The following is a 121,896-nucleotide window of genomic DNA, read 5'->3' as shown; positions in this document are numbered from 1 at the left end:
AGTGGACAATTAAGATGGATCAGGGTGTCTCAGAAAGTATTGGGCTAAAACAAATATGCAAGGGGGTGCGTTTGTAATAACAATGAGAGAAGGGTTGCATTGCTAATTTGTTTTGACAGGGAAATGACTAACAAAAAAAAATATGTGCAACATTACATTTAGATATTATATACTGTAGTTCTTTAAAATGCTTCAACAGTAATTCTGTATAAATAACAGAAAAATACATTTCTGATTGGCTTGTAAATGAAATGCTATTGCTGCATTTTTTCTTTCATTTTTTTTCCAAAATGCAAACTTTCAATTTAAAATAGATGACTCTGCAGAGAATTTACCACTATACCACAGACATGTTGGTTTTCAGGAGGCAGAAGTGACCCTCTCTGGATGAGACCTTGGTTAGCAGACTGGATCTGTAGTATGTTAGGAGGCAAGGCACAGACATACATATTTGCTACAGTGCTGCATAACAGAATAAATAATGTAAGGTTTCCACTTGGCAAAACTGAAGAAAAAAACTTTCTTGATGGTGTTAATGTCACAGCAAATCGTGTTATTTGTTAAACTGTCAAACGATTCCCCAGAAGACACCAACACCACAAACCCAATGATGCGGTCCAGTTCAGAGACTCATATGACTCAAGCAGAGGTGGGTGAGTGGATCCAAATATCGATAGTAGCAAAACCAATGCTGGTAATGGATTTTTTCCTAGAAAAGAGCAATATTCTTTAAACATGCACTAAAAAATGTCTGAAGCTTTTTGTGTTGACTGTCATATCACATATTCATATTTAGCCTATAGAACATTTAAACAATAGAAGTTGACCCAAACTGCTTTAGAGACAGACACATTTCCCAAAACCTGGTTTTAAAATACATAAAAAGCTGAAAGGTGTGTTTTGTTGTGTTAACTAATTATTGTGGAAAGTAAAAAGTCATAGTGATTTAGTGCTCATTAAAAAGTGTTCAGAATTTCTAAATTCATCTCATTAATCATTACATACTGCTCTCTCCTACATGAACTGCCTTTAGACACTATCCGTAGAGAGCATGCTTTTCTCTGTGCCAGCCTGTAAACATATTTTTAATGCTGCTAAACTTGGGCATTTTAACAAGAGAGTCCATGGAGAGCCCTGTTTGGAGCCAGCCTCCAGTTGCCACTCCAGGAACTGCAGTTTCTGGCACTTCCATGTTGTTTTTTATTTTTCAGCCCCAGTGGTTGCTACTTGATAATAAACTTAGGATTACATTTACTTTGGTATAAAATAAATGTCATGTAAGTCATGCAAATATTGCAAAATTTGTATTTTTGTCTATAATTTAAGGTGTCTGCTTTGGACTATTCTGTCAGTTATTTTAATAAATACTGCATTTATTTGATTTAGTGTTCACTTGGAGAACAGGAGATTTCGAGGGATGTTTTGGCAAGTATTGTATGAAGAATAGAACATTTTATTCTTGACTATCTAATAGATTGAGTTAGCCAACTAAAAGCTTCATTTGAACATTTTAACTATAACACAGGTTCTCATCAGTGGATTGAGCTTTGATCAATTTCAGAATATTAAATTTCAAAGTGACTTTTGGGCAAAGACAGATGAGAAGCCCTGTTCATTTCTCAATCAAAGTAGCAATTAATACAAAGAAGAAATGCTGCTGAGAATGTCGCCTTCTTACTTTTGAATGAAACTAAGAGATCATTTCAGATATTCCTATAGGTACAAAAACCAGAAGAATGTGAAGAATATTACACATTTTTGATCCAATCACTCTCACGGAAGAAAAAAAAGTAATCTAAACCTTCCTAAGTTCCTAAACACATTATGATGGTATAATAATAAATATCAGCTTTGCAGACTGACAGGACTTTAGAGAATTTATTGAGGGCATAGTTCATATTCAATTAAGAAATGAGTATGTAGCCAGTATGGTGGAATAAATAAGTCTAGTACACACTAGTTCGTACAAAGCCAGATCATTGGAATTAGAAGAGATAATAAGGACTAAGTGATGAATATGAGTCACTCAAGCTGCACTGTGAACGGAGGCGTGAAGCCAACTGTAGCATGCAGGCAGCAGTACTCTCCGCTCTGCCAGCACTGGGAAAAGGGAGGATTCAGAGATCCGCAGCTCATGACCGCCTTCAGTGTGTGTAGCCTGATTTTTGTGGCGTTACCGATAGCCTTAAACACCTCCAGCAGCATCACTCTGCTGTGGACGGTCGCTGAGGAAGCATTATTCGGCGTCGTTTCTGGTCAGGATTGTCCTGCAGTGACCACCGACTGACTGCTGGACTGCAGCGAGCATTTGAACCCCCACCAGTGGTGCCCAGCGTACCCCGAGAGCTCAGACATGCCATCTGTGTCGACTGGAAACGTTGCGGTGTGCTCCGAAATTCGCTTTACTACTTGAGGGAATCAAAGTTGGTGCAATGGAGACTTCCGGGAGTGATGCGGCGGACGCGTACTTAAGAAAAGCCGAAGACAGAGAATACGATCTTGAGCATCTGCCTCCACTGCTGGAGGATGAGGTGAGAGGGAGCGGGGTTTTTAAAAGGAAGAAGTTATAACTAAACATTGGCGTTTGTTTGTTTTAAAAAGATACCGGTGTCGATTGCTTGGAGCATCCAAATGATATGAAACAGCCTCTTTTTGTGTTTCCTAGAAAGCTGCTGGTTGAAATTCTTAATCCTCTTAGTGGTTAAAGTCAGCCAGAGAAACGTTCTTAGGGCCTTAACATTTACGATGATTTAAGACAAACAAGGGATCGGAATCGACTTGCTCACTGTTTAAATGCGAGTAAAAGTCAAAATGTTCTCCAGAAATAATTTTAATACCTAGACTTAAAAGGTTTCAGGTTTTATCTGCAAAACAGTCTAGTATATTTAGAGTAACCCATTTCCTGCCAGGGTAGCAGAAAATACATCTGGAAGAGAATGGGTGGAGAAGGGTTTGGTGTTGTGGACGGAATTTAATATACTTGTTGACTTTTTTTTTTCTTTTTCGGACACACTGGGTTATGTTGCATATCTGACATATCTGTTTAAGGTAATCTCTCTGCTCTATGGTGTGGAAGATAAAAAACAACTTTTGGAAATTCACATTAAACCAAATTCTCAATACTTTATATAATGGTACAAGACAGCCTTCCTAAAGAGTGCTTCCAAAGAGCTCCCATTGGGAATGATAGGGGATGCCCACCTTATGTGTAAAATAAAATAGGGTTCCAAATTTAAACCATCAGCAGTCTTTAGTGTTTCTTTGTTAAATTGAATAATCTTTTTGTATTTTATTTGTTTTTTAAACAGAGTTTCAAATGATGCATGATGAAGGAATACCATGTTCTGAGGATTTTGTTTGTTGCTGTTATGAGCACTTCTTCAAGTGCCAGAATTGAAAATTGTCCTCCTCTCCCTCTGTGTGCATCTTTACACCATAATACAGGAGAACAAGCCCTCTCTTTTGCCTTTCCTCCCATTACTGCAGTGCAAAGACATGCACCACACCAAGAGCCTCACCAGAACCTTGAAACTCAGAGGCAAACTTATATAGGACAGCACATTTAACTTGAGGGGGGTGAGAGAAACTAACGTTCCCCTGCACTGTTCTCAAGGGAAACTGTCTATTTATGGGGCGGCTGCTGCTGCTGCTGCTGCTTGAAGTGGGACTTTTCTGCCCTGTAATTTGGCTCTACCCCACTCGATCACATCAGTATGCTTTGTTCGCAATCTGTTGCAACTCTGCTGCACCTACAAGACAGTCGTAAATCAAAACAGATAGGCCCTTCTTGTGCAATCAAAGATAAAGCAGTGATTGTCAGTGAGAGCAGAGCTGTAGATTATCAGAGAACAGAAGCGTTAAGACCTTCGGAGTTAGAGAAAAATGAAGCTGCTGTGATATAAATACTGTCATGAAAGAAGAAAAAAAATCGTCCATGGTTGGTAAAGTGCTAGATATAGTGTGACAATCACTTCTTTATGACACCGCCTCCACGCACACACACGCACTCGTTCTCCACTTCCACTCTTCTGCCTGAGTTAAGGCCAGCTTTTGTGTCCACTTGCAAACTGTAGAGAAGTTCCTGTAATAATCAGACCGCAGCATTATGCTTAATGCTTCATGGAATCTGTGAGATCACTGCGTCTGCTGGGGTAAATGAGGCCAGTGGAACACAGACGATGCAGTGTGTTGCTACAGGTCTGTAGATTCACTCCATGGAATTAAGCGTGCAGGATGCTATATTATATGGGGCGATCGTGGCTCAAGAGTTGGGAGTTCGCCTTGTAATCGGAAGGTTGCCGGTTCGAGCCCCGGCTTGGACAGTCTCGGTCGTTGTGTCCTTGGGCAAGACACTTCACCCGTTGCCTACTGGTGGTGGTCAGAGGGCCCGGTGGCGCCAGTGTCCGGCAGCCTCGCCTCTGTCAGTGCGCCCCAGGGTGGCTGTGGCTACATTGTAGCTTGCCATCACCAGTGTGTGAATGGGTGGATTACAGGTTGTGTAAAGCGCTTTGGGGTCCTTAGGGACTAGAAAAGCGCTATACAAATACAGGCCATTTACCATACCAGATATTTTCAGCTGTTAGCGCTAATGAATGAAGGCAAACATATCTTGTAAAGCCTTCAACTTTAGATTATGTAGCGTCTTAGTTACAGTCATTTGTAAGTTTGAGTTATCTTTTTCAGTGTTAATCAAGGCATGAGTCAGTTTCCAAGTAAAGACCCGTAGGGGCATATAAACACTGAACATGTTTACGTGGCAAAGATTTAGTTCCTCATAAAAATGAGACTTATATTGTAATTATTACAATGAGTGTCAGAGTGTCCGTTTTTATTACAGTCAAAGTCAAATGTAGTCAACGTTTGTGACGGTGAAGTCAAGCCTGGAAGCATTTTTGTGGCTAACAAGCTGTGCCAGGCTCCTGCAGATACATCCTGAGACAGAGACCGGACACTCAAAGAATCAAACTGAATTTCTCAGAGACATCTGCAACAGGAAACCCTTTTTAAAAATCTTTATTACTGGGGTAAAGTCAGCAAACTTTTTAAAAGTAATCCTTTAAATGCTTAAACTAACAGAAAACAATGCCTCACAAGATGTCAGCTGAATGGTAAGAAGACTGGTACCTACAGTACCAACAGGAAATGTGTCATTCTGGCTTAAAAGCTACTTTTCAATTCAACATCATGTTTTGGTTATTGCTCCTTAATGTTAATGCATCACTCTTACCTACATGAAGGACCTGTTGAGGTGGGAAAGTTCACATTGAATCTGAGTTTAAGATGTATAAGGTAACATCAAAGTTTGGAAGCCAGCCATGATCCATTATGAAGAGTTGCATATGCTCTGTATGTCCTAATGATGTCAAAGTAATCTTTAAAATAAGAATCACCAGCCGACAAGCTGGACCTGTGAATCAAATTAATGTGGCTCCTAATATAGTCCAATTTTATTTAAATTTTGATTGGTTTTAAGTCTAGGGTTCCATTTCTATAAAACACACTCGTCAAGGTATACAGTGGGGCAAAAAAGTATTTAGTCAGCCACCGATTGTGCAAGTTCCCCCACCTAAAATGATGACAGAGGTCAGTAATTTGCACCAGAGGTACACTTCAACTGTGAGAGACAGAATGTGAAAAAAAAATCCATGAATCCACATGGTAGGATTTGTAAAGAATTTATTCGTAAATCAGGGTGGAAAATAAGTATTTGGTCAATAACAAAAATACAACTCAATACTTTGTAACATAACCTTTGTTGGCAATAACAGAGGTCAAACGTTTACTATAGGTCTTTACCAGGTTTGCACACACAGTAGCTGGTATTTTGGCCCATTCCTCCATGCAGATCTTCTCGAGAGCAGTGATGTTTTGGGGCTGTCGCCGAGCAACACGGACTTTCAACTCCCGCCACAGATTTTCTATGGGGTTGAGGTCTGGAGACTGGCTAGGCCACTCCAGGACTTTCAAATGCTTCTTACGGAGCCACTCCTTTGTTGCCCGGGCGGTGTGTTTTGGATTATTGTCATGTTGGAAGACCCAGCCTCGTTTCATCTTCAAAGTTCTCACTGATGGAAGGAGGTTTTGGCTCAAAATCTCACGATACATGGCCCCATTCATTCTGTCCTTAACACGGATCAGTCGTCCTGTCCCCTTGGCAGAAAAACAGCCCCATAGCATGATGTTTCCACCCCCATGCTTCACAGTAGGTATGGTGTTCTTGGGATGCAACTCAGTATTCTTCTTCCTCCAAACACGACGAGTTGAGTTTATACCAAAAAGTTCTACTTTGGTTTCATCTGACCACATGACATTCTCCCAATCCTCTGCTGTATCATCCATGTGCTCTCTGGCAAACTTCAGACGGGCCTGGACATGCACTGGCTTCAGCAGCGGAACACGTCTGGCACTGCGGGACATCTGCTGCTGCCTATCTTGGCCAGGTCTCCCTTGAAAAAGAGGTTTTTAATCTCAATGGGATCTTCCTGGTTAAATAAAGGTTAATAAATAAATAAATAAAACTGCGGGATTTGATTCCCTGCCGTTGTAGTGTGTTACTGATGGTGACCTTTGTTACTTTGGTCCCAGCTCTCTGCAGGTCATTCACCAGGTCCCCCCGTGTGGTTCTGGGATCTTTGCTCACCGTTCTCATGATCATTTTGACCCCACGGGATGAGATCTTGCGTGGAGCCCCAGATCGAGGGAGATTATCAGTGGTCTTGTATGTCTTCCATTTTCTGATGATTGCTCCCACAGTTGATTTTTTCACACCAAGCTGCTTGCCTATTGTAGATTCACTCTTCCCAGTCTGGTGCAGGTCTACAATACTTTTCCTGGTGTCCTTCGAAAGCTCTTTGGTCTTGGCCATGGCGGAGTTTGGAGTCTGACTGTTTGAGGCTGTGGACAGGTGTCTTTTATACAGATGATGAGTTCAAACAGGTGCCATTCATACAGGTAACGAGTGGGGGACAGAAAAGCTTCTTACAGAAGACGTTACAGGTCTGTGAGAGCCAGAGATTTTCCTTGTTTGAGGTGACCAAATACTTATTTTCCACCCTGATTTACGAATAAATTCTTTACAAATCCTACCATGTGGATTCATGGATTTTTTTTCACATTCTGTCTCTCACAGTTGAAGTGTACCTCTGGTGCAAATTACTGACCTCTGTCATCATTTTAAGTGGGGGAACTTGCACAATCGGTGGCTGACTAAATACTTTTTTGCCCCACTGTATAATAAATTAAAGACTAATGTGTACAGAAAATACAATAGAGACCATAAAAGAATGACAAGGGGTTGAATTTCAAAACCTGCCATGTCTCTGCTATACAAAGCCAAACATTGTGAAAGAAAATAAAATAATAAATGGCTGCTTTATGAGTCTCCTTTCTTTCCAAACGTCTGTGAAGCTTATTAGTCATCCAGGTCATTTGTCTTTTAGATGCAGATGGACCACCGAGTCTTGTCCCATGGAGGTGGCTCTTCTATGTTATGCCATACTTTTTTGAAGTGGCTGTTTGGTCTCTCCAATGTGGAGGTCTGGGCATTCCTCGCTGCACTGTACAGCATACACCACATCGTTAAGTTTCTGTTTAGGAGTTTTGTCTTTGGGATGAACCCGTTTCTGTCTGAGTGTGTTGCTGGGTCTGAAATATACTGGGATGTCGTGCTTGGAGAAGACTCTCCTGAGTTTTTCTGATACACTGGCTACATGGGCTTAAATCTGGGACTCTCCACCATTTGACCCTAGAACTGAAGAAGTCAAAGTCAAAGTCAAAGTCACCTTTATTGTCATTTCTGCCACATGTACAGGACATACAGAGAATAGAAACTACGTTACTCTCAATCCCTAGATAAAATAGCAAATGAACATTTAAATATAAGAGTGATTAAAAAATGCAGGTAAAATAATTAAAAAGTAAAAATTTAAATAAATAAAAGAAGCTTCTCAGATGAGAGGTGAAATGTCTTCAAGCAACTTAAAGAAGTCCAGACGCTTTGCTTTCCAAGCTCCTTAGACTTTCTTTCCAAACCTTTAAACAAAATGTTTTTTTTTAAATAACTATCATTTGCACCATATTTCATGTTCCAAAAATCATCTGTCATGAATTAAATAAGATTTAGATGCAAAAGCAAACATAATCTTTATGTGTTACTTACATTAATCGATCGATGGATCAGTTAATATATCATAATATCCTTAGGAAGTGTTGTGCACAACCACTGAGAAACTAAATACTAATACAGAACCATATTTTTTATACACCAGTTTAAAAATTACCATACACATTGGTCCTATAAATGCCATGCATTATCGAAATATCTGGTATATTGCATCTTTTATGCTGTCTCCTTTTGCATGCTTCTTCCACCATTCACCCCCAACCAGTTGCAGCAGATGGCTTCCCCTCCCCGTGCCTGGTTCTTCCTGTTAAAAGAGAGGTTTTCCGTCCCACTGTCTCCAAATTGTTTGCAAGAGATTGTGTGCATGTTGGCGTTTTTTTCCCCCCAATAATTTTAGTTATTTGATATTAAGATGACAGAAAGCTTCAAAAGAGACTGCAACATCCATCATTTGTAGCTTCATCTACAAATGTACCCTTCTCTATGAAGCCAGAATCACTCAGAGCAAAAAGTTCAAATTTTTGCAGCAGTGTGTTGATTTGCATTTTGCAGAGACCATAAAACAAAACCAAATCTGTCTCTGCTGTACTGTAAGTTGTATCCATGCTGTCCAACACCTTTTACCTTTTGCAATAACACTTTTCATTTGAACTGTAATGCTTCCTCTGCTGCTGTTGCCTCCACATGGCCGCTGTGCTATGATGCACATGAGTCACTTTCACTCCAGCATCAACCTGTTGGATCAAGGTCCTCAAGGGATTAGGTAGAACTTCAGTCTCTGCCGTCCCCTCTGTTCAGCAGGAAGTAATGAGGTCAGAGCTTTTAACGTCTACTTTGCACGCTCTCTATTTACATTTTAATAAAGCCGTTTCACATGAGTTGGCTGACTGAAATGCAGTTGAGAGCAAGAGGCTGTTTGATGGTGCATTTAGGTGCTCATGAGGGGAAAAGGAAGATGTGAAAACCCTTCTTAAACTAGTTGAATCATTAAATTATAACTGCATGGATGTGCATTAATGTGGATCGCCAGGACTGACTTGGAAGCTCAGTTTTTTTCTGTCTATGCGGGTTCGGTGCCCGTTATTGAAGATAGCTGTTGCGTTTTGCCCTCTTGTGTCCCAAGCTACAAGCTAATAGGAAATGCGACCAAATGTTAAATAAAAAAAGGGCAAAGAGCTCTTTATTAATATTTGCCTTCACACACACTGTATTAAATGGGAGCATTGGAGCAAATAGTGTTCCTTCAAAGTGTTCATTGTTGAAGAAATTCTAAAGGCAAGCCCTTATCCCTAACCTTAACTACATATAAACAAATCAGGCTTCAACTGTGGATCTTATTTAGTGTACATACCCACAGTTGTGTGTATTTGTGCTTTGTCCACAGGAAAATGTTTCTCTGGCAGACATCCTTTCTTTGCAGGACAGTTGTCTGTCTGAGGAGGAGGTGTGGGCAGTGTGTGCAGAGTGTGTTCTGGCCCTGCAGAGCATCAGACCCTCCCACCTCTTCCACACACTGTGCATAACACCAGACACTTTGGCCTTCAACGCCCATGGGAATGTTTGCTTCATGGAGCAGCTCAGTGGTGAGTCTATAGCTCAGGCTTGTGTCCTGTGTTCCTTTTTTAGACATTAACCACCTTTGTATATGCTAATTACAGGCAGTTGTTATTGTTTCTGACTATTTTCAGGGCATTTTTCATATATATAGAATTTTACTTGTCACTTGTTAGTAAAGCTGAGTGCTGAAGCTCACACATGCTAAAGGGAGAAATCAGTTTTATACTTTGAATATAGCAGATCAGATCAGAGCTACAGATTGTGCCTAAATTGCAGCTCGAGCTTTTTTTTCTGACATACAGAGAACAGGCGCCTTTTTCCCCCCTTTAGTGATTTGTTGCCCTGATCTGTATCACTTTCAATTTGCAAATTTCTGCCTGAAAATACTCTGTTAGTGTCTCACTGGATGCGTCGCGCTTTGCCGAGGTCGGCAGGTCTGCCCTGATTTGCACAGACAACATCTTTTACCCCATCACAGGGCTGCAAGGCCCAGTGACATTAAATGAAAATACTCTGTGAGCAACTATTAAGCCTCACCTCTTCTATTCTTCTTGTCTCCTTTGCATCTCATCACATATATGAGCGCTTGCACTGCAGCGTGCACATACTCCGTCAGAAATTGATAAGCATTGATTAGATCAACAGGGTTGCCAGGGGGATTGTTGTTGTGGTAACAGCGTGGATAGCCTAGCAGCACTCGGCCCGCTCACACTCGCAAACACTTCACAGCCGCCGTGGCATCCGTTAAAGTGGTTGCATCCAGTTTTAATTTCCACGCATCTCTTCAGTCAGTAATAGAGACGCTTTGAAGTGATGTCTTGATTACTCTGTCAGCTGAAATTCTTCGCAGTCTCGTTTGTTGCCATGCTTTATTGGATTGTGTTCAGTCCGTTGGCTATGATTCACACTGCGAGAAGAGAAAGAAACTGCAGTGCTCACATTACCCTTCTTGCGTTAGTTCTACTGAATAGAGTTCATCTATATCGTTCATCAGTGCACCGCATTCCCAGCTGTCCTTGCTGCACGGCTCCCTATTGATTCCTTTTAATTGAACTGTTTGTCAGATCGCAGTGCAATTTCAAGCAGACACATGGTGTATTGGTCAATCCCATGCCCACACACACAAACAAACGGGCTCTAACGCTGTATCACAGAGTGACCTTGAGGGGCTTTGATGACGGGTCTCAGTGGGAACAACAGTTGCAGCGACACTTTAATGCTGTTTATTTCAGATGATTTACTATTGCGGTAATATCAGGAAGGTAATTGGATGTCATGGTGGGTGTTTTGGCAGCGTTTGCATCGCCAGAGCAGAGACACGCTAACAAAATGTGCTCTAATGGTTTTTTTATACAGCGATGACCAAGAAAAGCCGCGATTTTTCACACAAGGTTTCACATCGCAAGCTGTTCAGTTTGTGATGAAACGGTGCCGGCTGTGCGCTGTGGGAAATACGATCAGCACATTTGGAAAGCGTGATGAATCTCTGGTATTGCTTGGCTCATGCTACCTGTTGTGTTAAAATGCTGTAGGCATACATGACTCACCAAGCTCCCACCATCACCCTGGAGGCAACTGCGTCACTGACAACGGCTGTCTTTTTTTTTTTTTTTGTTACTCGCCTTCATTGCCCATTTCACTGTGTTACAATATGTCCTGACTACAAAGAGTTTACATGTCTTGTCCTTTTTTCTTTTTTTCTTTTTTTTTGTTCTTGTCTGCCCTTTTATCTTTCATGTTTGATTGAAGATTGAGCTTTTTTGATATATATATATATATACACATATATATATATATACATATATATATATATATATGGAGCTGGATAGCGTAGTGGTTAGACTACACGCCTTTGGAACAGAGGATCGCAAGTTCGATTCCTGCCTGGGGCGTCTGTATCCAGTAAGGGTCCTAAGGCTAGACCCCCTATGCTAAGCAAGCCTACCGCAGACATGAGCGAGACAGATAAATATGAAGGCATGCCGGCTCGGACGTCGCCCGGATCAACAAGGTCCGCGTCAGGTGTTGAGGAACCAGGGCACCCTGACGAAAAGTGGGCAAGAGACGAAAACAGGGCGTTGTTGGAATGCTACTACGCAAGTAACCCCGGCGGAAGGGGCTACATGAATAGGATGAGGGACCTATGGATTCTTCGATACCCAACATCCACAATGACGGCGAAACAACTAGTAGCTCAGTGTTCCAACATTCGAAAGAAGGGACTGCTCTCACAGCTAGAGATTGACGAGGTACAACACAAATGCTACGGCAAGGAGGAGTCAGGATGCCAGGTCAGGGGGGCGATATCATCACCCCCACCCGAGATTGGGTACATAGCCCCAAGTGCGATAGGAGAAGGATCGTTGAGTGCGAGAGGAACTGACCTGAAAAATAGGATCATGGCCAAGCTTGAAACCTGGATCCCCCGTAGCCGGTTACCAAGATTACGTGAAGTACCCTCAGAAGGTCTGCTAGATGATGTTAATGCAGCACTACGGGCAATACCTACAACCACGATTACCGACACTAACAAGCTGATCTACAATACGGCAGCAGTGATCAGTGAGATGCTTGGCTACAAGTTGAACAGCGACAAGGGGCAGTACCCTCCATGGAGAAGGAGGCTAGAGGGCAAGATCAAAGTAGCACGGAGGGAGGTTAGCCAACTAACGGAGTTGCAGCAAGGTGCGACAAAGAAGGTGCATAAGAAATACAGCAAGCTGTCCATACCTGAGGCCTTGGAAACTGCCAAGCAAAGACTCACAGCCTTGGCCAGCCGCTTGAGGAGGTACACCAGAGAGATAGAAGGCAGGAGAATAAACCAGCTGTTCTCCACAGAACCAGCAAAGGTGTACTCTCAGTGGCAAGGGAACAATAAGAGAACAGCACCACCAAGGCTGGAGACGGAGCAATACTGGAAGAGCATATGGGAGAAGGATGCAACCCGTAACGGCAATGCTCAGTGGCTAGAGGATCTGAGGGCAGACCACAGCGACCTCCCTGAACAGGGTCCAGTAACCATCACAGTGGCAGATATCCAAGAAAGGGTCTCCAGTATGAAGAGTTGGACAGCACCAGGGCCCGACATGGTTCACGCCTACTGGCTGAAGAAGCTGACTGCACTCCACGAGCGTCTGGCAGCACAAATGAACCAGCTGCTAGTTAACGAGAGACACCCGGAATGGCTAACCGAAGGTCGGACGGTCCTGATCCCCAAGGACCCCAAGAAGGGACCGGTCCCCTCCAACTACCGACCAATAACCTGCCTCAGTACTACATGGAAGCTCCTGTCAGGCATCATATCGGCTAAGATGAACAGGCACATGGGTCAATACATGAGCGGGACACAGAAAGGAATTGGCAAGAATACCAGAGGCGCAAAACACCAGCTACTGGTAGACAGAACAATCAGCCGAGACTGCAAGACCAGACTGACCAACCTGTGCCTGGATTGATTACAAGAAGGCCTATGACTCAATGCCCCACAGCTGGATACTGGAATGCCTAGAATTGTACAAGATCAATGGGACCCTAAGAGCCTTCATCAGGAACTCAATGGGGATGTGGCGTACAACACTAGAGGCCAACTCCAAGCCCATAGCACAAGTCACCATCAAGTGCGGGATCTACCAAGGAGATGCTCTGTCCCCACTGCTGTTCTGCATAGGCCTGAACCCCCTCAGTGAGATCATTAACAAGACTGGCTACGGATACCGACTACGGAACGGAGCAGTTGTCAGCCACCTCCTGTACATGGATGACATCAAGCTGTATGCCAAGAGTGAACGAGACATCGATTCACTGATCCACACTACCAGGCTATACAGCAATGACATTGGAATGTCGTTCGGACTGGAGAAGTGTAGTCGGATGGTAACAAAGAGAGGGAAGGTAGTCAGAACTGAGGGGATTGAACTACCAGAAGGCAACATTGCAGACATAGAGGACAGTTACAAATACCTGGGGATCCCGCAGGCAAATGGGAACCATGAAGAGGCCGCTAGAAAGGCTGCAACCACCAAGTACCTGCAGAGGGTCAGGCAAGTCCTGAGGAGTCAGCTGAATGGTAAGAACAAGATCCGGGCCATCAACACGTACGCCCTGCCCGTGATCAGGTACCCTGCTGGGGTAATAGGCTGGCCAAAGGAGGAGATAGAAGCCACTGACATAAAGACAAGAAAGCTCCTTACCATGCATGGAGGGTTTCACCCCAAGTCCAGCACCCTGAGGCTGTACGCTAAGCGGAAGGAAGGGGGCCGGGGACTGGTGAGTGTCAGCACCACAGTCCAGGATGAGACAAGGAACATCCAAGAATACATTGGGAAGATGGCCCCAACTGACCGAGTGCTCAGTGAATACCTCAGGCAGCAGAAACCCAAGAAAGAGGAGGGAGACGAGGAACCATCATGGAAGGACAGGCCCCTGCACGGTATGTACCACCGGCAGATAGAGGAGGTGGCTGATATCCAGAAATCCTACCAGTGGCTGGACAAAGCTGGACTGAAAGACAGCACAGAGGCACTAATCATGGCAGCACAAGAACAAGCTCTGAGCACAAGGTCCATAGAGGCTGGGGTCTATCACACCAGGCAAGACCCCAGGTGCAGGCTGTGTAAAGATGCCCCAGAGACAATCCAGCACATAACAGCAGGGTGCAAGATGCTAGCAGGCAAGGCATACATGGAACGCCATAACCAAGTGGCCGGCATAGTGTACAGGAACATCTGTGCCGAGTATAACCTGGAAGTCCCGAGGTCAAAATGGGAGATGCCCCCAAGGGTGGTGGAGAATGACCGAGCTAAGATCCTGTGGGACTTCCAGATACAGACGGACAAAATGGTGGTGGCTAACCAACCGGACATAGTGGTGGTAGACAAACAGAAGCAGACGGCCGTAGTGATCGATGTAGCGGTTCCGAATGACAGCAATATCAGGAAGAAGGAACACGAGAAGCTGGAGAAATACCAAGGGCTCAGAGAAGAGCTCGAGAGGATGTGGAGGGTGAAGGTAACGGTGGTCCCCGTGGTAATCGGAGCACTAGGTGCGGTGACTCCCAAGCTAGGCGAGTGGCTCCAGCAGATCCCGGGAATAACATCGGAGATCTCTGTCCAGAAGAGCGCAGTCCTGGGAACAGCTAAGATACTGCGCAGGACCCTCAAGCTCCCAGGCCTCTGGTAGAGGACCCGAGCTTGAAGGATAAACCGCCCGCAGGGGCGTGCTGGGTGTTTTTATATATATATATATATATATATATATATATAAACAAAATACAGTGAGAGAGAAAGAAAGAAAACTAGAAGGAAGAGTAGAAGGAACTAAAAGGAGAGTGGGGTAGGCAGGGTTTGTGGAAATGAACGGTCGTGAGAGATTGGATCAAAATGTCAAAGGAAGAGAGAATGCTAACAAGGTAAGGGAGGGACTGATGTTGGTGACATATTGTTGAAATTCCAAAATAATTATTAGAAAAGGGGATAAAGGATGAAGAAATTAAAGAAAAGACATGAGGAGGGGAGAGAAGAGGGAGGATGATATGGAACAAAGGAAGAGAGAAAGAGGAGATGAAAATGGGTAGGTGCAGGAGATGAAAGACAAGGGGAGATGAAAAAGCAAAGTATGAGAAAAGGAGTGACAAAAAGAGAGGTGAGGAAAGAGCAATTTAAAAGAAATGGAAGGAGTAAAATGAAAAAAGATGGGGAAAGAAAAACAAGCAGAGAGTAGAGAGAAGGAAAGACAAGGAGGGGAATGATGAAAGCAAAAGGAAGGAAGATGGCGGGAAAAGATGAGTGAGTGAAAGAACAAAAGAGGAGAGGAGTCAAAAAGTTTAAGAGGTCTGGAGAGGAGATTGGAAATAGAGTAAGGAAGACACGGGAGAGGAGAGAGAAGGAAAGGCAAGATGAGGGGAGAAGAAGAAAGCATACAGGTGAGTCAAGGCTTGAGAACAAAAAATCAGGTGAAGTTAAACATAACTTTAAAAAAAAGGATGAGTTGAAAGAGGTGATAGAAAAGGAGGTGAAAGGGGAGAAAAGCACAGAAATTCACACTGACCTCTGAACACCAGGAAGAGATAGCCTAGCTCTAGCAGACAAGCCCCCAAATTGTCCTGACCCACTTTATTCCCCTTCTGCCTTTTCCGTCTTTTCCTGAGCTCACTCGAGGGAGTGGATGTTACATTCGTAGTGATGTTTTCGTGCATCTGGATGTCCAGTCTAAGCGTCAACCTATTTCAGGAGGACAAAGTGAAGAATGCAGAGCTGCTCCTCTGTGCCTGCTTCCCTGCTCTGATCAGCAGATTGCTCATGTCTTGTTTGCCTGGGATTATCTCTGACACACGCATTAGGCAAATGAAGGGAAGCGTCTGCACTAGCCCACTGGACCGTTGTGGTTTAGCGTGCTGGGTGCATATTTCTCTGATTTGCATCTCATTATGGGATATGCTTAGCAAGTAGGTTACAGTACAGAACTGACATGACTGTACGTCTGAGTGTTTACATCAAATGGCCTGTTTGTTCCCCACTTTGATGAAATGATGATGTTTGCATGCTTAATGGTGCAGTTAATTGGTATGCTTTCAACCTGCAGACGATCCAGAAGGCTCCTTCGTGCCGCCTGAGTTTGACAACACGGGCAGCACGTTTGAGGTGAGAAATGCTGAATCTTCTTACTCGATGTGGTCAAAGGGACAGTGCAGTCATTCACCCCTGGGAGTTTCTCAATACAGCACACAGTGGTGATGTTGCTGAAAGAGAGGAGAGTGTTGTTTGTTCTCTGCTCTCACCTTAAACTCCATGCAAGACAGCAGCCATTCAGTTATATGCCCACCTCTGTGACCTCGAGCTGTGAAACAGTTATATTTGTGAACTTCCTAATTCCAAAATAGTTTATATTTTTATAATTTTCACAATAAATTCTATCTGTATGTCTGTAATAATTAGCCCTTTTTTTTTCTCTTTATTCCCCCCTCCAAGTATGCACAGTTTATGGCGGCTCTAAAACAGCTGTTATTCATTTGAGCACACAATTCAATAAATGAAACCATTTATTTCCAAAGTGAAAGCTGTGCGTTACATCTCTGAAGCTTTAAACTGAATCCATTTATATCCATGGTTTGATACATCACATAAAGACTGAGATGTGGAAATCACTATAGATTCTGGCCAAGTCAGTGACATTCATTTTATTGATTATATGCTATTTAGAAATATTCTGCAAATAGTCATACAGACTAATGTGTAGTTACTTACGGCAAGAAGGTTGTGTTTTTGGTAGCATTTACGTGCATGGCATTCTGTGTGTACACACGATCGCTCGAACGGTTGTGAATGAATTCTGATAAAACTTTGTGGGGAAACTAGGAATCAACTAAACTAGGATTCTTACAGACTGAAGTGAAATGGACCAAAATTGATTGATTGATAATACTTTATTCATCCCGAGGGAAATTGGGTTAAGGCTGCCAGCCGTACCAGCGCCATCTTACCCTTCCGACCATACATGAATTACACAAACATCACATGGGGAAGACAGGTCAGAGAGGTATAACAATGGAAAATGCACAACATGAGGAAAGACCATACCAAATCTGTTAAGAAACACTGTAAAAAGCACTGTATAAAAATTTTAGATGTCATGTTATATTTGACCTTTGACTGCTCTTTCTAGGTCAGTAGATTGAACTGAATGTCAAAGTGATAACTATGTTTCTTAATGTAATTATTTCCATTAAGAACATAAAGGCACATAGGGAATGATGTATGGTGATCCTAAATAGCGCGTTATTTTATTATGACTGTGTTACAGTACATACATAATAACTTGAATACGTGTGCGATGTTCCTAAATAATGATTATTTGCACAAATTTCAAGAGTGTAAAAATGGTTTGGCAGGAACTAAAACAAAACAACTGATTACATGTTCACGTCTATGGCAATGTCATGCATACAGTTTGTGCAGCTGTAAATTTAACACCAGAATATAAAGTGTGGATTCATTATGCAATGCACAGGTTTGCATACCTGACATACTTTCAGCTGAGAATCTACACTGGCACATTATTGTTATTGTTCAGAGTAAATTATCAGTGATCTAGGCAGGTGTAAACAAAACCACTTTTATGAAAAAAGTCCGACTTCCCAGCCATAGTCGAGGTTTTTTTGTTTTTGCACCTTGTAGCCGCTGTGCAGATTAACAATGTGCCATTGAGCAAACTGTCCAGATGAATATCATTTATTATTAATCACTGTGTATGTTGATATTTCATCACAGTTACGTTTCAGGCAGGCACACTTTGAGAAAAGCCTTTTTAAATATTTTAAATGCGTGTGTGCTATCTGCGATTTTTAACCAAATAGCAGGTTACACACCATTTTGCCACTTTTGATTACTCATATACGCACGGTCAATTTCACTGCAGTTGAAGAGATCTGCTGCGAATCCTGCCCTGAATTACACTTGACTACATTATTCTGAGAGGTGTTTCTAATTTGTTTTCCTCCCCATTTACATTCACGGGCGGTGCGAAATGTCAGAGACACCTGAATATAAAGCAGTTCAGTCTACACCACCACTAAGTGTGACCTCACTGCTAAAACATTAACACCTACATCTGTGTCAGCAAGAACATGGCAGTATATTATGTACACCATAACAGAAGAGTTGTATCGGATTACATTATATTCATTTTGGATGGGTGGATTAGCAAATGCTTCTTTGCTTTGAGTCAGTCTGAAGTGCAGGAATCAGCCTCACAGCTCATGCCTGATACACGGTCTGACCTCTTTTAACTGACTATAATCCCAGACCTCAGTGATTCACTTGGCTGGTACACAGTATCATCATGACAAACACAAACTGTGTCCACAGCTATGAAAATAAGCTTACAGTTTAATTCAACCCAAATTTCCCTTTAACATTCAGCAGTCTAAATCTTAAAACAGACTGGATCGAGTTGTTCTTCTGACTAATGCGTTTAAGCACGAGCCTCTTTATCTACGAATTTGCATACTTTTCATTGTAAGGTGCTTGCAGCTCCAGGTGTAAACATGTCTGAGTACTCTCCTCTGCACATTTATCTTTGTTCCTGCTGCAATTCTTTTAAAAGTAAGTCTGCATTTCTCTCACTGGGCTTAATAAATGTTCATCTCCATTATGTATCCTTTTTCGCTGTGGCTGAGTGCAGCTGTGTAACCACTCTATTCATCTTTTTAGACTTCTCTGTACATCTATGTCTGCTGTATTATGGATACAGCACTGAAAAAACTTTATTGTTAGGAAACAGACAAATGCCTTTCATGCGACTGAATTCTAAAGCTTTCTGCTTCCTCCGTAGAAATGCAGAATTCAAATGTGAAAGTCGCACTGTGCCACTGAGCGGTGCGACTTTTCTCACCACCGCATGAATACATTTGCAGCAGACTTATGTAACTGGATTTCAAAGTAAACTGTGCGTTCTAATTTTTTGCAGTTTTTCTAAAGAACTTCTTCTTCTTGCACATTTGTTTACCACATAAGTATGGATCGAGCCCACTTCAACTGTTGGGAGCAATAGTTATGTGTGGGTCATGAACTCCGGAGCACCTGGTACATATCCACTGCTGTCTCAGGGCTGACCATAATATCCACTGTCAGCGAAGCAAAGCAACACAAAGGCTCCGTCATAAATATGCCTACATGGCAGCGATGCATAGCAATTATGGCCTATAAAGTCGTTATGGGATAGAGTGTTATTTTGAGCTTTTCTAAACTCATTCATGGATTCAGATCTCTGTGTGTACTGTAAATTCACAGCTGCAGCTGCTTCGTGATAATGACAGCGTTGTCTCCCTGTCTGCCCCCGGCTACAGGGCCATGTTTATTCTCTGGGCTCTACGCTTTCTGCCGCACTGAACTTTGTCATCGAGCCAGAGCTGGAGGCAGATCTGGGAGAAGAAATCCAGAGGCTGCTGGAGCAGATGCAGGAGGAGAAGCCTGAGGACCGGCCGCTCCTGCAGGTACAAAAAAACCTGCTGACTCTTTATTACTGTTAGAATGATTTATAGAAAGCTGCGTGGTTTAAACTGCATGAGACAGCTGTGAAATAATTAGAGGTCTCGCTTCAGAAGGCGTTTTGTCCTGGGATCACACTAAAATCATTATAACTTTCACACAAATGGGAAAATTGGGTGATTTGCCTTTTTGACATGTAGTGAGACAGGAAAATATGGTTAAATATGAAATGTGTCGTGTTGAACAAATAGGAAAAGAACTGAAAAGCAATATCTCGTCATGATCTAATACGATGGATAATGATTGGCCAATAGCAATGTGTAGCCTGTACCGATGCTTTCCTCACATATATCAAGCCAAACAGTACATCCCAGCAGAACACGGAATCACTATTGCTTTACAGTCAGAACAAATATATGGATACTTTGTGTGATTATTGTAGTATTAAATCATGTCTGCTTTTCAACTATTAGACAAACTGACAGTCCATATTACTCCAGTCAGTCCGTGCTCTTGAGCAGCATCAAGTGGAAATAATGTGTCACTGCAAGTTTTGCATTTCACTGTCAGCCTCTTACAAGATAAACCTCAATGAAAAAGAAAAACAGAAGTAAAATTGCTCATTCTAAGTGGAAAAAGGTGTTATATGATTGTAATATGTACTACAACTTTATGAGAACCCTCTCAGAAGTCTGCGTATAAGCATACAGAATAAGGCTCATGAAGAGCTCATGGTAACAAAATCGCAAAAAAACCCAGCAACTAGTCAATGATTATGAGCAGTCATCCCTCCAGAAACAGCTAATTGGAAGGGGTTGCCAAAACACCCAGGCAAAAGTCCAAATCTAGAGATAAACAACAGATTTCAAAAAGAAAAAAGGGAGATTAAACACTGAAAATATAGACAAAACTGCATAAACAGATAAAAAGTCCAAAAATGCTCTACAGCTCTAACATAGATGCCAATAATCCAGTGAATATCCACGCAGTGAAACACTGTGTATGTATGTGATGTATGAAAAAAATATGTAGGAGAAATACATTTATTCACAACTACTTGAAAAAGTAGCACATACACACGGTACTATGTATGTGTTGTCTGTTCATGTGTTGCAAACCTGCAAGTGTAACACTCCCACAGGACATCCTGTCTCTGGCTGAAGGACGGCTGTCCCGCACCTCCTCTGCAGCTGTATGCCGCAAACTCTCCTCAGTTGGACGACGCGTGCTCTCCATTGAATCGGTTTCAAACTTTCAAGGTTATCATGTTCATCACGTGTATTCAAACAGATCGCCGCTTAGTCTCTTCCGTGATTTCTCCTGCTGTTATTTTCTTTCTTTTGGCATCCACAGATGGGCAGGAGAGCTCCTGGGAGGCGAGATGGCAGCATTCCAAACCTAAATGTCTTCTTAAAAGACTGAGCTCAGATGACAACACCAAAGATCAGCATGACAGTTCTGTTAAAACAAATGGTCTGTCCAGGCAGCAGGTATGGAGCAAGTTTTTAAAAATGTAGCAAGCAGCTGGAGGAAGAAATATTTTAAAAACCTGTACTGCCAGCAAACAGCTTTTCCAGAATGTTATTGGTACCTATTCAGAGCCGTTTCATAATTGAAATATATGTTTTATTTCATTTTCTGACTGTGTGCTAAATGAGCTAGTGATGCAACATCATGTCAGAAAAGTTATTGGCAGATTTAAGCAACATGTTAACACATTCCTTAAAGGAATCATATACAGTATTTAACTGTGTTTGCAAAGAGTAGAATATTACTATACAACTTGCTTTACAAGATTTTATTTACATTGTTGTTAGAATTTCAAAAACAACTTCTACTATATATACCCCTATTAGATTACCAGAGTTTGTACAATCATAAAGAGCTTGAAAGTCAATATTTGGTATGATCACCTTTATTCTTCAACACAGCTTGAACTCTCTTAGGCAGCTTTCTTGGAATTTCTTTAAGTAATCTTCAGGAATATTTCTCCAGGCTTCATGAAGGACAGTCAGAGCTCTTCTTTGGATGTTGGCTGACTTTTATTCTGTTCTCTGTCACGATGATCCCACACCACTTCGAAAAGGGTGGTGTGGTCCATGACAAAGCCGCCACCGTGTTTTACAAATGACATTCACTGTTGTACCTCTCTCCAGACCTCCTCTGTGCATATTGACAATGATTTGAACCAAAATAATTCATCTCTCCATAAAACCTGTTTCCACAGATTCTCAGTGCAGTTCTTGTATTATTTGGCACACCTCAGCATTTTCTCCTCGTTTCCCTTGCTTAGAATGATTTCTTGACAGTTTCTTGATCATCTGAAGGGTATCTCTCAGATCTTAGCTGGATTTGCTCCAGTTTCTGAAGGACATGACTTTTAGATAGTGTTCATCTGCTGCCATAGATCATTTTTTAGCTCTGTCTTTTCTTTTTTTTCCTCCTCTTGTCCAATTACCTGAAATTTCTTTAAGGACAGACTGCAGGACAGACCTTCAGAAAGCCTGAATAACTATTGCTCAAGAAAACTTAAAAATACAAGAAAGTCTGACTGCTTGAAAGAAAAACATAAAGAAATGTAGAGTGGCTTAAGATCTTTGGGCAGTGCTGTATATTTGCACTGATGCTCATATTAAGCTTGGCAAAAGTTTCAAATCATAGGGACCTAATTTCTATCAGTAATCCCTAAAAGCTCGGGCTTCAGATGCTCCAAACTCTTTGGCCATATTTGTATCCATAGATCTGTGTGATGTCAGAGAGAATATCTTCATATGGTCACCTTAGGCACAAAACTCCAGAATACAATATAAAATTGTAAAGCATAACAATATCAAGAAAAAAAACTATGGAGTTGAAAAAGGGCAGAATTGAGATTTATGTTCTTTCCATTTCAGTTTGCTCAGCTATCTAAACTATGGTTTCTGTTTTACCATCTAGATAATTAAGTTTATTTTTTGCCTTCAAAACAGCTGAAACCAATCATAATGTTCTCGATCTGCAGCTGTGTGGGGGCTGGGATTCCACTCTCTGGGCTGAGGACATGGAGGGCAGTGAAAGAGACAGCTTGATCTTGACAGATGAGATGGATTGCCGTTCTCACAACAGCTCCCCAGTGAGGAGGAGAGCGCAGCAGAGGCTGAACAGAGTGAGGGGGGCCCTTAACCGCTCCTGTTCTGTCCCGGACTCCAACAACCCCCCCTGCTTCTCCCCTCCAAATCACGGAGACATCAGTATACCGGTTTCAGACCTCACTGAGATAGGAGCAGACGAGCACTTGAGCTGCAAGTCTGTGTGGAGTAACAGACTTCAGAGATTCAGCCGGGGAAAGTCCTGTGAGACGTACCCACACTGTAACAGTGAGGACTGCTGGGAAATGTCCAGAGAAACTGAGGATGCTGCCGAGACTGAACACACCAATATTCAAGAGTGCCACGAAAGTCAGTGTGAGGAGTGCGCCCAGGACTTCATACAGGACTTTGTGCAGGAAGTACAGGATTCCTCGTCCTGTACTTCCCTGAACATGGAACAGGACTCTTCTGAAGACCAGACTTCACTAAACCACAGTCTATACATTCCTAATAACTACATGACCAAAAGCATGCTGTTCCTGAATGAAGAATCTCAGGATGAGGTTAGCCATTGCCAGACAGCCTTTAAATTTATGGCTCTATGCTCACATCACATATTTGCTTGCAGAAAAACAACAGAGGTCTCAGGTGAAGGCTGAAGTGGGCTCAACTTTTTTGTATCCTCTCAAAAAAGCTTTGAGTTGGCAGTTTTAGAGGAATAAGAAGGGAAGAGCTGGGTTCATTTCATAGTCTTTAACTGCATTGTATGACCTATGTCAGTACAGGATCTTTGCTCATGTTAAGATGGCTGAAAAGCTTTGGTGAAAAATGCTTGAGTGGACGATGATGATAATTTAAGATTGTTGAGCTTTCACCATGCAGCTAGCCAAGGAGGAGATTGCTAAGATTATTAGGGAATAAAAAAAGTCCAGAGTACTTCGCACCTTCTAAAAAAAAAAAAAGGTGGAGAGAGATACAGTATTGTAAAACTGTTACCTGATTTCAGATTTTTGCAAATAATTAATCCTCTTTGAAACAGCTTAGTCAGATGAAAAGCTCACCCACACATTTTTCACACCCGCAAAACCATAAAATTAGAGTCAAGTGACAGAGTAATCACATAGGTACTCAGCAGCAATAGAAGCATTAAAAAATAGATTGGAATTGCTCCAGTTAGAGTTAATTAGGCCTTCTGAGGGAGCATCTGAAACTCTTTAATCTGTAACACATTCCCTTTTTAAGATTGGTTTGTTCTTGTTTTCTTTCCAGTGGATCTCTCTAAGAGAGTTGCTTGCTCGTTGTGGACGGAGGCTGACAGTTAATGAGCTGTGGGCTCTGTGTTACACCTGCCTAACCTCACTGCAGAGCTACATTGACTTTCCAGGTGATTTTACCCACTGTGTTCACAAAACCAGGAAGAAACTATCCCTGCAACAGCAGTTTTCTCTTCATTTTAGAGCTAGCGCTTACAATAGACTGGTAGAAAGTTCCAAAGCGGAGAGAAAAAAACTGACTAGAAATATTATGCAAATTACGTTGCATGGTTCTAGCTCACAATTCTTCTGTGCAGCTGATTTCTCTCTTTTCTGTTAGCCTATTTATGCCTGGACACGGCGCATGTGGGCTGCAAGGGAGAAGTGCTTTTTTTGAAACCTAAAAACATAGGTAGGTACTTCTTAGTCATCTGCTGTTGTGTTTTTCATGTTTTTTGGGGAGGGATTTGCAATCTCTAGTTGTATACTCTCAAAATACTCACTGAAAATGCACTCTTATCCAACGTGTATGAGTATATGTTGACTTTAGGAACTAACTGTAAGTGTCCTTTGCAGGATCTAGAGATGAATTTTATCTTGCTCCTGAATATCAAGAGCATGGAATTGTAACAGAGAAGGTCGGTCTGTCAGAACTGCTTTCATTAATTTTTAAAGCGAAATTTTAAATAATTTATTTCAAATTAACCCCCACCCGCTTCTTTTTGTTCTCGTCTGTCTTTGCTCAGGTTTGCGTGTATGGGGTTGCTGCCATTCTCTGGGCCACAGCCAAGTTCAGTTTATCACCTAATCAAAAACTGGCGATGCCTCGGAAATTAAAGAGACTGCTCCTGGAGATGGCTAAGAGGACGCCTATCGAGCGACCTACCATCGACATGGCTAAAAAAGTATCATAACCCATTATTATTATTATTATTATTATTATTATTATTATTATTTAAAAAACATGAATTGTCACCTTAATCTAACACTATGAGTTGCTAGTTTTTCTCTAATGAAAGTCTTTATGTGGTTGTCAAAGCAAATTATCTGTGGGGCTCTATGCCTGACACTGCCAGACAAGAAAACCCTTTATCACTAGCTGGCTGTTACTCTGTTTTCTTCTTTGAACACATACAAAGGCATCACAGTCTTTTACCACATTAGCTTCAAATGAACTATCACAGTGCTTTTTGAATTCCTGAAATTTCTGACAAGAATGTCTCCAGCTAGTGATATTTTTGTCATCAGAAAGTTATTGTAAAAATACAACATGACAATTTGATTTCAGTATTTGTGCTTTTTTTTGTTTTTGTTACAAATGAAAATTGGGTTGTAAAACTTACATTTAGAACAAACACGCTGGCATGTTAAACAGAAGCCCGGAGTTATCTTACAAAGGTAGGTGCTTATATTTATAGAATAGAATTAATGACTTTTTTTAAGCATTTAAAATGCAGTACAGAATTCCCAGTGCCATTTTAGAGGCCACGGGGAGTCTTTACTGTTGTTAGTTTAAGAGCACTACTGAAGATTTCAGAACAATACTACAGACTTTTTGATTTTTGATAGCAAAGAGCCACAGCAGCAGCTTGATTCCATTGATATCATGGTTTCCTCGTGACCTTTGCTGTTGCACAAATTATTTTTTTCCGTATTTCTGGCCTCTGTGGTCTCTAGAAGACTTGGAGGTTTTTGTAAAGCTTAGGACATCGAATATTTCCACTTATGAGCAAATAAAAAATGTCAGACTATGCAACTGTGGCTTCAGTACTAATTAGCATATGTTAACATGCTAAACAGGTTTGTCGGGTTTTGAGTTTTATGGTCAGATATAAAGTCATGGTAAAAAAAAAAAAACAATGTATCCCATCTTTAAATTCTAATGTTTTATTTATCAGGACATAATAAAAAAAAAGATCTGATCCTTACCAGGACTTAAAGTTAGTAAAATACAACAGATAAATTGCAGAAGCAGTATGTAAAAAACTACCAAACCAAATGATTTAATAGCTTGTAGAACTAACTTTATCAGAACCTGGAGTCTTTGTTTCATAAAAGACTTTATGTGTCATGGCTAGACGGTCCTCACTGATCGTCTTGCCAATTTGTTGTGGTGTTTGTGTGTACTGTGTCGTGTTCTCCTCTCCATCCTGTGCATGTGTTTTTCTGCTGGAACATGTACTTCCGGAAGCCGTGGCACGGAACGGCAGTTGACCGGAGGGGAGTGTCCTGAGCTAGAATCATCGCACCTGTGCAGAATTACCTTGCCAGCGCAGACCTATTTAACGGGGCGGTCAACGCTGGAACGTTGAACTAAACCGGGGTTCAGGGATTGGAGGAGGAGCCGGCACCAGGAGTTGTTGTGGATTATTACTGCACTGTCACCGTGAGGAGAGGTCGCCGTATCACTGCACTGCCCTTTTTGGATTATAGACTCGAACTGTTAACTCACCTTTTCACTGTAAATAAATCCACTGTCATTCTGCAAGGAGTCTCGCACCTGAGTCCTTTAATCCAATTCTCCATGACATTATGACACTCTCATGTCATTGTGGAGGAATTTTGGCCCACTTGTCTTTCTGCTTTATTTTATAGAGGGGTTGATTTTATTGAGGTTTGAAGCCATTCATTCACCACAGCATTTCAATCAGGTTGAGGTCTCAACTTTGACTGCACCATTGCAACACCTTGTTATTTTCCTTTACGGCTATTCTGTTCTAGATTTTCCTGGCATCATTGTCCTGTTGCTTGACCTAATTTCAGCAAAAACTTTCAGCCGTGCTGCCATGTTCTATCTATAGTGAAAGGCTGGTTGCATTAAGAGATCTGATATTTGATTGGACAATCAAGTGTCAGTAATGAAAATAAAAAAACAAAAAAGGGTCAAGCAGTTCAGCCCTGCTTTCCTCCAGGGCATTTTGCTATCACACATTACAATGATTCAGACCAGCAAACTGACAGAACCTCTGCTTTTACAGAAGTGGTCATACTTATTTATAATCAGTTTAATAAATGCAGTTGATTTGCAACACCCATTTGATACTGTATGCCCCCATGCATTCAGTACTATCCATCCATCCTTTCATCTTCTTCTGCTTATCCGTGGCCGGGTAGCAAGGGCAGCAGCCTAAGCAGAGAAGCCCAGACCTCCCTCGCCTCAGCCACCTCCTACAGCTTGTCCGGGGAAACACCAAGGCGTTCCCAGGGAGATATAATCTGTCCAACGTGTCCTGGGTTTGCCCCGGGTCCTCCACCCGGTGGGACATCCCGTGAAGACCTCACCCAGGAGCCGCCCAGGAAGCATCCTTGTCAGATGCCCAAGCCACCTCAACTGGCTCCTTTCGATGTGGAGGAGCGGCAGCTCTACTCTGAGCCTCTCCCAGATGGGAGAAGTCAGCCACCCTTCAGAGGAAGCTCATTTCCACTGCTTGTATCCGCGATCTCGTTCTTTCGGTCACTACCCACAGCTCATGATCATAGGTGAGGGTAGGGATGTGGATCGACCAGTAAATTGAGAGCTTTGCTTTTACACTCAGCTCTCTTTTTAGTACTAATGACATGTTAATGTAAAATGCTAAAAGAATTAGTCAAGCACCAAATACAAAGCAAATACAAGCAAAAATGTATTTACAATTTATCATACATTTATTTCTAACTTATGTTAGAATACTAAACTATGAAGTTTTCTATAAATAAAGCCCATTTTGATTTTGTTTATCACTGTGCAGATATCACAACTTCAAAGAGAAGCATCATTGCTTAGAGTAATCTCTTTTTTCCCTTGTCATTATGTCAACAAAGAACTCTGTGACAAATGCCATAATTTACTGTTACTGTTACCCTGTCAATCCTTTTTAAAGGGTTGCTGCGTGTTTTTTTTTTGTTTTGTTTTTAACCCTTGAGCTATTTCAGGAGAGAATTAGTTCTGACATTATCCATATCTGTGTATGAAGTGCCTTGTATTGCTATCACACTTACTCTCATGTGGATCTGTTCCAGAGCTGTTGTGACTACTTATCACGCCAGGGGACAAATGCTGAGACTGTCTGGAACAACCTCATCAGCAGAGTTCACCCGGTAAACCTTTTTTCATCCATCCATCCATCCTCATCCGCTTTATCCGGGGCCGGGTCGCGGGGGCAGCAGCCTAAGCAAAGAGGCCCAGACCTCCCTCTCCCCAGCCACCTCCTCCAGCTTATCCGGGGGAATACCAAGGCGTTCCCAGCCGAGAGATATAATCTCCGGCTGGGCCGGATGGCCGGGAGGGGCTCACCCTATCTCTAAGGGAGAGGCCAGCCACCCTTCGGAGGAAGCTCATTTCTGCCGCTTGTATCCGCGATCTGGTTCTTTCGGTCACTACCCACAGCTCGTGGCCATAGGTGAGGGTAGGGACGTAGATCGACCGGTAAATTGAGAGCTTCGCTTTTACACTCAGCTCCCTCTTCACCACGACGGACCGGTGCAGCGTCTGCATTACTGCAGCTGCAGCCCCAATCCGTCTGTCGATCTCCGGCTCCCTTCTCCCATCAATCGGGAACAAGACCCCGAGATACTTGAACTCCTCCACTTGGGGCAGGAACTCATCCCCGACCCGGAGTGGGCACACCACCCTTTTCCGACTGAGAACCATGGCCTCAGATTTGGAGGTGCTGATCCTCATTCCCGCTGCTTCACACTCGGCTGCGAACCGTTCCAGTGCGAGCTGGAGGCCCTCACCCGATGAAGCCAACAGAACCACATCATCCGCAAAAATCAGAGATGAGATTCTGAGGCCACCAAAGCGAAAGCCCTCCGCCACTTGGCTGCGCCTAGAAATCCTGTCCATAAAAATTATGAACAGAACCGGAGACAAAGGGCAGCCCTGGCGGAGCCCATCACCCACTGGGAACGAGTCCGACTTATTGCCGGCAATGCGAACCAAGCTCTTGCAACGGTTGTATAGGGATCGAATGGCCCGTAGCAATGGGCCAGACACCCCATACTCCCGCAACACCTCCCACAGGACACCCCGAGGAACACGGTTGAATGCCTTCTCCAAGTCCACAAAACACATGTAGACTGGTTGGGCAAACTCCCATGCACCCTCAAGTATCCTGGAGAGGATAAAGAGCTGGTCCAGTGTTCCGCGACCAGGACGAAAACCGCATTGTTCCTCCTGTATCCGAGGTTCGACTAGCAGACGAACTCTCCTTTCCAGCACCCTGGCATAGACTTTCCCAGGGAGGCTGAGGAGTGTGATCCCCTTGTAGTCGCAACACACCCTCCGGTTCCCCTTCTTAAAGATGGGGACCACCACCCCGGTCTGCCAGTCCACAGGTACTGCCCCTGATCTCCACGCAACATTGCTGAGGCGTGTCAACCAGGACAGCCCTACAACGTCCAGAGCCTTCAGGAACTCGGGGCGGACCTCATCAACACCAGGGGCTCTGCCACCAAGGAGTTGTTTAACTGCCTCAGTGACCTCGCCCCCGGAAATTGGCGGGTCATTCCCCTCATCCCCAGACTCTGCTTCCTCCTCGGAAGACGTGTCAGTGGGATTAAGGAGGTCCTCGAAGTATTCCTTCCACCGCCTGACAATTTTCTCAGTCGACGTCAGCAGCGCTCCGCCAGCACTATACACAGTGCAGGTAGAGCACCGCTTTCCCCTCCTGAGACGCCTGACGGTTTGCCAGAATCTCTTCGAGGCAGTCCGAAAGTCTTTTTCCATGGCCTCTCCGAACTCCTCCCACACCCGAGTTTTTGCTTCAGCCACTGCCCGAGCCGCATTCCGCTTGGCCTGTCGATACCTGTCGGCTGCCTCCGGAGTCCCACAGGCTAACCAAGCCCGATAGGACTCCTTCTTCAGCCTGGTGGCTCCCTTCACCTCTGGTGTCCACCATTTGGTTCGGGGATTACCACCGCGGCAGGCACCAACCACCTTGCGGCCGCAGCTCAATGCAGCAGCTTCGGCAATGGAGACGCTGAACATGGTCCATTCGGACTCAATGTCCCCAGTCTCCCTCGGAATGCTGTTGAAGCTCTGCCGGAGGTGTGCGTTGAAGATCTCGCGGACTGGGGCCTCTGCTAGACGTTCCCAGCACACCCTCACTACGCGTTTAGGTGCACCAGGTTTGTCCAGCGTCCTCCCCCGCCACCTGATCCAACTCACCACCAGGTGGTGATCAGTTGACAGCTCAGCCCCTCTCTTTACCCGAGTGTCCAGAACATAAGGTCGCAGGTCTGCTGATACGATTACAAAATCGATCATCGACCTACGGCCTAGAGCGTCCTGGTGCCACGTGCACTTATGGACACTCTTATGTTCGAACAGGGTGTTTGTTATGGCCAAACTGTGATTAGCACAGAAGTCCAATAACAAAGCACCGCTCGGGTTCAGATCAGGGAGGCCGTTCCTCCCAATCACACCCCTCCAGGTCTCGCTGTCGTTACCCACGTGAGCATTGAAGTCTCCCAGCAGGACAACAGAGTCTCCAGGTGGAGCACCCTCCAGCACCCCCCCCCCATGGACTAAGGCCCGGCCACCAGACGCTCGCCCTCGGGCACCCTCCCCGGGCCTGGCTCCAGGGCCCCGGTAACCCTATCCCGGGCAGGGTAAACTGTTCCCTCGGTGTCCTTTTCATAAGGGTCTTCTGAATCGCTCTTTGTCTGGTCCCTCACCCAGGGCCAATTTGCCATGGGAGACCCTACCAGGGGGCAAAAGCCCCCAGACAACATAGCCCCTGGGATCCCTGGGACACACAAACCCCTCCACCACGATAAGGTAGCGATTCAAGGAGGAGCTTTTTTCACCACAGATATATTAATGCTGTTGTACCTGTGTATTAGTAAAGTGTCAGTGTCAGCTTCTTGTGCTCAGTGTCGGTTGTGTTTTGTGTCACTGAATAGTCAGTTCTAGTTGTCATGAACATATTGTATTTTCTTTTCAGCCAACCTTAAAATTCTCAGATGCAGAAGATTTGACGACCACTGAAACATGCCAAAATTCATGTGAAGAGTCTGCTGAAAACAACAGTGGTAGGGCAGCTTTACTTAAGTAGGGATGACCCTCGTGCAATACATTTTACTTTAACATGTACAATATTTTACATATCCTAAATGTATGAAATATTAGGAAGCCCCCTCTGAAACAAACTAATAAAAATGTATTTGGTCTCATTAATTTGAATCAGAATTAAAGCTGATGGTATTTTGTACATTGCACGAGACAATATCACTGATATTGTAAATGGCACTGTGGTAACTGTGTGTAGGCTTTGTCCCCATGGCCACTGAGAGCCGACTGGCTCCTGTGCCTGGCCCTGTTCCCCACAGCTATCCAGTCAATCAGGAACTCCAGCTCCCAGAGGCCTTCACTTCCACCGCCACACACTTCACCCCCATCATCCTGACCAGTGAAGGAGGTTTAGAGGGGGGGGACCAGCATTTTTCAAATGACACTGAAGGGTAGGAATACAAAAGTGATATTACGGCTTTACATTATATTAAACAACAATGATCAATCTATTTGTAAAACAAAGGTTTCAGAACCATTTTTGTAAATACACTAATGTGCTTTTTTTTCTGAGCGTTAGATGGGAGGCTGGTTAGCCTAGCTTAGCACAAAGGCTAAAATCAGAAGAAAAACAGCTAGGGTGGTTCTCTTTAAAGATAAAGGCCTAAAATTGGGCCGTACTAGCAAACACTTTTTAAAGCAATCAAATCATTTTGATAGTATAAACCAAAATGTCAAAACCACAAGCTGTAATTTCACGTTGACCTTCTTATTACGTATAGTTACTTGTTGTCATTGTCATGGTCATAAGAATGTTTGTAAATGATCTGGCAATGAAAATAAAAGTCACTTGTTGATCACTTGACACACCAGCTCTGGTTTTGGGAGCTTGGATCACATAAAAGCAGAAAAATTTCTGAGGCACTCTGTTGATTAGAAATATAAAAATATTGCAGCTATGTAAATGGTTGAATTTACAGTTTTGTCGTCTTTCAATTGTTTTGTTTTTTTGGTTTTTTTTTTAGATGGGGACCTGGTCTGTGACCACTTGCAGGCCGTTGCCATCTGTAAAGCAATATTGTTGCAATATAAGATGGTGACAAGACAGCAATAGCATGCAGTCAGTCAACACATTGCTCTATGTATTAAACAAACATATACATTTTCTGTTGGTATTAGTGTCTTACAGGCACATATATAAAAATATATCAACAAATGGTAACATTTCACTTCTCTAAATCTTGGTAAGCCAGTGAATGAAAATATTTTCCATGAATGCTGAGACAGTTTGGTAAAGTATATAGCTATGATCCATCAAAAAGTAAACAAAAAAAACATTTACAATAAATGTTATGCACCTAATACCTATGAGAAATGATTTGATTGACTGTCTATTTTACAGGACTATGGATGGATTCACCAAAAGCAGGGATCAAATTGTGAAAAGCAGCCTCGATTTCACTCCACCCTCTGAGTACCAACTTCCTCCACAAACTGAACCCAATCTCCGTACTCAGGAGAAAACTACATCTTTTACAACTTCTAGCAGCAAGATGCTGGTCGACTCCCCTTCTGCTCTCCCTGATATATCTTATCTCGAAGTCTCTGTTTCTCTGCCATTATCCACTAACCTCAATGGTTGTGGTATTTTCAATAATTACCTCTTTCGGCAGAACCCCACAACAGGGCATCTTTCTCTAGTGCCTGTGCAGGTCAAGGCTCCCGAGTCTGTCCTCGGGTTGGATATAAATCTCTCCTTGGTCCCTCAGCCTTTGCAGGGGCTAATCACAGAGAGCACTGATGGTTCGTTTATTGACTGTCTTAATGTGCCTGTTAGGCCTGGACCACAGGAGTATGAACCACCATCATCACATTTTAGTGGAAGCTCAGTCATTTCCGACTCCTGCATGGAGCACAGTGTGCTTGGAGCATACAAGGTCCAAACAAATCCAAGAACACAAGGTGAGAACCAGTCTGCTCGAACATCCAGCTCCCCAGATGTCCACCCTGCCTTAAAGGAGGTGATCGATCTGTTGAAGGGGGAGTTTTCCCTTGATGGATATTTGGACAATGGGCATGAGGACATTGCCATGGGTATGTATCTACAGATAGTTATATTTATATCTGTGGGTAGGCATTGGATTTCATAAGAATTTAAAGGATTCCGATTCCATAATTGATATTACTTTTTGGTTTGATTCCTTATCGATTCATGTTGAGTTCTCATTGGCTCCGCTTTGAGAGTCACGACCATATCTAAGTAGTATTAGTATTTTTGCATCTTAGAGGTATTTCTCCTATTTGCTGCGATCAGTGTTGGGGTCATTATTCCAAAAAAGTAGCCTAACGTTTTGAACATATTACACAGAACACTTTTCTTAAAAGTAACACACTACGTTACTTAATTACTCCCAAGGGAAAGTCGTTATACTACTCGTTACATTACTTTTACGTTTCTTTCTTCGGTTTGTTGCCTGTTGAAGTTCAGGGTCTGGTTATGACTGAGTATTAGGGCCACATTAAGAAAAAAAATATTGTTAATCGTTTTGAGAATAGAACTTAGAACTTAGAACTTTTTTATTGTCAATGTACATTTTCTTGCACACTGAAATTTGGAAGCAATACCACAAAGGTGTGAAAGTAAAGAAAACAATATACAAGAAAGAAGAAGAACAGACAATATAAGAACACCATGTCGAAATTTCGCAATTAAAGTCAAAAAGAGAAAAAGAGAAAAAAAAAAGTCAAAATGTGGAGATTGCCATTGTTGTTTCACGACAAACTGCCACCTTTGCTATACCCTTTAGAAAATGCCTTGTGTAGATGAGTTAGTGAAACAAATCTATCAGCCGTCTTGTGATATAACATACATCCTCTTTATTTATACGTGCATTATGCTGCTAATGCAACTTCAGTTCAGCTCTTTGCAAGCCCCTGTATAGACAGCATGCTAATGCTAAGCAATAAAAATAAAAGTAATGTCTAGATCCACGCTGCAGACTGTTTGTAGCTCAAGTGCAAGTGGAAATGATAAGCGGGATTGATACGCAAGCAGACAAACAATTCCAATGAATTGGACTACTGTGATCAATTGCTCTACAGAACCCAGGTCTGGAGACTCATCCTTATCCGTGGATAGTATAGTCAATCCAAAACAGATTGCAAAAGTAAGGATTATACAGCAGGGAGAAACATTGAAGTAGCTAATGGAAAAATATAATAGTACACGGTCTGGCTTCTCCACCGTATGTGCAAACTTTGTAAGATTAATGCAATCATAATCATAACATTAGCAGTTGAATTATATCAATAAATAATAGAAGAATATATACAGTGCTTTATTAACAGCTAATTAACAGTCAAACAACACCCAGCTTAATTTGACAGGGTAAAATCCATTCTTTGGTAGTCCACTCATAATAACATAAAAACCTCAACTGATTTAAATTTGGTAGATCTCTTCTTCAGAGTTTTCTCTTTGTGCACACTGGGACTTTTCCCAGCATTGCTATTACTTCTTCACTCTATGGAAGTCCCCTTCTGATCACTTTGAGTAAGTCAAACTATAACCCAGAGACCAAATGCAAGTTTGTTCCATGCCAACACAGCACTCCAGTCCCAAAGGGTGCTTCATCGAGTCAGGAATGCGACCGGAAGCATGCATGTTCTGTTTTGCTTTTGCATTTTGTGATCACACAGTGTACAATGTTCCTACATTTACTTGGCAAACATGTAACACTGTTGCTTCCTTTACTTGCCTATATTCTGGGAATACTAGATACACTATTTGGACAGAAGTATTGGGCCACATCTTTGAATTCAGGGGCTTTTTGCCACAGTTATGTAAAAATCAAGCATGTAGCCATGCAGTCGGCCTATACGTACATCTATGAAAGAATTAGTCATTCTGAGGAGTACACTGAATTCTGCTGTTATAGGATGCCACTATTACAATTATTATTGCAAAGTGGAATGGCAAGTCAACCAGAAAGCACCACATAAAGTTACAGAGTGGGGGGGTCGCCAATTGCTGAGGGGAATAGTGCATAAAAACGCTACGCTAACTCAATAACTGTAGAGTTCTAGACCTCCTCTGGCATTACCATCAACACAAAAGCTGTGTGCCAGGAACTTCATGACATAGATTTCTATGGCTGCAGTTCCTGTAGTTGTAATGTGGAGGTGGCCCACTACTTTTGCCCATATAGGGTAGACTTCAGTGTTATAAGGAATAGATGCCCCGAAGTCTAAGATTGTAATGTTCTATTAATGCCAGTTTGCATTTTTATTGCACTGATTTTCTTTTTCAGACATATTCATTTGAAAATCTGCTTTTCATTTTCCGAGGGGAGTTCATCTTCTCTTTGAGGGACCTCCAATACCAGGCGTTTGCCAGCATCGTGAAGGAGAGATTCACTGATCTCTACTGGGAAGATGACTTACTGGGTGTATTGCATTGCTTGGTAAACTGCAGCACTTCCACACTGTAAGCATTTTTTTCCTCATATCGTTTATCTTTTTAAACAGTGGTTTTGGTTCGGGGTTTTTTTTTTTTGTTTGCTTGTTTTTTCTTGTAAAGACAGTGCCTGTTGTTTAAGCTAATGAAGTGAGGCATAAATAAACTAATATTAACTCCTTATATAAAGGCTTTTAAATGCTCTAATAACAACACAGTATTATTAATTGATGTTGCTTAGAAATAAAACAGTCACCTTGAGATCATTTGACTAGTGTAATATGAATAAACATGGTTTCTGAATGTTATCTTGCAGATTATTCATACAGATACAGATAATACAGATAATATTGCATATCATGATTTTATTTTGATGTAGTTTAATTTGAAGACATCACCTTGGCCTCTGGTAAACTCTTATAGGCATGTTTTCCAAAGTTTTAAATTAGGACCATTATGGAAATAACTGGCAAAATACAGACCCTATTAATTGATTTATAATAGACAGATAGATTTCTAATTTAAGATAAAGCCATGTGGCAGGAGAATGGAGGTAGCTTATTTACATGTGCAACGGTGCAGAGTACAAAGATGTTGGAATAAGTTATGGGATGGAGTGCTGATTAACGATGACATCTTCTCCTCTGCACGCTTTCACATTCAAAGCCAACATTAAAAAGAAACAAACCTTCTTTTGCAAACCTCGCCAACCACATTAGCAGCTCCTATGGTAATAGCTATGCGGTAAGTTTTTCGGTACAAGTGCTATGTCAACACATTTAAAGCTCTTTCTGCATTGTTACTGATATACTGACAATTAGCCTTGGGCATTGGGTAGACTTAAGTGTATGGATGAATGCATGCATGTATTTAAACATAAGAAAGAGACGAGCACGGAGGCGAGCCTGTCACTTCTTTCAGACGTCTTTTCATCCAGGCGTTGCTCATGCTCTTGTGCTCAGGGCAATATGACAGACCCTTTAATCTGCTCTGGTAGAGACGACACAGCTTTGTAGAGAGATAGACATGTTTTTCCTCTGGCTGTGGGCTCGTTCACAGGGCTCAGCTGTGAAGGGTTTCTCCACTGTTCCTCCACTGCTTCAGTTTCTCTGAAGGGATTGAGGGACTTGATGAAGACACGCTTCATTCTAACCCTGACAAGGACTGCAGTGGTCTGTTTTGGCACAGTATTAATTGTGCGGCTCAGTTGGTGTAATTTGCAAGTGCATAATGTTACTGATAAGCTCCAGGATGTTCAGTGGCTGCCTTGTTTCATTCTTTGCGAGTTTTCCATTGGAGCCAGTATTCTAGTACATTATTGATTAAAGTAGCAAATCCGTTGTGAAGTTGAGTGCTGTATGTGCTTTGCATTGTTGACTGTTTCAGTTATTATCATCACCATGTGTGTTTTCTCTGAATTGCCTATTACCTGCTTACTTGAATGCATGTCATTGGCAATATTCCCCCAGTTAGTGCTAATTATTATTTGCTTTGAACATGCTGTGTGTTTTCTGTGCCCCGTGCAGCAGCTCTAATGATCAGCCTCCATCAAAGGCTGTGAAAAGGGCAACCGTTACCCCATCCTCGATAGCCGCTGTCAGGAGAGGGAAGAGAGAAGTTTGCCTGAACAGCTGTCTCGATCTGAATGGAAACTTCCGCCCGTCCAGTCCTGTTGCTGGGGATTTTTGGGAAGAAACCAAGGCCCAGTCCTGTCATGCAGAAAATAGGACTGTACTCGAGGATGTCAGATTGAGTTCAGAGCAAAATCAGCACTGCATCAGTGAAGGTAGGAGAAAGATTTGGTTGTTGACCTCTATCTCTTTTTTATTGGAGAGTTCTCACAGTCGGTTATATTTTGGATCCGTTTCTGAAATGCATAGGCTGAACTGGATGAACAAGTCAAATAAAAGTGCTCCCTCTCAGGCTCTGAGCATCACCTGTTTGAGCCCGCAGACTGAGGTTTTCATCTTCAGCTGTGAGTGATTGAGCCAGCCATGATTTCCTTTGAGATACATTTAAATTCAGCATATAATCTGATTTTAAAAATGGCATGTGAGGAAGATGGGATTGTTTAAGTTACAAACCTGCTCCCATAAATAGATTAGGGATTAGGAGACATTACTGCTGCTTACAGGAAATGTTGCTTTTTCACTTGCTCAAGTACAAGTAAAATAAACTTGTAACTAAGTACTATGTGCAAGTGCTGCATTGTAACACAGTACAACAAGCGCAGTACTTTTTTTTTCTTCTTAACTAAGTAGATGAAGGGATTTGATATTCGTGCAGATTCTGTCCTGTTTTTAGATATCAAACTCCACCCTCTCTGTGATGTTTTGGTATATTTCTATCGCCTTGGCTGCTGACTGCAGTCATGAGGGCCATTGCCGGCTGTTGGATGCTGTTCTTAAGTTTGCGCCTCATTCAGAAGGGTCCAAGGCGTGCTAGCAAACTTGCAAAGGCTTTTTTCTTCTTCTCCCTTTTCTCTGAAACTCATTCCCGGTCAGTGACTTTCACACAAACACACACTTGGGTCTGTTTTTGTCATTACTGAAGTATGTTAGACATGGGCTGTCTTGATTACAGACAGGCTCTGAACAGATACTTGAAATTAAAAAAAAAGGATAGTGACTGAACTGTGAATTGGTTTAAGGGCATCTGTTAAACAGTAAGTGCATTGTGCAGCCACGAGAGGGTTAGCAACAAACACCCTCAGCGCCACCCTTGGATCTCTCCCTCTCTCTCTCTGTCTCTCTGTTTACTTCACAAATCCAGTTTGCCTTTTTTATACTCTCCATGTGATCCAATCCCTCTCTCTCTCTCTCTCTCTCTCTCTTCTGTCTTTATTTACAGTTCCAGGCGTGAACGCTGACAGTTCAGACTTGGGGGTCATGGAAGGAAGAGGTCATTCAGTGGGGGGCAGCGATGAAAGCCCCTCTGAAGCTGAGGTTCTATCAGAGAGAGAGGAAAGGCTTACAGGAGCCCACGATGAGCAGATGAGCCCAGACTGCTCCGAGGACATGGAGGACAGCGACTCCGTGGCGTCTGAGCGGCTTCTCTCCTCCGGTTTCAGAGCAGAGGGTCTTGGCCTCATTTCGAGCCCGGACTGGGCCTTGGCCTTCTTCGGCGAAGAGTGCTTTAGTCCCGATGTGATCCAGTATGCAGGGAATCTGGGACAGCACACAGGATCGCCATGTCTGGACGTAAAAGCACAGGTGGGTAAAGCTACGATGGCCACCGCCTCTGAATCATCCCTGACCTTAACCCTGAGCGTTTGAACGAACGGGAGATGCCATGATTTATTTATCACCTTTTCATGCCGCTTACATTAAATGTGTATGTATTAAATGTTATGCAATTTCAATGGATTATTCTATAAATTCATGTAAATGCAAATGTTTTATCGCTTTTTTAAGGCATTTGAAAAAAACTAATAAATACAGTCTTCTGTGCCCTGAGCCGAGATAAGTTATTTCCATCAAAATATCCTCGAAGTTAAAGTTTAAATCGTTTTGGTTGTGCTGCTTGAGGTTGAAATCGAGTGCTTCTCTGTTTCATTCAGCTCCTCACCTGGTCGAGTTTTTTGATTAAGCGTGGGACTTATTTTCCTATCTGTAATGAAGTGGGGCACGGTCAGGCTTTGGGGTAAATAGGACGAGAACATGTGGGGGACTTTAGGGTAATTGGCATATTATTCTCTCCAAACTGGATCTGAATATTAATATGTTGAACTTAGCCCCTCAGCAGAGAAAGTTATTATCATTTGCAAAAGAATATTAATGAATCATCCTTGTGTTTGAGCGCTTTGATGGCACCACTGCTCCTTCTGAAGGTTTGCGTGAAAGCTAATAAACGTACCTTAAGAGCTGCGATGCTGCGACTTCTTACTCAGTTCACTTCAAAAGAGCTGTTGCTTTCTGTTGCCACGGTGAAGAGAGGACAAAAAAAAAAACAAAACACTGGCCCATACACACTTAAAACGCCCGACGGCTTCTTTCAGCAGAAGGCATGTGGTGCAGTTTTAGGGCCTTTGTATGATTCTGTGTGATTTCCTTTGAACAGGAACTGCAGCAGCAGCTTGTAATTGAAACAAGGAATCTAAAGAAAACAAGAAATTTCTACCAGAAGTTGATTCAACAAGAGAGGAAAAACAAAGGTTGGGTGCTCGTTTTAACACGCCGCAGGAGTATGAAAATGGCAAAATGCTGTGTTTCTGATACAGCATGTAAAGACTGTGTGTGTGTATTGTACCTTTATTGTATTCCAAAGGTCCTGAGAGCAAGCCAATGCTCTTTAAACTCAAGTCACAGCTCGAGGAACTCAGGTCCAAAGTAGCCTTCTTGGATAGTGTGAAGAAATACCTCGAGGTACAGAAGCTTACCCAAAAATCTTATGCATCATACTTAACAACCCAGTTCTTGTAAGCTTGATAGAATTTCTTTCATTTCCACAGATTCTCAGTGTGGATCAGTGGGGTTTGGAGCTTTCGTTGCTCCCCGCTTTGGCTGTCTGTGAACTCGAGTCGTTGGACCTCGAGTCCTCAGAGGACATTTCAGTCTTGAGTTTTGGTACCAGCAAAGGGAAGAGCACTCTGCAGGCTGGATCTTCTCTGGGCCTCATGGCATACCTCTACGCCAGGTACATTTGATTGAGGGTCGATTTTCTTTTCTTTTCTTTTTTTCTAGTCAAGTTTTACAGTGCTGTGATCCAGGTCATAGGCTGAGTTATTTAACCTTCCGTCTGCTTTTTATGTGTCCAACAAAGGGATTTTACAGAGTCAAAAGAGTGTATTCACTTACAACGGGAAACTTAAGAATATATTTGATGTTTTATTGATGTGTTTTTTCTAAAATAAGGCCTTTATTACAGCTGGAATTTTTTATTTGCAGGGTATTTTTTCTCAGTAATGCTGACTAATTGTAAGGATGTCAGCATACTACACTTATATACTATATTGGCTGATAGGCAGCATACCTGCTAAACTTGAGGGCTTAAAAATTTGAACTAGGTACGAAACATTTGATCAAAAGGTGCAATTAGTTGAAACTGGAAGTGCAGTTTTTCTCTGATTTGCATTCTGGTTGGCTGTGAAGTCACGCTCCACAGTAATCAGCTGAGCTCACGTCCAGCCCTCAGCTGACGGCTCAGGTGATCCCCTTTTATTACCTCTAGGTGATATTATTGTAATTTATTATATTTTTGTTTGAGCCAATAAAGACTACACAAACTACAGCTTGTCCAAAAACTCAGAAGCCAGACTTTCCTCTATTTTAGCTTTGCTTCATTGGTTATTGGTTAATTGATTTGGGGATTTTTTTCTGTGAAATTTAAGGCCCTTTCTGGGCTCACACCAAGCTGTGTTTCAGCTCTCCTGACACCGTTTGCGCGTAACCTGAGGTCCTCAGCCGAAGCTCTTCTGGTCGTCCTGCAGTCTCAGCTGAGGTCCGAGAGCGATGGGGCTTCTTCTGTCAGGGCATGCGCGCTTTGAAGCGGTTTCCCTCCTTCCTGCATTTTTCGAGTTACCAGTTGTCTGATTGTTGTGACGATCATTTAAATGAGCGGCGTTATTGCACTGGGTGGGACATGTAACCGTATCGTCAGTGGAATTAACCTCAAACAGCATCAGCTGTAAGATCTACAATAGCTTCTTAGCTCGGTCAGATAGCATTTGCAGTGTTTCGTCCACCTTTTTGTCTTTCTGCTGTCTTCTCCTGTGCTTAAGAAACTTTTAAGGCTCTCAAACATCATCCTCCACACATCAAACTGTTTCCCCTTAGATCCCTCCAAGATTTTGGGGGCTTTATTGCCAGTAGTACAACTTACAGACAATTTTGGCATTTTTTTGTCCTCAACAATTGGCTCACAGATTTTAGCTTTTAATTTGCCTTAAAGTCAAAGTGCAGGTTCAGCTAAACACAGAGGGTCTTTATAAATTCCCATTTATCTGGCCGCTCACATGAGACCCACCACCACTGACAATGTTGTGATTTTAGTGACGTCACTGCTCCCTCACGTTGAAAGGAGTCGTTAAAGTAGCTTAGGGCACCTTGGAAGGATCTCTCCCTAAAATGCTTTGTGAAATTTACACATCTGTGTGGGAAAAGATCCAGATGTAGGACATGTAGGGTAACTCACATATAGCAGGAAGTTGCTTCAGAGTTCCTTCAACTTCACCTCTTGTATGTTATATTTGCCGGGTCTGGACGGTTTGCGAATGTTTTTATATTCCTTTCTGTATATTATGTATCTGTTCTACATATCGTGTTTCTTTTTTTTCTATATATCATGTTTCTAATAATGCCTTGTGTTGATTTCTAATTAGTGTCTCTATGATTGTTTTCATCACAGAAATGCAGCTGTGGAGGGCTACATCCAGCAGTTCCTGTATACGTATCGTTTCTTCTGCACTCCTGAGCAGTTACTGCAGTTCATAATGAATAAATTCATCTGTGCTGTAAGGTAAAGTACAACCAGCAGCTCAGGACGACAGAGGAACAGCTCTGAGCAGTGTGCAGTTCCAATTCTTCCAATAAATGACTAATCAAAATGTGGCACACGGTATGAAACACGTTACATGTGGGTTTTATTTCTTTTCCCATTTCAGGGAGGGACCTGATTTGTCAGGAGACAGTGAAAAGGTTTTCCATCGGAGTTTGCACTTGCTTCACTTCTGGATAACAGACTGCAGAACAGTGGACTTTGTGCCTAACTCCAGCCTCGTGGACGTGTTAGAAAAGTTCCTTAATACTGAGGTAGCCAGATATGTACACACTGTGTACAACGCCATTCCTTTGAATGAAAAATATTCTCAAATATTCTCCATTTAATGCTTCCACAGGTGATTCCTGTAGACAGCCAAGGGGAAGCCTTGCTTATTGGTCTTCACAGCCCGCTGAGTATGAGTGCAGCAAGCCATCTGACAGGGAGCCTAATCAGCTTTGACGAAGTCGATGACTCTGGGTGTTTGCATTCATCTACTGAGGATCTTGGGAAAAAGGTCAATATTTACATTCTTGTTGTTGAGCCAAATTTCATCTTGATCTATTTTCCAATAAGATCAGATCCCTTAACAAGAAGTCTTTATTGCCCTAAACATGGCTTCCCAGGTTTCTAAGCCTCTGTGTGAACTTTGCAGTGGAGGATCTCGCGAGTGGTGGAGCCCTCTGCATCCATGTCTAAAGAGAAGGCCTTCTCCATTGCTGTGGCTCTGCCCATGCCTTGTCACCGCTCCCTGATGGATGAGCTCTCCAGCACTTGCTTGCACAATGAAGAACGACTGCCCTTCAGCCAAAATGAGTACAGTGCACAGCACATAGCCCAACAGCTCACGCTCCTGCAGCAGGTAGCACACCATTTATGTGACTGGTACACCACCTAATGTTGTTATCATTTCAAGCCACTAGAGGGAGCCGTGTCTCTAAGAATTCACCAGCTTGTCACGTTGCATCTTGTATTTGTAACTCTTGTAATGCAGGAAATGTTCCAAGGATGCCATCCAGTTCATTTACTCAACTCCAGAATACAAGGAGTCAGGGACAAAGTCTCAACCCCGAACAAGTGAGTACAAAAGCTATAAAGCCTGCATTAGAGAGCCTCTGAAAGCCTCTGAAATAGCTTTCACAGCACCTTGGCAAACGATCAGAGGTCTCTGGCCCTCTATTATGAAAGGATTTTTAGGTGCAGAGCATTTGAATGTTTATGCACAATCACCCACAGCTGCTCAATTGTGCTGAGAAGTGTTGCCTGTGAAGGTCGCAGTGTATGATTAACATCATTTTCATACCCCATCAAACATTCAGTGACCTGTATAGAAAAACTGTTCAGCGTCCCCACTCACAGATTCACTTCATTTCTTTCTCTGCTGTTTCTTCCAGTCTTTATGCAGAGTGTATGTTCCATATACAAACACCTGTTTGTACTTCTTCTCTGCACAGTACATGAAATACTAAAATTATCATATATCTATTTAACCATATGCATACTGAAGATTTTACTTATAAAGTTTCCATCAACACCTAGGTCTGCTCTACATTCTACTTATTGGAAGGTTGGTAGTTCGCTAACTGGCTACTACAATCTTTGGCAAGAAACTGAACCGCAGCTTGCTCCTGATGAGTTCATCAGAGTGTGAATGTGTGGGAAGCACACAGACGTTGGACGAGGGAGTTGGCAGGTTAAAGACAATTTAGTTGTGATACTGAGCTCAAACTAAACTGCCTAATCTTCACTGGCTCATTTTCCAGAATACACCTTTAGGTAGGGCTGCTCGATTATGGCAAAAATGATAATCACGATTATTTTCACTGAAATTGAGATCTCGAATATTTGACGATATTTATTTAACCCTTACGACCTACTATAGAACCAAGTCCGCCAGAGCTTATATTATTTTTTACATGTTGTAGTGCCATTTGTGGGAGCATCTCAAGTTGCTATACAACTGTTATAGCCCATATTTTAATAATATGTATGCATTAAGTCCATAGTAAGTACATTAATTGCAAAAAAGTGCAATAAACTACAAAAAAATTGAAAATCATTTTTGTTTTTTTTTGCATATATTTCTACTTGGAGAAATTTAAGAGGTTTATCCCTCAAAACTTTAAATACAAAAAAGTTGCAAAAATAGTTTACACCAACAGGAAATTTATTTTGAGTGTCTTCATAGTTTTATTTTGGAGATACACCAATTTTTATATACTGCAGGAAAAACGAAAAAACAATCCTATGATGCAAATTTGCAAAGAAAACAGCAGGTGCATCAAAATAAACTATTTTAAGCAGTGCAATTCGAGCTCTAAGCATCCCAGAAACTATTCAGAAAAGTCAAACATGACCAGTATAGGCTTTTAAGGCCTACAAGTAAAAAACTACAACTTCCGCGAAAATGACGTCACTTCCGGTTTCGGCCAGGAAATTGCGGACATGCGATAGTTCGCGCTGACATCTGTTTCACTGTGGGAAGTGTTAAGAACAGCTGGTCGGATCGGCAAAGCGTGTTTCTGGAATATTATGTTTTTGTTCCTGCAAGCGCTTTTTATGCAGTTTTTGCAAAGCTTTATGTGGAAGGAAACCGTGACCGAGGACAAGCTGATGGCATCAGATGTAAGTACAACTCCTCCGGTTTCATATGCAAAACAAATTATTGTGCTAGCTTACGTGGTTCAGGTTCTACAGGGATTTAACAATAGTTAGGCAAAACGGAGCGTGCTGCTCTGACCGGCTTTAAAGGGTTAACAATGACTTTAAAAAATAATATAAAATAGTGTGCAACACCACTGAATTTTTTTTTTACCTCTCTTTTCAACCAACGGCAGTCACTCTCCTCTCCAAATAACTTCTGCTTAGCTTTCCGAGCTTCCCTCGGGTCCTCTTAATCAGCGGTCTCCAACCTTTTTTGCGCCACGGACCGTTTATGCCCCACAATATTTTCACGGACCGGTGTTGTGCCAAAAAGTGATTGTTTGCCAAAAAGCGATTGCTCATATTTAAAGTGCTATAAGTAACTTGTTGGGCTGTAATATGTTAAACATATGTCAAATGCATCCCTTATGGATGACATAAAGACACAAAAATAAAGTTCTATCTTATCTTATCTTAATCGGCTCAGTCATTTTTAATGATCGTTGAAAGTCCAGATCGTAATCGTGATTAAAATTCGATTCATTGAGCAGCCCTACCTTTAGGTCAACATATCCTCCAGTGTCAAAGGTCTTTGGATCCACCTTGGACAATACTTTACTGCACACAGTAGTGTTTCACTTTCAATCTGCTTCCACCCACACTTCTACAGCTTTTCCTTTTGCTTTAGGAAGAAGGGTAAATAAAAGATTAAATGACAGAAAATTTCCTGTTTTTCATATCTGCTATGGAATTTTTTTTACAGTCCATCCATGGCAAGAATTATTTTCTGCGAATTAACAAATTCTTCATTTTTATAAATACAACACACTTTGAGCAATGAGCTCCCGGGACATTTTCTGCAATTACACATTTACGACGGAAAAAACCTGTTTAGTTAAATGTTTTTACACTGACAGAAAGAGGAGTTTCACTGGTGTGGCCCACTTAATATCACAGTGGGCAGTATGTGGCCCACCATGAAAAATGAGTTTGACATCCCTGAACTAGACTCTGTGAAACAATTTAAATCACAACTCTAAACCCACCTGTAGCAATCATTTCTGTGGGCTCTCACAACACTTGACCTGAGCGTTCATCACAGTTAAACTTTGACTGAATGGTATGCATGTGGCTAGTTCTGCTTTTATAGTCGAACAGAATTTAAAGAAAGTCAAGATTTTAGATTTTAGTGAGTTTAAATTTGGCAGAAAAACGCTGTTACTGCTTTACAAAAGACACAAACAAAGAGGAGCTATGAATAACTGTGGGCTTCACTGTGTATCAAATGTAAATTGTGCAGTTATGTCTTGTAGTGTGTGGGTGGGACGACTCTTCAGGTGACATCTAGAAAAACATGAAAGGTCCAGGTGAATGCCAGATAAACAAAGTATAATATTTTCCACAAGTGGAAGTACCCATCACAGCTTCCCTGGAAAAATACAAAATTTGAAAATCTAAAGATGTTCTTTAATACATGGGATTTTTGGTGGGCGCTTACTTAGAGCCATAAAATCCAGTGAAGATTTTCCGACATCTCACGCTCTCCTAACAGAAATGTGTCGCAGCATATTCCACCAGCAGAGGGGAGCAGTGGGCTTGCACGTGAGGGGCCAGCTTCAGAGAGCTACCTTCAGCGGCTGCTCACGTACGCTGATAGTGTCACTAACTGGATCTCTGCTGAAATAGTCATCTGCGACTCTGTCAAGGTGAGAGGACTCATAACTCGGTGGGAGTTTATTCCCCGGTGAGAATAAAAGGGAGTGATCGCTGTCACAGCACGGGCTTTGATTTCTCACGTGAACTCTGGTGTCAGTCACAGGCTGAAAGTAGCTTCTTTATTTAACTGTTTAATAAGTCTCACAAAAAGCCGAGCAAACCAATGAGAATACATCTTGAGAACACACTAGATGTTCAGCTGTTTTAGGACTTATCCGTGCACTTTGGAGCATTTTTCACACCGTTATGACAAATACTCTGACTATTTAAAGAGCACTTAAACTATCTTTGCACTTCCTCACCTCAGCTTTACCTCATTCTTTCAGTTATTTGTGTTGCTTATGATTTCTATGACAAGGACAACAGCTTTCATTGCTTCCCAAAAAAGCAGCTCCTGGACAAATGTGGATTCACTCCTACTGATTTAAGCTGTCCTCATAAAGGAGCTTCAAGTGCAGCTCTCAGATGAACACTTTCCACACACGTTAAATAATTTTCACATTGATATCTTTTTCAAGAAAGCAGATGAGTAATAGATAAAACATAGTGTCCACAAAGCACTTTGACATGTAACATTTTTCATATATTGCCAGTGTACGTGTGTATTAATGCAGCCTGAGAGAGCTGCGTGATTTTAGCATTTTGCTTTGTCTGCCTTTTTTTGTTTTGTTTATTTTTGTTTCTCTTGCAATCTCTCCTCCCCTGCAGAAACAAGTTGCTCTGCTGACCAAGTATCTGTGGATAGGAAAGCACTGCTACGAATCGAGGAACTTTTCCACGGCCATGCAGGTCCTCGGAGGTCTGGAGAACGTGATTGTCAGGCAATTACCGGTAAGGCTCCGTGGCAATGCTTTCCTCCTCACACAAGTTTGTGCAATAACTTGCTGCCCCTCAAGCTAAATGTTTCCCTCTACTGCGAGAAGGTTTGGATGGTGTTTAATTCGTTTCACAAATAAAAAAATTCAAATTAATCTATTCAAATAAGATGTAGGAAGAACAAACACAGCGAGGAAGAATGTGCCCCCCACCCCCCCACTCTGAAAAGCAGTGATTAAAAAAAACAACAAAAAAAACAGAGTTGGGGAAAATAGGAGAAATTTCCATATATCCATCTGCAGGGAGGTGCCGTTCACTGAGTGTTGCTATATGGAAGCTGCTGTTTTGGTAATGATTAATAAAACTACTGTTGCCTTTGCCAACAGGCGTGGAAACATCTGTCGTCCAAGGTGTGTGAGATTCTGGAGGAGCTACGAGCTGTGCAGGTGTGTGCGTGTGTGTGTGTTTGAGCATGAGCACACACGGATGGTGTTTGTAACTGAAGGCTAGGATGGCCACATATTGTGAAACTGGGCTGCAGGGCAAACAAATCAATAGAAAAACAGCTTCGAGCTACTTTCCCGGGTGTCGTGTGCTTACAGCTGGTTCTCCTGCTCCAAGTTGCTCAAAAAAACCCAAAAAACCTGACACATTACACAAAATGAAACACTTGCCGACTTCTCTATTTTAGCTGTAATAGTTTGTAGGATAAATTGCGTGGCCTATTGACTATGAAATGTCCAAAGGGTTGACTTTTTTTTTCTTTTTAATCTTCCGAGGCTCTCGCTATCACCTCTGCACTGGACTCCATCAAGTATCTTTGACCTGATTTTCTCTGCCAGTAAGAGCGTATTTATTCACTGTGTGGATGTATTGCTTCCTAATCAGGTTTTTCTGAAGAGTGATGATCTGTGTCTTATGGGAGGTGAACATACAACAAAGAAGCCCACGCTGCCCTCAGCCCACATCCTGGCTATGCACGTGCAGCAGCTAGAGATCGGAGCTTTCACTCTCACCACCGGGGCTTACAAATGGACCAAACTGAGGTACGCTGTGTCTGATGTATGGTATAGTATTTATGGTACTATCTTGCTAGCCTGCTCACCTTTGGATTTTTATCGTAAATAATAAAAACAGTGTCGGATGTGAGGCATGACCACTGAATGCCCCCCTCCCCCCCACACGCACTCTACTTCTGTAGGTAGCCTGAGCTTCTTATATAATATTACGCAACAGTATATTTCTAACTAACAAGGCAGCATATTCAGGCTCTCTTGACAGGTACTTTCTTTAAAGATAGAACATGTTTTGGGGTCAAGAAAGAAGTCAAATGTAAAGTGTCAGATGTGACATATTTGCGATATTAATATCCCCATATGTCAGTGTAATCTCCTAAATTTTGCAATGCAAACGAAGGCAGAAAATTTTTAAGTGCAATTTAAAGATAAAAGACACGTTATTAAAGTTTGACCTTATTTAACCTTGAAGAAAACCTCTGAGGTCTGAAGTCATGTGATATGTAGAATCCCAACATACATAATTCCCTACTTGTCTACATGTTGTGTTACAAACAATGGCAGTAAAACAGATAGTTTTAAAAAGCTCTGCATAGCATTTCTATCACTTTGACTTTCTCAGCCTACTGACCTTGAAGGAGAGGTCAGAGGTCAAACACAATATCTTAAGTCTTCATGCAATACTTTCTATATGATGACAATACACACCACAGTGGTAAATGTCATAGTAGTTCTAAGTTATATGACTTTCTGTCCATCTTCGACCAATAGGGTGACCTCACTTTACACCACTACAAGGTTTTATCAGAAGTCATTCAAAACTTGTTGAGCTGTTGTGTTTAGAGACAGAATGAAACACGCGCTCACAGAAGCTGCCAAATAACATGAGCACCTTGGCGAAGGTAAAAATTAAAATAGTGGTGAGGTAACACTTGGCAAACACATTAAGTGAAAGTATGCTTTTGTTACTACTGATGATAAAACGTTCCTTCCGTCTCATTTCATAGATGCTAATATGGAGTAATATAAGAGCAAGCATGGCTAATTATGTGTACACACATTAGAAAAACACACATGCCAACACATTCTGAGCAGTCATCATGAGGACTGCTAACTAATGACTGCCAGTAACGAACGGCAAGTTGTGCCGGTCGAATATTTGTTGAAACGTGGAATCAAAGTGATGACAAGCAGCCAAAGTCCTACATGTGCATAATTCTCCTTATCAAGATCCCCACAAAAATATCACTAGGAATCATAAAGTGTTATTATACTGCATGCTGGAATTTGCACTAATGTCAGAGTTAAAGGAGTGATGCTGTTCAAACATGCATACAGCCAGTAAAGTTAGCTTGCTACCTGTCCCTGGAGTAACCTAAAGTATGAATAGTTGGTGCCATTAACTTAAAATGAGCTCAGGCCTCATATTCTGTGAATCCATCTACAACAAAGTCAGCCAGCAGGAAGCATTTTCCTGTGTCCTTCTCCTTCGTTCCAATATGGCTGACCAGATGCTGAGGTCACAACACGTGGCGGCTGGATGGTAATGGCACAGCTGTTGAATTCGAGGTGTCGGTTAGGGTAGCGCTAGCACCAGATGGCGCCTGTGGGATGGCGTTTGATTGGAAGAAAAGGTTTCGGGCCAGATGCTGAGAGGTGACGCAGTGTAGCCAGATGCTGGGGTCACGAGCATGTCTAGCAGAGACAGCTGGTTACTGTGGACCCTGGGCTATCCCTGCTCTCTAAACCAGGTCGCAGGCAAAGCTAAGAATGCTGCTTACAAGAAAAAAACACCACCTAGGTATTCTTATAATGGTGTCACTGTTACTTTGTTGTGTCTCCCCATTTCATGTTGTGCTCATCCTCATCGTTCCGTCACTGGTTGTAGGAGCATAGCAAAGGTTGTGAGTCAGGTCCATGCCTTCCAAGAGGCCGTGTACCCTTACAGCCCAGACCGGGACCTGCAGGGCTACCTTCGCCGCCGCATCGCCCGGTTCACCACCTCGGACATCCACCTCTTGGCCGCCAACAGCGATGCCAACTTCCAGCAGTCGAGCGAGCGCCAGACACGGAGGATCCAGGACACACTGAGGAGGGTTAAGGCCACCTTCCAGTGAGACATGCTTTCACAGCCCGGCGTTAGAGGTCAACACCTGGATATGTACGAGCCAAAAAGTGAGGCGCCATGTCCAGACCACAGTGCGCAGACACTCCCTGGTCCCAGACTGGAAAATATTTTCTGATATCAATTGACTGTTTGTCAAAAACACCTTAACTTTAGTCAGTAATATAGAATCTGAGGTGAACTTAGCTAAAAGCTCTGTGTATGAACAGGTTCTGCTGTTGTTCCCACATGCTTGATTTTCATGTTAGCATTTTTTTCCTATAAACCAACAGGAGTAGTGGGTAATTTTTTCTTCCTCAGCTAATACTGACATTCTTCTTCTGTAATTTAGCTGTTAAAACCTGTATGTAAGCATATCTGGACTAAACATGGCAGCTGTACAATGCTTGTCCAACACCAAGATCGGATTAAAAAAGTGAGTTACTGTGCGAGGGCCTAAAACACAAAAAGCCAAAGGTTCTTTATATAGCAGTGTAGTAATATGATCAATTATAAGATATTTAGAATATGCACCATTAAGCAAAATATCAGCTGATATGTGAGGAGCCTTAAGGGGAACTTCCAAAATGACCTTTTTTGGCACCTTTTGGAAGCATTGAAGCATTTGTAAAGATTTTATTTCTGCAAATATTTTTGTTTTATACAGAAACATTAGAAATCCTCTCACTAGTTTCCTCATACCAGTAGTTTGGTTTTCACTTAAATCTCCCGACAACTAACTAACTGACTGTTACAGCTTCACCGATTCTTAACTCTTAATTTAGCGCCGTCGTGAGGTCAGGTTTGTTTCATTAATACTTCAGCTCTGGATGTCACACTTATTAAGTCCCGGGGCACATACGGTATAATTTGATCTTCAATGAGTACAATTTTCACGTCATAACCTTTATTAAAAAAAAAAAGCTTTTCCACACTAAGTAAAGCTGTCATCATCCTTTAATTACAATTTACAGATAAGAGCAGATCTATGAAGTCGAAAAAAACTTTTGTAACTTGTGGTTCTTTTATGATTCAAATAATTTTTCTAGATATAAAACTGCTTTTTCATTTTCTGATACATTTTTACTACAGTGGAGTTATGCTAGCACTGCATGAACACACCAGGGATACTAGTGCATTTTAATAAAAGCAGAAAGAAGAAGTCATTAATGAATTCACAGCTATTTCTATACTTTGGACTGCAGTGGAGCCTCTGGCAGCAAGTTCTGGTTGCATGCTTGACATTTCTGCTTTGAGTTTAGAGCAGACTAAGAAAACTTTGTGTTTACATCTAACTCCAATTTAACAACACATTAAACTTTGAGCGTAAAATGTGGCTTGCAAACTTTAACACTAGCAGCAGTGTCATTGTGAGCATGTTGGACTGCTGACGTTAGCATTTACCACAAAGCATCGATGTGTTGTGATTGTTATAAGAACTGGACGCTGGATTCAAAGACAGTTCCTCCTCAGCAGCAATTAACATGCCTGTCAGCCCATAAGACAAAAAGACACTATTTTCAGGTAAATGATGTCGTCGTGTCACTTCTTTGGGATTTTTATTTTAACCAGAACTGCTCTGGCTACAGTGTTAATCAAACTGCTTGGACTTGGTCATAAATTCTCTTCATTATGATTTTTATTGATCTCAGCTCGATGATTAAACCACAAAGACGGTCTCTGCAGTTTCAATCTTTTAATAGGTACAGTAAGAAAATGCTGCTGTAGTTGAGCACTCAGTGATGCCAACGACATCAAAAAGTTTCAGAATCTCTGGAAAGCAGTGAGCACTGAGCGGGAACTTTTTCCTGTTTCGATTGACACGGCATTTAATTTAGACGCTGTTAATATCATTGGAAATGCAGTTCCTCAAAATGTTCTCGGTTCCTTGGAACTTGTGGGAGATCCAAGTTCTGTTCTGAAGGGAATTCATATGGTTTTCTACACAAACGTGACTGAAATGACTGTGAAAACATAATGAAAGAGAGAACTGTGATTCTGCACAAATAGCAGTCACAATGTAAAGTGAATGCGAGATTATTGAGGACTCCATTATTTCAGCTGATATTGTGCGTACACGGTGCATATTCCAAAATGATTAAAGGCCCGCGTTTCATTATATCACCACACAGCAAAACCTGCAGAGCATGAGTAATTGCATCAGAGGAAAGTAGTGGAGGTAAATAGGTTGCAAACTTTGAATCCAGCCATGTCAGTCATTCAAGTGAAATAAAGCACGATTATTTCTTTTTCTTTTTTCCTTTTTAAAGTTCAACACAGAGGTGGTACGAGATTAAGTGGCACAGTTTGGCTCCAGTTGTCCCCGCAGAGGGAAGGCTCGCTTCAGATCCAAAAATGTGTTTCTGATTGATCACCTTATTTTTTTGTATGAAAAATCCTTTCTAGCTATTATGAGATTTCTCTTATCCAGTATTGCAGCGGGCCCATCCACTGCTCCTTCACAGTCAGCAGATCTCAACCTAATTGAGGGGACATTGCAGTCTGATGCATTCTCCAAAACACCAAAAGAGGGGATGGTCTTTGGGGGAATGGTTTTCCATCCCTCCAGTAGCTTTCCAGACACCTGAAAAATCAATGCCAAGGAGCACTGAAGATATTCCTGTGACACATGGTGGGTGAACACCTTTCTAAAACACTTGATGTTGTTTTTCCTCTCGCTGGTCACAAGCCTATAGCTTCTATTTGTTTACCAATTAGGATTTGAAATAAGAATTACATGACTAGATTGATAAATTAAAATATAATAATCCCATTTAAACAGCGCCATGTGTAGTAATTGCATTCATTAAGAATAGCGTGTGGTGAAATGCAGAAAGACACGCTCACAGTCGTGACAAAAACTTGCCATTACCGAGCAAATGATGGAACATAATGAGATGTCGGCATGCAAAATGTTACTCGAGGAATGATGTTCAGCCTGTGTCTGCTGTCTGTTCTCGCACGCGGTGAAACCCAGCGTGGAGATGGAATGTGACGTGCTATGACGATTTGCTTAATATGGCCAAATAAATGAGATTTTATAAACCTTCTCTTGCCAGAGCTCATTATTGTCAGACAACATCCGTGATAGATTGGCCGTATGGCAGGTTAGAGTGCTGTTGTATCAGGCAGAGAGCTGTTGCTTGGGTTTCCCTCTTCCTGCAGTTTACAGGATTAAAATGTCATTTATAGTGTGGGGAGTTATATTATGATGGCTACACTAAGTTTTAAGCTGGAGTAAACCTTCTGACCACAATCTGCTTTTACATTTTTATATTACTCACCAAGCAAGCGTGCCTATCTGCACTGCACATACTGTAAATCATACTGATAACAGCCGTCATTTCAGCCATTTTTTGATCTTAGTAAAAGCTAATATGTGAGATGAATGTGCAGAAATCAGACGACTGTAGAAGTAAAGCTCAGTTTTCCCTCCAACTAGGTGTTTCATATAAATATGAAATGACTGTACACAGCACTGAAATAACTCCTAAAAAACGAAATGTTTCATGTTTTGTGCTCCATTAATTTTGGCAGAAAGTCATTCACTGGCAAATCAGTTTTTAGTATGCTATCCTGCAAACCGGAGGGCACTGAAATTCCATTTTAATCCTTTTTTTAGGCACAAATATTCAGATATTTATGAGCATCCTTTGTGATGAACTGTGTCCTACAGCTGTTGTCTCTGACATCTCGTATGGACGTCTGGGGATATCGGAAACATGTCATCCGTTCAAAGCAAATCTAAAATAAGCTCAGTGGGATTTTAAGCATGCAAGAGACTGTGGTGGAGTGTAAGACTGAGGCATAATTTAGGGGTGCTCAGACTTCATACATCTGCTTTACATTTAACTGAAAAAAAATTCTCACTTTTTACTCTATTTAGGATTTTCCAGTAAAAAAAAATCCCAGTAATAGGATATATGGTTCAGTAACACACTGCAGCCCACCTATTACCCACTGGGTAATTGGGCAATAGAGTGTGTCATGGGTAGTTAAACAGTTATCCCACCAGTGATCCAGGGTCTGATGACTAAAGGCTTCATTTAAACCAGAAGGTCCTAAATGCCTTTATTTCCTGTGTGAGTTTTTTTAAACAAAGATTGATGCTCCAGCTGCTCAAGAATAAACTAAACCAGCTGAGTGACTTTATCCAAGCTAGTGACCCACTAAGAAAAAAAAATGAATACAGTCAGTGCGGCTGTTGCTCTGGGACACACAGAGGCAGAGCTGAGGAAACAGGCTCAGCGTGCAGGCGAGGTCCCGGGCCTTTTTCATTGTTATCTGACGCGATCGGGGCGCATCTTCAAAGCTGAGGAGATAAAGAGACCGCAAAGACTGAATGGACTCCTGCCTTCACAACGACAGATTGCCGATAAAGGAGACAACTAGGACCAGCCTCTTATCTGCTTTGTTATATAACTAAACGATCAGTTTAGCGGCATTGTCACCGAGCTGCTGCCTGTGGAGATATCTCAGCAGAGAGCCAGTCCCACAGGTTTGGCGCTTTCTCTCGGAAAGCTGTCTGTCTGGTTATTTGGCACCTAGCTGACATGACGCAGGACTGTCATTCTTCAACTACTAGATAGTAGACTACACCAGCGAGTAAAAGCGTATCCTACTGGAAAGCGTTTGGATAGTAAACACCCTTTAGAAGTACTTCTTTTTATATTTAATATCTATGTGTGGGGATCAGTTGAATTCTTTTCTCTGGGCCTGTTCGCCCTCTCCACAGCTTCCTCGCAGCTTGTTTTGGCATATTTGCATGTGAACGAGGCGACAATCGGCCTTAATTGTGTTGCTACTGTAATGCCTTTGATCTGTAATGTTTGAAGTGCCTGTGCCAAGCGCTGGTTCTTGGGTAACTGGCGCCAGCGCTGGCCGGGGTATCAAACACATGTCAATATGAAACCACTGGAGACCATTGTGTTCTCCATCTGATTGCAGTGGGAGCTTGAGGGTTACAGGCACAAATGTGACGAGAGCGTTAGAAATGGCTCCCCAAATTTAGGTGCTGCCCACACCATCTTGTTTGTTAAATGTTGCTTTCTGCCTGGTTACTATCAGACGTCTCTTAGGGAATTATTGTTTACGCTTCCATCGTGTTAGCAAACTGGATAAGCAGGGAGCTCAGAGGCCCAGCCTGTGATTTCAAATGGAACTGTCATGAGAAATTGAGCAAATACACCTTTCCTCCTTAACAAAGCACCATAACTGTTTATGTTTTGCGCATAAAATTGTCAGAAACAGCTACTAAGTATAACTGAAAATGTACACAATTTGTTTTAACAGTCTTTCCATTTTTATTACTTTATATCGTTTATATTCATGTTTTCATTTTCTTCAGAAACTACTTAACTGAAAGTAATAAAGACCCACTTACACAAATATCAGTATCGAAATATACTTTAGTGCAGAATAATTATAATGTGCGTAATATAATTATCACTAAAGTGTGGGAAGCGGTTTGGGTTAACTGTCATAATTTAAAGAGAATTGGGCAACTTCAGATTCCATGTGCTGTAAAAGTAATAAAAAAGGGTTCCAAAATGTAACAATGTTTAATCACCTAAAGTGAAAGTTGCTAAAGCTCATACACTGTGAATCCTGACTTAATGAATCTAATGGTATTATCTAAAAGGAAAACTGAGCTGTAGCTTAGTCTACTGTCTTCACGCGCAGCAACCTGATTTAGCGCCAAAATGCCTGTTAGAAACAACATGGGTCCTTTAATGTTTGTTTTTTTCAGCTGAAATATTAACAAAATATCATCCATGTAAGCAACTATATTTATACAAGTAGCAAATGCTGAAATATCATTTTGAGTGAGGCTCCTAATTTCACTTTGAGTTCAGAGAAATGCAAGGACTCAAAACAGACTAGACGGCGCCAGGTCTTGACACACTCACAGGATATGTAAAGTCATTATCCCACAATCATCGGAATCGATCAGGCATTAACAAGGGTCCCTACATATGCAAATAAGATTAGGGGCTGACCCCCAATAAAAGCCGACCGTGGCCAGCACAGGCCCTCTCAAACTTGGCGGATTTACATGTCACAGCTCCACTGTGAACATGGTGAAATACTTTTCTGTGGACTGGCTGGCCCAGAACCATCACAATAACATTCAGGGGCACTGTGCTGACATGGACACGACCCTTACCTGCAAACCTCACATTCCCTGCATGGTGCAGCCAAGCCCACCGCCCACTGGCAAAGGTTACCTGCAGATAAAGTCCAAAGCAGTTAAACGCTTCGAACACTCGGGGCCAGCGGAGAGCTGCGGGGCCGAGGACTCAACACTGTGCTCGCCACTGGATTCATCAAGCTGCACCCCACCGAGTAAGTACCCAACATCTCCAGGCTTTAAACAGCATAGTCGAGCTTTACGCAGAAGATGAGTTTGTAACGGTTTTCCTTCTTTTAGTTTGTGACGTCAGCGAGTACCTCTGCGACCGGGTTTCCCCGGATAGACTCTCCGTGGACGAGGGGAACGAGGGGAGAAAAGACGCGGGACCCCAACGCCGAGTTCGCACAAAGTTTTCGTCCGAGCAGATCAAAAAACTGGAACGGATATTCATCAAACAGAAATATTTGGATTCCGGGGAGAGAGAGAAGACGGCACAAAAGCTGAACCTCACAGAAACTCAGGTGAGACGCGCCAGTAAACTCTTTGACATTTTGGATTTATGAAGACGCAGACATCTCCAATTTGCTCAGTGCTGCGGATGCTGACTGAACTGTTTTTGTTTTTTGTTGTGTCAGGTGAGGACCTGGTTTCAGAACCGAAGGATGAAGCTGAAACGGGAATTCCAAGACTATTTCACTCCCCCAGTCCCGCCGGTCATTTTTCAGCCTCTGTCTCCGGTTCAGTACCACAGCATGGCTGGACATCTACCCCATTACTCTCCTACGGGCCATCCCTTTTACTCATTACCTGTCCCGCAGTTGCTCCACCATCAGCACATGCCTCCTCACTACCCTCATCGAACAATGATACACCACCCACATTTCTACTGAGGAACTGTCACTTTAGAGACTTCTCTTTACACAAATGAGCCGAAGATGCGCAATCAAAGTTGTTTTTTTTATTTGTGTGATTTTAAATATCTGTGTACAATGAAAAGTTTTTGTATGTAATTAAAGAAACATCTATTTATTTTTAATAAATTTATCCTTTAAGCTTCAGCAGTTGACTTCTTTGTTTTTTCTATCTCTGTCCAGATTATAAGGATTAAGCTGATGATACATCTTTATTGCAGTATTAGTTCCACATAAATAGCTCATCCTGTCTTTCATCATAAAGGAGGGCGGGTCTGGAAGGACTCAATGACAAAAGGGGGCTAAAGGTCACATCGCATCACTGTATCTCCTCTGATTTGACCATATACACAAATAACAATAGATTAAATCAGGATTCCACAACGTGTCCTGGAAACCCTAAATGACGTCACTTTCTTCAATTAAAGACTGAACATGTTTGTCCCCACTACTGCACTTCAAATGCAAGGTAACGGGGAGATCATGGTTAACAATTAGTCCTAATTAGGCCTCTCATTGAAGAGTTTACACTTACCACTGGGGCTCCGACCTGGCTCCAGAGAGTCTGGAGCTTTGTGTGGCCAAGGAATCTAGAGGTTAAAACCTGATTGTGTGATGACATCTGGAGATAGTGAGCTTGATTCGAAACTAGTCTGAGATAATTCAATGAGGGGGTCGAGGGCTCCTCTTTAAACTCGTAAATTTACGACAGTTTTTTTTTCTCTTTTTGACATTTCAATTCATAACCCATGTTGTGTAAGAACGAAGGAATTCACTGGTTGATATAAACGTGCTATAAATGCTCAAATGTTTTGAATTAAGCTCGGCAAAAATGCAAAACAACAACCTGCAGGTTCCCTGCTGTGTGAGGTTTCAAGCTGGCCCGAGGCAAACATCTCAGTCAGCAAAGATCAAAGAAACTTTCTCACTTTCTGTCGATGTTCTCTGACTACAGTCACACACACACTCACCCGGTCCCACCCTGACAAAGGCATCATCACCAGGTTGCTCAATGCGCATACAACATGCGCTAAAGAGCCACCTACACCCTTGATCACCTGAAAAAATATAACAATATATATGTGTGTGTGTGTGTGTGTGTGTGTGTGTGTGTGTGTGTGTGTGTGTGTGTGTGTGTGTGTTTTGATGGTTGATAAGTTGATGGTGGTGGTGGTGGGTAGTTGATGGAAACATTGCGTAACTGTATGTATTTTTCTTCTTGACCGAAGGCGGTTAAACAAGTCACACCTCCCACATTTATAGTTATTCTCATCGCATTTAGTGGCGGATACAGACATGATACTCTTTATGCAGACATCATTCAGTTTGAAATGCCAGGTAAATGAGAGTCAGACTCAGTGGCGCCAGGGCATCCCAGCACGACCTGAGAAAAAGTAGAATCCTGCCTCTATTAACCTCAATTACAACCGCCATCAAGTCCCCATTGTTCCTGTGAGATCGCTTTGCATATGCAAACAAAGAAGTGTGCCCCTCCTATATAGCGGCCAAGAGTCATCCATACAAACACATACTGCTTCAACCGCTGCTTCTATCCACTATGGCTAACTTTTCTGTTGAGTGCCTTGCCAGGAGTTATTATGAGGAGATGACTCCACGGACAAAGGATGCCGCGCTTCATTCGCGAGATCTCAGTGAAATCGTGGAATTTACAAAGGAATCAAGAAGTCGATACTCTGCAACATCGCCAAACAGTAAGTTCACAGATAAACCTTTTGTTTTAAGAGCTGCTATTGATAGGGCCTTTGTGTGCGTATTGATTTTTGACTAAATGAATTCAACTTCTCATCTTTCTCCCCCCAGACAGATGCGACAACTCTTCTGGGTCCGAGAGTGAAGTGGGAGATGACAGCGAGGGGGAGGCCACCCAGCAGAGGAGACTCAGGACCAAGTTCACATCCGAACAAGTTAGCAAACTGGAGCATACTTTCAGCAAGCAGAAATACCTGGGTGCTACGCAGCGGAGGAAAATCGCCGAGGAGCTGAATCTTTCTGAAACCCAAGTATGTTACATGCATGCTTTCCTCAAGGCCTCCTCGGTGGCACTGCAAAGCTTTCCACAAGCACAAGCTGACAAAGACTTTTATTACTATGTTGCCATCTAGTTACCCGATGTAATTCAGTAAATGTAAATCTGTTTCAAAGACTATATAAACATCATAAAAAGTCCCTTTGCTTTGTGTTTGTGCGTAAAGGATAGTACCTTATGGCCTTTTTTGCATCTCACAGGTGAAAACGTGGTTCCAGAACAGGAGGATGAAACTAAAAAGGGAGGTCCAGGACAGAAGGACGGAGTTCCTGACAGTGCAGACCTCTCTTCTGCCTCCGATGCTGTTTCAGCACCCATTCCTCACCGGACAGCTCCCCGCCAGCTGCGGCTTCTACCCGCAACTGCACCCGCTCCCCGCACCTCTGCACCATCACCCCTCCCACCCCGTTCTTCTGCCGCCGCCAAACTACTTCTGAGCTCCCAGAACTTTTATCCCCCAAATTCCTGTCTAGAATCTAGATATTCCTCCCCTCATTGCTCTCTCTAAAAGAGAGATTTTAAAAGTTGTGAATATAATTGCTTTTATTATGTCTGAAGCACTGCACTGGGTATGTTTTGATGTTGTAAGTATCATTCAAATAATGGAAATAAACTTGCTGCAAGTTTTTATGGTTTATGGCAAAAATAAAACAGAATTAAAGTCTTTAAACTGCTTGTGATGGGTTTTTTTCTGTTTTCGACTTCAGGTTCATAGATCGTCATTTTACATGCGCACACTTAAACAAGTAAAACACAAACCACGACCTTAAACATTCACATAGATTTTGGGCACATTTATGTAACATTTTAGAAGAATGTAAAATCATGAATAAAAGTTTGTAAATGAGAAGAGAGGTTAAAGGTTTGGCTAAACCCTGATAGATATCCGGGGGAGGGGTGAGACAGTGTGTCGTGTAGAAGCTGTTGTTTTCAGTTTGGATGAAAAGCACACAATAACAAAATGGTTGAATGTCACACAATTCAACCATCCTGTGTGTTGCCATTTATTTCAACAGGAACAAAGTGTGCAGTTCAGTGCGCTTCTCCTCATCATACTGCAGTGTTTCTATCAGTGCCCCTCTCTCACTCCCCTTCTCTCCTGGTTTCCCAGCCTTGACAAGCAGCTGGGCAGTTTTCTAACATCCTGTTGATACAGAACATGTAGCGACAATGACAGGCCCGTCTGTCTTCTCCGTCTTGTAAATGCAACGACGTGAAGTTGTTGTCCCCTGCTTTTGCCGCTGGCATTGCTCCACGCTGAGCCTGTCCTCCGCTGGTTGTAGATTTTACTTGTTCAAAGGGATATCAGAGCGGATCTAACCGCGAGATCATTGAGCTTCATTGAGATCTATTGTATGACCATTCAGCTGTTCGCACTTACTTGAAAGACAGAGGGAAGGCGCCACTGAGTCTGCCAAAGGTGTATATTGGCTCACCTTAAAGTCATTAGTTGGCTCCAGCTAAATACAGTTAGGTCCATAAGTATTTGGACAGGGGCAGTTTTTTGCAGTTTGGCCTCTGTACGTCACCACAGCGGATTTGAAATCAGGCAACCAAAATGTGATTGAAGGGCAGACTTTGAGCTTTAAGGCAGAACTGTTCAAGAAAGACGTAGTTTTTTTGTCCACAGGACCCCATTTCTAGAGGTTCAGAACTCATGGGACCAACTAGCATTATTTTAAATATGTGACGATGTGTTTCATACATGGATGAAGATGCTTTGGAGTCTGTAACTGCCTGAAGTCTGTCCATGGAACTCACTGAATGCTGTTTTTTCTTCCTTCATATGCTCGGCAATAGGCCTTTGCTGCAGTTGTTTCTGTGGCTTCAGTTTTGTCTTCAGTAACTAAAAAGCATGATCTGTTAGACTGAGATCAGGTGGCTGACTTAATTGTTGGAGAATATCAAATATTTATTTGCATTAAGAAACTCTTGAGTTGCTTTTGCAGTAATCTTTGGGTTTTTATCCATTTACTGCTGTCTGATTCGTTTAGCAGTATTTGCTTGTATCTGAGCAGAGACTATAGCCATTCAGAATAAACACCAGTGGCAGCCCTATGTCATAACAATGTGTCCACCATGTTGAACAGATGGTGTGCTTCCAATCATGAGCCACGTTTTCTTCTCTATACTTTGCTAATAATGGGAAGTTAATCTCTCCTGATCTGAACTCTTTGAGATGTTTTCTGGTAAACTAATCTATAATCTATCATCTGAACTCTAGAATCTACTCCTCATATTTAAAAGAAACTCCTGGTGATCAGACTCGTGATGTATGTGGATTATTGGTTGGCTCTACATTCAGCAGCACACAGGATTTTCTTAGTTATTTGGCAGGGCCTAAAGCCAGCGCACACAAACAATCACCAATCACCTTTAGCTGCTCTGCCCCTCGACTTTGGAATTCCCTACCCCCGGACCTCAGAAATATTAGTTCATTCTCTCTTTTTAAGTCCACCCTCAAAACTCATCTGTTTAAAATTGCCTATTCTTAAATTTCTGTATGTTTTAACTTTTATCTTCTATTTTTACCATTGTGTATATTTCCAGTTTTTATCTGTTGTACAGTGTCCTTGGGTGCTTTGAAAGGCGCTATTTAAATAAAAAATGTATTATTACCAAAGAAAATAAATGCTGTCATTCCGCACCAGGAGGCACAATTATGAAAAAAGAGATGATTAGACCTGCAAGCATCAGTAACTAGAATAATGAGAAGGACACATTCATTTAAAGGCTTACTGGACCGCTATTTATGCTGTGCCTCTGTTCAGTCCTCCAGACAGAGGAACGCCTCGGTCTGCAGCATTAGCAGGGATAGTTCCTAGTTGAGACATCGACATCAATCTTTGTGAGAGGGCAAAGATGTGGTGAATTAAATGACAATGAGTGTTTCCCTGATACCTTTTGAAAAAGGTGAGTAAATAGGTGAAGAGGTGTCAACAGTGGCTGCAGATAGACTGATAGGAGTCCTATTAATGCATTTATCCAAGAACTCCAGCTAATTTTACCCGCTTCCCTAAACCTACACAAGAAACAGCTACTTTTACACTAAAAGAACAACTTTTTACTAATGAAATGTGCTTGACACACGATTTAAAAATGGGAGATCAGTAGTTATCAACCTTTCTGGTTTGTAACCCCTTTGAAAAATACCAAGGGTTCATAATTATTAGTTTTTAAGTAAAGCTTTAAAAAAAGGTCAAAATGTTTCATTTAATTTTCTTTAAGTTTGAGGCCAAGGAGGTGAAGCCTATCATTATTACAGTGCTTCACAGCTTAACACATTCCAAAATAAAAGCAAAAACGTTTGATGCACATACTTAAAAAAAAACCCTCTTATATGCTTAATTATGTCATGACCCAGATTTTGACTCTCATGAATGGCACCAGCCCCTAGAAATCATATTTTTTGCCTTTTAAAGTTCACTACATTTACAGTGAAGTGTCCATGTGATGCTGTGGGTGGCATTTAGATGGCATGGTCTGGCTCTATCAGCCCCAGCACTTTACAGGGCAGCACTACAGCGAATCGATTCAGTGCCACTATGCTATGAGCAAACATTCCTCTCTGATGGACGAGCTTGCTTCCATCCACTGAGTAAGAAGGGCCGTTCAGCAGTTTGATTAGCATGAATTGGTTGTGGCCTTCACATTCTACAAATCTCCACTGCGGCGAGCGCCTATAGGAGATTTTTGATTGACACATTAGACAGTTCTCTCCACTGCCAGCATCAATACATGCAATGACAGAAAATATTTTGGAATAATCAATGCCTTGGAGCACTAAAACTATGCTGTTACCACTTGGTCAAATGACACTTTCAGCCCTTTTTGGCTTGTGACCTCTTACAAAAAAGTAATAAAAAGCACTATAGTTATAGATATAGTAAAGAGCAACCCTCCTCCATCAAAATCTTTCAGGTTATTTTATTAAAATATCCACTTTCTCGTGTCTCTGAGGAAATCCCCGTATGAGTGTCTTCTTTTTCTCCCTGCTCATTTGATCTATCTCAGACTTGGCAGGTATATTGTTAAAGACCGGACTGTTAATTATTTTACGGCCCCTTTGATTTTTATGACCCTTTTAGTGGGCCTGTGAACCACTGCACAACACCACCTAATTGTATTTATAGTCAAAACAAGTTCCACCTCAACCAGAGAAATGCTATTTTGCTTTTTTTTGCTACCTTTTAATGTTTTGAAGAGTGAAAATGTAACTTTAAAAAAGCAAAAATGATGGAAAGATTTATAAAAAGCACAAAAAGGTCCTCTTTTATTGCATGAAATCAGCAATACTGAGATTTTATGAGCTCATGTCATTTGTGCCACAAAAAACATGACCAGTTATTATTATGTAAAATTCTGTACTGTATGATTTAAGTGTCCAATACCACAAAAACGTACAGTGCATGCAAATACTTCAAATCCAATGATTAATGGCCCAACTTTCTTTATTCAGCAAATATTCAGGGCAAACACACATGAACAATAATGTCACAGAAATGCAATAAAACACATATGATTAAGATCAAATTTGCGCTTTAATAAATAAATCAATAATAATCAGAGGGGCATAAAAATACCTGAATCCAGTGTATCACAGTCTGTGCTTTGCAGATTTTCTTTGTAAGCCCAAGACAGGCTGGAATTCCAATGTATGTGTGTGTGTGAGAGTGAGTGTGCGAATGCACACTTTGAGGTCAGCTGTCATGCGGAGAAGATGATGAAATGGCTGTCTGCCTGGTGGAATACCTCTGCAGCCCCATTTTCCCATGCCTTATGCCTCTTTAAAGTTAAATCTCAAAGAAGTATGTGCATAGGAAAAAGGAACAGCGAGTGCAACTAGCCCCACTGCCCCGATTCTGGACACTGGAACCTGGAGGGCAGGGATGACAAAAGGCATAAAGATGCATGACTGGATGCACAACACAAGAAATGACTCTTATATTCTTCTCCTGTCTGACTGGCTAAAATTGCATTACGTCCAGGTATTAAAAATACTGTAATATCAAAATAAAATGCACATACAGCAGTCATACGCTTTATAGTTGCCAAGATGTAGTTTTAATTAAAGGATTAAGTTTATAAAATGCGTGGAAGGCGTGAAGAGGACTTACCCCGTATAGATCTCCATGCATGTCTCCCAGGAAAGCACCTCCTGTTGGCCATTTATCCCTCCACAGGGACCTTGAAGATGTTTAACAAAGACAGAGTAGCTGTTGTGCATGCTCACTCAGCACTTCTCCTCCCTCTTTGGTTTCAAGCCATGGCGACACATCTGGGAAGATGCCTGTAGACACTGAAAAACAAACAAACAAATTCTACAGTACAGTGGCATACAAAGGTTGGTTTCTTCTGCAAAAATACTTTGTCTTGTTTTGCTCCAAATCTTTCAGCTACGAGTGAACTTGTTACAGTTATTATCTCCTATCTGACACAAGCTGGAAGAAGGGAAATATTCAGGACGCCCTGTTCCTGATGGTGGAAAAGTTTCTTATCTGTTCAGGGGTTTTTTTTTCGTTCTCTTTCCCTCTCCCAGAAGAGAGGCCCCCGTGCTTTTTAGAACTCAAGGTCTCTAGACAAGGACTCTCAGGGTGTGCTGAAGTGAGACACTGACGCACACACACACACGTGCACAGGTTGTGTGGTGTGTAGCTGAGGGAGTGTTATGGCATGTCAAGGCCGGTGCACCGGGCTGAAGATGAAACTGCTCTCTTTTCTCTGAACCACTGTGTTTGCAGCGCTTGTGGGCAGCAGTCGTATATCACACGTTTTGGTAAAGAAAGATCTATCTTTAAATGAGCACCCTGGACCAGCTGAGGTCACCTCACATCCCAACGTAGCTGAAAAAAAAAATGTCTGGCAAAAATGCCGCTAATGAGCACTGAAAGTTACTTAGAAGCATCTCAGTGTTGAGTCTCAGCCTTGTTGTGTGTGTATGACGTTTTTAATAGAGCATAAATTTGTGTTGACCCAACTCAGTGTTTGAGGAAGCTGATATGCCGCATAGCGACAGGAGTCATTTATCTTGCAGCATTAAATCCACTCTTTTTCTTTCATGGCTCTGAATCACGTCTTCAAATCATCAGCTATGTTCTGATGTGGAGAGGATTCTTTTTTCTCTTTCTCTCTCTCTCTCTTTATATTTTATGTATTTAAGTTGTATAAATTTGATGTCATGAGAAGTTAATGAGTCCACAGTGCCATGCACATCAAAGGTCTGGACATTTGATTGAGACTAACCAATTACTTTGCTTCTTGTTTTCTTGGTAGCAGCTGAGGAATCTATATTCATCAAAATGGATATAGATAAATCATTAAGAAATACATTAGTACAACAATAAATCAATGGCTTTTTCTGATGAAAGGGTTTGCATGGCGGGGCATTTGGTTAGCACCGTTGCGTCACAGCTCCTGGAGTGAAGCGAAGCTTTCAATGGGTTGGCGCTTCAGTCTAGAGATATAGCAGTTAGATTCTAAACTCACCATAAGTTTGGGTGTGAGTTTGAATGATTATCTGTATCTCTGTGTTGACTCTGTGATTGGCTGATGACCCTTTTCAGGCTGTACCCTGCCCCAGCACAGATAGGCCCTAGTAGGATAAGCAGTTAAGAAAAACAGATTAATGATATTTGGTGTTTTATCAACTAGTGTTCACAAAAAACAAAAACAACAAAAACATTTTGATCATCTTTACTTGAACTGTGCAGCTATTATGTTCTAATGTGTTTTTGCCACAAGAAAACAGACTGATGACCCGTCCAGGGTGTACCCCACCGCTAACCCTATAGTGGATGGGACAGGCTGAACCCCACCCATGACCCTGATAAGGATAAGTGGAAGTAACACACATTTCTGGCACAACTTCACCGACTTCCAAGGTGCATGGAGAAGATAAGGATCTAACTACACAGAGACTCCAGCAACACTTAAAAGTAATGAGAAAAAACTTTGTTAAGTGACCTTTTTCACTTTTTTTGTCACTTAATAAAGTTGCTTCTCATTATTTTTCAGGATAAGTGGAAGAGAATGAAAGGATGGATGGATGTTTTAGCCACATCCAAGTTCTGAAACTGTTTCTAACTGGTCAGACACATTAATCCTCCACACCACCACTTGGTGGCAGCAGTCTCAAACGTTGACTGGCAGCAGCCTGAGGTCACTGTAAGTATATAATGTAATAGTGTCTATTTGTTTTAAAGCAAATAACTTATAGGTAAGGGTTACAGTATATACAGTGCAAGGAGTCATACTGCACTGAGGTGAACTGAGAGGTTCTGGTAGCTCAGCATTTTTGTCTGTTTTTTTGGGGGGGGGTGAGATAACCACACCAGCATTCAGTCAAGGTCGGACGGGCTGTGGAGTATTAGTGCTCTGATTGTCAAATATGCAGTTATCAGTTTCTCTTATCAATATGTGCCTTACTTGCAGTGATTTAAGGTACAGGATCCTCTACTTAAAAGGCTTTTCAAACAAGGCAAACAAGTGTACTCTATACTCAAGCAGTTCCCTCTACATCAACATGTCAAACTCATTCCCACCATGTCTCACGAGGGACTGCATGCTTTTAATTGGGTGTACTTTAACATGCGGCTTTTAAAATCCACTCTTGTTTTCTTCGTCTTCTTTTTTCCCCTTTCTTGCAGAGTGTTCTGTTTGAGAAGAGCGAATTTGCAGAGTTAAGCAGAAATGTCTCACTCTGCAGAAAAAAGGCAACAAAAGCTGCTTGTTCATCTAAACACATCTGCCGCGGAGCAGGAGCGGGTTCTCTCAGAAGGCGAAACGAGGTTTTACATTTTGACACTTCGACAGGGTGAGAGTATGATGTTTCCAGAATCACAACACAACAAACACCTGTAGTTGTCTTTAAGCTTAAATTGGCAATTTGGGAAATCCATCATGTTCATTAGGAGAAAACAGAGGTTAGGTGCACTCTGTAAACACAGTGCTTGTCTCAAAAATACTACCTACTGTGCAGTTTTTATGTCTTTGTAGGAAAAAATGCAAATTACCTCTAGATGTACACTACTGTAAGCATGTGCATCATAAAATAAACTATCATCATGCTTTAGTCAGGTGTCTCTAGTCAGATGGGAAAGTTGTCTTTAAGCAAGATTCAAGTGATTACTTTATAACAGGATCTGTGACTAAGGGCCCAATTCCCCTGCCATTATATTGAATTTCATTGTATTTTATGTGAAATTACAATGTAATTTTACATTCTGTAAGTAATTTTCAGTACTGCATATGTAATTGTAATTCCCACTTAATTTCATGCTAATTTTGTGGAAAAACAAGAAATACAGTGGGGCAAAAAAAGTATTTAGTCAGCCACCGATTGTGCAAGTTCCCCCACCTAAAATGATGACAGAGGTCAGTAATTTGCACCAGAGGTACACTTCAACTGTGAGAGACAGAATGTGAAAAAAAAATCCATGAATCCACATGGTAGGATTTGTAAAGAATTTATTCGTAAATCAGGGTGGAAAATAAGTATTTGGTCAATAACAGAAATACAACTCAATACTTTGTAACATAACCTTTGTTGGCAATAACAGAGGTCAAACGTTTACTATAGGTCTTTACCAGGTTTGCACACACAGTAGCTGGTATTTTGGCCCATTCCTCCATGCAGATCTTCTCGAGAGCAGTGATGTTTTGGGGCTGTCGCCGAGCAACACGGACTTTCAACTCCCGCCACAGATTTTCTATGGGGTTGAGGTCTGGAGACTGGCTAGGCCACTCCAGGACTTTCAAATGCTTCTTACGGAGCCACTCCTTTGTTGCCCGGGCGGTGTGTTTTGGATCATTGTCATGTTGGAAGACCCAGCCTCGTTTCATCTTCAAAGTTCTCACTGATGGAAGGAGGTTTTGGCTCAAAATCTCACGATACATGGCCCCATTCATTCTGTCCTTAACACGGATCAGTCGTCCTGTCCCCTTGGCAGAAAAACAGCCCCATAGCATGATGTTTCCACCCCCATGCTTCACAGTAGGTATGGTGTTCTTGGGATGCAACTCAGTATTCTTCTTCCTCCAAACACGACGAGTTGAGTTTATACCAAAAAGTTCTACTTTGGTTTCATCTGACCACATGACATTCTCCCAATCCTCTGCTGTATCATCCATGTGCTCTCTGGCAAACTTCAGACGGGCCTGGACATGCACTGGCTTCAGCAGCGGAACACGTCTGGCACTGCGGGATTTGATTCCCTGCCGTTGTAGTGTGTTACTGATGGTGACCTTTGTTACTTTGGTCCCAGCTCTCTTCAGGTCATTCACCAGGTCCCCCCGTGTGGTTCTGGGATCTTTGCTCACCGTTCTCATGATCATTTTGACCCCACGGGATGAGATCTTGCGTGGAGCCCCAGATCGAGGGAGATTATCAGTGGTCTTGTATGTCTTCCATTTTCTGATGATTGCTCCCACAGTTGATTTTTTCACACCAAGCTGCTTGCCTATTGTAGATTCACTCTTCCCAGTCTGGTGCAGGTCTACAATACTTTTCCTGGTGTCCTTCGAAAGCTCTTTGGTCTTGGCCATGGCGGATTTTGGAGTCTGACTGTTTGAGGCTGTGGACAGGTGTCTTTTATACAGATGATGAGTTCAAACAGGTGCCATTCATACAGGTAACGAGTGGGGGACAGAAAAGCTTCTTACAGAAGACGTTACAGGTCTGTGAGAGCCAGAGATTTTCCATGTTTGAGGTGACCAAATACTTATTTTCCACCCTGATTTACGAATAAATTCTTTACAAATCCTACCATGTGAATTCATGGATTTTTTTTTCACATTCTGTCTCTCACAGTTGAAGTGTACCTCTGGTGCAAATTACTGACCTCTGTCATCATTTTAAGTGGGGGAACTTGCACAATCGGTGGCTGACTAAATACTTTTTTGCCCCACTGTACTTCCCCTTGTTACATCCTAGGTAGACTGTACTTTCTGAGGCAAGGGCAGTATTATGGAGTGACTTAGCCTTGTCTAACTTCCAGCTTTTTAATAGGGAAGGAGAAACTCCTTTCTTCTATTTCGTTTTCAAAGTTATGTTTGAACAGTGATTGTGAAAGAAAGAAAATACGTTAGATTTCACTCCGTCATTATAAGCTCACATAAGCCTGCAGCCTTTGACTGTATTTTGTTTTTTTCTTTTATTTGGTGAGGGACAACAGCCTGCTTTTACGTTGCTAAAATAAAGGGATGAGTAGAACAGCCATCATAATGAACATAATGAGTATAAAAATGTTTTAGCTACCCTCTCCAGTGCAAACATTCCTCCGTCTAACCTCACAATACAAGAAAAGAAGGCCGTCGCTTCCCTGAGCAAAGACCAAAACATCACCATATTACTAGCTGTCAAGGAGAGGTGCACTGTTGTTCTAAACACAACAGATTATCACACAAAAATGACTACACTCCTCAGGGACAACTATACCTATGAAGCCTTAAAACGAGACCCCACAAGCATCTACAAAAACAAAGTCATCAGTTACCTACAACAGCTTGTAAAGGATAAAATCACTGACTGCCCTGTATACCACCATCTGCCCAGGGGATGCTATACCCTGTATGTATGGTGTTCCAAAGAACTGCAAAGAAGGACCCCCATTCATACCCATTGTAAGCAGTATAAAGTCAGCCACCTACAATGCTACTGCCCCTTGTGGGGAATGCACCACATCATATCAAAAACCCCACCGACTTCACCAACATGGTCCAGAGACTTACACTGGATCCATAGTGTCCAGAGTGCAAAGAGGATTTCTACAGACAAAAACCATGGATGAGCCATTGGCTCCCAGGTGTCACCTATTGTGGCCAACCTTTAGATGGAAGAAGTGGAAAGTTAAGGACTTGGCTCTTTTAAAGGGGCAGCACCTAGCCACTGGTACAGATACGTGGCTACAAGGATTTCACATCAAAATCCAAACCCAAGAAGGAGAAGCCTTCACTGCTCACATCAACTCAGTGGATAGAAACATAAATTCACCAGGGAAGACACAAAGGATAATAGTTTGCTGTTTCCGGACTGAGCTGTGCACACTGAGGGAAATGGAAACCTTAACACTGAAGTTTACCGGAAGCCCACACACATGGACCAGTACCCACTCTTTGATTCCCACCACCCTGTGGAACACAAACTTGGGGTATCAGGACCCTGCAACACTGGGCAGAAAACACTCCTTCTAAGCCAGAGCGGGAAAGAAATGAAACACACACACACACACGTAAAGAAAGCTCTTTTGGGCTTTCATCAAATCAGCAAAGATGCACAGTTCAGGTCAGACGAAGAATCCAGAGTCCAGCTGATTTTGGAGAACCCCTGACTTTTAAATTTGCACAACCACTAAGTCAGCATGGTAAGAGATTCATCTAATAAAGTGAGACAATAGCTTCACTGAAACAAAACAAAAAGTGTACATTTCAACTATCTTAAGTAGATATGATATCACATCAACTCTGGGCACATTAAGGCTCCTTTTTCAATCAAAAAAAGCATGGAAACTCCAGCAGATGTTTGCCTGCTGGAAGAATTCAAAAGTTACAGGAACATTTTACTGGGAGAATGCGACAGAGTGTAGCAATATATATAAGAAAAGGTCCATTAGTGTAAAAATCAGTGCGGTACACATCAGCATCGGAGTTGAGACGCTTCTCTGAGCCGCCCAGTAATTCTGATAGCTTGTCAGTCCGACTCAGGATTTTCTTTGGACAAATAAAATTGACAGAGTGCTCATTTCAGTTTATTTTCAGGTTACTGCACTCTCTGAAAACTCATTACCATCTCATGACTCACTTGACAATATTGTTCTAAAACTGCAATTTTAGAGAGGTTCGTTACTCTTTTGTGTGTGTGCGTTGTTATGTCATTTGTCAGAATTAGTTCAGAGTTAGCCTTGGGCTATGCTACTTTTTTCTTTTCTCTCTCTTTCTTTTATTTTTAATACATCATTTTTAACTTGGGGAAAATGTTCTCTGTAATTTGGCCCTGTAGTCAAGGATATTAACACAAAACAGATGAAAAATACTGTATAATGTGACAAAAACATGCCAATGGAAGGAGAAAAAGATATATAAAAATTGAAAGGAATAAAACTAAAAAGGCTGTGAAGTATTTAAAGGTGTTTAGATATTTTTACATTGGAAAGCATTGCTCTTGTTTTTTTCTTCTCCGGTATTCTAATTCTGATTCTGATGAAATTTAAAACAAAAAAAGTTGTTTTTAAACAGAATGAAGGCCATCTTTCAGCTGCTCCCTTAGTTCAGAGGTCACCACACCAACTGTGGATCTGCATCTTTTTGATTGGGTGCAGATTTTGACACCAGATTCTCTTCACGAGGCAACCTTCACAATCACTTGGGCTTGCAATGCCCTTTGACTGGGTATGTGTCTCCTCGCAGGCCTACACCACAGAGTCACCAGCAAACCACCAAACATTTATGGTTACTGAATGAATATCTACAAATAACAAACCCCACTTAAAATCCCCTTTTTACTAAACATACACATTTCTGCTAAATATAATCATAAAAACAACCATTAAGAAAACATTTTCCTCTCTAACTGCGAGTGTGTGAGTTTTACTGCAAATGCTGATTAAAAGAAAATCCAATCTTTAGGGGAAAAGGATATTTTGTTCGAACAAAACAAAATTTAATTAAATCAGAAGCAAAGGAAATGTCACCATGGCAACTGTTAAACTGAAGTCAATTCGACCCTATTTTATGCAAAAATTCAACCCTATTACAAAAGGTGATTATCTAACTTTGACACAACAGGATTTGCTTTACTAGCAGCAAAACATTAAAAAAAAATGATTTAAAAATTAAATATCTGAGACTTTTTTTCAGCCAGGACACAGATACTTGCTGGACCTCTCCTGTTGCCTGTCAACTTCAAAACAAGTGTAATAACCTCATACACTCTCCTGGACAAACACTTGCTTGCCTTGTTTTTGGTTAAAGCCCAGAAGCTTTGTTGTAATTAAGTAGCACCATGCTGAATTAATTCACAGTGATGTCTGTGTTGAAGCGCACTTGTTCAAGGTCGGAGTGCTTTCAGTAGTGAAGCCCAAAAATCTGCTTCGGTCTGAAAATGCGTGATTTTCGTGAGACTGATACTCCCTCTTCCCTTTGCATCTCTCAACAGTTAGCAAATTTTAACTTCTCCTCCCATCATTTCCCCGTGCTGTGCTTTGGTGCATGATGCTGGAGACACAGTGAAACAGATGGGGACAGGGAGGGTGGGGGGGACTTAGTGCCCCCCCCCCCCCAAATGGGGCCCAATCTGCATCAGGAGCAGGGACTGACAGAATAAGGCCACAGGGTGGAGAGACAAGCACTGCAACCAGATCCTCCTGGGAGTTAGGCCACCACGAAGCCACCTGGTTCCCAATAGGGGGCTTGTGAGTTCAAGCATCCATGGCCAAAAGTTCTCCACGCCAGCTCTTCTCTTCTGTTCTGCATAGGTGTGTTTGTGCCTGCGGAGGAGGAGGAGGAGGAAATCGATGAAGGATGAAGAGGGGAGGGAAGGAATGGTCAAGGATAAGAATGAGCAGGAGGCAAAATGCACTTCTGAGCCCTGGCTGTGAACATTTTCACTGCAGACCCTAATCTGACATTTAAATAAGTGTCTCCTGCTTAATTTTACTGCTTCTATGTTTTGTAAATTGCCTCTGCAGGTGTCTGTTTGTAGTAGGTAATGGAAACCAGATGCTGTTTGACCACTAGCCTTTTTTCCCCTCTACGATTCCTAATTCATAAGTTAATGCCGTTGGCTGGAGATAACGCTGCCTACCACACCATCACCCCCCCCCCCCCCCCCCCTCTCTCCCTCTCTCTCTCTCTGGCTGTTTACTGGCTCTGACAGGGTTGCTGACAGAGAGAGCAGAACTCTAAACATGAGCTCTGTTTGGTGGAGGCTTTTTCTTCCTTTTGTTCTCTCCATTCATGAGCCGTTCATTCCCCCATTTCTCCTGGAAATATTGGTGTAAAAAGCTAGACATTTTACATCAGTGGACATGATGCAATTAAAAAGTTAGACAAGCAGTAAAAAGGGACACTGATAGTGCTTCATGTCACCACTGTGATACCTTTGGGCTCACTGCCACCAATAACAGTGATTCCTATGAAATTAAATTCAACTATCAATTTGAAATGACGTCCTCTTTGTGTCCTTGTGATTTGCACTTTTCTCTCCCAGTCTCTTCCTGCCTGTCTTCCTCTCTTTCTCTCTCCCTGAAGGTGGCTCAATCAGATGACAACAGTGGCTGTCTGCCACTGTCAAAAGACATTTCAATTTGGCGGCCCTCCCACGAGTCCGGGCACATTACCACTTCAAAAGGCTGCGAGTCCCCAGGTCGCTCCCAGTGAGGCTGGCCTAGTACACGCCCCAACCACCACCACCCCCACCCCACTCCAACCTGCTGTTCAGCAATGCTGATGAGGGCCCAGGCCCCGCTGAGCACGCTTGTCTCTCCAATCTAAACAAGATTCTGTGAAGGAGGAGCGGGAGGATGCTTTGTTATTCCTCAGAATAGAACGATGTCTTTATTCAGGTTAGGCGGGTGCTTAACAGTTCAGCCAAAGACACATTAACTTTTAGGCTAACAAACAAATTTATTATATGTTGACTTGAGTTGTAACTCATGTAGCATTTTCATATATGTTTTTTTAAACTCACTGAACCTTAAAGGAGGGAGGCGAAGAAAAACTCAAAAGATAAAAAAGGGTGAATCTGGTGAGCAGTGGAAGCAAAATGATTTTTGCTAACTAAAATCAGGCTCTCATTCAGGAGACTTTCACAAAACCAGCTCCCCAGGTCCACAGACCAGTGATCACACGAACTCCACCTGCCCTTCAGGATGGTTTTGTTGTTCTGCTTCAGCTGCGGCACCTTGTCTGTGTATTCAGAGATGATTAAAGACCCACAGTCACTGACAACCAGTGCTGGAAGGAGATCCCTAAGACAGCTGGCAAAAATTGACAGCTTTTCTCAGAGTCAAAAACAAAAGTTCAAATTAAAATCACCTAAAAACTACATTAAGCTTTGGGCTCCACACCCTGATAAAATATGTACCCATCATATTGTATGGCTGCTTGTTTCTCTAAACACAGAGGTAAGAAGTGCAAAGTTAACATATTACTGTTTTTTCTATTAGTGTCATATAGAAATGACAAACGTTATACATTTCCACATCCTGTTCATGTACCTTAAAAGGAATGGAGTAGATTTTTACTTTTTAAAAAAATATATATTTAAAGATTGAAAATTTCTGTAGGAGTTTACACACTTCTCTTGATTTAATCATTAGTTATTATTCATCTCTTCCTCTGTTTCACAGTGTGTCTTCTCTTCTGTCTTCCTCCCATCACCCTCAACCGGTCACAGCAGACAGCCGCCCATCAGTTCTGCTGTTAAAAGGGAGTTTTTTCCTTCCCACTGTTGCCAAGTGCTGGCTGATAGGGGGTGGTCTGCATTTTTGTAGGCTTTTTACCTTACAATATAAAGTGCCTTAAAGCGACTGTTGTTGTGATTTGGTGTTATATAAACTGAACTAAATTAAATTGATTTCGCAATTAAATTCATTTCCACAAGGGCTGGTAGGGGATGGTCACCGATCCAATACAGGCCCGGTTAGATGGATAAGGCAGGCTACAAGAGGTGTGCAAACATTCCCTGTAAGTTATATGAATACCTTACTATTGCTTTTAAATGTGAATGCTTTAATATAACCAGGATACTGGAAGACTGAGGTTTTGGGGGTTGTTGACAAAAGCAGCTACAGTCATCTGAATAGTCTTGCAGATTAATTGCAGGGCTATTTTTGCACCGTTGATGTTCTCTAACCATCTGTCACCTTGTTTTTAATTAAAATTTGAGACACAGATCTTTGTCTCTTTGTCAGTGCAGGTTGTATCATCTGTTGTTATCATTTTGCATTTTCTTTAAACCATACAGTGATTTTTCTCTTTGCCTCGTGTTTCTTAATGAACGCACATTCAGAATCTGTTTAACCGCTGACAACAGCCATTAACTGGCATTCTGTCTAATAGCATCCATAATGGATCAAGCTCATGTTTTTTAAGTTATCGTACGCAGCTCTCCATTTACACGTCAAAGTGAGATTCTTTTTTGATGAGTTGTTTATTTAGTCAAGCCCATTTAGTGGCACGGACACACTAAGCACTGCTAAGGGTCTCACTTATGTAATGGTCTTGTTGTTTTGGAGACAGGATATCAGAATCTATTTTGCCATATTCCCCTTTTTGCCTTTGTCAACATACTGTCGGTGTTAATCTGGATCAGCGAAAGTCACACTGGCACATTTGCGTGCATGAGTCCTCACTTGAGTTGTTTTTCTCAAAGGTGAGCCTGCAGGCCATAACAGTCCCCGTACTGAAAATGAAGACATCAGCCAAGACCCTAAAGTGTAATATAAGATATAAATGACTGGAGGTATTACCTGTAGCACAAAGACATGAAGTGAAGAAGTAGCTCCCTCAACGCAGTGAGAAGACTGATTTGAGTGATACTTCTGTTGTTCCACTCTGTACGTTTTTGTTTTGCTCTTTAGATGAGCACGTGCAGCTTCTCTTGTAATGTTGCAGAGAGGGTAATAAAGCTTCGCAGTGACTAAATCAGACAGAGCTTGGCAGGGAGCTGACAGTGAGTGAAACGGCACTATTGTCTGAGCTGACTGGCACTCGGCGCTGCCATGCAGCACCACCACTTTAATGTTGCGCACTGCTGTTGAACGGGGTTAATGGCACGTTAATATGGCAATGAAAGATCAACCTCTGCTGAATGAAATATTTAGTGTTGACACGTCCTTCAACCGTGCCCTCTCTGGGCTTTTGACTTGGCCGCTGCAGGTCTTCTAAATCAGTGAGTGAACTGAGTCCCGAGGTTCTTTTCCTCCAGGTGTAGGCGTGTGAAATGAAATGCAGCATAACACTGTTAAGAAAGCCTGAAAACGGAGATTAGTTGTTATTTGACTTGTGTGTATAAAAAAGAAAAACATGCTTCAACATAAATTGGATTAAAATGGGATTTCAGCCAAAATGGTGAAAGCTCATTTACATCCTGCTACAGAAGGCCTGCAGGTAAAACTATGCTGTGTGACCATATTCAGGAACAATGTTGCCTTTGCAACAATAATACAAGTCTGACAAGTCATTTCTGGAAGGTGGGGCATTTGCTGTTTTCATGAGTGCGTGGCCCACCGTGGGCAGCTGTGTAGCCCAGCCATGCTTCCAGGAAATTTGCTTTATCCCCCCAAAATAGCAGTAACTCTCTTATTTGTCATATATTTTACATGTTGACAGCTTTCGTCCCATATGGGGCATTTTCTGTTGATGCACTCTAAGATCAAAACATGACTAATGAATTGTGTAGCTGTACAGCTGATGAATTATCTTCTCATATGCTAGTTGTCATTTCAACATCACAAAGATGATAATTTAAACGATTAAAATGCCTCAAACAAAGCACACACAGTCCCTGCGTCGGTGCTGATCAGCATGTGTTTGGTATAAATCACATGAGTGTAAATCAGGAAGGTCAAACATTTTGTTCTCTTTTCACTGATGATCATGGGACAGAAAGGCAAAGTTGTACCACATTACTGATAATTTTGATTCATAGCATTCTAATTTTTTCCACCTTTGCATCACTGAATGCTAAAAATATCAACATTGCTTCTTTTGTCGAACGTTCCTCTGGTCCACCGTGTGTGTAACTCCTGTTGCAAGAAAACTGTATGTTCACACAAACCTGTTTATATATCCCCACTGAGTCCCCACTTATTGACCTAATGCATTCAGTGCCAGTGCCCTCACAGCTTAATCATTAACCGAACCTTAGCCCCTGACCTAATTCCCAAAAAGCGGTCTAGACTCACAAGGACCTCAACTTGTGTCCCCACAGTATTCCAGCTAGTGCTGTAAAATCAACGACAACTAAATGTGCTGACTTTAGGTAAACTAGGAATAAAACTAGGAACTAACCTAGAGCTGTGATAGAAATGGAAATGTGAAGCTCTGCAGGGCTTTGCCTTTCTATATCCAGCTTTATGCAGTGCCCGTGCTGTGCAGGGGTTGCAAAGGGGAGATGTGAGGGTCGTCGGGTTGTTTCTAGTTTTAGACATGTCTCCTGCTTCCTCTCTCTCCCTCCCTCCCTCCCTCCCTCCCTCGCCTCCTCTATATGTGAATGTCTCACTCCAAGTGAGGTGTGATCTCTCTCCCTCTCTTTCTCGCTCGGTTTTTGTACGGTGCTCCCTGGCAGGACTGACGATCAGACGCGGGCATGGGAAAGCAGGTTTGTGGCCTTGTGCCGTGGGGGCTCTCACCTCCTAGCTCTCCCTTCCTTTTCCTCCCACCTCCTTCTCTACCCTCTGGTTGACTGATAAGAGTCACATGAAAGACCTTCCTTTCCTCGGGTGGTGGGAACTCTGATGATAAGGTGGGCGATGTGGCAGCTGCTGGGCCTTCTCCAGGGAACAGGGAGTTCTCAGACTCCTCTGATACTGTTGTGCAGAGGGAATGAAGGTTGCAGGGCATGCGTTTGCGTGTGTTCACTGAGCATTTGTGTGCGTGCGTTAGTTTGAAACCCTGAATAAATGTGGCATTTTTCTCATGCAGCAATGTCACAGCTTGTCAGACAAAAAAAAAAACTTCCCTCAAGTTTCATTCAAACAAATGTTAGCTCCCAAAATACTTTAACCTCAGACTGCCTGCTGCATCCTTGAGTATCTTACAGTGGCAGCACAACACTGTGTATCTGATGAAGGTTAACCAAAACAGAGTTCACGATGGCCCTTCATGCCTCGACCTTGACTTGCTGTAGCCCTCAGTGGTTCCGGGAAGAGCGCTGAAATGCACTGTGAAGGAAAACGAGTGCTTAGCTCACGTATATTTTTCTCAAGTCATACAAACAGTCAGAGTAATTACTCAAGTCAGAGTGAGTGATAAATCACTTTCAGACATATTCTGCCTCAAAGATTTGCCCTTGAATAACTGTGTGGCTTTGGGGGCTAAGAATTAATTTTTTTTAAGTTGTCAGTGATTCTTTTTATAGTCTTATTAACAAAAATATAGACCGTGTCATGGGAGGCTACTCATTAATCTGATCTCTTATCTTGAGAAAATTAAAGTCGCAGAATACAAAAGCTGAGAAGAACAGAGAAGTGAGAGAACACATATCGTCAACCTCTGTGCTCGCGTCCCCGAGTGCGTCTCAGCCCAGCTGGAATACCAAATTTAACGTGATTCTGCCGGCTTTACCTCTATTTTCCAAGGTTGTTGTCTGTATTAAAGGGAGGGTAATGAGCTGTCAATCAAATGACCAGGGTTTGATTCATGGGTTCCTTCCATGGAGGACAGAGTTATTTCTCCAGTGAAACCTGAAATGCACTGACAGCTGATGAAAGAAACAAACAGCCACATTTGCATCACTGTATTGTTTTGAGTGTGTGTGTGTGTGTGTGTGTGTGTGTGTGTGTGTGTGTGTGTGTGTGTGTGTGTGTGTGTGCGTGAGCTTCCATCACCTATTCAGTTTGGCAGAAAATGTGATTATCGCTTCCTCTCCTGTGGTTTACCGTAGGGAAAGAGAGATGAGATGTGCGTGCACGGTTGGGCGGCGGCTCACGCAAAGTCTGTGGTCATCTTCATACCCTGCTCTCAGCTGGATGCGCCTTATGTGTCCCTGACACTTTCTCTCATTATTAGATACACCGCTTCCTGCTGGGGGAGGCCAGGTGTTGGTGATGCTGTCACGCACAAACCTCCTGTCAAGGTGCCTCGTGCTCATGTTCTCACAGCGCACAGCCACACACACACGCAGGTAGTTTTAGAGGCGGACAGATGTAATATATTTATCAGCTCCTCACTGCTACACGGAGGAGGTGTTAGATTGGAGAACAGGAACTCAAAACTTCAGGATCCACTTTTCAGCTAATAGCTGTCCGGTCTGTGTGAAATATCAAGATGTTGACGACAGGTGTAAAGTGGCTGTTCGCTTTTCCTAGACCAGCACAATAAAGAGTGCTGCACATAGAGAAAGTCCCTCTGCAGTGTCATCTAATGCTCCTGCCTTTCACCAGAAAAAAAAGTGCTCCTTTCCACTTGAGTAAAAAAAAAATTGAAGTAAAGGCTCAAATTCAATTACATTAAAACAATCTTAGCTTTCATCTTGCATTTTAATTCAACTTGTGTAGTTAATAAAGATAACCAATTACAGCAAGTAATGTCAAAACAATTATGCAGATAAACAGAAACAAAAATGATTAATAGCAGAAGTAATGACCTGTCACCTGCCTGCAACATCATTATAAATGAGATCTTCTAGCTGCATAACATATTCAGGGCCCTGTTGCTGCTGTTAAGTGGATACCATATCTGTGATCACAAATATTTGATATTCTGTTATTCTACCCTGTGGAAGCACGAGTCTGACTCTTCTGAATTCATCATTACCAACTTGCGAAGCAGAAAATAATAAAAATGACAAAGACATTTTATCAGAATATTCAAAGTATGTTGCTCAGAAAAAACTGGAGCTTACACTGGCTGTATACTATACTTTAAGCTCCTTTTCTGAGCATTTATAGTTTTCAGTAGTTCTGGTATCGGTCCACAAAAAAGCACAAATTTACTGCTGATAATATTGTAGGTGTAAGTGCTCTACCCTTATGTTATAGTCAAGCCCCAATACTTTTTCACTTAGGCTACGACCACACTAATGCGTTTTCGTTCGAAAACACATCGTTTTCTCTCCGTGTTGGCCTCCCGTCCACACTGAGACGGCGTTTTCCTCAAGGAAAAATGCAGCGCTTTGAAAACGCTCTTGAAAACGAATACATTTCAAAACGGAGCTGTCCCGTCTCAGTGTGGACACTCGAAAACGCAGACTTTCTAAAACGATGAGCATTTTAGTCATGTGATGCAGTCATGTGACGAATTAAATAAGATAGCAGAGGGCATTATACAGCAGTTGTTTTGATTGCTCTCAATTTTGGCAGACCTAAAAAAGATTAATATCAGTTTGTACATGCTCCAGATAGCTTTTCTTCAAATTCTTTAATTCTCACTCACTTTTGCGCATGTGCAGGACTGGAAGTAAGCGTTTTGGGCCGTTTCAATGCGGACGCACAACTCTGTGAAAACGACTGAAAGCGCTAGTGTGGACGCGGAGCGTTTTCAGACGAAAACGCCGTTTTCAAATCTATCCGGGCTAGTGTGGACGTTGCCTAGAGGTGGGCAGATTGATCCAAATGTCGACAGTATCGATACCAACACTGGTATTGGTGGTGGATCGATACTAGTGTGAAAGGATCAATAGTTTGTTTCTGTCCTCTATGTTCAGTACATAGCCTACTGAATTGTTATTTACTTATTTACTGGAAATGAAAAAAAATCTACCTCAAACATGAACCTTTTTGTGTTGACTGTCGCATCTATTTTAGTGATCACCTTTAGAACATTTAAACAGAAGTTGATGTAAAGTCCTTTAAAGACAGGCACATTTAGATTCCAGCCCACAACCCCCCCCCCCCCCCCCAAAAAAAAAAAACCAACTAAAAGATGTGTTTTTCATTGTGCTAACTGATTATTGTTGATTTAGTGGTCTTTAAAACGTGTTCAGAATTTGCAAATTGATCATGACTCATGTCACATGTCATGACACACTGCTTTCACTGAAGTATCAGCATTGATATCGGGCCTGTATTTACTTGGTATAAGATCGATACCAAAAGCATCGCACTGCACTAACACAAACTGAGGAAGTTTTGCGGTCTAAGAACAGTTGTTGCCTTTAATTCCTGTTCACTCTTTTCTCTGGCTGTTATTATTTAGATTAAATACTAGTACTATCATTACTACTGCTGGTGTCATAAGTAGTAGTGTATGTGTTTTTTCACAATTTTTATATATTTTTTGAGGTTGATCTTAAAAGAGAAGTGACTGCACTGAGCTGTTGTAGGTTTTTGCTGTTCTACCTCTTTGACATGGACCAATCAGATCTTTGTGTATAGTTTGTCGGCTAGTTTTTACTCAACCATGCTAACCATGAAACTCACAGGTGTTGTCCTATCGGCTTGACTGAAATCCTTAAATATAATAACTAAAATCATGTTTTGATTACATAAAATAATTAGAGGACTTTTAACTGAAGCAAAACCAATCAGGAAAAGTGCTGTTAGAACATAATTCAGTTAATTCATGGTATAATACTTGAAAATATAGGTTTCTGTGCTGTCCAAGTATTTAATCAAACCTGTCCATGGAATGAGTAAAAAACTCCAGAGGAAAAGTTGGCAGCTTAGATTTAGAAGCTCTACAATCCACTAATTTCATTAAAGTCGCTCTCTATTATCTTTTTTCAGTATTTCACCTCAAATTTGCATATCTCTTCTTCAAGACTCATTCTCAACCTTTTCCCATTAACCTTTTTCAAGTTATTTTCCACCAAGGTTCAGGTTAATGCTTATCCTGTTTAATTATTTCAAATTGTGGGCCAAAATCTGAGATTGTAATTATAGTTAATCGATTATCTCATATTTATTAATTGCACAGCTCCCCAATGCCAAAAAGCCTTTCTAATTATAAAAATTCTGGTGAAAATCCTCTGCTCTATTTAGAAAAGGCAACATATCTGAATTACTGTGAGCCAAGGTGATCTTTGGAGAGAGCATCCAGATAGGCAAATAACTAATTTTTGTTTTCTCCATTAGAGTGCTTTTACGTGATCGATTTATTAAAAACACACACATGTGAAAAGCAGTTTGGGCATAATGCACGGTAGGAACAAACAGGCAAAATAAACCACCAAGTAACAAACCTTTTTAATGTGAAGTGCTTGCAAACACCTAAATGTGGACAGATGTCCGCACAGGCTGTGCTCTGTTTCTACAATCAGACAAGCCGAGTCACCTGATTAACTTTGATAGGAAAAAGGCATAACAGTTTTTACAGCTTGTTTTCCAGAGGATAGTCATTCATAATGAAAATCACCTTTATTTTTGGTTGTGCTTTCCCACTGCAAACATCTTTCTCCGTCTAATTCCCAGGATGTGAGCCGCATATTTAGTTGAACGTTTGGCAGCTGACATAGCAATAAAAGAGCTTCCAAAAAAGAAAAAAGAAATCACAGTTCATAATTCTTTATTAGCATTAGTATTCTATTCCATCTTATTTTTATCTGAATTCAAAAAATAAGAATCTCATTAATTCACCTGCATGTTTAATAAAACATGTGCATGAGACAAATGAAGCATCGTGAATCCAGAGTAATAGCTTTAAAATGGCTCATAAGTGAGTGCTGTCAAACATTTATTGTTACGGGCAACATTTCTTTCATTACTTCTGCTCCTACTACAACAACAAATAAACTGTATGAATGTGCTACTTAGAGTACGATATCATCTCGCAAGATTTAGTGAATTTCGAGTAACCTTTGGCTACTTTCTGTTGAACGGATTGTAAGTGATGCATTCTTGTAAAACGCGTCCTGAGATGACCTTGGTTGTCTTCATAAAAGTTCAAATCCAGATATATATGTGGCTTTTAAGGTTAGAGCGTGCTTTTTAATGACAGTTGTTTATGGCCTATTTAATTACAATCGGGTTAACAGTGGATTTGAAGCCAGAGACTGACTCATCTAATCACAACTTCAAAGCAGAATAATTTAGCAGTGGTCACTGAGGACTGGGCGCTGAGCAGTGGTGTGATAAATAAAAGGGGCTCGCCGGTGCCCTCTGTGCCCTTAACGAGAAGCTGTCTCCCTGTGGACATCCACAGGCCAGCAATTACAGCTGACTGTTAGCTGCTTCTCTTTTTCTGCTCTATCGACATGTCAGCGCCCAACTCTGGGAGGACTGAGGATGAAAGAAGAGGCAGTGGAGACAGCAGCAGGAAATAGTAGCAGAGTTGGGATGAATTCACTTTTGTGCAGTCACAAGGGACGTGGATATTTTGCACTATTTACCACTTACTGCACAGGATGTTCACAGAGACAAATATGGCCAGCCCATCCAATATATTGCCAAATACTTTATAAATGATAGCTTTACAGTTAGAATTATAATTTAGAAGAATACACAATGGACAAAAAAATAAAAAATAAAAAGTCCTTTTCCCCTCACAGATCACTTGCATCTACCAACTGAGGTGAACACTTGACAGATTTATGAGCGCTCTGTTCAAGCTGCCCTTTTTACTAGCAGCTCTGTCCCTGAAAGTGTCTGTGGATGCTTCTGGTCGATTGAATTTAAAGTGTAGTATACACAGCTTTATCATCTAAAGTGTGTGTTTGTTTTCGATTATCTCCACAGCCATTCATTGTAAAAACCTGTCACAGTTTAGGAATCTCAAGACAAACTTTTTTTTCTTCTTATGATGACTGGAGAAGACTGGAGAGTAAGTGTGAAATTGCACGTTGCAACAATTGGGTTTTATGTCGAATTCCACAGAAAAGAAGGTCATAATCTTGGACTCAGACTTCTTTCCCTTCACAGAGAGCCGAGCTTTGCCTATAAATAATCCTCGCTTCCCATTCGCTAAGACTGCTCGACGCCTTGTGATCGAAAAACAGCTGCGAGGAGAAACAATTCTTTCTCCTCGTTTCCTTTTTGTTTCTCTTTAATTGACTTTTTAACAAGGCTGTGTTCAAGTTGACCAGCTACACGCCTCCGTTCCAAACTACCACTCACACACACATATATACACTTCTCTTATTGGCTGTGGTTGGAAACTCATTAAAACCCTTTGTGTATGCGTGTGCAAAATGCTCCCAATTTCTGAATCAATGAGCTATGTGCAGAGGAGCATAAATGAACAACATGGTTATATGCATGATAATGGCAACCCCTCGCTTTCTGTCAGGGGAGGTCAAACTGAATAATGCATCTGACTGAAATGAAAACACCCTCTAGGGTGTATGTGGAGTAAATTATTTCAAGCTATTGTTATTAAGTCCTAGTGAGAACCTGTACGAGGACCATCATTTGGAACGGTAATCAACCAATCACTGATTTGTTTGAACGTCCACACTAAGGTTTTCACTTACCGGGTCCAGGCCGGATCACTACTTTATTATACCACAAGGACAACAACAACATAAAGTCACGTGTTTCCATGGGACTCTATGCCATCCTTGCAATAACTTCATGTAATCGTTTTCTAAATGACTTTATCAGTGTCTCACGTGGTTGTGGAGGAATTTGGCCCATTGCTTTACAGTGTGACCTCAGTGCATTGGTGTTTGTGGGCATTCATTTTTGTACAGCTCTCTTAAGCATTCTTGATTCTTCTCTTTTTCAGCCATTCCTTTGCAGATTTACTGCCGTGCTTTGGATTGTTTTGCTGTTACCATGACCGAATGACCCAACATTTATCTCTAGAATATTTTGGTATACAAATATATGCACATGCAGGGTGCCGGGGTCCTGTGGCTGCACCCAGCCTAAATCATCTCCCCTCCATGTCTGCGCTTGACAAATAGTATGAGGTGTTTATGCTGATATGCTGTGTTTGGTTTTCACCGAAAATGGCACTGTGCACCAGGGCCAGACATCTTTGCTTTGGTGTCGTCTGTCCACATGACATTCCTCCAGAAGTCTTGTCTTGTTCATATTCAACTGTGGAAACCTGAGCTTTGCTGACATTTTCTTTTAAGAGGCTTTCTGTTGTCCAAAAAAAAGCCATACTTGTTTTCTAATCATGCTGTCATAAACTTTAACGTGCTAGCTGAGGCCTGCAGAGTGAGATGCAGGTTTTCTGCAGGTTCTCTGAGCATTGCAGTCTGATTTCAGGGGTGAATTTGCCGGGATGACTCCTGGGAAAACCAGGAGATTATGTAACACAGGAATGCTCCAGACCAGCAAACTGCAAACGCTTTTTTAAAAGTGTTTACACTTGTTGATGATTAATCAACCAAGTGCATTTGATTAGCAGTGATTGGCTGCTACTTACCCTCTTAATATGTATGGAAATTGTAAGGGTGTATTTAGTTTTTCACGTGATCTGTATAAATCTTATGAAAACTTTTGTTTTCACATGACTGTGTATGGCAGAGACTACTGGTTTGAAATACGGTTTTAAATATATCTTAATATGTATCCACTATATGTTTATCTTCTAAATTAATATGAAAGATACATAAAAAAATGTTGTGACTACATAAAAGATTTATTTTTCCTCAAAAAGTATCTTTGACTGACCACAAATGTATTTTTTTTTCTAATAAAGCGGCTACATATTAGAAACAAGGCTAAAAAGTTTATCTTCTTAACTTGAAGTTTTTCTCTTAATCTAAAATGAACCATTTGCCAGTGTAACTTCTTGCTCATACCAAACAATGCTACACTAAAGCGTATTTTCTGATGTATTTAATTTGATTTCAGCCAGTTTTTAAAAGATGCATAAGAAACAAAACAATAGCAGCTTTTCTGTTAGTTTGGTGTCACCAAAAAGAATCAGCAGATAAAAAAACAAACAAAGAAAAACAATTGTTCAAAATTCTAACAAGCCAGAAATCCGACCAGCACCAGCTAACTGGACGCAGTATGTGGCTGCTCTGATACCGAGTGACGCCAAAGGCACCCGAGAGGCGAAAGCTCAAACGTTTGCCAATCCAACCGTCTGTAGATCACTCGCTCGCTGCTTTCGAGGAGACAGTTTTATATTGCACAGCAGGAAGAGAAGATTTCACACCAGTCGCCAAAATGAACAGCAATTTTGAATATCATAAATGTGCCCCAGCCGCAGAGGAGCGACGGAAGTTTCGTCCCTGCTGTAGCTCCACTTTGTGGTGTTGTCTGATAAGAGAAGGCTAAGTATTGTGCCTGCTGGAGGTTCCATTAAGTAGAAACTTCAAACTACATTTGAATGACCGTTTATTGCTTTAATTATGCTGGAGTTACATGTCATTTTGAATTGTTTATATGTTTTTTTTCTTTTTTAAATGCAGCCAGATTAACCGGTAGAACAAAAGTATCATAATGGAAACACACTAATGATAAATTAGCTGAAAGCGTTGCACCTCTGTGTCCCTCAGATGTTTAGCAAGTGCTGCTAGGTTTGATGCCAGCTTTATAAATAAGGGGTAGGCTGTTCACTTTATATGGTTTCCTCTCAAGTCTGTGCTATGCCTTTGAACACTCTTTATCTTCACATCTCTGCACTCGCCTGCAAATGGAGCACCACACAGGGGCTTCTTTGATATGAATTAGCAATAGGAAGGTGCCCGAGTCACTTGCGAAGCATACTTAATTTGTACAACACAAATGAATGTTCTAAAAATAATACTCTCGCACACCCTTTAAGGGGGCTCAAGGAGAGCTTGAAACAATAAGACTCAGACAGTGATGAGGTGCGACATTGAAAAATTAGCAGAGTCAAAATGTCACCTTCCCCCCTGAAGTGCCACAGCCAGGCAACCAAAAGAACAGAGGAAGAAGATGAATGAACGAGAGAGGCGCTGAGCATCTAACGTTAGCTGGAATCCCAGCTGACCAAAAAAAGGGAGTCAAAAAAAAAAAGACTGACAGACTTCAAGGGAACTCGGGAGACCTTGCTGTTTTAGTGGGTCCCTCTTGCCCACTAAAGCAGGATGGCTAGAAATAGCAATTGTGTGACACTTGGCTCCTGCGGGCCCCGGGTGCTGTGAGCCAGCAGTGAAATGTGATGCTCGCTGCCGTGCCTTTGCACTCCAACTGTTGTTGTTGTTTGGCTGCGGCGGAATCAGAGCGGGGACTCGGGGTTCTACTGCACACCCAAAGGAGAGTAGATGTCATATTCCAGAGTGAAATGCCTTCTGGCACTGTTCCGCCAGCCCTTGATTTGAATAGACAAGAGCTTCTGGGGAGGATTGAGGGATAAAAGAGGCTGAGGGAGGAAAGTGACTGGAGCCTCAAGAACAGACGCACAGTCTATACGCTGCATCAGCAGTCAGACGTATGGAGAAACGGAGCGCTGAGTGTGAAGTGACACTAAAAGAGACTCTGTCTTATTAAGTTAGCTAGAAAACTGAAAATACAATGTTAAGGGAGTTTGTTTACAGCTTTATGGAGTTTTTTCTACTCTATCTCTCTATATAATACTTACTTCTCCTGAATGATAAAATAACTTTATGTTTATATTACAGCTTTATTTTTGTGTCCATCCTGCATGGCTATAGGCTATAATGCATACTGCAACACCCATCGCTAGACTAAAGAGGCCAGTTAGGTATCAAATTGAATGAATTTAGCATAAAATACTTTGGATGCTAAAAATGCTAAAAACTAGACATGTGACACGACTCGGTCACAGTTGATATGTTACATGCAGTTGGGAAAGATTCCTACCTGTTTATCACTCTGTTGCTCCATTTCCTGTTTTTGTTTTTTTAATCTCATTTGTCATTACTGGCATTAGCAAATTTAAATACTGAGAAAATAAAACATTAGTGAAACATACTTGGGCTTTTTCTAGATTAAACTGGTTTATTATGTATACAGAGACAAAACTAATATAGCTCATACAATATTCTAATAATAAATTCTAACTCATGGCTCTGTGAAGGTCCCACGGACGGCTTTGCAGACCATCGTCTAGATGTTGTAGCTGTTAGCGGTCACCAGGGGGCAGTCTCACAAATAGCTGGTTTATGGGCAACTCTCGCTTGTGCTCCAGCCATCGGAAAAGACTGTTGTTGCCATGCAGTATTTTTGTTACTTTCTTCTTTTAAATCACTGATATTTCTTTGTGCTTCTCCCGTTAATGGTAAGCTTTGCTGTTGCTCTCTTCTATGTTACGGTGTTGTGCCAAAAAGAGATTTCTAGTAGTAGTTACAAGATTGCCTGAATTTGAACATATCTCTAATGAGTGATATCAAGTCATGACTTATATCTCCTTTGTTTATCCAGGTAAAACGTGTTAACTACAGTTTTATCAAGATAAGTGGCCAAAAAGACCAAAATACTTGAGAAACAGGGCATCTCTTGATTTGAGATAAAACCCCTTTATCTAAAATCCTGTTGAGTACTGCTTATTTATCGATATTAGCAAAGATATTGCCAAAGAAAACACATAAACATTGGAAATCACTTTTTATGAGTGTTACTTTGTGTCACGACACCAGCTCACTTTTCGAACAATCAACATTCAACCTACGCATAGCCGTCCACATCAAGCTGTAGTCCTCCAAGTACCCAGCGTGTTTGCATTGTTGCATACCTCTTTGTGTAGACAAATGCCTATGCAAAAAGGACACAAACTCATAACACTTCACACTGCTTCTTCTTTATGCTTGCAGATGTGTTGCTATTAGCTTCAGCAACAAGTACGAACGGTACCTCCAGCAATAATATATGGAAGAAGGTAGGGATACTCTTAGAAATGTAATGTTACATAAATGTAGCAGGAACGCTACCAGGGCTCAAAGAGTAAGGAGACACTGTTCTGGCAGGTTAGCAGTGCTGGCAGAAGTCTTCTTTTCTCGCAGGAATATAATGATGCAGATCTGTTGTCGTTATATGTCAGCCTACACATTGAACAGAATTTTAATTTGATGCCACAGTGGGTTAGTTGTACCGATCACTTTCTGTCGTACATCAATGCGACAGAAATATCTGTTTATATCTGACTCCATAACCTAAAGCTATTGGTGTAACTAACTAGTAAGCTACCTGAGTATGTTTAACTATGTTGAGGGTGTATGGGACCTGATTCACATGAACAGAGACTGTTTTAATGGCAAAGCTGGAAAAAATCTGGTGCAAAAGGATGCCAGTCAAGAGTAACAGTGAAACATTGCACCAGTGACTCATCTGTCTCCTCCAAACCAGGAAGAGGTCAACTTTCACAACACTGGAAGGAACATCGGTGTGTGCGGACTTGGCATGTGTGCTTCTCTCGCCACCTCACGCGCTTGCACTGGCAGTATTTACAATGCGATGTGCACTCTTAGACCTGAACACACTTAAGTTGTTTTTTTTTTTTTTAGTATCCTTTTCATTCTATCGCCTCAAAGGATTAATCAGAGGCTTTTAAAATCCAGCTGCAAATAAGCAGACATGTCTCCTTCTCCTCCCTTTGACCTGTATGCAGCAGAAACCTTCCTTCCCCTTTAGTAAAGACTGCCATGGGAGCACATCAAACACATGCCCTCTGCACCCGAGGCAATGAAAAACAAATCAACAAACAAATGAATAAGTAATCACAAGGTGTGTGTGTGTGTGTGTGTGTGTGTGTGTGGGGGGGGGGGGGGGGGGGGGGATTTATGGGGATAAAAAACACAAGAAACCTTTAAAATATGTGTGAAAAAATGCATTTTCTGCACAGTTCTTCTGTTTCTGAGCCTTTTGTGTTTGCGGTATTTTGGGAAACATGCTGGCTCCCTGATCTCATTAGATTTATGTTCATTGTTCTTTTCCTGATCTAAGAAGATGTAAAAAGGCTTTAGTGGGTTGATTTTATGTACGGCAATGTTGGATGCACAGTGTTCGTCATTCCCCACAGGCTTTTTGCATTTGAGCCAGCAATATAGGAGTGAAAACACCTTTTTTTGATGTTGGGTTATGTCTTTGCATGAACAGTTGAATATAGTAGAGGGTTTCTTTCATCCTGCGAAAGAGCTCCGTACCTTGATGTTTTCGAAATAGCTTCGCTGTGATAAGATTTCAGAGGGATCATCCAGATGGTCACACCTATGCGCACAGCTGTGGGAAAGAGCTGTAAATTTAATAGGGAAATAAGAGCAATGGAGCTCATTCAACTGGCAGCGGGGTTATTTTTGAAGTCCTATAAGAACGCTGTAATATCATTAAGACTGTAAACCATTCAGTGTGCATTTAATTATTTCTAGAGATACTTCAAATGGCACAGTGTTCAAAAGTTAAAAAAAAGAAGAAACCAACTCTGCTTGTTACTGAGCTGCAGCCAGATTTACTGACCCATGCTGTTTGTAGCTTGTGCTGAGCCATGTCAATCAACTCCTAATGTGCATTAGGTTCTGCTTCTAATGTAAACATGGAGGTCATTAATTCACATCAAGGACACCTCTGTAATAGACTTTTATCAAGCAAATACAGCGGCTGCTAGTTTGCAAACAGCTTAGCAAGCTACAAGCGTTCCTTGTGCTTTGATTTGATGCTAAGTGCTTCATCAATCACAATCCCAGACAGATCATTAGAGGCTTCTAGGATGACAAGACCAGCCAAAACATCTACAGCAGATTGCCCCAGACCAACCCTCAAACCTTTAATTACGCCCGAGGTTGGCAGATATCAAAGACATGCAGTGATAAGTGACTCACTCAATAGTAGCCATTACTTAAAGAAACTTGTTAGTGTCAGAGTTTTAAATGACTTGCACTATGTCGGCGTCCGCCAAAAAATCTGTGTGTTTCTGTATAACAGAAAAGGTAATGCTCGAAGTGGCTCATCGAGGCGATTACTTGCTCCACAGCACAGTGCCGTTTTTAATAACAGAGCTCCAGCTCAATTGTTTCAGGCTTCAGATTTAAGTGGTGGACTTTGCATCCAGATGGTTGCCGCGCTGACGCCCCTGTCAGCGTGGGTTAGAGCCACAAAGATAATGCCGACTTCGGTTTAGCTGATAAAAACCAAGAGTTGCATCGCAGCTTGTTAAAGGTAAATTTCTTAGCATAGCTCACCCTGACATTTGGCACAGATGTTTAATTTCCCTCAGAGTGAGCTGCTGCAGCTTTCATGATTGGCTAACCTTTTATCTACTGCAACGCTCGTTTCAAACTTTGAGCTTTTCAAATTCTCAGCTGTAGTTTGTGTTTAGTGCTAATTAGGAAATATTTTCATGCTAAAATACTAGCATCCGATTGGCTGTGACACAAGTATCATGCTCTTAACATGATTTAATACCTCAGTAACAGTTATTATAGTTTTCTATGTTCATGTTATTATTATATAGAGAGTATTTGTCTTTGAGAGTATATGTTCTTTTAACCGTTAGTCAAATTTTTATTTTTATTTTAGTTAAGTAAAATGTGTTTCCACAGCTTGTTTGAGTTTTTAGCTTAGCTTTAGTTTAACTTTCAGCATGTAAGCATTTAATGAGTTGCCGGTTTCTTATAACAAAATGATAAATTTGACACGTCAGTACTATTTTCTAATTTTCCTAACATCTACACGCCCCATGATATAACCAAGACAAGATGAAAACTGGATTCTCCTACACAAAAAATGTGCACTCACAGCTTAAAAATATTGTAAGCTCATTCTTACAGGACTCGATGTAAGAGTCACATTTTTACATTTGTTGAAAAAACATGAAAAAAAAGAAAATCTTTTCCTTAAACAACCTCCTCTGCTTCGGGGTCTGAGAATTTGACAGCTACAGATGCACTATGCAGCTCCCAGCAAGCACACTAAGTAAACTTTGCCTCAAACAAATAAAGGGTATAAAAGGACTTTGTTCAGTATGCACTCACATTGCGAGCAAAGCATGCCCTTTTGTCCTTCTTGCCCACCTGTCTAATGGAAACACTGCGCTGCGCCAGTGTAACACCTTGGGAATGATTGCTTATGTGCGCGCTTGTGTTTGTGTGTGCCAGGCTGCTTGTGCTGTAGGACAGTTCGTTATCTCTCAGATGAGCGGCTGGGTGATACATACCCAAGCAGACAGGCGTCGGCCAGGGTCACGGGGTGACTGTCACCTGCGTGTGTGCCGAGAGACTAGATCCTAAAGAGATCATGTCCAGACACATTTCCTTCCACCGGGTCCTCCGTCAGTTACTCTGGGGTCCAAGTGCCCCCTGGCGAGCAGAAGCGAGAAAAGTCCCTGAGCGAGATGAGCTAGGGCTGATTTTTATTTAGCACTTTGTCATCAAACCAAACTTGGCTATACACAGAATTTTCCTGCCTAATTATAATTTAAAACCCCAGATGGCCCACGAACTACACTACTAATATAAATATTCAGCATATTTCTATATAGCCCACAGCTTCACACCCCCACCCCTGCTCCGTTCTGGATATAGATCCAGCATAGCATCAATGACTTGTTTGCCTCGGGAGAGTTGTAGTGCTTATTCCAGCAGACAGAGCAAGGAGATCACATGAATATCAGATCCCGGCGGAGCTGTAGCTTTGGCTGCTGTTTAAAGCCCAATCAATGAAAGAAACATGACCCGTGTCTGTCTGTTGTGCATAGGACGACAAGCTGTTTCTTGGAAGACCGCATGATGTGCATGATTCAGGAAAGGGAGAAAATAGGAAAAGGATCCGCAATGGATACAGTATCCTTCGTAAAAGATTTACAGCACTGTTAGGCATATAATTTAATGACTACACTTTACACCTGAGCAAATTGTTGAACAGCGGCAAAACGCAACAGAAGCTCTGTGGATTTTAGCTTGCTGACTATGAAGATCCGACTTATTTAGCTGCAGGCACAGGCTGCATTCAATGTCCAGAGCTATTAGTGATTCTTGTACTACTAAAGCGCTGCTCCGGGGTACCCATTTCCTTGCATTAATGTCTACCTTCCACCACAGCAAATCAAAGGCTTATCTAATGCCTTTGCCTATCTTAGCATACTCTCTAAATATCACAGGTTAGAAGGCTGAGGGGCTATACTATACGATGGTCAGAATGAAACGGAGAACATGCCATTTTTTGTACATTTCAAAGCAGAACAATTTATTATCAAGAACAAGAATATCAAAGGAGAGGGGGAAAAAAACTTCATCAGTTTCATAAACTTGTTTTCACTGAAATTTCACCACTTAACACTTCCAGCACAGAGAGAATGACTTATTAAGCTTGAAGGTTCTTCTTTTTAATCTTACGCCTGTAGTTACAGTTTTTCACATTTTTTGCCGTTATCGTGTAAATATAGAACTCCTCTGCTGAAACCAGAGATTACAACAGTAGTTATTAAGAGGCTATTCAAAAGTTTTTAAACGTCCTTAAAGTGCTTCATAGCCTCCCGCATTTTTTAAAATGTTTTATCCTCGTCACAGACAAGATAGTGGCTCTGTTAAGAATGCAAACTGGGGTTTTTATTGCCAGTCGAAGGTGCGCTTCACCAGCCTGAAGAAGGTGCGGTTGTGTTCTTGAAGGTAGGAGCGGAGCTGCTGGAGCACAGTGCTGTTAACAGCAGGATGAGGTCGTCCCTTAGACTCGTGCAGACAGCGCTCTCGGCCATCACTGCGGATGCAGTAAAACCCTTTGGTCTGATTGAAGTAGAAGTTGGTGGATACTATCCTGGGTGGCAAGTTAAGGAAGCGCTCCACCCTCTGAAGCTCTGGGAGGGGATCACGGATCAGAGCGTCACCGTCTACTATGTGTATCTGTTCTAAGGGAAAGTGGCGCAGCCAGTTGCGCATGTGGACGTCGTACAGGCTCCTCTGAATGGCCTTGTACCTCATATTCAGCGCTCCGTTGCGCACTAGCAGGTTTTCAATGGCCTGAACCGGCTTGTGGTTCTCCAGCCGGTTAAAGTACACCTGGGTGTAGTCGGAGATGACCCGCTCAGCTGGGTCTCGCAAGATCAGCAGCAGCTTAATGGAAGAGTTCATGGCACAGATACGTTCGGGTGCAAGGGCTGAAGTGAAATAGCCTGGAGTTTTCTCTATTGTGATCTGGTGTGGGTAAGAGTAGGGCATTAACTCACGGTACCACTCAAAGCCCTTGGCGTAGTTCTCATCCCAGTCAAAGAAGTGCACCTCGGTGGCGGCGGCAGCCACTTCAGGGTGTATGTCCAGCATCTCCAACAGCGCTCTTGTGCCACCTTTGCGTACCCCAATAATAATACTATGTGGGGCTCGTTTGCTTGTTCCCGGGGGTGGAGATGTGGTTACATCTCCAGAGACATTCGCTAGTAGGCCGGTGTCAAGGTCCACGGTGTCCAGTGTAATCCCAAATCCTGCCTCAGGTGGGGCAGCGTATGTCTGAAGAACCAGGAGAAAGGCCGATGTCAGAAAACAGGCCATGGTGAAGGACTGAAGTGGAGACTTGCAAAGAGTCAGTAAGAAAGAAGGCTGTGGCTTAGCTGTGGACCAAAGCTGACTTTCCGAACTCAGTGGTGCTAAGAAATGCAGTCTTTGTCTGCCATTGAATATGAACTGGAGACGGAGGACGAATCAGTCTGCGGCACATCTGCAGGGAAGAACAAAGAAAAAAAAGAGAGAGGAGAAAGGGCTTTTAGGTTTCAGGCATATAATGAAGAATGAATGTCTGTATTATACTGAAATGGCACCTTTCTCATTCCCATGAAAAAGCAATCCAGCCATAAATACAATCCGTGTCTGTTATAAGTGTATGATCTCAAAAGGATAATCTCAATTCATCTTTCTTTGAGTCTCTTTTAATTCTCCCTCTTCCCATCTGCTTTCTCTTCTCACTCTATAAAGTCACTTTCAATTGATACTGTAATTTCTCGGTGCGAAAAACATTTAGCCAGACAGCTCATCAGAAAATGTGTCTGAAATATGCAATTGAGTCTGAAGGCCAAAAGATGAGACCAGAGTTCTTTGTCTTCCTTCAGCAGGTCAAAATCCACACCTGTATCAATACGCACCTACCCACAGCGCTGAAACCAAGAGACTGTAAAGACAAATTTATTGCCGGAAATCAGATGAGTTCCCACTCTAGGTGGCTTTGATTTTCTATACGAGCCGAGAAAGATCGATACCAGAGCAGTGAAATCCAGCAAACAACAAGGAGAAGGATTTAGGGTGTTAGGTTTGACTTATAATCTTGCCGAGGAGCCCTTCAAAAGCATGGGAAAATTGAATGTCGCTGCCTCGTCTTTTTTAACTTTTGATCCTTTCTATAAGGCCTTTTAAATATTTTAATATTCGCTTTGTTTTTCTTGCCTTCAACAAGCACTAGTCAAATGGTGCGCCTCAACTTCAGCACGAAAAAAGGGAAAAAAACATCTCTGTAGCAATAAATGTATACATATATGTATATATTTAACGCCATGGAATTAATTGAAATGGCAAAAGTCTTCAGATATTTTTCACGAGGAAAGGCAGCCGAGAGAGCTGCTGCTTACTCTGTGCTAGTCAAAACAACAGGGATGGGCTATGCAAACATCCAGATTCAACAGCAAAGGTCACGGTAAGGCAATCCAAACAAGCACACATATTCCCATCCTGGGAACACATGGCTGCACACACACACGTGTGCGCACACACACACACACATTATTTCAAATGCCTACTGTAGACAATTTTTTCCCTACCTCGTCCCTCATAATGTAGACCACAAATGGGTTTCTTTCAAATGCAATTTAAAAACTGGGTGTTTCTGTGGAAGTAACTTCGTCACCTTTTGCACGTTTCAGCACACTGGGGATAATTTCCCTCCCAACTAAGACGCTGAATTCCTGGCTCACAGTCTGTAGATGCCATTTACTGTAATTACATCTATTGGGGTTTTCAAGGAGGAAAGGATATTTTTTAAAATAAATTTGATCTTTCATTTCTTTGATAACAGCAGGGAGGCTGCCTGTTTCGGCAGTTATTTTTCTCAGCAATCTTTTCCTTCCAAGCCCCCCACCCCCACCACCAATGTATATATATATATATATGTATGTATATGTATATGTATGTATATATATATATATATATGTATATACATATACATATATATATATATTTATTTATTTTTTTTAGAGAAAATCACACACTCAGTAATTTATTTTATGTTTAACGAAAGGCTGAAAAAAGTCCCTTCCCTACCTAATTTATGCACCAAGCCAGCAGTGTGAAACAACAATCAGCTTGACTCCAGAATGATCAGCCATTACAATAATTTAAGATAAGTTTGTGGGACATGCTCATTCCGGACTGATGAAAGTATGAAAGTGTAATCTTTGCATAGAAACTGTCAACACATTGTGAGGGGATCATAGATTTGTGAGGCGCGCATAGACGATCTAAATCTGCGCACTTGAGTTGTTTTTAGCGGGCCAACTGTTATCATTAATCCTCTGCTTGCAGAAATGCTCAGCCTTCAGCACAATTTAATCACAGAAGCCGTCTCTTAATTAAGTGAAGAGTGTAACTACCAACGCGCAGAGCACATTTCTGCGGTGTCACCAGTGGCTTTCTCTCACCTTACAGAGTCTTTCAACCATATAAAGCCTGTGACACATGCCTCCCCCTCCCCAGTTACACATTATGATCTGTGGTCTGAGTGTGGGACTGGGCCTGTGTTCTGAACGCGGGAGAGCTGACCTGCCCTACAGGAGCGGGGATGGTGCGAGGAGGCACTTATGTGCTGTGACAGCCTCGCCTGCCTGTCAGCGTTTCCCTGGCAGAGAGCTGCCAAGTCCAATGCTAACAGCCAGGCAGCCAGACGAGCTTTCTGTCTCATCCAATTCCCCCCACACCTCTCACAGTACAGCACCACCTGGAAGGAGCCATTGTTTCGCATTCCACCGGGCCTTATTGCTTTATTCTGCACTTGATGTGTATCTTTCCAGCTTTTCAATCGGCACATGGCAACCACAATATCTGTCAGACCACTTAACCAAGAATATATCCGCTGAAGACTGCAGGAACCAGTGGAAGGTTATACCGCACAGGCTGGCAGGGGATAACTATGGCCACACTGAGTTTTGTGTGCAGGATATAGCATCTGTTTGGTGTCTCATTGCTGCTTCACAGCATCAGAACCGAGATTCAGATTGTAGAACTGGACACATTTTTGCTTGAACACTCAAAAAACAAATTCTGCCTAAATTGCTGACTTTAAATAATTTAATTGCATATAGATTTTTTGTAACTTTGTTCTATAATGTAAAATGTTAAACTGAACAGAATATGCTCAAATGCACAGTCACCCCAAGGTGCTTTATTTTGTAAGGTAAAGACCCTACAATAACTGGAATAAAAATACACCCCAGCAACCACATGACCCCCTATGAGCAAGTACTTGATGACAGTGGGAAGGAAAAACTCCCTTTCAACAGGAAAAAACCTCCATGAGAGGATCAGGGATGGGCAACCATCTGCCACAACAAAAATAAATGTTTCATCTTTTACATTTTAGTTACATTTTACTCAAACTCACTGCTTCATTTTTATTGAGGGTGAAAAATCCAATTTTTTTCAGTGTAGGGTTTTAATGTTTTCCTCTGGCTACCTTTCTTCAGGCACTCTAAAGGCATAACAGTGCCGCAAGGCCATGAATGCCAAGGCGGTGGAAATGCTTTTAAACCTGTTCTGTTGTTTGCATTTTTCATCTTGAACCAGACATATCCTGATTTGCTGTGCTAAATAGACACTGGCACCATTCTGACCTAAGCCATGACGTGACCATCTTTAATCCTTTAGCACTGCAGCGCTACTCCTTAACCTGATGATACCATACATAAGAACGATCCCAGTGGCAATGAGGCATAATAAATTTCCAGAAAAGAAAAAAGTAACATTTAATACTTAATATTCCCAGATAGCCAGAATTAAGGTATCGCAGTATCAGTGCATTACTAATATGAACCATTAATACCTCATGAATTAGAGTCAATCCCTCCCTCTCTTTCAAAATGGTGAGACTTTTTTAATTAGATTGGGGTGGGGGTGGGGGGCAGCTTTGGACGGGAAGCAACGACCACACTTTTACTGAATTAGTTTTACATGCATTAGCTCTGTGAGTGTCCACTCGTGCTGAAGATGTCTCCCTGCCCCGCACACTGGGATATTCTCCATCCTCTTTTTGACCCTGATTATGTATAAGTGGGTATGAAAATTGAACTCGGTAAAGTCGGAGGCACAGTTGCTGAGATAACAAAAATCTAAAACTCTGCACCACACTCGCCCTTCGCTGACCATTATCCAGACTTTAAAACTATTCTGGCACCGGAGCAAAAGTGCAGCGTACCACCTGAGCAGACAGCTTCGCCAACAGTTCTGCACTATTCATTATATCCCACCAGGCTAAGAGGAGGGCTCCACAGGTTCCAGGCACCACGGGAAGCCAGGTTCCCACTAATTATCCCAAACAGCCGCCTCTATACATCTACAGCGAAAAAAAAAAGCCTCATTCATATTCAACAGGCCCCCCTGCCATTAACTGTGGCAGGCAGCAGGTATTGCACAGGGTGCTTTGTTTTTTTAACGGCTGCTCATTAGAGACGTTAGTACAAAATAATTATTACTGCAATAAAGCTTGATTACAAAGGGTGGCTTTTGCTATTAAACGGATTCAAGTGAGGAAGTCAAAATTAATCAATATTACTATCCATTTTTCTTGTGTGGTCACACATTTTAAATCATTTAGCACCACAAGTAAACATAAACACACTCAGATTGTTTTACTTGTTTGATCTAAGCATAAGAATCTGCCGTTGCTCTTATCTCCCGCTTGTTTATTTGACTTCATTCCATCCCACACTCTTGCATCTCCACTTCGCTGTCGTCCAGCGTTGTTAGACGATCCCGTGTGAGAGGCTCTGACCCGTCCGTCCAGTCACTTTGGACACAGAAACACATGCACTTTCACTCTGTTTTTGTTTTGCACTTTCCCACTTCCTTTCCTCGCCCATCCTCTCCAGTAGGCCTTCAGAAACCACTACAATATATTTTTTCCCACCCACCCACATCAAAACTGGAACTCTGAAACTTCACTCCCACATGCAGGACCGATTTTAAATTATGGATGCATTTTGGTTCGCAGTGGGATTCTTGGCTCACTTGATTAATTTCTATTGCAACAACTTCAGGCTTCAGCTACGTACCGAGGACAAAGACAGAGCTTTTCTTTCTTTCTTAACCTAAACTACATAGATGCAGTATAAACAGATGGCATGAAAGCCAGCAGAGCTTTAAGAAACTCACACGTTTAGTTTCTCAGATGTAAAATCCTTAACTTCCAACCCTGTGCTGCATCAGCATGCAAAAGGGTTTTGAAGGGACACCTTGAGTCCTGTGAAGCATTCCAATCCCTGTTCAAAGCTAGCTTCATCATGATGTGAACAAATAATGAGTGAGTATTCCCCCTCTGTTTACAGTATATTACAGCTGTTAACTGGTGAGTATAAGAGAAGAAGGCTGTGGGGTAGCTTGAGAACACAGTGTTGCCACTTTTAATCTCCAGGCTGGTAAAGAAAATGTAATCGGGGAAGAGCAATGCTTTCTTCTCATTAGAAAGCCAACAGATGTGCCCTACGCAAGGCATTTAACCCCTGACTAGGAGAGAGAGTTTGAGCCTATTGTGATGTTGGCATTATCCAAGGTTAATGTGGAGGCGTGTTCACACGGAGCTGTTAGTATTGGGCGATTGTTGTCATATGTGCTCTTTTCCACAGCTCATTCAATAACTCGAATAGAAGAAGAAGAGGATGATGAATCTGTTTTCATCAGGTCTTTCTGAGAAGACAGTTTGTGGTGATTATGACAGTTTCAACAGAAGCTTTCAAAAAGGAGGATTTGTTGCAGCACTGCTTTACATATAACATATATGCATTAATTTGGGCTAGATGTACCTATCAAAGTGACATTTGGCAGTGGCAAAAGCATCGGAGTAATCCTCTCCTTTGGGGCCACCTGCTGGTAAAGTATCTCTAAGTTATATCATAAGAACTGAGCACTTCCTGTGTTCCAAAGGATCAACACAAGAAAAAAGAAGAAAGAAACTTTCACTGATCATGGTCAAGGAAAGACTTCAACACCCTCTCCAAGCCTTTACTCCTGTAGCCACAGCTGCTGATATAATGAGCAAATCTAATGTCCATTTGGGCTGTGACCAACCTTCCCTCGAAAACTAACCCTACACTGAACAGTAGGAGAGTTTGAAACACTAAGCTAACCTTCGTGATTGTGTCTGCTCGTTGCATGCATCCCTTTCATAATGAAAGTGGTTTCGATGAAATAAGACCCTGGAAGAGTACACTTTTTGAAAGACAAACATAAAAAAGCCTGACTGGTGTTTGGTAGAAATGCATGTTTACAAGCCCCAATGCTTGTGAAAGGATGTACTTTGGACACATGAAACCAAATTAAAGCTTCTTTGTTTCTTTTTCCTTCTGGTAAAACATATCAGCTCTGTATTCTCAGAGGGAAAATTAAGCTCTGTAAATCAGATTACAAAAGTACTCTTTGGTTCTTTTTTTTTTACCTTTTCTTCAGTTCAGTCTCTCTTCACATTCAGGAACAAAGAGCACACGGTGCTCTCATTATTTTTCCCATGCCAGCCTATGTAGGTGTGTTTTAAACCCTTTTTCTCTCTGATTTCTGTGCCAGCCTTGACTTGTTTTCTGAGTGAACTCACAGGGTTTCTGCCTGGTTTAGTGTTGATGCAGGGCAACTGCCTGATTCAACAGTGTTTCAAACTTAAGTGTAATGTATTCAGTTCATAAAAAATGCACGTTTTAAAGCTATCCGGTTGTTCAGTGATGACGCGACGAATCCTACTTCCGGGTCTAAAGTAGTCTGCGTTTAATATGGCATTTGTGTTGTTAACATGTTTAATGTTATGTATTTTCTTCTATTTGATCTCAAAAAGCTCCTAAAACAGTCAGCGATCACTGTTGCCCTCCCTCGGCTTTTATTACCGCTAATCATTTATTTAAGCTCAGTTTTTAAAACCTTAGGATGTAACTACAGCCCAGCCCATGCAGCAGTATATGAATGACTAACCTCGTATTGTGGATGGATTATCTCAGTTGTTCTCCTGGCTGAAGTTTGGTCCATTTACAGCATCCTGCCATGCGATTACATTTGTTCCTGACCACCGAGAACACTCACGGTAACTTTTATCAAGTGGGAAAAAAAGTTAGCTTGTTTATATTATGCTAACATAGCTGTGTCGCTAGCGGTCACGTAGCACATCATTATATACCAGCTAGCCCAACTTCAGTAACCCTACAAACGTCACTGCTGTTTAGTTTTCTGTCTTCATTTATGTTGGAAGTGATAACAGAGCTGTACGTTTTAATTTGTTTCCAAAACCCCGCAGTCAGGACATGCTATATTGTATTTAGATAGAAGCTAGCGAGCTAACTCCCTGCTAACTTCTAACTCCGTTAAATGTCATAAATTCCGTTTTCATGGATGCCTGGATGTTAAACTCAATTGTTACACCTGGTAGAGCAGAACGCTGATCATTTTATTAAAGATGAAAGACTTTAGACAGTTTTTCAACTCTCAGTAATGCCATAGTGATCGTTTGATATATGGACCTGCAGCGGAGTTTAGACCCAGACACGGCTAGTGACGTCAGACTGAACAACCGGATATTAATGGCAGCCTTGGAATGCCATGTTAATTTAATCCTTGCTTAACTTTCAATCTTTAAATCAGGCCCTGGAAGTGTGATAAAATGCCATAACTATGACAAACTATTGATGCAGACAACTCAGCAGCATTTTACAAACACTGATGCTGGAGAAACAATATTTCCCTGTTTTGAGAGGACTGCAGCTCTGATGGGAAGCAGTATCGAGCTATTTTTGGAGCGCATGAGTAAGACAATGACCTAATCCACACCCACATGTCAGCAAAGGCATTCATTAACAGAGGATGTAATCTGTCATTTGCTTTTACACTCAAACGCATGTGGCCTCGGGCCCTAATTACAGTCTTTTATCTGTGATTTTCTATAAGTTGAGTTAAACTTTCTCTGTATAGCAGTCGTTTCAGCTTTTTTTTCCCACCCATTGAGTTGTTCAGTGTGCAACGTAAGCTCTTCCAATTACCAATCCTTCTGCCCACTGCCATCTGTGCACACGAACATGAGCCACCCAACTCGACGAAGGCCTGCGCCACATAAACAAATGTATGTTTCTGCTAGATTGGCAACGTTTGAATAAGGATCTTTATCGACAAACAACGCATCGTAGCATTTTATATAAAATGCTGTTGCTTTTCCCCGATTGCCCGGGTCAAACAATGCCGTGGAACACTGTCATTTCGCCATGGCAACACCCCTCCAGTTACCCAGCCTAAATGCGCCATTGTTCAACTGCCACGGGATTGCTCTCGCAGTCCCGCAGTCTTCGGCCCAGGCCTCCTCCAGTTTAGCCCTGACATTTGTCAATGCGCTGAGATTTATTTCAAGCACCAACTGACATTGTCTGGATTCCCAGAAGGCATTTTCACAGATAAAATAGGCTGACTTGTTCATCACCCTTGGATGAGTGGAGGCAACCAATCCCAGGGACACTGACTCACTCAGGAAAGTGTTCCGCGGCCCGTCAGAAACAACAACAGACTATGAGAAGGAATTCAATCAGAGTGTGGCCTGATGATCCTCATTCAGCCTGCCACTTCTGATAAAGCACCTATGCTTTCCACAAAATCAAGCTCCCCGCTCCGCAATAGCCTCCTCATCTCACGAAGATAAAGCTAATTTTGCTGTGCCCCAATTTAATGCTGCTGTAATTCTTTTCCCATCACACCTTTTCCTGCTTCTCACAATGAGTCTGATCTTCTCTGTGTAAAGTAATTGATCTGCGGTTCATCGCGGAGGGAACACTGCGAAATGCCGTGTTCCGCACCGGCTTCGTGCTCCCTTCGTGGGTCTAAGTCTGCGGAACGCCAGCACTTTCGTCCCCAGTCACGCAGGCATCCTGCAAACACCAATATACACATACATTATGGATGAATTACTTCATCAAATAAAAAGCAGGCCATCTTGTAATGAACAGCGAGGATACTCTTAATCTTTGATGAGGCCGATGTGATGAATAGTTTAATGAAAGAAAACTATGGAAGGCCTGCCGGGTACTGACGATGATATCAAAGCTCTGATGAGTAAAGTGAGAAAAATGTGCAACGTTTAGAGAATTTTATGAATTTTTTTCCGTACCGTTGTTTATTAAATGGCATCAATCTTACAGCTCATACACAGCATTACAGAATACACTGAACGTAATCCTACCTTGCCAAGTGTTGAGTTATGCAGAGAGTAAACTGTACTCGAGGGCAAAGCGCGTAATACATATTAACTAAGCTGTACACGCACACACACACACACACTAGGGGCATGCTGTTTTCCTCCAAGAGGTCAACTTATATCTTGTGTTTATTTTCCCACACTACAGCTGGTGTGTGCAGTTGGAAAACCTTTCACGATCTGGCACAGCAGCGTTCTATTGGAAGGCACACGCCACGGATCTGCCAGTGTTTTCCCGCCATCACAAATATGTATTCAGTACTGCAGAACTCGAGGTTTAGTATTTGGACCTTCTGTGATTTGCTGTTGGCTGCCAAGCGCTGGAGTGATTCAACACCAGGCGGCAGTTAGCAAGCTAATAATAACACATTCATCTTAAAACCATTTAGCACAGAGGTGTCCTGCATTCACTTGCATCCAAGCATTATGCAGTTAGATGTGTCAGTAGTGGTTACACTGGGATATCACTGGCGTATGTGCAGTAAATAAACAAGCAGAAGCGCACTCTGGAAACACAGTGAGCACAAATAAAGCATGCTCAGGTAGGAATTCAATGTATCCCATAAGAGGCAATAAAAATAGACACCTGACAATTAGCAAACTGTGATGGTGTTCAGCAAAGTCAGGGAGCAGCGGTCAGCTCGACTGGCTCGGCTATCATATTAGCGCAAAGCCAGGATTGTCTTGATTTGTTTGTGCAGTACGTGTGAATGACGAATCAGTCAAGCGTGACTGAGAGATACGGAGATGGGAAATACAAGGAGCATCAGATTGGCGGTGACAGACGCCCATTTCTGGGATGTCGCTTTAGCCGCAGCGAAGGACCTTGAACTTGAACTTTCACGGTATCGAGCTACCTCATCTGCATAAGTAATTCAAGTTGTCGCCTCAAATGCGGCTCACGGATCGTAACACAATCGGATGGATCAGACGGTGTGGGCTGAGACAGTGCTAAGTTTAAAACCTGCTAAGTCATCCTTTTTACCGACTCTATCAGACACAAAACCTTTAAGAGAGGCAAAATCAACTCATTTTAATGTTGACTTGATGTAGTCATTCCTTCTGTTCATACTGCACACTAAGTGTTTCTTCAGTCTATTTTCTGTGTACAGGCATATTCTAGTTTTTGCTTTTTTAATTAATGATAGGCATAAAAAAATACTCTCCCCTCCTCCCCCAAGAATACAAAACAAATATTTTTCAAAGGTGCATCGTTCATCACTTTGAGTTCATTTGAAGTGCAGTGGAGAGGCATCTCTTAACTTCCAGAATAAACAGGACGACTGGTTAGAGCAACTCTGTTGTAATCTTCAGTATCATTTAAAATGTGGCATGCCTAGTTCATATTGCATTTAAATATTTATATTAAGATTCAGGCAAGATTTTGTTTATTAACTGCAAAATAACGTATGCTCTTGGATTAAGGCACAAGGTTTCGACTAACCGTTGGTTTTATAATGAGTCATTTGGTTAAATGTGTTATCTCAGTAGACATCATCATGTCAATACCTTATGTTTATGCGAACCCCTGAATGCTTTATTTAATAGAACAGAATGCAAATCTTCATATTTAAACACATGGTATATAGCAAATTATACTGCAGTTGTTCATTAATTAAGCAACTGAAAGGCATCAGTTAAACAAACAACCCCCAGTTACTTTTCTATCAATAAACATCATCCATATATACAAATTTATAAAAGTACTATAAAAGACCATCAATTTCCCACATGTGACTCAGCATCATTTATTGAGCGCAGTTTGTGACTGTGCATACTGGCACCTCAGAGGCAAATAAAACCAGTTGCCTCTGCGCTCAACTTTGAGCAACATCCTTGTAATTTCCTGGTTGCAGGGCAAACTAGATCGTAAGAGAAGTGTTTATCTATAATAACAATCTCCAGCTCCATTTCCCCGTGCACTGCCGCCTGCTTCTCTGGCAGGGGTGTGCTTCAGAGGCCCGACTGGGCAGAGGTGAGGGAGGACATAAACCACCATAGCTCCGCGCGGCTGTCGTTCGTTCTATCATTACATTGTTTACTGCGTTTGCCTTCGCACCGCTCCACACCGTTGCCCGTGAAGCACCGAGCTGCTTTTTTAGCGTAACCTCTGCAAAATCTTCCCCGTGCATGAGAGCAGACGAAAACTCCAGCGCCAGTTGGGCTCCACACGCGCTTTTAAGCTGAGATTCCTCCACCAGTGAGGCACCGTTTACAGACATTTTCAAGGAAGGCTAACCACAAGTATTGGCAGCCTCTGTTACTTTATACTCTTTCTGCTCTTGTTCTTTTTTGAGAACACAACACTGGCAGCGGTTTGAATGCAATCTCACCGTACACTTTCTTGTGTTCAGCCTGCATAGCAGGAAGGGATCCACCATCGGTTCAAATCACCAGAGCATGCGCACACTGAAATGAGGTGTGGGTTAAAAAGAAAAGAAAACAAAAAAAAATATGCTATTGAAAAAAAAACACTCTTTGCTTTAACTGAATTTAATGTGTGTGGAAAGAAAACCAGAGTAGGTGACGTACAAGACTTCAGGCTCATTTTAATGGCTGTAAGAAACCTGTCTGCAACTTAATGAAAATATCTGTGCATGTGTAGTCCTGGGTGGGTGACAGAATCAGGTTAAGAAGATAGAGGGAATAAAACGTGTCACTTCAGCAGGGTGACTTTCATAGGAGAGCAGAGCTTTGTCTTCTGCTGGTGTGTCGCTAAACCCACAAGCTACTGTAAGAACCCCTGGTAAAGCTAATGAGTGTGCAATATTATTTTTTATTTCCCTCCCAAAAGAGCTTAAGCACTCTGTATTTTACCGCTTTAAAAATCACCACGGCACACGGTGAAATGAAGCCCGGCGCAAAGATTAATCAACTTCAACTACAAGACGGGTCTTATCGGAGCCACATTACCGCCTGTAGTATGATGACGATGACTTCTCGCTGTCAATTTCATCTGCGCCCCCTTGTTGAGCCGTTCTTCATGAATAAGACATCATCACCACCCCCCACCACCCCAGCCTTTTGGCCATTCCCCTTTGGCTTATTGCTCGTACCACCGCCTCCACAGTCCTGTAAAAACCAACTGAAGTGTTTATGGGAGATAAGAGGCAAAGGAGGTCGCAGGCCCAATAACTCCTTTTATCACCCCACGTTCTGCAGCAAGGCCCGTTTTATGGGCGAATGTGCTGAAGACGAATTCTTAATTAGAGAAGTTTGTGGACCCAGCATCAGAGGCCTAATGGGGGAATAAAAAGAATCAGAGAAAGGGCATCTGCAAGATTACTTGTTGGCTTGCTTTGTTACTGTGTCATGTAGCGAAGATTGGAAAACAGCCTCGGTTTGTTCTCTAAGCAATAGCAATGAAAAAGGCCTTTTAAAAATGTTTGCTTGGGTGCGAATGTTATGTTCGTCTGAGTCCATTCGAAATTAGTTCAGGTTATTGATTTTCTTCAGGGCTTATCTTTATTAAAGGAGCCTGCCTTGTCAATGGAATTATGCCTCTGCCATTAAGGTGAGCTGATTCTATTTCCCATTATTGTAAATTCCTGCCCAGACTTGAAATGGCTTAGGTTAATGGGAAACACAATGTTTTGTCCTAAGCTTATCTCGCTAGTCAAGAAGTTTGAAAGAAATAACATATAGAACTTTACTTCCTGTGCATTTAAAAGTCGATGCCACCCGGGGTTATCATGAATATTTTAGTTTTATTTTACTTTACCATAATTCCTGTTAAATGTTGTCCCCTTGAATTCCGTAGATTAGGCCCATAAAACGATCGGTTCAGTTAGATGTTATATGGGACATATAGATATTTTAAAAATACAAGGTTTTATTAAACAGATATTTTTTGGGTGTTCCTAGTGATTCTTTCACGCGGTGATTATACATCGACTACATCGTTATGAATAGTACATGTAATACCACCAGCATGATGTAATCAATAAGGTCTCCACATATCCCTTGGCCTTTAACTTAATGAGGACCGGCTAGCTGCAAGGCTGCCTTTAATCTGTGTGTGAATGTGCCGCTTTTTCTTTTCCCTCTGTTTAACTTCCGCACACCTGCATGTGAGGATGAGCTTTTAAAAATCTTTAGTCATTTTATTCTAATATCATGAAGTGCCACTTTTGACTAATGTGAACAGCCTGCAATGGAAGGAAACTCAAATTTTAATTAGCCAACTTGGCAGACACGTTTCACCAGAGCAGACCAGACCAGATAATGACTAGGACCCTGTGATCCCAGTCGTCTGTGTATTAACTGAGGAAAAAAGGAAAAATTTAATTAATCATTTTCCCAGAATAGGGAAAAGGGATTGCATAATTTTAAAACTCCATAATTATCTCAACTCCACAGCAACAATGAAGCAAGGATAAATACACAAGAATTACGATCTCTGAGCAGGATGGGGGTGAAATGAAATGCCTCAGTTGGAAAGTGGCATTAGTTTTATTGGGGGTCTCTTTCTATTGGACTCTATTCTAAGTAAATACGAGAATTGGGAGCATTTCTGTGGTTCGCCCCATAGAATTGACAACTAAATTTAGCAAACAGTGGAACATTAGTTCAGAGTTGTGGTGCAATCCTCCGCCGTATTCGCTCATCAACTTGTGCCGTACAGCCTAGATTAACCATCTTTCACTTCATTTAGATGGAGGATTGTTTGGGGGTTTGCCTGATTATATCTGTCTCGAGCACAGACCAAGCTTCTATTGGTATTTAACAAAGATTAGCTTTAAATTGATGATTAACCTTTGTAATCCTGTGTGCATATTGGAAATGGCTTGCTTGTCTTTACCACAGCCACACAAAAGAGATGCTGCATTATCATTCAGGGAAAATTGAGGCTGGGAAAGCAAATGAGGCAGAGTGTTATCTGCCTGGTGTTTGGCTGGATAATGAAGACAAATCTTCAGACTAGAGAGCCATCTTATAATGAATCCAAACAGATGAATTCTTTTGACTTCTTAGCATGCATCTTTTAATAAAACTTCACTCTGACCCTGACAAGCAATTGCCACCCGTATGCTGCAGAGAAGCAGGATTTACTTGTGGGAATGTGTGGATACCATTGTTTAGATGGCTCTATTAGGGAGTAATCAGACATTAAATGAGTAATTTCTCCATATTTAACTCCAACCGGGGAGGTAATGGTTTAATTTGCTGGGCAATGAGTTTTCCTATGTGGAGTACTTCTTGCATTAAATTACACTGCAATACAACTGCATCTGTTGCTCTGGAAATTATCAATGCACAGATACACCCCTACAGACTTCTCTAACCCACAAAACAAATTTAATCTCCAGTGACTTCAGCCATCCAAAGATATAAAAATCAAACCCAAGCTAGTGGTTTTCTGCAGGAGCTCTCAAACCTTCTTGGGGGCAAGGAGCCCTCACAGGGCACATAAACCTTACATAATCCTAATGTCAATTTAATGAGATTGGGCTTAACGTCACTTGTTGATGTGAACTTACTCAAATAATCTTTCTACGCTTGCTAGCTAGCTTCCAAATAAGCCAAGCTATGCAGCTTTGTAGCATCCTTACAGAGGTTGGTAATTTCATGACACACTGACATGATTTGTCACAATCGTATTAGTCTATATTGCGCGAGAGGGAGTTTTCTTAGCTTGGTATAAATGTTCCCTTACAGCATATATGCACTAGGGTTGTAAAAAAAATACTCAGATACTAATCCAGACTAAAAATTAATATCATGTTAGAAGCTCATTTGCTACAGCATCATCTGCACCTCCTCCAGTTTACACATTATTTCAACCCCACCGACCACTAGGAGCTGAACATAGTATATTCACAATATGGAGCAAACCTCTGTGAGGAATTTCAAGAGGTCAGCAGAGCCCCCACTTTAAATACACTTAAGTATTTAACATGTTAGCCTGGCCAGCTCACACATTAACATTAGCCATTTAACTATTAACAATTACCTGATGACCACATCAGCCTACTGTTAACATTAAGGCTAACAGCCAAATGATAACATTGGAGCTAATCTAAGCAAAGGTTTTCAGTCTTTCCTTACTATAACATTAATAAAGAGTGTTTATTTAACAGTATGATGCGTTTTTTGTGGCTAAAATGTTTTATATTGCACTATTTAGTATAACACCAAAAAACAAGCAGATTGTTCAAAACTCAAAAGATGGATCCCAGTGACGTCTGTCAATTTATTCGACTATTGCTAATTAATTTAATTTCAGATTTTCAACTCTCCCACAAAGCTGAACCAAAAGAATTCATCCTCAGATTGAGTGCCATTTCAGACAATGACTGAAACCACCATTCTGACACATGCAGAATGAGAATTGGTAAGTTCTTTGAAACCCTGAATGCCAACATCAAATGCCCTCGCTAATCCTCGCAGTATTCCACAACTGTGGACCCTGCTGCAGTTAACTGAAGAGGATATGATGTAAAGAAGAAGCCATGCGCTGAAAAGTCGTTCTCAAGGTGAGAGACAAACTCTGTCCAGTTTTTATCGAGTCGAGATAGCCTCGAGTTAAATCCTGTTAAATGGCACAGTCTTTATCACACGCTCACTCTTTAAACCAAAGAATAGATCTGCTTTGAAATGAAAAAAAAAATTAAAAATACCCTCCATGTGCACTGTATAATAAATGCTCCACTCTACAAATTTGTATTTTTTTTAGTATTTAGTACTTATTTATTTATTGTCATTGTCAAGAACAATGAAATTGCGTTTGGGGCTTCCATACAACCCAAAAAAAAGAAGAAAATAATAAATACCCCTTAAAACCCAAGTGTACATATTTAACCCAGTGTGACTCCAATGCAATAAGACAATCCTTAGCAATAATGTTTGTACAAATCTGTTTGGCAGCTACTAAAATGTGAGTGACTGTGTAGAAAAATGCCAGGAGCCAAAGTATGCATACAAAATGAACATATGTTTAGCATACATGCCATTAAATATTTACCTGACACTAAAGCGAAGCCTTTTTTAGTGGGTTAATTTACAGTGATGCATGAATATTGATTACAATATACAATTTCAGTGACATGCATTGCAAATCGTCCTCTTTACATAAACACACTGGTAACAAAAACAAAAATAAAGCTTTTTCAAGCATTTCAGGCTGCATGTAATTATTTTTAATCCCATTTTATATAATATTTTGGCTTGTCTATCTAGATGGGAAAAAACTGAAAGCAAACGTAAAAATAATCACCATTATCCTCTTACGCCCTAAGTTATCGCTGACTGATCAAACAATCAAAACATAATGAACATCTGTTACACACATACTGTAGATTTGTGGGAAATAAGCAAATGCTGTAATTACAAGATTAGAAGGAGTGTACAAATGTGCTGTGAAGTGAAATGGAAAATCTGAAAAAGAATATGGATAAATTAAGAAGAAGCTCATGTGAATCTCTCCAATAGTTGAGTGAAATTAGAATTATCCATACAGATTACATCTTTATATCCCCAGATAATGATACGGCACATTCACTAGTCACTGTGGATTTTCATTTCAGGGTTGGAGAGCACTCTGACACTGAAATGTTACCGTGGCAGTGTTACAGAAAAGGGGCTATGGCCTTAGGGTTCAGAAACTAATGCCGAGCCAATTACCAAACACACAACATACACAGCGCATAAGTAAGAATACATGAGTACATTTAGGACAATCAATAGTCAAACATTAGCAGTTTTTAATGGAATTTCTGCTCTTAGAAAACAATGAAATTCTTTCAGCTTCTACAGTGACTGACCCCAAAGATAGAAATGTAAGTCTGTTCAATAGTCCTGTTTTATATGCATTGTTCTGGATACTTAACCTGTTCCACTCTTGAGTTTCCTGTAGTGAAACCAGGTCACATCTTTATTTAAAATGCACTAGCTGCCATTTTTTAAGGTTGTATGGCACCATCAATAAAAGGGCTGCATAGCAATGCTATGATAAAAAATAAATAGAATAGAATAGAATAGCCTTTATTGTCATTGTACAGAGTACAACGAAACTGGAGTGCCACTCCCTTGGTGCAAGTTTCAATAATAAATATAAATGTAAAATATAAAAGGTACAAAAAAAACAATCGTAAGTACTCAAACAATAGTATGTACAATATATACAGGATAGCAGCATTAATATAATGACAGTGACGGTATGGAATAGGTTCAATTGTTTTTGTGCTTATTTACTACGGTGATAGCTCTGGGAAAGAAGCTATCCCTGAATCTGTTTGTCCTGGTTTTATGTGACCTGTACCGTCGGCCTGACGGTAATAGTTCAAACAGTTGGTTGCTGGGGTGAGAGTGGTCCTTGATGATATTGCCAGCTCTGCTGAGGTACCGAGAGTTTGCAGTGACCTCCAGGCTGGATGGATGTAGCATTGTTGTGTTTTATATTGGTTGAGTCACATTTGGGAATTTGTACTGGCAGGTTGTTCTCCTATTTTAGAGTTGTGATCAGGAATGAACATTTGGCGTAAGCAATGTAAAAACCTTCATTATATGTTTCTAATTAATTCATCTATCCATTCTCTTCGGCTTCTGTCAGGGTCACGGGGGGGCCGGAGCCTATCTCCACTAACTGCATGTATTTGGACTTGCAGTACTTAAAATCTCTCTGAAAAAAGTCATTTAAAAATGTTAGCATTATGTTGTCACTGAAATGTTAGATTTGGTGCTGAGTTGTCTACAGCTGTTACATTAGCTTATGCATCTATGTAGCATTTTCCACTGCAAACATTTCAGCCTGTGGAACATTCATTTCACAGCAGCATTGCTAGCTTTTTCAAACAAAATGGTAATGTTTATTTCAGATTAACAGTACAAAGTACTTCCATACTGCCTTTCTTATCAATTATTTGGAGCGACACTATTGTAGCAGCTAATACGCTAATACGCTGTGCTTTTCGAGTTTTGGTAGCAAATAGCTTATATGTAGTGACATCCTTATTCTCACCATAGCCACAAATAGTGCATCACAGAACCAACACTGAAAAACTTTGTGCATATATCTGAAAATTCAGCTGCTTCAAGTCAGCTACAGTACTTTTGTGCCAGTGTCATCAAAGTGTAATCCTTGTCAACTGCTATCAGCTACTTACAGCACTATAAATTGTACTATACAGAGTTCAACAAATATTTTTTTTAATATTTTTGTAGACGTATTATTCACATACAGACATATAAATCTAAACCTTAAAGTTACGTGTTTACTAAGGTGTAATTAACTAGGAATTTCCAATTTATTAACACATTTTAAATATATTTCATTCTGAAATACGTAATAAGCCTGGTAAGTTTTTGTTTGTTTTTCTGTTGGTTAAGTGTTAGGGTGTTTGATTAACTATGTTTTCTTATAAAACTGGAGCTAGTTATCAATGATTAAGTTGCACTGTAGTAGAATAATTGTGCTGCAACTAATAACCACTTTTAAAAGGTCAATGTATTGCCTATTTATTTATAATTACAGTATTTATACATTCCATTTACAAAAATATTCACCTCAAGAGTTTTTATATTTTAAGCAATGTTAGAGCAATTGATTCATTATTGATTAGTATTAAAAATCTGTTAATTGTTAATTAAACATAATAGTGAAAAAGCACAAATATTTTTTCTAGGGTGGAAAAATAAAAAGACCATGTTACCTTTTACCTTTTGCCTGTAAAATAATAATAATAATAAAAACCCGAAACACTTTATTATCTTTCCTTTGTGACATGGCTTTTATTATTAGCCTTTCAGATTTGTGTTGCACAATAGACTGTGAGTTGCTCGTTTTGAAAGGTTCACAGTCCCCAGCCCCATTATATTCAATTAACCATCCAATAAAGGACAGAGAATGAACCAGATATGGGAGCAATATTTATTTGGCTAAAAAAGGTACTCCAAAACCACACATAAATGATATTGAAAATTAAAAAGCAGGCTTTCAGTACAAGTACAAATGCAAGTTGCATTACACTGCAATGTGTTTCACCCTGGTGATATAAGACTACAAATCACAATAAATAATTGTTTTTAAATGTACAAGCACTGAATCCTCGCTTTTGAATTGTGTCATAATTGTGACTATTTTGAGATTCAGCTTCATATAGCTCAGTAAGTACACCTCGTGTCACCCCTTTGCCTTTAAGTCAGAAAAAGAGAAACAGAATCTTTCAAGGTTCAATTTCAAGTTTGAGATGAGCAGTGTTCCCTCTGGAGGTGGAAAAAAACGAGAGGTACTCATCTGGGCTTTCTCTTTTCCAGAACACAAGATGAACAGTCTCATTCAGCACCATGGACAGCTCCCCACATTACCTCGAGAGATTGCTGCTAAACTCTTCGCCAATAAGCACAAGTGAGACATTATTAATACTGGTCAGATAGCTTTCTACTGGGCCATGCTGTGCCGAGCCACTGTTAAATACTCAACAGTGTGTCATTATTTTCATCTCCTCTCCGCTTAACTTTGAAAACATCCTCTGAGCTGCCTTCGTTAGGTGTTTGACCTTCCAACAATAAATCTAAATCGGTGTCTCTAAAGATCAAATTTCATATTTAGACTAACCCAGATCTTCGCCTTTGGAACAAATGTCAAGTGTTGCTTCTGGTGGTGACAAGAGCGCAAGTCAGTAGGACCGACCAATGCTTGACATTTTGTTCTCATGAGTATTCATTTGTTCCTTTAAAATTACAACCAGTGATGTGAAAAGAAAAGGAAACGTGGACAAATGCAGAAAATGTATTCCTTAGAAGTAATGATGTTGTCCACACTGACAGATGACTAACAGCTCAGCAGACTTCTTTGAAAATGTGAACCATAAGGTCGTCTTTGTGTAAATTCCTTCGTTAGCTCCCCAGATTACTTTAAAATCTCTAAATTAATGGTAAAACGTTGTGATGCAGGAAATCGTTTCATTGAAATGTGAAATAATCTGCACTCAGGTCACCAGACGCACACTGGAACCGTGTCACAAACAGAAAATCTCCCTACTACACAGCCACAGGTGCACACACCCACACGTCGACGCGTCCACACAAAATAAATTGATACGTATGGAAAAGGCATCTGAATCAAAGCAAGACTCACTCTACATCACAGGGTTGTGCTCCCTCCAAAGCAACGCAAGACTGACAAATATGACAAGATATTCAAACTATGAGTGCGCGCACACACACACACACACACACATACATATATATATATATGTGTGTGTGTGTGTGTGTGTGTATGCAAGAAAAAGAGCAAAAACTTAATGAATAAATGACTTGTCCCATCATCAAGTGGAATGATAAATCTGCTTCATAACACTCGCCATTGATGAGGGTGTCTGGCTTTCTTGAACCCCTTGATGAAAAAGTGGCTCGTGAAATCTGTTCACTACAAGGTGTCGCTGCCCTCTGCTGTCTCTTCTTTCATCCGCTCTCACCCTGTCCTATTATTTCAGAATTGCAGTAAATTAAGCGGGAGAAAGCCTGTTGTCTGATTCTCTCATCTGCATGCCTTTAATAAGGCTTCCCCAAAGGCAGAGTTCAGACTCTGAAGCTTTTGATGATGAAGACAAAGCTCTCATGTGCCTGGAAAAGACAGCTTCTGTACACCCTTTTAATGTTGTTGGTACGCATGTTGGATATGTTGGATAGATATATATGGTGCTCATCATGTGGACCAAGGTTTGCAGCATGGATCTCTGCCTGCTGCACGCTCATGAATTATGGAATCCGGCACAAATATGCAAATCTAAGCATTAGCCTAGTTATGGCCCTGTACTGTAAGTTACAGTGACTTATCTATTATGTATGAACCAAGGATTGGAGTGAAGAGGTCCTGGCAGCCAGCTTCATGGCCCTCTCTCAGTTACTCATTTTCACATCATGAAAGAACATGAATAGCAGGGGAAGTAGCTCCAAAATGTTAACTTTCTGCAGCTCAGCATCTCCAAAGACTTGGGAGAATTAGAACTTGCTTCCATGCTCAATTGCCAAGCTACTTAAAATAACAATGGCTTCCAGAGGATTTGGAGGCCTGGAAGATATGTAGGGAATAAGCATGAAGTTGTTGCTAATCCTCTAATTTCCCCCCACAAGGCTGATATGAAATGCTAGTCTGATCAGTAATCAGTCCACGGGGGAGGCAGACAGGGGATCCAGCCAATTCTACAGACACACACACACATAAATCAGCCTCTGTATGACATTACCATCACAATGCTGGATGAGTGATTGTACTTGGGTGACCTAATCACAGGGGTGTAAATATCCAAAATCAAAAAGCCAGCAGAACTGAGAATTCACTAGGTCAAGAGGCTCAGTTTTGAAATCATGTGCATATTATATCAGGCTGAGAGCATGACGAGCGATGTCCTACGGCTCCGAGATGAACACAGTGATCATTAGGCAGGATCAAAGTCAATCACAAAGCACATGACAGCTGACAACTTCTATTTAACTGGGTGCAGGGAAATAATGATGCCTGGGTCTTGTAAATCTTATCACTAGCAAGTCACTCCATTCACAATGCTAACAAGAATAAACCACTCCTTCACTGCCCCATATCAGTCAGGAAAACAGCCTTCAATATTTATTAAAAAATAAAGTTATACCTCAGTTTAATTTATGTATTTTATATTATATTCTTTTTCACAACAACACAACTTTTTGGGCCTAATTGGAGACAGAGAGCTTCAGGCCCCTGGGTAGGAAGAAAGCAGGCTAACTGATGACTAAGAGCAACCACTGACAGGAGATGGCCTTATGAACTCTTAGCTGCACTACATAGATAAAAGATTGTTTCTTACTCTTTCCACATTGGGAACTTTAGAAGATTCATTGTGCCTTGGAGTCTGTATTTCACTTTGAAAGTAGCAACCACCGAGCTCGGCTGGCTAGCTTGCTATAGCTAGCTCAGCATGCTAACAATCGCAGCAATTCTCTCTAGAAATGTCTTTTCATGCATGTTATGTTCACACCTTCAGAGTTTCTGGTGACTCCTTATCACTCTGTGATGTTTTTCTCACATTGTTAGTTAGCACCTGTCATAACTGTGCAGTGGGGAGTTCTGCAACCTCTTAACTCAGCCTGTAATTCCAGGATGCAAATCACAGGAAGTAGCTAATATGCAAATGTATTCAGCAGTGCTGAGAGTGCTCAAATCACAGGTGCTACAAAGCAATGGCCAACAATACCTCCAATCTGGTTACCTGCCTGTGCAATATGATAGGGCTATCACCTTTCATAGTGGATACAGAGCCACATATGTCAGTGTGTGTCTCGACAGCTATGTATCCGTTCTGCTCCACACGGAACGGGTACACTGCTGGGGACTGAAGGAAGTGCAGCTTTAAATCTGAAGTTATTTAGATGGGCAGTATCTATTGTGGCTAAAAACGGTTGCTGTTACACTTAGTGTTGAAGCGACATAGTTACAGAAAATAATCTGAATTACACTCTCCACTAACAGTCATTGCTGTATAATTAGCACACCAATTCAGGCATATTTCTGACAGAGCGGCATTTTGAAGCCCTTTTCAAGCCATTTTATGACAATTGAAACAGTTAAGACTTTGGGTCACGGTCAAGGTTAACGGTGCGATCGTGGCTCAAGAGTTGGCAGTTCGTCTTGTAATCGGAAGGTTGCCAGTTCGAGCCCCGGCTCCGACAGTCTCGGTCGTTGTGTCCTTGGGCAAGACACTCCACCTGTTGCCTACTGGTGGTGATCAGAGGCCCAGAGGGCCCGGTGGCGCCAGTGTCTGGCAGCCTCGCCTCTGTCAGTGCGCCCCAGGGGAGCTATGGTTACAATGTAGCTTGCCGTCGCCAGTGTGTGTGAATGACTGAATGTAGTGTAAAGCGCTTTGCGGTCCTTAGAGACTAAGTAAAGCGCAATACAAATACAGGCCATTTAACAAACATGCATTTCATACATTTCATGATATTGTCCTGGCCAGTCTGACCATTACACAAGCATAAATTCCATGACTTAAAAATAGAGGCTGTCACCATACAGTACAAGAAATGTCGATTAAAAATATTGTTTTGGTCACAATTGTTCACAAATAAAAATAAACAATATGGATAAATAGTTTAATGGTTTCATTGACATTTGACTTTGATACAGAGTTTAGAGCCTTCAGGCTGAATTGTGCCAATTTAAAAGCATTTTAAAAAAATGTGTTTCATAAAAGTTGGATCTCTTGAGGGAAAACCTACATCCTCCCACAACCACACACACACATAAAAGCCAAACACTCGATTTCATTTGCATTTTTAACAAAAGTCTCATATGCCTCAGCTAATAGTTTTCATCCTTTAATTCAGCAAACATAACCTCATCAAATATTAACTCTACGCTCGTGTTATTTTTTATTGCTCTTGATTAGCAAAACTTGAGGAGGAGAAAATTCACTTCTGTTTTATTGTTCTTCTCTTCCTCCACCCCACCCCACCCCTCGTCCCCCGCTTTGCTCAAGTGGAGCCAACTGGATAAACTCCATCAAACACAAAAAAGAAAAAAAAATGTAATAACAGGCAATTGAAACTGTTTTTCTCCCACCTCCTCCTCCTTCTTCTATGCTTACCACACGAACCCCTCATGGTGTGGTGTAAAAAACAACTGACCCTGCGTGTTTGTCCACTCCTACACCACAGAGACACCTTTTGTTTTCTCTGTGGATTTAGAAATCATAACCGCCTCCCTATCTCACCATTGTCTTTACAACCTAACTCGTACACGCTTACTGTCAAGATGATCTCATAGACCGCCCGGCTTCACTGCTTTCTGCAATACTTACACGTTTGGTTCGAGCATAGGATGAAGCAAACAAAATATCCGTTCTGGCTTAGCAACAGATGCACAGTCACCACATTCATGTTGATTAGTCGGGTATGAAAATAATGAGGGTGACCCCTTTTTCATGTCGACCTTTTGGCCTTTAATTCCAATTTTCTAACCAGCTTGCAGAGAACTCATTGTGTAGCCTTTTCACCATTTGCCTCTTGATTAATAAGTGTCCATCTAGAAGGTTTTTTTGCACGCGCTCACTATGTATTTCAAATAAAATCTTTAAAAGGGGGATTTTCAGTGGGAAAAAAATAACAAAAAGACTACAGCACATCTCAATATAATGAGCAGTCTACACCCAAAAAGTAATTGTCAGAACATTAACACCACCACATTACTTTCCAGAGCATGGTTATGCAGCCTAAAGATTGAACCTATTTTAAATACAGAGCAAGAAGCAAAAGAGATAGGACAGGGTTTCAGCTGGGGAAAAAAAGCCATTATGTTTCATTTGAATTTCATCACAGAACTTATTCCACTCAAACAACGGTTTATGCCTTGGAGGAAATCCTGCTGCTGGAAGAACCAGCTCACATAAGCCAACACCCACATGCTCATAATCAAAGGTGAATTGCACAGCCCATGGCAATTTGCATCCTGTGACGTTATAGTATGTGGCTGCTGGAATTTCACTTGCTTTGGTTGTGATAGCAGATACAGGAGATGAAATGATGCCGAGGAAAGAAACAATGCCACATCAAGGCTACGTTTCCCCGAGTACAGGAGAGGGGTAATTATCATTAGCTGCTCTTGTCTGATTGAGTTTACACGGCGACTCTTTAAAATGGAATATAAGAGCTTTCAGTTTCAATCTGGAGCTGGGGGGGGGGGAGTTCTGCAAACGTCTCTGTTTAAGTTCGCATTTTAATCCCTTAAAAAGAAAAAAAAACACTAACTTCGCAAATTTTGCCCCAAACTTTTAATGTGTTAGAGGTGTTATTGGAAAGCTTACTTTAAATGTCAAAGCCCACAGGGTTTAGAAAAGACGGCGCTCCCGTGAGAGCCTAAAGTTAATTTATTGGATGCAGCGTTTATTTTTTAATTAGTTTGATCAATACTCTATTAAAAAGAATTTAAATGTGAGGTCCAGAAAAACGACGAGGCACCTATTTCACATGAGTGACTAATCATATTTCAAAATGTCAGAGGATCGGCTCGCTGCGAGGCGATAACTGGATTTGTTCGAGCTTGACAACTGAGAAATGAATCACCCGTGAATTGAAAAGAATAAAAATTCAATTTAAAAAACAGCATCCTTTTCTCAGACGCTAGGAGATTCAAGTTTTGCATGAAAGCGTAACGCATGTGTGTGAGCTGCTGAGAAGCAGTGTGTCCTCAAAGTAAGGGGAAAGCTTGAGAGAAAATCCGGTTACCTCGCACGAGGGGGGTTCGTGGGGGATCTCAGCGCGCCTCTTTGGATTTGGGTTGATCTCAGGAGCGGAGGATGGAGACGAAGCCGAACCGGGGCGCGCACTTTTGCGCTCTGCAGGTCCGCACGGGAGAAAAGCGTCCGCCTGTGCTCTCGGCCACTCTCATCACTGATTCACTGGAAAGCCGACACCAGTGCAGGAACGCAGTCCTTGTTTATTCAAAGTGGAGAACTCGACTCCGGTCTCCTGCTCACGTAGACGAACCCCGTGGATAGAAACGCGGGCAGAGTTGTGCCCGAGCCACTGCTTTGCGTAGCAGACAGGAGGGAGCGGGGAGGAGCCGTCTGCCGTCAGATGATCAGGGAAAGGTGCTCTCCTCACTGATGCTCTGCAATCCTGAGCTTTAAGGGAGAGCTCCAGCTCAGACCCGAACACAATAGCCTCCCACCCTAATCGTATTTATTATCTATTATTCGTTTTATTCTTTCTGTTTTGTCAGACTTGTGCCTTTCTGTGACTATAGAAGATTGGGTTTGCCTAATAAACAATAGGCTTTACCATTATACATGCCTAAAGAAGACAGAGCAGTGATATTAAACAGTTATATGACTCTATATTAGTACCTTGAAAAAACAGCAGATGTGCTGAAAAATGCGTAACTTCAGTTTCAAACAGACATATTATACTTCCGACAGAAAAATTCGACCAATGCCATCACACTATTCGCCCTATCACATTATTATGAGAAATGTGCCCAAGACAAAGCACTAAAGGAGCGTTTCGTGAAAGCCTTGGCACCAGACTTAACAGTAGACTGATTTACAATCTATACATGAGGCCTTTTCTTTCTTTTCTTGATTAAAGTCTTGGTTCTGTTAGAAAAGAAGGGTGATGAGTTATCTAGTGACACTGGAAATCAGACGTGTTTATAGCCGCTCCAAATGGCCATCCTGGCACAGGGAGAAGCCAGATTTCATGGGTGATCATTTAAATATGGAGATGAAGGCGCACATTTTTAGACAGTGTCTCTTGGAAGACAGTCAAAGTGCTGGATTTCATTGTTCAAATTAAAACTACCCTAAATATGAGTGAAATTGTAAAAAGGGGGGAGGGGTAATGTTGTTGCCTTTGGAAATTTAAAGAAACAGATCTTCTTATCTAGAGTTTAAAAGAAGGAGAAAATAAGCTTGCCCCTTACTTGAACCTAAGTGTTCATATTTATTATTAAGTATAACATTTAGATGTCTCATGGTGGATGTACAGTACTGTGCAAAAAGCACCACTAATTTTATTTATTTTTTTTTTGCTAGGAAAATAGAATATAGGTGCAGCAATTTACTGAAAAATGTAAAAAATGTACAAACATAAATTACAAAAAGAGATTCTAACAAGTTTGAAAGTCAATATTTGACATGGTTACAATCATTCCTCAACACAGCCTGAACTCTCTTAGGCAATTTCTTTAAAAACGTCTTCAGGAATAGCTCTCCAGGCTTCCTGAAGTACATTTAAATCTCTTCTTTGGATTGTGGCTTTGGATGTTGGCTGTTCTCTAACCACATGACCATTGACTGCTTCAATTATGTCGAGGTGACTGACTGGACATGTTCCATTGTGTGTTTCTATCCAAGTATGGATTTACTGCATTGGCACTGTGCTTGGGATCATTGTCATGCTGAAAAATGAAGCTCTTGCCAATCAGACTCTTTCCAGATGGTTCTGAATGGTGGATAAGAATCCGACAGTGTATTTCTACATTTATAATTCCATCAATTTTGACAAGATCCCCAAATCCACTGGCAAATCATGACATAGTTTCCACTGTGTTTTTACAGATGGTTGTAGATATGTACATTTCTTCTGACCTCCTGAATGCATGTTGACAACAATTTGAACCCAAATTTCGCATTTGGTTTCATCACTCCATAAGACCTATCACCACTTTGACAGTCCAGTTCTTGTGTAATTTGGCATAGCTCAGCCTTTTCTTCCTGTTTCCCTTCTTTAGGAACGTCTTCCTGATGACCACCCTTCCTCTGAATCCATTTCTAACAAGGCTTTCTGCAAACAGTTGATGGATCAACTGAAGGCTCGGGTGCATCTCTCAGGTCCTGTGTCAGGTCTTTAGTGGACTTTGTTTCTATTTTCTATTGTTTCTTCCTTCCTATTGTTCCTACTTCTTAAAGACATGACTTCCAGATACTATCCATCTGCTCCAGATAGTTTGCCACTTCTTCTTTTGTCCACCACCATTTCTTTTGTGAGTTAGGTGTCTCTTTCATGCATGAATGATTCATAGATCAGTGTTAAGTGGTTCAACAAACAATGTCCAAAAAAAGAAAGAAAAACTTTTAAAGACTTTAAGAAACAGAGGAGAACTATTGCTCAAGACAACATAAAAAATTACAAGAAAGTCTGGCTCACTGGAAGCTAATTACAGTAATGAAGACTCAAGACTTTTGCACAATGCTGTATACTTCTGCAGAGATGAACATAGAAAATTCTGCAGACCTGCACATTAAGAAAAATGATTGGTTGATT

General features: G+C 41.6%; 4 protein-coding genes across 4 annotated transcripts; 3 read left to right on the top strand and 1 right to left on the bottom strand.

Moving 5' to 3' along the window:
- Positions 1 to 2,085: 2,085 nt before the first annotated feature.
- Positions 2,086 to 53,248, top strand: kndc1 (kinase non-catalytic C-lobe domain containing 1). Its single transcript, XM_085297563.1, has 31 exons — positions 2,086 to 2,531; positions 9,507 to 9,705; positions 16,259 to 16,317; positions 19,521 to 19,667; positions 20,804 to 20,921; positions 21,016 to 21,152; positions 22,664 to 23,293; positions 24,000 to 24,114; positions 24,324 to 24,395; positions 24,560 to 24,621; positions 24,730 to 24,888; positions 27,983 to 28,060; positions 30,910 to 30,997; positions 31,234 to 31,426; positions 32,377 to 33,068; positions 35,322 to 35,460; positions 36,957 to 37,216; positions 38,281 to 38,642; positions 39,490 to 39,583; positions 39,697 to 39,794; positions 39,881 to 40,065; positions 41,776 to 41,886; positions 42,032 to 42,179; positions 42,266 to 42,424; positions 42,563 to 42,769; positions 42,902 to 42,984; positions 46,103 to 46,256; positions 46,975 to 47,097; positions 47,469 to 47,528; positions 47,971 to 48,128; positions 49,987 to 53,248. Exons 1-31 carry the CDS (start codon positions 2,433 to 2,435, stop codon positions 50,213 to 50,215), a joined length of 5,418 nt encoding a protein of 1,805 aa, XP_085153689.1. The 5' UTR covers positions 2,086 to 2,432; the 3' UTR covers positions 50,216 to 53,248.
- A 3,002-nt stretch (positions 53,249 to 56,250) lies between these two features.
- vox (ventral homeobox) lies at positions 56,251 to 57,573 on the top strand. The gene is made up of 3 exons (XM_085295843.1): positions 56,251 to 56,547; positions 56,633 to 56,856; positions 56,971 to 57,573. Exons 1-3 carry the CDS (start codon positions 56,280 to 56,282, stop codon positions 57,223 to 57,225), a joined length of 747 nt encoding a protein of 248 aa, XP_085151969.1. The 5' UTR covers positions 56,251 to 56,279; the 3' UTR covers positions 57,226 to 57,573.
- A 1,231-nt stretch (positions 57,574 to 58,804) lies between these two features.
- ventx (VENT homeobox) lies at positions 58,805 to 59,730 on the top strand. The gene is made up of 3 exons (XM_085243195.1): positions 58,805 to 58,958; positions 59,068 to 59,267; positions 59,494 to 59,730. The coding sequence occupies exons 1-3, from the start codon at positions 58,805 to 58,807 to the stop codon at positions 59,728 to 59,730; spliced, it is 591 nt and encodes a 196-aa protein (XP_085099321.1).
- A 33,194-nt stretch (positions 59,731 to 92,924) lies between these two features.
- On the bottom strand, positions 92,925 to 119,749 carry hs3st1l1 (heparan sulfate (glucosamine) 3-O-sulfotransferase 1-like1). The gene is made up of 2 exons (XM_085297562.1): positions 119,359 to 119,749; positions 92,925 to 94,413 (listed from the first exon to the last, which is right to left on the bottom strand). The coding sequence occupies exon 2, from the start codon at positions 94,245 to 94,247 to the stop codon at positions 93,315 to 93,317; it is 933 nt and encodes a 310-aa protein (XP_085153688.1). The 5' UTR covers positions 94,248 to 94,413; positions 119,359 to 119,749; the 3' UTR covers positions 92,925 to 93,314.
- Between the last annotated feature and the right edge of the window lie 2,147 nt (positions 119,750 to 121,896).

This window comes from Mchenga conophoros, linkage group LG13 (assembly GCF_057382185.1).
Source record: "Mchenga conophoros isolate Kocher_MC1m ecotype Shallow Benthic linkage group LG13, M_conophoros_male_GT1.1, whole genome shotgun sequence".
Classification (NCBI taxonomy): Eukaryota; Metazoa; Chordata; class Actinopteri; order Cichliformes; family Cichlidae; genus Mchenga; species Mchenga conophoros.
This window is presented reverse-complemented; position numbering and strand designations above follow the sequence as displayed.

Bases quoted from the DNA above. Each gene is read 5' to 3' on its own strand.
- kndc1 (XM_085297563.1), top strand. From the start codon at position 2,433: ATGGAGACTTCCGGGAGTGATGCGGCGGACGCGTACTTAAGAAAAGCC. The intron at 46,257-46,974 runs GTGAGAGGACTC...CCTCCCCTGCAG, and splicing joins TCATCTGCGACTCTGTCAAG to AAACAAGTTGCTCTGCTGAC. The intron at 48,129-49,986 runs GTACGCTGTGTC...CACTGGTTGTAG, and splicing joins TACAAATGGACCAAACTGAG to GAGCATAGCAAAGGTTGTGA.
- vox (XM_085295843.1), top strand. From the start codon at position 56,280: ATGGTGAAATACTTTTCTGTGGACTGGCTGGCCCAGAACCATCACAAT. The intron at 56,548-56,632 runs GTAAGTACCCAA...TCCTTCTTTTAG, and splicing joins ATCAAGCTGCACCCCACCGA to TTTGTGACGTCAGCGAGTAC. The intron at 56,857-56,970 runs GTGAGACGCGCC...TTGTTGTGTCAG, and splicing joins TGAACCTCACAGAAACTCAG to GTGAGGACCTGGTTTCAGAA.
- ventx (XM_085243195.1), top strand. From the start codon at position 58,805: ATGGCTAACTTTTCTGTTGAGTGCCTTGCCAGGAGTTATTATGAGGAG. The intron at 58,959-59,067 runs GTAAGTTCACAG...TTCTCCCCCCAG, and splicing joins CTCTGCAACATCGCCAAACA to ACAGATGCGACAACTCTTCT. The intron at 59,268-59,493 runs GTATGTTACATG...TGCATCTCACAG, and splicing joins TGAATCTTTCTGAAACCCAA to GTGAAAACGTGGTTCCAGAA.
- hs3st1l1 (XM_085297562.1), bottom strand. From the start codon at position 94,247: ATGGCCTGTTTTCTGACATCGGCCTTTCTCCTGGTTCTTCAGACATAC.